This window comes from Rhynchophorus ferrugineus, unplaced genomic scaffold (genome assembly GCF_030347505.1).
Source record: "Rhynchophorus ferrugineus isolate W39M unplaced genomic scaffold, kcgeb_rfMv2 rfM11, whole genome shotgun sequence".
In the NCBI taxonomy this organism is placed as follows: domain Eukaryota; kingdom Metazoa; phylum Arthropoda; class Insecta; order Coleoptera; family Curculionidae; genus Rhynchophorus; species Rhynchophorus ferrugineus.
Genome location: NW_027472590.1, coordinates 9361567 through 9462584, shown reverse-complemented (window position 1 = coordinate 9462584; position 101018 = coordinate 9361567). Strand labels below are relative to the sequence as shown.

Here is a 101018-nt window from a genome sequence, read left to right as displayed (position 1 = left end):
AATGTAAAACAAAATCTAAATATCCCAGATTTTATTGTTGTTTTAGAAAATGATGGCAATATGGGTAAACTGATATGGCTCGGTGAATGGAGGTAAGGCGAAGTGAAACAGGGGTGATTACATTATGTGACCGTTATTTATTGCCAATATAAAAAATGTGGAGAAATGGTCGGTTACTCAATGATTGGAAATACCATTCAATAACATCCCAGATAAACGTCTCCGGGTTGCCAGCTATTCGTTATCGGGTTCTAGTTGGCGCTGCTGGCACCCCACCCGTATTGGACATCTGGGATTATATTTCTGGGTATTTTGTAGACCGTTATTCCACTATGTAAAATTCGACATGCATCAAGGTCGCTACAGCAATATAATTTATTCTTTTCTATGGTTTATTCTAGGCAGGATAGAGCACATGTGCTAAATACAGAGATAGATGTGAAGTAACGCTACCTCAGCTTTATATACCTTCCGATAAAGCTAATTACGATAAAGTGATAACACTAATTTGTTGTCACTGCAAGAATGGAAAATATCACTATACGTAACGATACTATACTTAATAGTGTTTTATCCATAACTCTTTAAAAGTTCAAACAATACGGAATTAACTGAAAATAAGACAAAATCCTGCTTAAAATTAAAAAACTTAATTTAACGAACACTGCCATTATTTTATTTTATAAACCGCTTTTATTTACCTGCTGGATTTGTTAACTATTCCTGGTTGCTTGATTTTGGCATTTTTCGTTTTATTGGAACATATTGATCTGTAACGCTTATGATACAGAAAGATTAGGCCTCAAAATTTTTCGACGATATAAGTTTTAACTGTGCCAATATTGTATTCATCAAAAATGTAGGCAAAATTTTCACTAAGCCGTTTAATATATATCTCTAATAAACTAATATATTTTTAAATTAACCACCTCTTAAGATCCTTAAAGATCTTACGATTTTATTAACTAACATTAACGCTGTGTAGACTAAACGACTATGTAATATCTCAGATTCAACGCAGTAGTAATTTAAAAGCAATAATAGTTTTATGAAGATGATTTACATTATTGAAAAGCACTTAAATATAATTAACCGGAATAACGTTAAGAATGCAATAACTTCATTATTGGTTAAAGGTTTAAATTACGTAATTATCGAGATAATTTATTTTTATAATAGTGGATTAGTAAAAATGTCTATTTTGTGTGCGGATGAAATGACATATTTTGGTGATTTAGCGTCTATATCTAAATATTACGAAAAACCGAAGCAGTACTTATATTTTATGATTATAAGTTGCTGCAATTTTATTGAAAATGTTTTTAGCGTGTTGCTGCTGCGCTGAATATTGGTGAGGATATTGTGACCAACATCGTTTACAAAATTAAGAACAATATGTTAGATTCAACCAAGAAAATCCATCTACATATGAAGTGAGTGATGAATCTTGACTATCTTGATATTGGCTCTATTGGAGATCCAACATACAACATTTATAAGAACTGTGAGTATACGAACTTTCAAAGGCTTTCAAAACATGAATTAAGTTTTGGAGAGACTATTCTAAAACTAAACTGAAGTATTTCAAATTGTCACTAGGTAAATATAAATGAAATGTTTCCTCCCTATATACATAGACTTCCTCCCTATCACTGTATATTCAATCAAATCAAGTCGATATGGGGGGTAGTAAAGAATTATTATAATAGACCTGCTGGTCGAGAAGAATATTTTATCAAGGACTGTTTGGATATGTGGAAGGAAGTATTGTCGACCATAACACCTTCGATTTGGATGAACCCGATATATAGGGGAAAAAAATTGACAAATGGTGGAATGGTGAACATATTTTAGGCAGATTGGAAATTAACAGTTTAGTAAATGACTTGGAGAAGAGTTTAACGTCAAACTGAAGAAGCTGTAATGGCTACTTGGAGGAATTTCCAAATTGTCTACATATAACAAACTTGTCCTGTATGAGGAAGTCTTGAATCTCATTTGGTCTCTACGGCATTCATATCTGGAATTAGTTTGAGTTAGAACGAAACTGTCCATTGATCTATACAAAATATCAGACTGTAATGGAATTAAAGGACACGTAAAAATTGTTTTAAGTTAATAAAATATTTTCCTGTATTAAATAACACCTTTGTTATTAGGATTTATATCAGACACCCTTTCAATTCAATAACAAAAGTAAATGACTGAAATGTAAGTACGTGCGTAACTTTAAAAACACGGTGCCAAAAGGATAATTCGTTTTCTATTCTGTTTTCTGTCGCTATTTTCAGGACAAAGTCTGTTTTTTTTTTAAAAGCTTATACATTTTTTTTTACATCTAATATCATACTGTGAATTACACAGAAGACACTTGATACCAATAACAATAAATAATAATATCATTCTATACAGCAACAACGCTAAATATCTCGAAATGAATCTTGATGTAAACTTTGCTGGAAAAAACAGAAAAAGAAAAAATAAAAATACATAATAAATTGCTATTATACAAGCAAATATTGAAACCTATATGGACATACTGAGAAGTTTTGTAGGTAAATCCAGTTACTACAGGACTGATTACTTACACAGAGGCCTTTAGATACCGGCTCTAACTCAGGAAATTAAGAAAATTGCAAGCAGACTCCATTTTCATGTGATTATTTAAGTAATTTTACTCATAGGTAACACCAGAATAGGATATATTCTCAAAAGATCACAAGATCAAACCATTTGATCTTGTGTAGTGTGGTGAAGTGTAGTGAGGTGTATTTAATAGACAGTGTTAAGTGTTGAAACAACAGTATTATTACACAAACATTGTTAAAACTCCTAGATATATACCAAGATTTAAGTTATTGTAAAGACAAATTACAGGTTAACATATTATTGTTTCCAATAACTGTTATTATAACTAGAAAAAAATTTTAGTCCTATTATTTAAAAATAATTTGTATTTTATGATTTTGTTAATATTATAGAGATTTTATTAAACATTATATGATACATTAAGGTAGATAATGATATTTAAATATATTTAATGTTTCAAAAGTGTCTTATTTTATATTATTCCTGTTATTGCGGATAATATTGAAAAACAAGCTACAAACCATGATTTGCTCCAAGAAGTACGTTATTATGAATATTCTTTAAGCGTCATCAGTGTTAAAACATTGCCAAAACCGAGTTATACATTCGAGAAAAGGTTACTTAACAATTTGCAGCTTTCGTGTCCAACCATTTCATTTCTCCTACTTTCGAGCAGACGGAGAGTGGTACCTATGTACCATATGAAAACAGTACCCATTTACTTTGGCGCAAGAAAAGTACCATTTCGGTCACGCCGCATCTAATAGTATTCGGCGGTAGCGTAGAGTTCGATTTTAGTTACGTTGGGTCATTATCATCAACATCATCATCCACAACTTCTTCGTTGGTGGGTCTGTCGGTGGGCTATCGGTTCGGACATGGATTTTAATATTCGTGCTTAGATTGGCCAGTGCTGTTTAATACTGAACTGAACTTTTGTTGATCCTGTTGCAATTTCAATGATGGATAGAAAGTGAAACGGGCGACAGTCATTTCGGTGTTGTATCTTCGTGACCATAATCCTAATTGATCAGTAAGTAAATGAACCAGTAGTTTTTAATTATATTTATTTATTCAAAGCAGTTATAAGTTTGATATTCAATTCAAATTAGGAATTATATTCTCAAACAGTTTTCAAGAGTGTAGTAGATAGTACATTAAGGTTTTAATATATATATATATATATATATATATATATATATATATATATATATATATATATATATATAAGCTTATACATTTTTTTTACATCTAATATCATACTGTGAATGACACAGAAGACACTTGATACCAATAACAATAAATAATAATATCATTCTATACAGCAACAACGCTAAATATCTCGAAATGAATCTTGATGTAAACTTTGCTGGAAAAAACAGAAAAAGAAAAAATAGAAAGAAAAAAAAGAAAAAGTAGTTTTTAATTATATTTATTTATTCAAAACAGTTATAAGTTTGATATTCAATTCAAATTAGGAATTATATTCTCAAACAGTTTTCAAGAGTGTAGTAGATAGTACATTAAGGTTTTAATATATATATATATATATATATATATATATATATATATATATATATATATATATATATAATTTCGCTCTGGATTATTGCTCAGGAGAAAGGCTAACTTTATGCTCATATTTTCTTCTAAAGGTTTGAGGCTTAGTAACAATTTTTTCACGTTTAACGTTGACCAGTATTTTTTATAATTAGTGATAAATAAATAAAATGTAAATGACTTATATTTGTTTTTCTTAAGACGGTCACATGGATATGTATGATTTATTAATTAATATTATTAATTAGCTTATTTAATGGATTAGTGCATTGGGACGTACAAGTATTCTTTGAGAATATTTAATTACCATCATGATGGGTTCTAAGTGAAAATCTTGTTAAGAAATAACTATGATTTGCCTTTTGTAAATCTGTGTATTTGTGTTTATCAATCTCTTTTGCCTGAAATGGATTTAAATCGTTGAATTTCAAACATAGGGTAATTTAGTTAGAGCTATCACCAATATAGATACTTGTGACTTGTAAAACAGTTATATACAAGACTTAAAATATTAGACAAAGCACTCGCACATACTACTAAATTAGCGATTGATGAAGCCTAATATGTGGGCCATCTCGTTTTGCAATAATTTATTTCTCTTTTAGTTAAAATTTTAGTACAAGCAAATGTGGACTAGGGATCTGACAATTTATTCTACCAAATAAGTAGAGACGTATATTATTTTTAAAATTTATTACATTTAGTTGTTTATGATCTCTTTTTGAGACGATATCCAAACGGATGCTTTGGCTTATGGTTCTTCTTTTATTGCATTTTGAGATTCTTACACTAGAGCATTTTACAAGCCAAATGTGAAGATCACCTTGGTCTTGTACCTATATATATATATATATATATATATATATATATATATATATATATATATATAATTTCTCTCTGGATTATTGCTCAGGAGAAAGGCTAACTTTATGCTCATATTTTCTTCTAAAGGTTTGAGGCTTAGTAACAATTTTTTCACGTTTAACGTTGACCAGTATTTTTTATAAATAGTGATAAATAAATAAAATGTAAATGACTTATATTTGTTTTTCTTAATACAGTCACATGGATATATATGATTTAATGTATTATTAATTAGTTTATTTAATGGATTAGTGCTTTGGGGCGTACCAGTACTCTTTGAGAATATTTAATTACCATCATGATGGGTTCTAAGTGAAAATCATGTTAATCATTCCGTTTTAGACGTAATATTTAGCAACGAGGATGGTATGTGGAAGAAATACTTCTAAATTCTTATTTTAAATTTAACTATGACTGCCTTTTGTAAATCTGTATATTTGTGTTTATCAATCTCTTTTGCCTGAAATGGATTTAAATCGTTGAATTTCAAACACAGGGTAATTTAGTTAGAGCTATCACCAATATAGATACTTGTGACTTGTAAAACAGTTATATACAAGACTTAAAATATTAGACAAAGCACTCGCACATACTACTAAATTAGCGATTGATGAAGCCTAATATGTGGGCCATCTCGTTTTGCAATAATTTATTTCTCTTTTAGTTAAAATTTTAGTACAAGCAAATGTGGACTAGGGATCTGACAATTTATTCTACCAAATAAGTAGAGACGTATATTATTTTTAAAATTTATTATATTTAGTTGTTTAAGATCTCTTTTTGAGACGTTATCCAAACGGATGCTTTGGCTTATGGTTCTTCTTTTATTGCATTTTGAGATTCTGCCAAATGTGAAGATCACCTTGGTCTTGTACCTATATATATATATATATATATATATATATATATATATATATATATATATATATATATATATATAGATATATATATATAGATATATATATATAGGTACAAGACCAGAGGTAGTACCATTACAATCAGTTAAGTAAAGTAGTTCAGGTAGTAAAAGGAACGATATAAGTACAGTATAAGTGCTAGAAAACTTGGATGGATAAATATTAAGAAAAATCAGAAACATATATTTGTTATACATATTTAGGTAAGGTCAGGACTTGGAATAAAACATGATGAACGTACATGGTATCACTTGGGGAACCACATTGCAAATAAGGACCTACAAATCGTTTAATGCAAGGAAAATTTCACAGTGTCATTTATCTATAAATATTCATAGAATTATTTATGTATGAAAATCAAATATAAATATGAATTATTATTAGTTATAAATGCAGTAAATTTTACAAAGTATGTCAGCACAGTATCACAAATTAATACAAAAAAAATATCATAGGACTATTATTTTTTTAATGCATAATTTCCACATTTATTGGGTTAATTTAAAACACTCCACAAGGAGAACTAAAAGTGGTTTCATCTTTGGTATCAAAATAGTTATATCGTAATAGAATTAATTTTATAAGAATTATGGAAGTAAAGTCGAAAAATTTACTTGACGGTCTTGCATTTAAATGTTGAAACAATTTCTGAGATTTAAATCATAATATTCTACATATGTCATTAAAATATCTAATGTTTTAAATTTAATTATGTTGAGGATGTAAATATGGTTGTTCAAGCTTGAGGTTCTCATGGAATATTCCTTTTTCTTAACTCTGTAGAAAATCGCCATTTCAAAATATTGAAACCTACTACTGCTCTCTTAATTATTAATGAAGATTAAAAAAATGGAGAGAATAAAGAAGAAAATAAAGCATCTCTCAAGATTAATCGTCAAACACTTCGGCAAAAGCTCTACACAGTTCACTTGTACTTCCTCTAAAACAAAAATTTAATACTCCTGTAAATTACAGTTAGTACAACATATTCGGAGTATTTAACTCTTTGACAGATTACTCTGTGAAACAGAAATTAATGATAATCTATTAGTTATTAATAATTAAATTGTTTAACTGGACAGTTTTCTTAATCAATCTTTTATCAAAATTATTATTTGTATATGACGTAAAATATAGGAAGCGATTAAAAGACACTTTCGTTAAAATACTGCTCAATCAACGTAAATACTTTACGTAATTAACTAATGTCATTTATGACCATTTTATATCATGAAATCAGGCAGCATTATCTAACTACGTCGATAATGAATAAATTAATTGAGATTATCGTTCGTGGAAAGCTGGCTAAATTGTTTTCCCTACTAAAATCATTATAGCTCTAGGAAGATTTATAATAAATAGCCTACAATCGACGACCTTTACCTGAACTTTGATTGATTTATTTGCAGAATCTATTATTTTAACTTTCACTAGCCGATAGAGTTGGTTTAACGTTACAATGTTTCGTTTAGTATAACCGTGATTATCAATTTGTTGTAAAATATGTAGTTCTTAACAGATAAATAAAAAGTAAATCGTCTTGACGTATGGGTTTGTTTTACATTAGAATAATCTAAACTCTTAATATAATTTTGTTCTCGTCGTTCAACAATTCTTCGATACTTCTTTTTGTGAAATAAAATAATATTTGACACAGCATTAAATTTTTTTAAAATTTTATACCATTTAGCTCATTTATTGCAAGAATTTAATTGAATAATTTTGTTATTCCTCTATCTTTGGTCTAATATAGTACAAAAATAAGGTGGTTGACTTATAATTATAACAAAGGTTCAGCTTATTCATCAAATTTAACTAACTTGTAACTTCCGCCTCATATCATATAAAAATTGTCTCGATGTGAACAATCAGTTATGGTAACAATATTATTAACCATTCTGTTAGTAACTCTAAATTCAATAATAATTATTCGCATTTAACCATAAGAAATTTACTACCAAACTTTTCATTCATATAATATATATATATATATATATATATATATATATATATATATAACACATATATATATATATATAACACTTTATAACTGAGTCAGCGATCGTTGCACAAGGAATCACGTACATTATATGTAATATAAACAAATCTATTAAGTCATCCGGACCATTACCATAATGTTTTTCTGTATCAAGTCGTCAGATACCGATATCGTTAAGAACTTTATTCTAATAATACATTAAAGAGAGGTCGTGGATTTTTACTTCCTGGATCGATGAATATTGTTTCAGATTTTGTTCTAATGCAGTACAAAAATAAAATGGTGTACTTATAAATTTGTTATAAATAATTATAACAAAAGTGCAGACCTTGTACCTTCCGACTCTCATCATATAAAAATTGTCTCGATGAGAACAATCAGTTATAGTAACAATATTATTAACCAATCTGTTAGTAACTCCAAATTCAATAACAATTATTCGCATTTAACCATAAGAAATTTGCAGCGGATTACCAAACTTTTCATTCATGTAAAAAAAATAATCAATATAAACTGAACAGATTTTTTTTTACCATTGAAAATCTTAAAAAATAAATTGTTCTATTACCAAAAAAAGACATACTTTTCAACGTTTAAATATAATTGAAAATAGAATGCTTTGTGAAGAAAATTATCATCATTAAATGAATTTTCCAGTTTACAATTTAATTGATCGAGTCTTTACCAAAGAATCTGCATTAATTAATGTATAATTCATTAAAAAAGACTAAATGTCATATAAGCATTCAATTTTAAGAATAGCTTTTTTAATAGCTTATAATAGGGTATAATAAGTTGCGTAAGTTAGACATGAACATTAACATCAACAATAATTTAATGAAAATTTACATTCGAGAAAAAAGATTCCAAGATAAGAACGGATAAATTTTGTAATAAGGAGTGTTACTAATCTAATTACTATATCTATATATACAATCTGAACAAATAGCTATAACAATTCACATAAGCTTTGCATTTTTCCAAGTTGGGCAAGAGTACCACTTTATAACTCAGTCAGTGGTCGTTGCACAAGGAATCACGTGCATTACATATAATATAAACAAATCTATTAAGTCATTCGGACCATTACGATAATGTTTTTCTTTATAAAGTCGTCCAATGCCGATATCGTTAAGAAGCCTTATTATAATGATGCATTAAAGAGAGGTCGCGGATTTTTACTTCCTGGATCGAAGAATATTGTTTCAGATTTGTATGTATATGTGCCTGGCACTTTTCCAGCAGACTAATTATCATTCTTGGTCGAAATATCAATCATCGTGGCATTTTGATGGTACCAAATTTTCAGTGAGAATAAGATGAATCATATCATCGAACCCACAATTTTAAAAAGAAAATCTGTATTTTGAAAAAACTGAATGATTTCGGCAGATATGCCATTCGATTTCAAGTTTCTGCAGTTTGTGTGCCTTGTTGATGAGGCACATTATTGTAAATGCGTGGACTATATTTTTAAATGCTTGTTTGTCCTTTGGCTTTTTCAAAACATTTTATTTGAAAATATGTAAATAAAAATATATTGATATGTGATATTAGTATTATTTTAGAAATCAAACTGATAAGAACGATAATACTGAACATTCATCGTCTGCATCTCTTTGTGTATCAGAAGCTTAATCTTGATAAATATAATATTGATAACAATTATTCTCAATACAACAGAATTCGCTTGAAAAAGATAGCCTTAACATATGTTTAAAATTTTGTAGATATTCGAACAGATCGACTAGAGGTAAATGTCCAATAGTTTATTTATAGTTATTCATAGTATACTCGTATTTGTTGAAAAACTAAGCAGCCTTGATTTACCCTACCCTATTTTTTGAAACATCATTTGAGTCAACTGTTTACAACAGAAAACTGATCATAATAATTAGACATATCTTCGGTATTAGATTGATTTGGACGAGTAAAGTTTTCATCACTTTCTTTCATAATCAGCTGGGCATCATGCAGTTATATAATCTATATTTTTATATGATTATTTTGGTTATTTATATTACTGTGTCTATCGTTAAAGAAGTATTCTGTTCTTATCGCGAAGCTTATACTCTTATTCTCTTTTGATGATGATGTTATATCTAGCCGGATACTAGATGGATTCTTTGTTTCCACAATTTCATTTTAGTCCCATTTTTTGTGGTAGTTTTTTGCAATCTCAGATTTGACAATTTTGCAATATTTAAGCACTAACCGTATCATATGGGAAGCCGTAGAAATATTCCAGGCAACTGCTTCTATAGTGTAGTGGTTAGAGCGCTCAGATTTCACACGGAGGTCGTGAGTTCGATTTCCGTCGGGGGCTACGAATTTTTGTTGTTGTTCTAGTTTGGTGCCAAGCCCAAACAATACAAAAATAATAAAATAATTTTATGTCATATACACAAAATTAAATTACGAACAAAACAAATTTAATTTGTTGCTCGTACCGACTTCAACAAAGTGATGAAAGGTAGTAGTTAAAATAATATTGTAAACAGAAAAATAGGTTTAGGTAGGTATTGAGCTAAATTGTGTTTATATAGTAGAATATAAAATACGTGTAGTATATAGGTAAGGTTTTTGTTTATTTTTATTTAGTTATTACAACGATTATTATGTACATATTGAGTAAATTAATTTCGTTTTACTAGATGATTTATACTTTTGAATAAAACGTTTTACTAGATGATTTATACTTTTGAATAAAACGTATCTCATTTTTTCTATGATGTAATTGACATAACGCGAAAGAAAATTAAGATCAACCCACACGTTATTAGTTTTACCCATAAATGTTGTTTTGGATCGATTAAATTCACAGAAATATGATATTGCATAAGTCTGGGGTATCGCGTTGCTTTCTACGTGAGTCAAACCAGATCGTAACGAAAGTGTTTGGCCCGAAGCGCCACTTCCTTAACACGTATTTTGTCGAAGATGCCAACGTAATACTTACGGTGATTATATGAATATAATTATTCGAAAAATAATTTTACGAAAGTGCTAAACATTGATGAAACTGAACACTATTAGATCGTGCTCGTTACGTGTAAATGGAATGTTTGTATAATGGAAAAGGTGTTTGTCTTGTTTGTAACCACTGGTGGAAAATGAAAATAAAACTTTCTACTTCTTTACTTCTTTAGATGTCGTATAGTATGTCGACATCTAAGGAATTTGTTAAATTAAATTGTATCGGTAAAGATGATTTAAAAGCAGATAAGTTAATAGATATGTATAGATTCACGTTAAATTTATTCACGTTAAAGTAATTCTTTGTTACGTCCCATATAAATTCGATAGTCTCATCTAGATACACAAATTGAAATAACAAATCTTATCGTATTAATTATATCTAAATTATTTTAAGGCAATATGTGGAAGTTTCGTTAGACCAATTAGTGGATTATTTTAACAATATTAAATCCTGTGTCTTCTAACAGTGTATGAAGGGATGGATTACATCTATCTATCAGTTTGAAATAATTGTATTAAATTATGTTGTGCAGTGCAATCACAAAGTGCAGCTGCAATACGTTAAAAATATTCCAAATAAAATCATAGGAGACAAAAAAATCCATGGTTACGTCTTTAGCACACTTTATAGGCTTATATTTATCTGGTTCCGATTCGAAGTAATTGGTTCGAGATGCTGGCTCATAACCTCTAATTATTACCACTGGTGTTTTGAAGAATTTTATAGACATTTGACAACATGGGCGACCAGTACCGATATAAATGAAATTTCATAGTCTTATTCGCATAGTCCAATGGTTAGTTATTCATAGTATACTCCTATTGTTTGATATATTCTTCCTATTCGAAAACTAAACAGCCTTGGTCTTCTCTTGGCCTCTGTTTTTTAATACCCTATTGTTTTTGAAAACATCATTTGAGTCAACTGTTTACAACAAAAAACTGATCATAATAATTAGACATATTTTCGGTATTCTATTGATTTGTACGAGTAAAGTTTTCATCATTTTGACTAGCTGGACATCATGCAGTTTTTATAATCTAAATTTTATATGATAATTTTGGTTTTTATTATTTATATTACTGTCTCTATCGTTAAAGAAGTATTTTGTGCTTATCGACTTACTCTTTGAGTACTACGAGATTTCGATTAGATTTTGTCGTTGAGTACTACGAGATTTCGATTAGATTTTGTCGTAAATAAATAAAGCTCTATTAAATAGTCTGTGATATTAAAGTTAACGTTCATTAGCTTTCCACTTTGTTGTCTCTTTATTTATATTTAAATTTATAGTCTTATTCTATTTTTGATTCATGCCTAGTATAAATGTAAAATATTTTACTAATAATTCATTCTTTTCACTTCTTTGAACTAATCGTTATGGTATTAGTTGACTCTATGTGGCTTGTTCTATGATTTCCTTCAATGCTCAGAAAAATTTGACAGGTTTCTTAGTGTAACATATACTTTACATACATTTACTATTAAATAGTTAAACATTAGGTTGTGACAAATATTTTTTTTTGTATTCTTGAGTGTTTATTTTAAAGCATTTAATATTTAAACTGAGTATACTTAACAATAATTAATTTTGAGAATTATCTGTTTTTAGAATCCTCGCAAGCAACTTGAGCTACAACATTTAGTATGTTAAAAAATGTAAAATAAAATGAGAAAATACGTAAAAAAATCAACTAACATTATCTACTAGACTCTGATCTTTTAATGTACGTTGGAGAGTTTCTGGTCTAGTTTTGGAGTGTGTATTATTTAAATATTACTAGCATTATTTCTTTTATGTATTTTAAAGTCTCCTTTTACCAACGAGTGTTTATCTGAATTGGATCTACACTTTAACATGGGCTCTGAACTACGGTCCTCGGCATTAAACCTACATATTAGTGAGTGGCCAACTTAGAGACCATCCCAGAAGACATCCGGTCTTACCCAGCCTGGTTACTGGCGTGACTGGGAACATTTTTACACAATTACAAACGTAAATTTCCGACCATGCCCCAGCAGGATTCGAACCTGCGAATATCGCAACAGTAGGTGGACCGTCCTGTCGCCTTTACCACTGCGCCAACCAAGCCGGCATTAACATTATTGTGCCTGATATTAACTTATTTGCCAGTATAAACCTTTCGTTGTAAAGACCAGATTAAGTTATTCTTCAACAATACCAGGGAATAATGAACGGTCTTAGTTCTCTTCTTGAACTTGGGGTTATCAATTGAGAAATCCACATTATATACTAAACTAAACTAAACAGATCATTTAGGAAATATATTCAAGAAAATTTGGGTTACGATAAGTTTTGAATGACAGTCGTAATAATAAATGGAAATATATACAGATGTAATTTCTACCAACATATGGCTCTTGATATTTATGTCATATATAATTAAATGACAAAAATTTCAGTACCAGTGACATTCAGTTATTGCAACATTCTCTCTTCTGGTAAAACCAAGTTGCAATTAAAGATACCCCAAATAACGTAACGTTGTTTTTCCATCTTCACTTACTCGCTAATATTTACGCATACCCATCGACATCTGTCGAGGAGAAAGCCCATAAATCGGAACCAGTTTTCATCATCGCGACTCCCGGCAAAAATAACCGTTTTCAATCAGATATTACATAAAAAGCATCATTGAAGGCTAATTATTTTTTGCGAACTGCTTCGGGCGATTTTAATCAAGCGACCAACGGATTACCACATCGCCAGATGACGCCACTGTTGACACACATTTCCATAATTCTGAATTGGTTGGTTTAGCAAACATTCTTTTCTGTTGAGATGGATATCAGCATCGATATACTGTCATAAATCTAAGTAAAGGGTTTTATATTGTAAACCATCTCTCCAAGAATCAGCTTCATTTCATTTTAAAAAACGGTCAAAATATAATAAAATAAAAGTACATATGATAGTTCTAAAACAGATTATGGAACTTGAGTTTCGGATTCTAATTGTTTTGGAGAAAATATCGATATTAAAACCTAATTTCGCTTCAAAAACTAGGGTTGGAGTGAAGAAATATCGATACTGTTATCAGGCCTATAGATTAATTTTGAAGGCTTTACAACAGATGGTGCTAGTGTGTATTAAATGGTATCGAGTACGTTTGTAACTAATTTCATGTTGAAGCCTCACTGACGGTTTTACTTTTTAGTATATATCACTTCGTCGATGTTTGAATAATATATTTTTCAGTGCGTTGGAAATACGTTTGTATAACTATTTTACTTAAATTTAAAAAAAAAATGCCGGCTTGATGGCGCAGTGGTAAAGGCGATAGGACGGCCCTCTTACTGTTAAATATATGTTAAATATATGTTTGTGATTGTTTACAATTTGTGATTGCCCTAGGCAAGAGTCTAAAATCCGACAAGGAAAATAATCCCAGTCACGCCAGTAACCAGGCTGGGTAAGACCGCATGTCTTCTGTGATGATTTCTAGAGTTGGTCGCTCGCCAGTCGGTAGGCTTAATGCTGAGGACCGTGGTTCGGAGCCCACGTTAAACTGTAGGTCCAGTCCAGATAAATTTATAGTTGGTAGAAGGAGACTTTAAAATATATAAAAAAAATTAAGAAAAAGGAGGCTGAAGGTCAGTGAATGATGTCTGCAAATACTGGCTTCGATGTTTTAAAAGTCGCAATTTCGACACCTAAGGCAATGTGCGGTCTGGATGGCCAAAATATCGAGAAAGATGTGGATTTGATTGCATTACTCAATGAAACCATAGACTACAATTGATAGGTTTGAGCTCAATAGTGTAACATGTAATACCGCTGAAAACATATTTAGAAACATTAAGATGAGATGTGCTACCCCACCTGCCGTATTCTCCAGATGTTACTCTTTTGATTACTATTTTTTTCGACATATTAGCGATTATATCGTGATCTATCTGAGCAGAGCTTAATTTCATAAGAAAATATGAAATTTGGGTCGATACGAATGAGGATACATCGTTATTTTGAGAATGGAATGGAATCTGTAAATTGTCTGAAAAATAGGAAAAAATAGTGCTATAAATGGACAGTAAGTAGTAGTAGTACATATCCACATTGTCGGCTTTGGTTTCAAGCATTTAAAGTTAGTAATTGTGAAGTCAATGATGAAGAACTCTTAGGTAGGAACAAAATACTCCAAAGACAATGATTTAAAGATTGTATTGGACGAAAACCCACATCAAACTACCAGAAAACTCTGCTTTTAATAACATTTACATTTATAACATTTATTTCCAAGCGTGTATATGCAATGATCCAATGATTATAGTCAAAGATCCGTAGAAAATCACGCGTATTGTCTGAAAATGCAATTTGGAACATAATCAAAATTGTGGTTTTATTGCTTACTAGGCAAAATGAACAGATTTCTTTGGAGTTCAAGTACTCACTAGACATAGTGCATTTTGATGACGCATGGCAATTGCAAATGATGAAATATTGCAAAAATTATAAACAATGATACAAAAAATATTTTAATTAATTTATATTGTATCTATATTTCTCAATATATACTATTTCCATTCATATATTTCATTCGTATATTCAATGAAATGGAAATGTATATAATTTCATTTACTGTGTCTAAAACAATATGAAATTAAAAATAATGATTTCCTCAGTTACTTTAAGAAAAATGGCGCAGAATTCATACAAGTCCCTAATATCACAAACTAAACCTTTTGTACTGTAATTATTACTATATACAACTAAAATTAACGGATTTCTGACTCACTATTGTCTAAGAACTAGCTTGCTTTGAGTTCAAAAAACAAACTTGATATAACAGTAACAGCCGGCCATAATACGCTTCAGTTTTCATTAATACATAATTATAAAAACCGAGAAGAACACTGGCTATTTAAAAATACCGATATATTTTAATAATTTGTGGAAATAAAAGGTTTTTTTTTCAGCCCAATAAAAATAAATTGAAACCAGAAAAAGATACGGTAATTCAACCGTACAACTCAATTTAAAATATGTTATGACCCATATTCTAGATCGTTGAATAAGTTTTGTCTCAAAAACAAGAATTTATACTTTGAAATATCTGTTATTCTTTAACAAATTTTTCTTGACCCCCCTACGCTCGTTTACATCTGCCAAATATAATAAAATGCACATTTTAAAGGAAAAACAATTTTAAAGCAAATTAAAAATTAATTTACTGAGAAAAGCTTTAGTTTTAACATAACGCATCGATTGAAAAGTCCTCGACCTGACACATAGATGGCGCTACTAGAATTAAATCCATATGTTTTTTAATTAGCCCCAACCCTCAAATATCAGCACAACAGTTGTCGGATCATTAGTTTATGAATTATAGCATTTAGAGTGAAGAAAGTTCTGTTAATATGAACAAAAATGGATAAAATGGAATTTCGCGTGCTGATAAAATATTGCTTTTTGAAGGGAAAAAATACAGTTGAAGCAAAAACTCAGCTTGATGACGAGTTTCCGGACACTGCCCCAGGAAAATCAACCATCAAGGATTGGTATGCTAAGTTTACGTGGTGAAATGAGCACCGAAGACGGTGAACGGAACACACTGGATGCCCAAAAGAGATTGTTACCGACGAAAACATTAAAAAAAATTACAAAATGATTTTGAATGACCGTACATTGAAACTGAATGAAATAGCAAACACTCTAAAGATATTAACTGAACGTGTACATCATATCATTCACGAATATTTGGGTATGAGAAAGCTCTGTGCATAGTGGGTGCCACGCGAGCTCACTTTTGACGAAAAACAACGATCAGTTGATAATTCGGAGCAGTGTTTGAAGATGATTAAGCGTAATAAACCCAATTTTTTGCGCCGATATGTGACAGTGGATGAAACATGGCTCCATAATTTCATTCTGAAGTCCCATCGGCACTCATCCGAGTGGACTGCATACGATGGACCCGCTCCAAAGCGTGGGAAAAAGCAACAGTCGGCTGGCAAGGTTATGGCGCCTGTATTTTTAGATGCGCATGGAATAATTTTTATTAATTACCTTGAAAAAAGAAGGACCATAAACAGCGACTTATACATAGCGTTATTGGACCGTTTGAAGGGTGAAATCGCCCAAAAACGGCCGCATTTGAAGAAAAAGAAAGTGATGCTTCACTAAGACAATGCATCGTGTCAAAAATTCATTCGAATTGCTTCCTCATCCACCATATTCTCCAGATCTATCCACCAGCGACTATTTCCTGTTCTCAGATCTCAAAAGAATGCTTGCTGGGAAGAAATTTTCGTCGAATGAAATAGTGATCGCCGAAACTGAAGCGTATTATGAAGCAAAGGTCAAATCGTACTACAAAAATGGTATAGAAAAGTTGGAAGGTCGCTATAATCAGTGTATCACCCTTGAAGGGAATTATGTTGAATAAAAAGAAACTAACTTTGCCAAAAAATGCGTTTTACTATGATAGGCCGGGGACTTTTCCATTGACCTGTTAGTTCCAGTTTGCATCTGCATGGTTTTTTGGAAATCACCATTCTCTTTGTTTTAGAGGTCGATATTTCCACGTTGATACTATCAGTCTTTTTTTAAAAGTCTGTAATAATTATTGCAGTCCGTCTTCTGTATTTGCTAATAATTTCATCATCAGAAAATGTGGTGGTGTCGTCCCACCTTATATCCGTGGTGTTCTTTACGAACTTGCTTTATTATTCTGTCCATTATGCTGATAAAAAGTAGTGAACTGCTTTACGCCATTGATTACTTCTATTTCTTCTGTTATAATTGTCCTTGGTTTAATTGTGGTAGTGTTCCCAGTGTTTCATGGTCTCTATTATGTTTGGGTGTATTTATTTCCTCGTTAGTTTGTTACACCCCCTGCTAGACGTACCATGTCAATCGCTTTTGTCTAGAAGACATAGGTATGTTGGCTGGTTGTATTCTGTTGTCTTCTCCATAACTTGCCATAGCCACAAACACTGGGCCTATCGCTGACCGGGTTTTCTAAAATATCTGTTGTTCCTCACCCAATGTAAAGTTGTTGATTATTCGTTCCTACAACAAGGATTTTTCTAGGCACTTGGCTGAGTCTTAGGTTTTCCATTTTTAAACAACGGGATGCTGACCCTGCTTTCCTTTTTTTTGGTATTATTGCTTTGTTCAGTATCTAGCTGTTTAGTACATCAAGTTGTTTGTATAGCTTGTCTCCCACACTTTAGCAATTCGTTGGAGATGTTGTCTGAATATTTCTAATTTATTTCATTATAACATTGTAACAAATCCACTAGTTTGCTGGTGTGTTGTTTATTTGCATCGTTTCATTTATATCTCGGTTTACCGCTCTGAGTATTTTCCAGATGCGTTTGGATGTACCATAAAACTTTACCAATATTCTTTTTTATTTTTATTATTCTCTATCTAGTTAATGCAGTTTTTTGGTGCCTGAGATGCTTTGAACATTGGGTTACCTTTCTTCTTTTCCTGGGCTAAGGATTTTACCTCGGGTTTAAACCAAGGATTTTTGCTTTGAAAATGAGATTATGTTGAGAAATAAAAAGAAGTTTTTTCACTGTATATCGAGCTCTTGATCGTGGTTTTCACTTATTTGTTTAAAAACTATTGTTTACTTAATATACGGGTATTACTAGACCATATGTTTACTGCGACCGGCTACTTCCTCGTTATTTAACCACTTTTCACCGTATGTACGCCGAGCGTTCTACTCGACGTCGTCGTACTTGTGTGCGGCAGAGAAAAAAATGTATCCATCGAGCGTTCGCGTATACCAAACGCGAATCGGTGAAAGTCCGTGCTTTGGTAATCTCTGCTTTGTCTAGTGTTGTGATTCCTATCATATACGAAAGTGAAATCTGTTTATTTTGTCAGGTGATGTGCTTCGCGACGAGCGGGCAAGGTGAAGGCCGCAGAGCTATAGAAAATGTAATAGTAGAGTCGTAGAACTTTTAATTGTCATGAATTGGATGCAGTGACTAATATAAACATCATAAAATGACGTGGTATTTCATCTTATGTATTGGTGAAATGGGTCAATTTAAATTTTATGAGATTCTGTAGCAGTGAATTAATTTTGAGGGATCTTCATGGATTCTTCTATAAGGTTCTTCAGATCACAAATATATTGAGAAGGGCTTATATTTTTCGGGGTTGAACCTTGGATTTCAGAACCTATCAGAAATATAGTTATAATTGATGATTATTGTAGAACAGGCTTTCAAAAATAAGAATATCTGCATTTTTTCTCCCAAAAAACTTTGAAATTGCATTTCGTTTCGTCACAATTAATTCATATTGAAAATATACAAAACAATAGCATAAAAATTAAAAATAAGAACCCCAAGAAAGTTACCATGCCGAAAGTTTCATTGATAACATTGACAACTGAATTGGAGGGTTGATATTATTCTTACTATACAGCACATAATTTGCATCTACGGAATGTTGAAATTATTGAAGTTAAGAACAAGAAGTAGTTGTGTCTGACTAGAAAAATTTACTTTCACCAAAAGAATGCACCGTGTTATATATATTCAGTCTAGATGACGTAACATTCCATGCATCAAAGTTTGAATTCCTTTCTGATCTAACAAATTCTTGAGATGTCCTTCCAAGCAATTCTTGTAAAATCTGAAATAGTATTTTATCTTTGTTAAAGAAAACTCAGTTGATAGATATATAATGAAATAATGATATTTTCAACGAAACATTTACTTATAATTGTAGTATTTATTTTTCATTATAGTTTATGTTTATTCCATATGTTGAGCTACTAGTGTGGTTTAACTTGGGTTGATCCATTAGGCATTTTTTTCTGATCACTTTAGAAATATCTTTTGTTGAGAAGAATTGGTACAATATATGTTGATTAAAATATTCTCTAACTTTTCCACGCTATCTTTCCGGTAAGTTAGTGAAACCATCTAAGGAACTATGCTAGTTCTTGTAGTGATTTATTTTCGAACTTCTTTCGAAATCTTGGGCCGACCAAGTTATGCTGCATAGATTTGAACAACTGTTAAGGTCTTGTAAGGTCCATTCGATATGCCTGATAAATATACTGTCTTGATGTTCGAGCTGAATAAGTGTATTCTTCACAACTATTGTAATCTGCATTGTATTGCCTAGTGTTTGCTATTGCAAGTCATTCTTGTTGCAATTCGTGATTCAATTTTTTAACCGAAATTAGTAGACATCAGCATTATACATATTCATAGTTTTAACATAATATTTTTTTGTTTTGTTGCCTTTAAAGGCTTTCAATTCAGACTGACATATGAAATATGATTTTTTCTATAAAATGATTAATGAATCCACAAAGTTTATTTATTATTCATTAAACTTTACTAAAATATTTTTCAGGTTTGAGGTTTCCTGTTCAATGTTCACTGCAGCTTGACTAGAATACGGATTTGACCACTTTTCTCTAGGTCGATTACGACTAAATCTTCACAATGTGATTTAGCACTCTCATGTATATAAGTTGATGGTATTTTTCAAAAATTTCTCGTCTTATTCCAGTCGCAGCTTGATTAGTGCTGGCAATTGAAATTTTAATTTGCAAGTATTCTTCATGCCATTTCATTTGCTTCCATTCAAACACAGCACCAAAAAAAAGTTATTACCGAACCTAAGGAAAGAATTGGGGATTCTGCACCATTAATTTCAACGGCGAAGAAGTGGTTTACGGAATCCGTTGTGTTTGTACAAGCTCAAGACGAAGCATATCTTAAACTACCAGAGACCCAAAGACAATCAGACATTGGGTTTCTTCATGTGAACGTGCACTAAAGAAGGCCAAGTTTCCTGTAATGGTGGGCGACAATTTTTTGGGATGCACGCTGTGTCATTTGTTGATTTTATTGAAAAGATAAAATGGATCACCAGCGAATCTTGGTAAGAGCTTGCGAAATGATCTTTTGATTGATTTAAAGCAATAAGGATCACATTTGGTGAAGAAAAAAGCGTTGTTCCTTCAAGACAATGCACGGGTATATTGTATTATCTCTTATACGCAATTGCTGGCATTTTTTGCAGTGATATATTGTTCAGTTTTTTTAGCTGAGGTCACTAGATAACTGTAGTAACATATTCATTCAAATATAGTTTCTCTATCTTCTTCTTCTCTTCGGTGTCGATGTATATGGCTCTTCTTGACTATCCCATGGCTTTTTCCCAGGACAACCCTCACTGGGGATTGTCGTAGCAAATCCACTTTTTCTGAGTAGCAAACCATGAAACTATGATATTGAAATAGTTCGAAATAGCATTTTCGGTGAATTTGTGTAACGAATGTTTATAAAAGCCATTTTTCCTTAATTTTGATATTTCCCATCCCATGTAAACCTTTGTAAGCAGTTGATTCATCTCTCATTTCACCACGTCTAAACTTAGCATACCAATCCTTGATAGTCGATTTTCCTAAGGCAGTGTCCGGAAACCCGGCATCAAGCCAAGTTTTTGCTTCAACTGTATTTTTCCTTTTCAAAAAGCAATATTTTATCAACACGAGAAATTCCTTTTTATCAATTTTTTCGCAATAACAAAAGTTGCTGTACTCAAAATGCTATAATTTACAAACTAATGATCCGATAGCTGTCAAATTTATACACGCATCTTGTGAGTGTTAGGGCTAACCAAAAAAACATATGGATTTAATTCTAGTAGCGCAATCTATATGTCAGGCCGGGGAGTTTTCAATTGACATAGACACATGACAGTAGAATATAAAATACATGTAGTAGATAGGTTAAATAAGGTTATCGTTTATTTTTATTTAGTTACTAGCTGACCCGACAGACTTCGTCCTGTCAAAAAGATTTGTAATGTGGCAGTTTTTGTGCCTACGTACTTTAAAAAATTCTCCTGAACAGAACCATCACCCTGGTGATAGGGCGTTGTGAATAAAAAATAATTAAATAAAACATATATAAGGATTGAAAAGTAAGTAATCGCTTTATTGTTAATCATGTGAATCATAATTATTATTATTATTATCATTATATTGCTTTGTGGTATACGATGTTTTTTGTTTGATTACCTGGCGCATAGATAAACAAATCTGATGGTTTTCCAACACGGGAACAGGCAACATACAATTGACCATGTGAGAAACATGGGTTTTCTAGATTAATACCACAAACACTTAATGATTGCCCCTGGGACTTGTTTATAGTCATAGCAAAAGCAAGCCGTCAACATGTCTATAGGAAATTTGCCATTACCAATGTCAATGAGTTGTTTAGAGAATATGTTTCCAGATTGGTCATTTTGCAACTCGACACGCATATTCTTGCTTAAATGAAGTACTTTAACATGTTTCCACAAATTGGAGGACTTTAGACATGCATTGAGTTCATCAGCTGGCGTTGATCGTGGAATCACTGGCAATGTTTGACGAAAATCTCCTGCTAATAAAATCATTGCACCACCAAATCGGTTATTATTGCTACGTAGATCTTTTAAGGTTCTGTCTAAAGCCTCCAAAGATTTTTTATGTGCCATCGTGCATTCATCCCAAACAATCAATTTACATTGCTGCAAAACCTTTGCCATTGCAGAGTTCTTCGAAACGTTGCAGGTTGGAGTTTCATTGCTTTGCATATTTAATGGCAATTTTAGTGCTGAATGGGCTGTTCGACCACCTTCAAGCAAAGTTGCTGCGATTCCCGACGAAGCGAGTGCAAGTGCAATTTTATTTTGTGAGCGAATTGTTGCTAATATTAATGAAATAAAAAAAGTTTTTCCTGTACCACCAGGTGCATCTAAGAAATAAATCCCTCCAGTTTCATCATTTGTTACTTTCATAAGAGTTTCAAATACATACTTCTGTTGTTCATTTAACAGTGGAAGATTTGTTTGAATTTATTCTTTCAAAGCGTTGAGATCATACAGTCTTTCTCGATGCAACTCTTGGTTAAAAGCGTCATGCATTGGACGATTGGGCGCTGTCAGGCCTAATTGAATTAATAGTTTGTTTGACATTATCAAGCACATGTCCTCAATTGAAATCAATGCTTCATTGTAAATTTCTTCACTGATTTGTATATTTGGATTTCCCATTCTATTCCGTATTTGATACAAAATATCATCACACATATAATCTTTGTACTTCATCCACAAATCAATTGGGTTTGATGGGAAGCATGTAGATATGATTATAGAAAACAATGTTCGTATTTGATGAGCGTGTGATGATATTACAGCATCATTGAGAGTTTGATCCCAATGAGCGTCATTTTCAAGCAATTGCAAACGTTGACAGGCTTCTCTGTAGGATCCACACAATTCACCATCAACAGTTCGTAACTGTTGGAATGATGTTGGGCCACGTACATTGACTAATAGCAGTCGTAAATAAAAACATTCATCATTGCTTGGATGTACTGAATAAATCCGGCCAATCGCATCGGTGGAATATACATCTGTATATCCTGGAACTGGTTTTCCTTGTTTCCGTCGTATAAATCTCCTTGAGGATTGATTCCAGGTATAATATTTTGGCATTTCAGAATATAGCAATGTTTGTGCGAAATCATCGTTTTGGCATGTCTCAAAAAAACTGGTTAATGTAGTAGATGGTGGCTGAGCAGCTCTTTGTACTGCGTTCTGTGCTGTAAAATACACTCTTTGTCCATTTTCTAAATGCACAGCTAAGTGAACAACAGAAGGGTGTCTCTCATGAATAGGAAAAGAAAATATTCGCCAAACTGCTTCATTACTACTGACATAGCGGCCCATTTGGTATTGGGTAACTTCATCATTAGAATTCTCTGCACCAATTCCAATCACAGCCATATCACTCCCTTTGGTTACATATTTGCAAATGTATTTAATCGATTTCACTGAATGGCAAGATTCAACGTTGATGTGTGCTTTGAATGTCTTTGATAAAATGGGTGAATATGGAACAATCCAACGATTATCTATTTCAATATCTTGTTAATTTAATTTGACAATTGTTGATTTTCCATTGTCTGCTGTCGATCTGCGACGATACAATGGATAACCGTCATTACCAGTAATTGTTTCCGATATTAATGTCCGTGGATATCGTTTTGAACATTTACCATCCATCATACACGGTGAATTTTGATTAAGAGTTCCACAGGGACCATGTATCATGTTTTTGATAACTACCTCATGCAATCCAGGATCTACTTGTACATTAGGGATTTCAGCTGATATCACTGCATCAACTTCATTTGGCCTTATCTTTTCAACCAACCAAATCAAAATGTGTGCATGTGGCAATCCTCGTTTCTGCCACTCCACAGAATACATCCAGCAGCGTGTCTCACCAAACACATTATGTTTTACGATGAAATTCATTAAAGATTTCAACTTTTGTCTAAAGACTCTGGCTGTAATATCATGACGATCAATGGATGATTTCCCAGGTAATAACTCCTGCTTAATTTCTATCCATTGCGGATTGCATGTAAATGTGATGAACAAATCTGCTGTACCATAATGACGAACATACGACATGGCATCTTGAGCATATTCGTGCATATGCCGAGGGCTTCCGATGTATGTTGCTGGAAGAATAGTCATCCGACCGACATTCTGTGCATTTCCATCAGTATTAATCGCATCTCGAAGGTGAATATACTCTTCAGATCGGAGTTTGGTTTGATTCAACCTGATGAATGTTAATCTCTCCGTTTCAATTTTAACATACATGTCATCAACATATTTGTGATATAATCGCCGACATTTCAATATGCGATTATCTGCATTTTCCCGAATCATTAGGCGGTATGAATAATAGTTCATTGAACTGACTTTTTTGTTGGTTTCAGAACCTGTAAACAGATTTTGTTTTAATAACATTCAAATACATAATATAGTGACTGAGATATTATCGCCATAGCTAAACTAATATTTTAGTTACCTGTAATGGGATTTATCATTTTTATTGATAAATCGTAGCCATCTTCACCTTGCCAAAATATAATGGGATATTGCAGTGCATCATATGAGCGGTGTGTTTCCTTTATAGGTTGTAATTGAAAATTCCGACGATGTAAAACAATATCACGGGATTCCAAGTTTTCTCCAACTACAACGATAGCAACTTCATCAATAGTTGGTGCATTAAAACGTCTTGTATGTTGACCTGCAGGTGTTTTATCAGCTCTGATTACAATTTTGTGATTATCGGATGGCATCAGATCCAGGGCAGTTTTAAACAATATAATCAATTGATTGTGTTGATGAAATAAAGTTTGTAATTGTTCTACAATAGACCTTTTTACTAAATTGTTATGTGCACAACGCAGATCAATTTCTTGTGGTGAATTGCCCATAAAATAAATTTGCAGGAATTTGTTGTCGCTATCTGACACTGGTAACAGTGAACCTGCTCTGTGATATATTTGCCCTTGTATCTGTAAATAAAAAAAATATTATGGTGTGGTATAAATTAATGGATTGTCAATGATCAAACTTAAATAATATTTGATCTTAAAAAGTATATATTTAGTTTTAACTAATATCTATCAAATATAAAATATAATAAAAGTGTCACTGAAACTGAATCACCATATAATATGATGACTAAGTGATATATTTCGTAATGATTAAGAAATTGAAGATTAGTAACACATCTTAACTTTGGTGACAGAAAATTTTGTTCGCTAAAATAATTATGAGTAACTGCTATAATACATACCTTGAAAGTTGGCATAAAATTTTCCCGAACTGCATTTGTTGCCCCAAATGAAGTCATTTGAAAGCAATTGTTATATTGTTGAATATGTGTCAAAAAGTGTATAGAATCTGTTCCTATTCCTGAAACCAATGAGTACAATGGTTCTGGTGGTGGATCCAATTGTATCAATTTCACTTTACCATTTGCGCAACACAATCCATTGGCTTCGTTTTTGTATTTTAATGCCTTACAGTGTGAGCAAACCAAGTTCATAGAACCAATAACAACACATTGGTAGTTACTGTAGTCAATTGACACATCGTAACTGAAAGCAGCTGGATTCAAACTTGCGCGATTATTAGTTGAATGTCGCGCTCGCGCTTCACGCGTTTGTGATATCCGAATTCTTTCACGTTCATTTCCGTCGTCACGTTCTTGTGCAGTACGATTAGATCGGTAATTAGCTTGGTTTATAGCATTTCTGGTTCTTCTACCTAAATTGCTTCGTCTTATAGGAGGCATATCAAATATAAATTATTTTTTCACTAATCACGAACTAAACAAACACTAACTAACTAAACACTCTGCACAAAACACGATATACGAATTTGTTTCGTGTATCACTTGACAATTCATCTGTCATCTGTCAAAAGTCATCTGTAACAGACAACTTTTTTTTTTAAATTTGATATGACTTGAACTCAAATCCTTTTAAGCCGTACGAATTGTTTTATTTATTTAAAATTTGAATTAAATTTTAAACAAATAAAAAATTTTAAATAAATAAAACAATTCGTACGGATTAAAAGGATTTGAGTTCAAGTCATATCAAATTTAAAAAAAAAAAGTTGTCTGTTACAGATGACTTTTGACAGATGACAGATGAATTGTCAACTGATACACGAAACAAATTCAAACAAAAAGGGCTATTTTTAGGGTTTTTCCAGCAATAATTCTAATTTTTCTCGCCGTAAAAACCATCCCTGAACTTCAACGAACATTTTAAAAAAAGATTTGGCCAAATTGGTCCAGGCGTTGTTGAGTTATGCGCTTAGGAACATATTTTGCGATTCATTTTTATATATAAGATTACGATTATTATGTACATATCTAATTATAAAACGTTTTTTTTTGGTTTTAAAAATCTAAGTCTGATTATTATTTAGGCTTTTTAGTGAGTTCCATATTTAATTTTTGAAGTCGGTTCATAATATTTTCGAAGTTACCTTAAAAGGAATTAATTCAATAAAAGGATGGTTTTTCTTAAGACCATTTTTCATGCTAATACTTTAAATTTATAAGAAGTACTTCAAAATTAACTTAAATCGTTTACACTTATAGCTATAAGAGTATATTTTCAACATACTAACATATACTTTGATGACAGTTCTTTTTACCGTTAAATCATTGAACAATCAACTAATAGAGATGAAAAATGTGTTGCACAGTGGAAGTGAAATTTCTTCCGTTGCGCCATCATTTCTTTATAATTATCGAATAAATTCGACAACTAACCAGAAAAAACAACCGACTCTCGAGGAACGACGATTACAACACTGAAACGTCTTGCTTCAGTGGACTGTGTTGGTCTTCTTTGTTTGTTCGCTTTCTATAATAGATCAGACGCTACCTTAATCTACGATATTTGAATTTGTCCTATATTTATTTGAATTTCACCGAAATAACGTCACAAATTCTTGACCACCGTATTTATTATTGTTAGAGGATGTATAATCCTTGGGAATCTTTGAACATCAGGGTGTGTCAGCGATGAAAACACACCCTTGTTATGTTTATATAAACAGTATTGACCTTTATTTTTTAATTATTTAGGAATGTGAATGTATAGAGATAGTTCCTGTAGTATTGTGGACGTCATGACATATTATATAAACACTAGGCATGCTAAAGTAATTAGAAACGAAGATTTAACATATTACGTTTCTCAGTAAGGGGTTTGAATGTATTCTGATCATGTTTTAAATTTAAAAAGGCATTCATTAAAAAAACACGGTACTATTTCTACAACTTATTTCTGTCTTTCTGGTAATGTGGCTATACAGTGTTGATATATTGATGTTGGTTTGGTACCTAACTAGTTAGCAACCTTTTTTTCTGGCCTAAAACCACAATGACCCGGCAGAAAAACTGCTGGTAAAACTAAATATAGATTCCCGAACTTGAGTTAACACACGACTGAATGCTATCGCATGGGGGCAAAAGTTATGACTGCAGCAACCCATGAGGTTGTTTCAGCCTGAAAAAGCGGAGGTTAGCGGTGACACGGTGTTAATTTCTCAGCATGTCCACCAGCTCGCGAACAAGCGCGTTTTCTGAAGAACTTGAGTTGAGTTGTTGTTTGTAGAAGGATTGATGTATGAAATGGTTGATTTTTGTAGTGTAAATTTCGCTATGAATTTGATTATTTATGACAAGCCGTGGAACGTTCAACATCCTCCTGAGGAGCTTATTTTGGAAAACTTGAAGTCGTTTCACCTGGTTGAGTATAACAAACTTTCAATATTAATAGCTGCTCCTCTAAAGGTTCTTAAATGGTAACCCCGAGCCTGGAGGCCGTGAAAAAAGCAGTGTCGTCATCATAAAATGCAGATCTGAAATAAAGAGGTTAAATAATGCTGGGGCCAGCGCGGAACCTTGAGGTACGCCATTTTCGCAACCGAGTGTCAGTCAAACTATTGATCGAAGCAAACGGTAGTCAGAAAGCGCTAAGTTTGGTGAGTATGCAGGATGCGGTAAAACTTTTGGTTTTGGTAACAAAATTTGGTTGGTTTGTAAAAATATCGCTGTTCAAAATATGCCTGACTTTTTCCACAATTGGGCTAAATATTAGACTTTGTTAACACTATTTGGAGCAATTTTTAAGATATAAGTATTTTGTGAGTATTTTTGTCACTATGGATAACATTTAGACTCATATTGTTGAGATGCTCACTCATATTGTTGAGATGCTCATACGATGCGATTTTTTTATTCCCATATGACCTCCAATTGGTAGGAAAATAAACCCAGTTTATTATTATAACTTTATCAAACAGTTGGATGAAAAATGTCCCAAAAAATACCATTTTTACAGAAGAAAAAAAATTCCATCAAAATTATGCTTACAAAATTCAACAATTTAGGGGTAATATCCGGCTTCATTCACTTTCGGAATATACCAGAAGATGGTTGGGAATAGAATAATTGTAGTGAATATAAGAAAAGTTATATTATATAAGTACTTTTAACAACTAAATATTCTTAATTTTTTTTCTGGGAACTTATTCGATAACCCAGAGTCTATTAAACTAGACATATTTTATAAAATCTTATTATAAAACTGATGACTATTTCAGTTCTCATGAATATTTAGGAAATTTCTAATATATTTCGGACACTATAATTTAATGAATGTATTTGTGCTGCTAATTTAATAGGTTTCTAGGCTATACTTTTTTTGTTGCGTATGGTTTTCTTTCGATATTTTACTTCCTCATACTATTACTTTATATTTAATTTTCATTAATTCTAATTTTGAATTACTAATAGTTTATGGCTAGGAATTTTGGGTGCTATGTCGATTTTTTTTTCGTACAATTTGCATTGATTCTTACTAGTATTGTGAAGAAATTTTGCCGACACAACAGAATAAAGTCTTAGTTAACTGGAAGATCCGAAGAAGATTCTTATCGTAATTACGTAATTAATGCATTGTAAAGAAAATATAAGAAAAAGTAAGAGACATATTTATTTTGTGACATAACAAGGCTTGGTTATATGAATAAAGCAAGCATAAGAGTTACAAAATGCGTATATTTAACCGAGTTTAGAAAAGGAGGAATTTAGAAAAGGAGGAGGTTCTATGTTCGATGGTATATATTTTTGAGGTCGGTGCCGAGCCCAACCAATACAAAAACAATAATATAAATTTGTGACAAATACACAAAATCAAATTACGAACAAGACAAATCTAATTTGTTGCTCGTACCGACTTCAAAGTGATTTGCTGGTTGGTTTAGGTAGGTATTAAGCTAAATTGTGTGTATATAGTAGAATAAAATATACGTGTAGTGGATAGGTTAAATAAAGTGTTTGTTTTTATTTTTATTTAGTTATTACAACGATTATTATGTACAAATTTTATGTTAAAACGCTTTTTTTGTGTTGAAAATCTAAATTTGATTATTTTTTACCTTTTGTACCAATTTTTTTGTTATAAATATTTTATATTTAGAGGAAAAGAGATGCTTACTTTTTGAATGCTAGTTTAATGTGAACGAAACTCTTAATAATTAACACTTCACTCATCTTATCTCACAGCTAAACTTAACACTACGTTTTTTTCTTGTTGTCACATCTGAATTATTGTGATTGATTCAGATTGCACCCTTGTCTTTGGTGTCTTCATTAATTTCACTCAAGTTTATATGATACAGGCTGTAAGGATTTGTTTACTAAATTATAACTTAGCTACTGCAATCTATTTTTGGTGTCAGTACATCTTGAATTTCAAGCTTCTCTTCAAATTCCAGTAGACTAGGTTACTAGAGTAATTTCAGTCCCTCTTATGACCATAACTGTTATTTTTGTGACAGAAATACAATAATTAGGGTGTTTTTGGAAGCATGGCTGTGTTCATGGAGATTAATTCATTTTTGGTGTCCTTGCAGCCAGATGGAATTCATTATTGATTAATTAGCAAGTGAAACAGTTTATTAGTTAGTAAACTGACTGTTTACTAATAAAACCTTTTTTAGTTTAGTGATATTGACGACTCAATTATGTAATTGATCTATAATGATTTTAATAGAATATTTTTGGTCTTCTTACTTCGATTTCTCGATCAGTTTTCAGTTGTATAATTCAGTCCTTTTGTTTGTTTTTGAAGGGTTACTATTAATTTCAGCTTAAGCTACTTTAATTTAATTTTAATCTGGGAAATATATACTTATGTATTTACCTCTATTAATAATATATTTATATATGTTAATATGTACTGAATTAACAGGTCAATTGAAAAGTCCCCTAACTGACACATAGATGGCGCTACTAGAATTAAATCCATATGTTTCTTAATGAGCCCTATTCATCAAAAGATTGGTGTATAAATTTGAGAGCTGTCATAGGATCATTAGTTTGTGAATTATAGCATTTTGAGTGAAGTAACTTTTATTATTTTAAAAAAATGGATAAAAAGGAGTTTCACGTACTGATAAAATATTGCTTTTTGAAGGGAAAAACTAGAGTTGAAGCAAAAATTTGGCTTGATGCCGAGTTTCCGGACACTTCCCCAAGAAAATCTACCATCAAGGATTGGTATGCTAAGTTTAGACGTGGTGAAATGAGCACCGAAGACAGTGAACGCAGTGGATGCCCAAAAGAGGTTGTTACCGATGAAATCATTAAAAAAAAAACCACAAAATGATTTTGCAAAGTGGGTGCCGCGCGAGCTCGCTTTTGACCAAAAACAACGACGAGTTGACTATTCGGAACAGTGTTTGACGATTAAGCGTAATAAACTCAAGATTTTGCATCGATATGTGACAATGGATGAAACATGGCTCCATCATTTCACTCCGAAGTCCAATCGACAATCGTCCGAGTGGACTGCATACGATGAACCCGCTACAAACCGTGGGAAAACGCAACAGTCGGCTGGCAGGGTTATGGCGTCTGTATTTTGGGATACGCATGGAATAATTTTCATTGACTAGCTGAAAAGGAGGGATCATCAACAGCGACTATTACATAAGGTTATTTGACCATTTGAAGGAAAAAATCGCCGAAAAACGGCTGCAAGAAAGTGCTGCTTCAAAAATTCATTCATCCACTGTATTCTCCAGATCTGGCCCCCAGCGACTATTTCCTGTTCTCAAATCTCAAAATAATGCTCGCTGGGAAAAAATTTTCGTAGAATGAAGAGGTGATCGCCGAAACTGAGGCCTATTTTGAAGCCAAATCGTACTACAAAAATGGCATCGAAGAAAAGTTGAATGGTCGCTATAATCTGTGGATTACCCTTGAAGGGAATTATGTTGAATAAAAAAAAATATTTTTCCAAAGAAATGTATTTTACTATTGGTAGGCCGGGGGCTTTTCAATTGACCTGTCGTTTATACTTATATTAATTGATTTCAAGTACAAATTGAAATGGCGTACTTAATAAATAATGTCACCATTTTAATTCCTAATTCTTCATAAATGTACTAATACATAATAGATACATAAATTCTTATTAGTGTAGAATCATCTTTAGTCAGATGACTGACTAAAAAAGGCAGGCTGATAGGTTCAGAGGTTTTATGACTATTTCCCCAGAAATTGTAAGATTTTAGTTGGGTTTTGTTGTGGTCCGACTGATGCAAGAACTAAAATGAAGAAATCTATTGACTATTGAACATGCTGCTTATAATTAATAAGTTCTATGGTGATAATGGCGATTAGAATGACAAATTTATTCAGGCGTACGTTGCAACACTGACGATTTATAACGTTATAGGAAAGGATCAAGGCAAGCAAATCGGATTTTTACGTTATATTTCCATTTGCTGAAAAGTGAACGGCTCCTGCGATATGCAGGTCTAGATTCGCATTAATAGTTCGTAATATTGCGCGCCAGTTTGGCTTATATTGTTTTGTTTATTGTTTACTTACGACGATTCCTCATAGATGATAGTAAAGTTGGTAAGTATGGAATACAGAGTGAGTCTAAATATATTTTTGTTAATTATGATCTACTAGTTAATCTATTTTTATTGAAAAATCGGGTTTTGTTTAATAATGAAACTTTATATTTTATTCAAAATGTGATTCATCATTAGTCATAACATAGTATTTTGTTAAATGCTTTAAATTTTATTCTTTTCATAGCAATGTATGGAAGTTCTATGAGTCATTTTCGATATTTTTCAGACTAACAATTTCCTCTGAAATAATTGTATTAAATTATGGTCGTTTTGATAAATCTTAGATAATACTCACTGTTTTTATACATTTCATATACTTAATCTCTGATAGAGCTAACATCAAGCTGAATCACCCGCTTCGTATGAGGACGGTTTCTTCTCGGTGAATCCAAGATTATAATTTTAATTTTTTGAGATATTTCACTGACGTTGTCCATGCAAATATCTAGTACAGCTGCAACGTACGGAAAATATTTTCAGTAAAACCACAGCATCTTAATATTTAATAATAAAAATGCTTACGTTTCTAACGAATTTTAGTGGCAAGAGGCCTCATTATCTCGCACCTGTTAGAGATACAACTGATTAAATAAAGTAACTGATTAGAGATAAAATATGTTCGGTCTGGCTTCGGCATTTTCAATCAGGGTAATAGTAAGAAGCTATTTGAAGTTTACCAAAACAAGCAAAGCGTTAAAACAACGTTTGCCAACCTGTAACAGGTCAATTGAAAGGTCCCCGGTCTGCCATAGTAAAACACATTTTTTTGGCAAAATTAGTTTCTTTTATTCAACATAATTCCCTTCAAGGATGATACACTGATTATAGCGACCCTCCGACTTTTCGATACCATTTTTGTAGTACGATTCGACTTCAAAATAGGCCTCAGTTTCGGCGATCACCTCTTCATTCGATGAAAATTTCTTCCCAGCGAGCATTCTTTTGAGATCTGAGAACAGGAAATTGTCGCGGGGGGCCAGATCTGGAGAATACAGTGGATGAATGAATTTTTCTTGTGATACGGTGCATTCTCTTGGTGAAGCAGCACTTTCTTTTCCTTCAAATGCGGCCGTTTTTCGGCGATTTTGTCCTTCAAACGGTCCAATAACGCTATATAATAGTCACTGTTGATGGGCCTTCCTTTTTCAATGAAAATGATAGTCAATGAAAATTATTCCATGCGCATCCCGAAATATAGACGCCATAATCTTGCCGACTGTTGCGTTTTCCGTGTTGCGACTGTATGCAGTCCACTCGGATGACTGTCGAGTGTATTTCGGAGTGAAATTATGGAGCCATGTTTCATTCATTGCCACATATCCATGCAAAAACTCGGGTTTATTACGCTTGATCATCTTTAAACACGGCTCCGAGTCATCAACTTGTCTTTGTTTTTGGTCAAAAGTGAGCTCGCGCGGCATCCACTTTACACAGAGCTTTCGCATACCCAAATATTCGTGAATTATATGTTTACACGTTCAGTTGATATCTTTAGAGTATCTGCTATTTCATTCAATTTCAATTTATGGCAATTCAAACTTTTTTGGATTTTTTAAATGTTTTCGTCGGTAACAAACTCTTTTTTGCGTCCACTGCGTTCACCGTCTTCGATGCTCATTTCACCACGTCTAAACTTAGCATATCAATCCTTGATAGTTGATTTTCCTGGGGCAGTGTCTGGAAACTCGGCATCAAGCCAAGTTTTTGCTTCAACCGTATCTCAACCGTAATTTATTACGTAGAGGTAATTACAATTTTCTTCCAACCAGTTTTCAAATCAAAACCTTTTCCTTCTATTTTAAGTCCAGTTCTTTCTATTTTTTTAACATGTTCGTTTCAGAAGTTTTGCATTAAGAATGATGCAACATGACAGAGAATTTTAACAGAGCGGCGGAGACATGCTCGTACACCTAATAATATGAGCGAAATACTATAAAAATGAAAAGTGGAATTTTATCAAGTAGGCTGTGAAGCGAAAGCGCGCTTACAACACGAACGCGTGCATTTTTCATGGAAATTGCAAAACTTTTATCCGAAATGATATCGGGGTACCGGTTCGAACGGTAATTCACATATTCGTATCTCTCGGATTTTGGGTCGTTTGTTTTCGCAGAACGAAACACGTAAATTCGGCGACATTTTCTTAAATAATAACGAGATCGCAATTTCGTTTTCTTTTTCATACGATTAAGCACGGATCAAATATCATTCGTGACAGAATTAACCAATTATTTCGCCAAACGGTCGGTTAGTTAGGAAGCGATTTCGGTGTCGCCTAATACGTGTTTGGAAATAAAATTTTGCAGCTTTATATTTTTCTCTTTAATATTTGATATCACTTATACTAAGTTTTGATAGATGTCGGTAGATGGTAGATGATATTAGAAAGCCGACATATCGAATTAAAAGAGAGTTTGACAGTTTTGTGAATCGTTGACTCAGTTGTTTTATAGAATACATTTAGTAGTATATATAGTCTGTTAAGGGTTATTTTGTACATACGTCATTTAAATTTCCGACATCAAAACGTCGCAATGTTGCCGCATCAACTCCGAGTTTTAGTTCAGTTAGGCTAACTGATTCAACAAAAATGTTATCAAATATAATTTATTTTAACATTATAATACATCTAAAAACTACAGTTAATTATACAGCCACAGTAGTTTATAGGCTAGAGTAATAATTCTTATCCCAGTTGCTATCACTATTGCTTTTAAAAATTTTGCATACGCCTAATAACCGGACCACTTTGACAGGCTCTTAAAATCAGCCACTTAATCAGACAGCATTGTTCTCTTTTTAACTATAATAAAATGGGAAGGAAAATAATGTCTGATTCCATAAAAGAAATTTGCAAATTGCAGCAGGCAATACATTGAACATCTTGATGATATATGTACAAAAAAACTTTGAATAGACCATATAGTGTTAACTTAATACATGTAATTTAATAATTGTTTTGTGTGTTCTTAGCGGAAAACGTACTGAGAACTCCATTTCGTTACATTTCTTACATTACATTGGTTAGTATAAATTACTATTACAGATACCTGTAAGGAAAATCAATAACATAAGAACATGAATACAAAAAAAGCAGCAAAAAGAAGCAGAAAAGAACTACAAAATTGTTTATAGCTGTTAATGTATTAGTCTGTGACTGTGACACAAACATGTATTGAGGAAAATTATAATTATTTTTACAATATTATTGTAAAATTTGATCCGGTAATTAAAAGGGTTAAATTGTATGATATACCTCACAATAGAGAAAACATACCAAAAAGTTATATTTTAAACAGCTGTAATAAAAAAATTAGATAATAAAGTATCATATATATCAAAATTACTGCTGTGTTCTTATTGTGTTAAAATCGAGAAGTTAAAGAGACAGCTTAAAAATCCATAAGCAACAAAATAAAACAATCATGATATACTATCCATCATATAAAAAATGAGCACCAACTTGTTAGTCTAGGAATTGTAATATTTTATTTTATGTTAATGTATATTTTTTAAACATACTTCTTGAAGTATTAATTTTCTTATTAATCCTTCTTCTTCAAGTATTAATCAAGTTGTTTTGCAGCCTATTTTGAAATCAAAAAATAAACCAATTTTCGAAAAAGGTATTATAAAAAGGAGGGCTCAAAGGGCTTTTCTATATATTGCTATTTTGTGTCCTACAATCTCTCAATATATTACGTATGTTGGCTATCAACAAAGATATTATAATACAACATTTGAACTATATTTTCTTTTATTGAAGTTACAGTTTTGCAAATTTTAAGTATTCCTTAAATAATACATTGGAAATATCTGCCATCTGGCTATAATGTTCTTACTTCCTATTTCTTTGCCCAGTGTCACTGTTCAAAGTTGACACTGTTTCTGTTTATTTCATGATATCTCTTAGTGACTGTGTTAATAGTGTAGTGAATTTGTTATTTAATTAGTTATAATGCAAGACACATTAAAGGGTTAACACTGAAGTAATAGCTCTGAGACATTTGAAGTTAATTAATATTTAGATCCATTATTAGTAATTACATCCATGCTCTTGAATAAAAATCTATGTAATTATTCTAGAACACGCTCAGGTATATATTAAAGAAATAAAACGTTGAAACTTGTTATAGAGTAAATATTTGTTTTTTGAAATTAGTGAAATTTGCTTATACATTTTCGTCATATCCATGATGATATTTCAATTAAACATTTCTTAACGCCATTGAAATAATCACCCAGTGCAATTTCACATTTACAGTAATGTCAGCTACCAGCCAATATCAATGTCATTACCATTTTTAATTCCTTTTTGATTGATGAAAGTTTTCGTTAACGTTCCATTTTTTCTGTTATTGTTCATTTGTCATTGTTTCCTTTGCAGATATGACCGTACGACCATGGATATCCATCATCAGCCTCGCGTTGACTGTGATAGAATTTTGTACCTGCGGAAATATATTGATGATCACGATGGGAGGTACCAAGTCCCATAAAATTCCGTTTTGGGAATTGGCCAGAGGACTTATACCCAGAGGACACAACATTACATTCTTAAACGCCTTTCCCAGCGATTTTGTTTTAGAAGGTAATATTTCTGGTCTTTCATATAATCTGAACTGTGGTTGTACAAATGTCTATAGACATATTTGGAGTTAATGTGGTAGATGGCATGGATATAATGATATATATACCTGCCATATACACAATATTTATTTGTTAAGAAGGTGTTGAGCCACCATTTTTTTGTAAAACAGTTACATATCTTCGCGGGATAGATTCATAGAGTGCCTGAATAATTTCCAATCGAATTTTGCACCATTCTTATACCAAAACACCCGTCAATTGCTTGAATGATGTTGGAGAGGGAAATTTAGCGTGGGGCAAAAGTACTGATACCATTTTGATTACCTATAATTTTGCTCAAAGAAAAGTAAAAGTAAGTGCTTATTTGTTTTTTACATTTTCTTTTGGCTATGATTGAAATATTATATCGGCTAAATGGTGGCCGCAACTCGCTATGCAACTTTCGGCTCTTTTTAAGACCTTTTCAATGATATCCTGCAACATCTGAGGATGAATTTCTTCAATTTCGTGACGAATATGGTCTTGAATATATTGAATCGTTTGGGGCTTATTCACGTGAACTTTTAATTAAAAAAAAAACATAAGAAAAAGCCTCGCGCTGTTAATTTCGGAGATCTGGTTGGCCATGCCAAATCGCCACTTCGCGAAATTAGTCTTCGTGGAAAAACATCATTCAATAATTGATGAACGAGTTGTGTGCTGTGGTTGTGTTCCATCTTGCTGAAACCACATATTCTTTAATCCTTGATCTTCCATTTCATGCACAAGAAAAACACCTTGTTTGTTTTCAAATAAATAGGGACCAATAATGTTTCCGACATGAACACCACACTATACAGTTGTTTTTAGTAGATGCAATGATGTTTCATGAATTAATTGAGGATTCTGTGTTCCTCAAACCCGACTTTTCTGTTTATTGGCGTGGCCAATGGGAACAAATGGGCTTCGTCTATTATTATTAATTTAGACGAAAAGTCTTTAATTTCACCAGACACCCTTAGGATTGCACTACTCTACTCAACTCGTTGATCTCTCGGTAGCAATTTTTTGGACTAATTGAATTTTGTACGGGAACATTTTCAAATCAGTTTTCAAAATTCGCCTTAAACTGCGTGCAGAAATGTGTAACTAGGAATCACGTCTTCGAATTGATGTTTCTGGAGAGGCTGCAACTGTATCGCGTACCAGAGCCACATTTTGAGCGTTACGAGATGTCCGTTGCCTTTCAGAAAGGGTCCTGTCTGCTGTCGTACCATACTGTCGAAGATTCGCATGTAAGATAAATTGTGTTTTTCTGAGGCACTGGATGCTTAGGATATTTTTGACGCAATTTCCGCTGAGTGGCAATAATTGAACGATTAGTTTCATTAAATATTGTCACTATTGCTGCTCGTTCTTGTAGTGTATATTTATTCATAATAAAATGTAGACATCTACATAATACAGTAATTGAAGCGAAACTTAGCTAAACGTCACATTATCAAAATGGTGCGCAATCAAAATGGTAGCGGGACTTTTACCCCATCTGTTATATTACGCACTATTTGCTCCAAAACTGCTTATAAATGTAAAATCATGTTGAGGTCTGGCGATTGTGTTAGCAGGGAAAAAGTTTCATGATATTGATGCTCTTGAAAGCACTGTTGAACCATTTTGACTATTGTATGGACGCATTAGCACATTGAAATAGGATAGTGTTTGACAGAAATGCCGTGGTTATGGCAAGAATTTCTTTACAGATGTTGTCGAGGCTGTTCCTTGAACGAACGAAACTTGTAGGAAGCAAACAGTCTGGATTTCAGTTTGTTTTGTTGTTATCATGGGATATGCAACAAAATGTGTTATATGACATGGTGTTTTTATTATTTTGTCACATTTATTACAATATATCGTATTTATTTCATATTATTAAAACAGGTTTGGAAGAAATAACACCAACCAGTTTCGTGTTCTACGTCAGGAACTTCACTAACTGGGATTTGGTGGGTGCTAGAATGAAAGGCGAAGAACCTGTACCGTTCATTGATATGATTAGATATGGTTATGAGGTAATTCCGCGCTTAGAGTCCGAAAAACCTCGAAATGCTAATGAATCTTTCATTCCAGGCGTGTGATGTTCTCTTGTCAGATCCAGAGACGCAGAGTTTGATGTATTCGGGTCAGAGGTACGATCTCCTGATCCTAGACGGGGCCTATCCAGAATGTGCAATGGGTTTCGTCCATTTTTATAAAGCTCCGTTCATTTATATTAACACAGTTGGTATGTACGTGGGGTCTTTGAGTACGGCTGGAAATCCCACTGCATACTCAGTGACGCCGTTTTTGGCCCGGCCTTTTTCGGACAACATGAGCTTCCTTCAAAGAGTGAGTTAACCGGCGCCTTCGCCAGAACAACATTTCTAATATAACTTTTCATGTTTATTTTAGGTACAAAATATGATTTTTTATTTAATGGGAAACTTAATGCATTCGACGATGACGAGGTTTGAGATTCAGAATATTCTGAGCAGGCACTTTGGGTCGGACATGCCGGCTATTTATGATCTATCGAAGAACGTCAGCTTTATCCTGCAAAATGGCCATGCCACCATGACTTATCCCAGACCATTTTTGCCTAACGTAGCTGAGATAGCGTGTATTCATTGCCATCCACCCAAGAAGTTACCAGAGGTAGGTACAAAAAGTGGCATCAACTCAGATATTGACTGTTCACTTTGTTTAACATATGTAAAATATCTGTAATGTTACGTATTAGGTTTATATCATCTTTATTAGATAAGCTTAGTACAATCTTAATTATTATTATTATTACAATTAATTTATTACTACTTTTCCTATGTGCTTGGATTAATTAGCAAGCAGGACGAGTGCGAGAAAATACATCAGGCATTTTTCATGACATTGGGCAACATCTGAGGCTGAATTTCTTCAATTTGGTAACGAATATTGTCTTAAAGATGGTGAATCGTTTGGGTCTTATTCACATAAACTTTTGATTTTAAAACCCCCATAAGAAAATGTCTGGTGCTGTTAAATCCGGGGATCTGGCTGGATCCGGAAAAATATAATTCAATAATTGAATTGTTGAACGAGCTTTGGTGCTGCGGCCCCATCTTGCTGGAACCACATGCCCTCTGGTCCTTGCTCTTTCATTTTTAGCACGAAAATTTCGATTCATGTCTTGGTACCGTTCAGCAGTAACAGCAACACCTTGGTTATTTTCAAAAAAAGGGATCAATGATGTTTCCAGCGTGTATACCACATCATACAGTTGTTTTTAGTGGATGCAATGATGTTTCATGAATTAACTGATGATTTTGTGCTCATCAAAACCGACAGTTCTGTTTGTTGACATTATCAATTTAGACAAAAAGAAATAAATTTTGTCACTATTTCTGCTTGTTCTTGGCGGCGTATAGATATCCGTAAGAAATTTTGGTCGTCTACACAACACAATGGTTAAAGCGAAGCTGAGCAAAACGTCGCTTAACCAAGTGGAGGGACTTTTGCCCCATCCTATATTATACCAAAATGGTATAGAGTTGGTTGATCAATTTTCTGTAATATTAGCAATTTGTTTACTTCTTTATTGACACACCGCTCCATTTTTCAGTTGCTAGTACAAGAACATTTCTGTATTTCTGGAAATTATAAAATATCATATCATTTTAATTATTTGTTTATAAGGTTACAGTGGATTTAGTTAAATAATCTTGGTTATTTACGAAACAACGGATATATAACGAGGTATTAGGACGACTAAATATATTTGATTAAAAAAAAATGTTGAAACCAAACAACCAATTATCGGTTGATGATAAGCGTTATGAAGATTCTGCATTAGATTACAACGATATTGTTGAGAACTATGGTCGCACACCATTTTCAGCTGTTTCTAAAAACATTAAAAGACATTTACAAAATGGTTTTGAAAAGTTTTAAATCAGATCATAATACTGATAGATACCACTATAAAGATATGACAAGAAAATATATTTAAATGTTTATATATCGATAAAATATCATCTTAACAACATCAAACAAACATAGACCTTGATATTGCTGAAAGTAACAGAAATAACCGCGCTAATAATATTGTTATGGATGATTATTGAGTAATTATTAATTATTTGTAGGACCTCGAGAGATTTATTGAGGGGTCAGGAGATGCAGGATTTATCTACTTCAGTATGGGTTCTTCAGTAAGGGCGAGCAATATTCCTGAGTATTTCCGAACTATGTTGATGACCGTGTTTCGAAATTTGCCCCAGAGGGTGTTGTGGAAATACGAAGCTGACGACATGACCGATATACCCAGTAACGTTATGTTGGGTAAATGGTTGCCGCAACAGGATATTTTAGGTCTGTATCAAAATACTGTTATTTGAGTTTGAAGTCTATTCAGTAGCGTTTCAGGTCATCCGAAAATTAAAGCGTTTGTAACACACGGTGGATTGCTGAGCATGTTCGAAACTGTATATCACGGAGTACCTATAGTGACTCTACCGGTATTCTGTGATCATGATTCAAATGCCGTCAAAGCTGAAACCGACGGGTACGCTCTTAAACTGGACCTGTTCACGCTCACCCCAGAAATATTACTCAGAGCCATCAAAACGGTTATCCGGGATACCAGATATAGGACGCAGGTGAAGCACCGACAGAAATTGTTGACCGACCAGCCGGATACACCCTTGGACAAAGCCATTTTTTGGACTGAGTACGTGATGAGACATAGGGGTGCTCCCCATTTACAGTCTCCAAGTAGGAATTTGAATTTTCTGCAGTACTATTCGATAGACGTGTTGTTATTTATGTTGTTGGTGGTACTTAGTTTATATTCCATAGTCAGTAGGGTATTTAGAATGCTCACCAAGCATAGTGTTAGTTTAGAGTTGCCCAGAAAAAGCATAAAAGTCGAATAAGTTTGTACAAAATAAATTATTATTAAAATAAAGTTTCTTGTTTTTTTATTTTGTCTTGGCATGTTAAAGTTTTGTCAACAAGAGAAAGAGAAAAAATGATTTAGTAAACTGTCGATTATCTCCAGCTTGATATATCTCCCATATCATTGATATTGGCGTGTGTTCGTCTATGTCACCACTTGATTCCGTATTTTTTCGTTGGTTTTCTATTTATCTTTATTTTTATAAAACTTTTAAGTTTAACTGTAAATTATTATCGATCAAACTCACTATTAACTATCTATAATTTATTTTATCCTCTATTTCTTGGATACCGTTGTATGACTCTCAGACCTGGAGACTGTTGCAGTCAACATATGTTATATAGGCTTGAGATCTTTCAAAAGCGGTTTTTAAGGAAAATTCTACGTGTTTTTGTTCCAGGTCTTATTATAAATGAAGTTATTTCTTTAAGGTGCGACTATCAGTGCATAATTGAGAACAAATTCAGGGAAGGCTACAATAGTTTGGACAAGTCTTACAGACTTCAAGAACTTCGAAAAAGACATGTGCTATGATATGGAAACACTAGAATATCTGTGGCCAATCTATAACTGCATCGAGATTCAGTGAAGAATGTTTTAAGTCCTGCGGCACCAACAGCAGCATATACGTTGAAAAGCAGACACTCATAATGTTTATGAGGTAAGCAGAAAAAATAATTCAGTATATTAATTTAACATTTATTAATAATATACACGAATTTTAAACGAAATATGAACTAATATCTGTCAAACTCGTGACCACTCATCACTACCTTCTTTTTATCACCTCCATCGACGGATACAGGCGTATTTCCTCTGTCTCTCTTCTTGATATCATACACTGGCGATATATGCACCGAATTCGTATTCTTCTTACGATAATACAGTGCAACGGCTATCACCACAATGGAGAGTATACCCAGAGTTATAAGGGCATCGTGAACGATCGTTTGCATCAGGAAAACCAGCTGGAGCTTCTTTAGAAGAGGACCTTCCAGGGAGACGGTCTAAAATATGAATCCGGGTAAGGCAAGATGATGAGAATGATGATATTCTACATTTACCTCCTCGATCCAGAGTAACGGAAACAATGACTTTGGTAGGTTACTGAACAGGCTGATTTTCTTCGTTGGTTGTATGTTAAAGTTGAACTGCATTCTTTTGGCGGCTTCCACGGGACTTCCGGTAACCTACAGTAATAACTATGGTTTTATTTATAACTAGCGACCCGCCCCCGCTTCGCACGGGTGCAATGCTGATACTAAATTAAATACACTACAGAAAAAATATGAACGTTGTATATAAAAACATAGCGGTCCGCTCCGACTTTGCACGGGTATAAAATATATATGCCTATGTCACTCAATGAAAACATGATTAAAATCGATCCAGTATTTTTGGTTCATTCATTACTGCCCTTGGCCTGCACGCATTAAATTTGGAGTAAAACAATTCCTCTTCCCCTATACTTACTATGAAAATTTCCTGCTATCTTTGGAATATCTAAATTCATACAATATTTATTACATTACACATTTTTAAACGCAAATTTTAAATTTGTAATATCTCCGAAAATATTTGTTTAATTTACATGCTGTAAGGAACCATATTGATCTATATTAATTGCACACTGTATTTAAGGTACTAAATTCGATAAGGATTAATGCCGTATTGCTTAAAATTGCTTCGTAAATAAGCCATTTTCTCACGTAAAAAGTAAACAATAAAAATGGTTAATGTGGGTTATCCCTAAAAGATAAACATATACCATCGCGGACTTTTTTGTAGACCTTTTTATGGTGTACAATACTGTAGTACATTAATTTGATCTAACTCGTAGGGTTAGGCAGCGTTTTTGCTAATTGTTAAATAAGCCTAAAGAAATAAGTTAATTTACGACATCACGTTAGAAACCTCTAAAATTAGCAATGTTGCCTTAGTATATTATGCATGTATTATACATATAAACCTTCCTCTTGAATCACTCTATCTATTGAAAAAAACCGCATCAAAATCCGTTGCGTAGTTTTAAAGATTTAAGCGCACATAGGGATATAGGGACAGAAAAGGCGACTTTGTTTTATACTATGTAGTGATATCCTAATGAAGGATGATAACATACCGGTTCGAAATATACCCTCAAGGCATGTTTCGCGCTGTTTGGTTCAAGGCCTTCTACCTGGTCCAAGTAACTCTCATCAGTGTGGAGGAAATGTGGCAAGGTGGCGATTATCGGTACGCCCATACATTTGCTCAAGTCGAACAATCCGCGTTTGAGACAGGCGTCCGGACTGCGACAGTAGCACTTCTCGTTCTCATCGGATTCTTGGTCTCCAAGGTCTGTTTCGTAGATTCTCACCTTCAGCTTCTTCAATATCGTATCGTTTACGTATGACAATTTTATATTTCTGTAAAACGGTGAATCATTATGAGTTGGTGTTTTTATCTAAGCTGTTCATGTTGTTATACCATATGTTAGGTCGTATTCTACATTGATATTCCAAATACTATTTCACTTTAAAATGACATTTATTAAAAAAATTCTAACAATTTAGCAAAACTTCGTCGAAATAATGATATTTGACTAAGTTTCACAGTTCTTCAGCATTTGGATGCCTCATCGATCTGAATGATTGGCATTTACAAGGCTACTTATAACAGTTCAATTGAAAAGTCCCCGGCCTAGCATAGTAAAACACATTTTTTTTGGAAAAATTATTTTTTTTATTCAACATAATTCTCCTCAATGGTGATACATTGATTGTAGCGACCCTCCAAAATTTCGATACCCTCTTTGTAGTACGATTTATCCTTTGCAACAAAATAGGCCTCAGTTTCAGCGATCACATCTTCATTCGACGAACATTTCTTCCCATCGAGCAATATTTTGTGATCTGAGAACAGGAACTAGTCGCTGAGGGCCAGATCTGGGGAATACGGAGGATAAGTAGGCAATGCGAAGCCCAATTCATGGATTTTTGCCATCGTTTTTACTGACTTGTGATGGGGTATATTGTCTTGGTGAAGCAGTACTTTCTTTTTCTTCAAATGCAGCCGTTTTTCGACGATTTCGTCATCTAAACGGTCCTTAATTTTTCAAGGTAGTTAATGAAAATTATTCCATGCGCATCCCAAAATACAGTCGCCAGAACTTCTGCCATGGACATCCGAGTGAAATGATGGAGACATGTTTCATCCGTCAATACATATCGACGCAAGAACTCAAGTTTATTACGCTTGATCATCTTCAAACACTGCTCCAAATCATCCAATCAACAACTGGTCGTTGTTTTTAGTGAAAAGTGAGCTCGCATGGCACATAGTTTGCACAAGGCTTTCTCAATCGTAAATGACATGATGTACACGTTCAATTGATATCTTTAGAGTGTTTGCTATTTCATTCAATTTAAATTTACTGCCATTCAAAATCATTTTGTTTATTACTTAATGTTTTCGTCGGTAACAACCACTTTTGGCTGTCCACTGGGTTCACCGTCTTCGGTGATAATTTTACTACGTCTAAACTTAGCATACCAATCCTTGAAGGTTGATTTTCCTGGAGTAGTGTCCGGAAACTCGGCATTGAGCCAAGTTTTTGCTTCAACTGTATTTTTTCCCTTCAAAAAACAATATTTCATCAAACGCGAAATTCCTTTTTATCCATTTTTTTCACAACAACAAAAGTTGCTTCACTCAAAATGCTATAATTAACAAACTAATGTTCCGACAGCTGTCAAATTTATACACACATGTTTTGAGGGTTAGAGTTAACTAAAAACATATGAATTTAATTCTACTAGCGCTATCTATGTGTCAGGCCGGGTACTTTTCAATTAAACTGTTATGGTGAATACGTTAGACATATTTTACTATATGTACAGTTTTATTTACTTATTTTTTTATCGTGATTATTAGATCTAATGTCAAATATATTAAGCAGGTAAATAGGTACATACAGTACATAAAAAAGGTAAAATTTTGGAAATAACAGATTTTATTTAAATACTACTTAATTTAATAATATTACTTATTTAATTACCAATATAATTAAAACCAAACGAAAAAGCCACCACTATAACAAATATGAAAGCAGTAAAATTTTTCTAAAAATTTCCAATTGCAATCGCTACTATTCTTGATTTACAAACCCCATTAATTAATTGACTACCTAATTTCAGTCAATACATTATTATATTCACAAAACAATACATTATTTACTTATACTCTTATATAATAATGCATTAAATTTTCCTTGTCTTTAGATCACAAGGGTGTCCAGAAAAACCAGAAACTACGCTATCTGATGATGGATGTTGTCTGTTATATTGAACTGGATTTATTTAATTTATTTAATAATGCAAAATTACCTGCATAAATCCGTCGAGAATGATTTCAGTCCCTCTTCAGGCTTCATCAGTGGAGGAAAGATCCATCCGTCCGTGCCGTTGAATCTATTACATTCTTTCGTACCCCAGATGGTGGTTTCCTTTTGTCCATCGACTTCAAGCACTCGACCCAAGTCACTCGATTGTGATATTCCCCTTAAAACTTTGATTCGTTGCTTTTTGGTTGCGTTTCTCTAAAGAAAAAAAAGTCGTTACTGTTAAAGAATTAATGTATTCTAACATCAACACATTATGTTTTCATAAGGAGAATTATTTATACGTACCGGCCCCAAAACCGAGAACAAATAAATCTTTTCGTCGCCGTCTTTATATTTCAAGTCAGGGATCTGTAATTTCAGTTGCATACAGACCGCGCTGACGGAAAAGTCCTTGGATTTGCAGTTTATTTCCATTCCGTTGAACAGTATGTCTTTTACTTTTGCTCTCATGAAAATGGTCTGGGGCTTATCGAACATTTCTGGTAGAGATTTGTTGACTATCTTTGAATATACTGGACTGTCTCTTAAGACTTGATTAACCATACCCTAAAACGTATTATTATGTTTTCGTAATTAAGTATTACTAAAATTTTTTTCTAAAACAAAAATTAAATAATCCAATCTTATTGATAGTCGTTGCTGATTAACTCAGTCTCTAATAAAATAAAATAATATAAAAGTTAGTAACGCCTTTCAGTATGTTTACCATTTAATACACTTCGCTACACAATTACACAAGTTCTTTTCAACCTGCTTCATAGTTCAGAGGTATTCAAGAGATGCAGCACTTCAGTGTTAACATAGGAACGCAGACTTTCCTCAAGTCTTGTTATGAATCTCTATGAATGTTTTAAAGCTTGTTTTAAAGTCTACATACGTCCAGTAATCAGATCAGGCGGTGTTAAACGTTTTAGTCTACGCACTTCACTATCACGTCGCATGTTTAGCTGATTAGCGAGTATATTGGGATGCACCGACACTCTTTCGAAGTACTTCACACAAACACATTGATTTACACTCGTTATAGGTACTATAGGAATATCGTGTTGTATCACTTTATTTGAAATATAGTACGGAGCATCAACAATGGCACGCATCACCTTATTTTGGAACCGTTGAATGATGGATATATTAGATTTGCTAGCGGTACCCCATAGTTGGATTCCATATGACCAAATAGGCTTGAGTATAAACTCATACAGCAACAACGTGTTATCTAATGATAACATGGATTTGCGGCTGATAAGCCAATTCATTTGATATAATTTCAGTTGAAATTGTTTTCGTTTAGAGAGTATGTGCTTCTTCTAGGTTAGGCGTCGATCTAAGTAAATACCAAGATATTTAACTTGCTCTGCTTGGGGGAGTTGACGATGATTGATATTCACTGGTACACATGTTCTTCTACGTAGGGTAGACGTTACATGCGTGGATTTTGTTTCATTGACTTTAATGCGCCATGTCTTCAACCATAATTATATTTGATCCAGGTGGGCTTGTAGGTTTATTGATGCTGTGACTGGATCTTCATGGGATGCCAAGATTACTGTGTCGTCTGCGTATGTTCTCAGAGTTTTTGTGGTGGGCAGATTGGTAGAGATATATGAGTTTAAAAGTTTAATGTATTGCTTCGGCAACATTTTATGAACTTTATATGTAAGTCCTCTATGCAGGACATGATCAACGTCCAATAATACGAGTTAGCAAACTTTTTCCTCGTCGTAGGTTTTTTCCAATAATGTATCTTTTGGGGCGTAATTACATTTATATAAGTTTGAGAATAGGTTAAGGAAGATTAGGAGTTCTTATTAGTATTATTATTATTTTGAACCTAATGGTTCAAGGCGGGCGGTATATTGTGACGCAAATTTAATTACTTATATTTAGGGCAGTCGCGTAAATTTAAGTTTACGTTAATTGTAAAATTCTTTCGGTTGTGTAGTTAACGGGTCTAATCTGTTAGACCTTTAACATATGTGCCTAATATTTATGACATGGGAAAAAAATTATGGCTTGATTCAAAATATAACATTGTATTGAACACGTATCGATCAATATTTTTAAGTATATATATATTGTCCTCAGTTTTGAACATCTTTGGTCTATCTTTTAGCTAATACGCAGATTTAGAGTTGATAACATTCACCTTCTTCGAAACTTTTAAAATATGGACTCAATTTTTGACATATTCAAAAGAACGAATCTGCTGTTGGGTCAGACCTTGTGCCATTAGCTGGAAGAGATAATAACACGATGAATATGAGGTAGTAGAATTTCGTTTTAGCCTTTCAAGATACATTTTATACCACTCCAAAACTTCGTTGTTTTCTGAAGCTTGACAGTGTTATTTATGGGTATAAGATTGAAGTGGTCTATTCATGGCGGAAATGTTTTCAATGGTCATGGTCTGGTGGCGAATTATACATTTTAGTAATTAAGTTTAAATACATATATTTGCGTCATATATTTCTGAGGTATACCTTCCATTTGTTCAACTCGATGCAGCATGGCTTGAAGAGAATACGAACATCATAGTTTCCTATCATTTTTGTTTCGTGAATTGAAATTGTACAATTAAAAACCCCATCAGCTGATTTATTAACTAAGAAGCCTTATCTTCGAATCAATTGATAGAATTGAATTGACAGCTGTTTGACTAGCAGATCTATTTATTCGCGTTGATCCAAACATTGCAATAATTGCTAGTTTTTGCATAGACATTATGATACTTTGTATTATATTTCATCATAATATTGCAATACTATATTACAGTAGTGTTTACTAGCCAACCGCATCAATATATGAACCTTAATATATGAATCATAAATAAAGAATTGATGAAATATGCAACTAGATATAGCCCCTTAAGAAAGTTTAACGAATATTATACGTACCACTATTAAAGGATGAAGTATGGTTACTGTATCTTCCTCAGAAAGGTTGCCAGACTTATCCTGGTTAAAAGCGAACACGCTGTAGGGAGTGTAGGTCAAACTATCCTCAGCCTTGTTATCCACTACATCAACTTTTTCGATATATTCGCTAAATATAAAAAAGAAAATCGTATATATTAATATGAGCAGGTGCCTTGCTTATGATGGTGCATCACATAATATCGATTAGCACTTATTTCCACTAGAAATTGAACTCTGTCCCGAGCGTTTTACTTTTAATATGATATTTAATTATATAGTGACATATTGTTGAAGTAATATACCTACAACAAATCACCACCTTGTCTGTGTGGATTTTGTTTTTGTGAGAAAATATTTCGGAAGTAGTTAATGATATATCATTAACTCTACAGTACATAGGATAATTACATGTTAATATATTATTATAACATACGATAGAATATTTGTTATATTCAAAATATTAATGGCAGAAATCTTATTAAAGCAAAATAATGTGTTTTAGAATAAATACATCCACATTAATGTTCTCATTAACATAAAGTTTTAAAAGTAGCTCGATTTTGTTTTGTTTCGTATTTTTTTTGGTGTTCAATGTTATCACTTTTTAAGTCCGAAAACGGGATATCGAAACTTCCAGAGCCAAAACGAGCAAATTAATTCTGACTCTACCATTTATTCAATTTTTGGGACTACGAATATTATAATTAAAAAAGCATATTTAATGAAAATTACCTTCTGGAATTTTCATTTTCTAAGCACAAAAATTTGGGATTTAGATGAGTATGTTAATTAGGCGCTGGCTAGAAAGAATTAAATTAAATTTAAACTTAATTTGGTAACTGAAGGAGTTAAGACATAATGTTTGGTGTTTTTCATATTATGGTACCTTTAAATAAGCCTTGTTTCATTTTCACTATACAATTTATCAGTTGAAATCGAGATAGTGACCTAAACGATAGGTTGTATTTAGTTTTCTGGATAATATATCCTCTGAAATGGTACGAAGACTTAATTACCAATGAGTATATTGTTGAAACGATATTACGGTATTAGAAGAAGAATGGATTGACTTAAAGGGTTGTTGTGTTACCAATCGATGATGAGGTTTATTGATTTTATTAATTAATAACTAAATTATCTTGAGTATTATTACAAGGAAACCTGCAGTTTTTTTAGCTAAGTTTCTTTATAGCTTTTTGGCAGCTTTCTGGCTCCAAATAATAGCCCCTTCGACAGTTATAATCATCGTCATTGGCCTTCTGGAGTTCATGTAGCCATCTTAAACGCCGGTCGAATTTAAGAAATGCGAGATATAAAGATGTTTGTTGCATTAAATAAAAACTCTTTCAATTTATATCCCCTCTGGTGAAGACCAATTATAGCGTAGTTAAAATTGATTGGTTTTTCCTACTTTTTTGAATAATAACGATATACTTTCGATGATACTAGTGATAATTCTTCAGCTCATAGAGTTCCATCAGCTAGTAGAGAGGAATATATTGGTGCAATAATATACGACATAAGATTTGACAGGGCAGTGTATTATAACCAGTCTTTACAACATATATTAAACATTAGATGGAAATATGAAGAATTATACAATGAAGATCACCAAGTAAGTATAAAGTTCCTTATGATTGTTGGAAGATTGTTGTTCATAGATGGTAAAAGCTATTTTGGCTTTGTAATTTTTAGAAATATTGGTATAATATTCATCAAAATTAAGGTGCACTATATAGATTTACTAATAAAATGTGAATAAAAATTAAATTAATTACAATAAAATTGATTCATTGAGTATAAAGTTTGACTGAAATATTATGGAAAAAAGTAGGATTATCAGGCTTAGAATAATTCTCATAACGTCCACCAGGTTTCCTTAAAACTTATTCCTATACTTTGTTTTAAATTTTTTCATTATTGGTTTTATATCTGCTTGATATCCAACCATTTTAAAAAAACTTATTAGAGAATATATTATTCAATATTAGCTTCGTCGGTAAATGATCAGAATCAGATTTAATAAACGTTGTTTTGATTATTTGAGTATCAACTGTACAGATGCTTTATTAACCCCTTCTTGGTCTTTATACATCTATATAACCTAACTAATATCGTTTTGGACATTTTAATATGGACAAGTTTTGATTTATAACAGGTTGATAAAAACTACTACACTGCAATATTACTTACTCGTAGCTATATGGTCCTACTTCACGCAATACTGGTTTCGCACCACTGTGAACTTCATCAGGGTTAGTCACATTGAAGAAATAAACGTTGAAAGTTAATGGAAATGGGATTTTCAAGTATATTTGCCTTACTTCATTGCGTTTCCTTAACGATGTTTGCTGAAAACATTAAGAAAACATAATTGTCATCATCAGTCATCAGTTGAGGTAATTAACATTGATATATTCTCACGAAACTATTAAACAAATTTGTTATTCAATTGTTTTAGGTCTTTCAAGGTCTTTTTTCAGAAATTATTGTAATAACAATTATTTTATGATACTAGGATTGTGACTTAATGTTGAGGGATTTATAACAGTTTTATTTATTATATAGTAATTTATATTGTTGAGAGAATGGTTTTCCCTTGCAAAATAAGAAAATTAAAGAGTTCGATAAAAAAACTTAAAACTAAAACGCTACAAGGTTTAATCTAAATGAAACCATCGTAGGGCATTATTATCGGTAGCTGTTGATGCTTTTAAACTTAAGAAATAATACTGAATATATTAAAAAACTTCAAAATTAAATCCCATATCTCACATTTTATATTAGTTATGATGACGACTCATATCTATCAAGCAATTAAATAAATTATCGACAGGTGTACTAAATTAATAAGGACTTTACACCATTTCAAAATTCAATAAATTTTTCATCATATTTTATGGTTTTAGTAGAGGTATCTAATCCCTAGATATTTTCTTGATAATCCAGTGAGTTTATTCTATGTTATTTTTTGTTTTGTTTATTAGAATTATATTAGCATTGTTCTTTACTAGTTATTTCACCCTAAATTTTCATGGCATATTAGATAAATATATTTTCAACAAAATTCAGTTTTTTGGTTTGTCAATAAAATTGTTGATTATATAAAGTAATTATGTGATTTTTATAAAAAAATATTATAATATATATTAGAATATTGCAAAATAATATATATTAGAATAAAATTAATGAATTATTTATTGAAATTCTTGTACGTGATATGTTACTTAAAATAAAAATGGATTTTTTTTACATAGTTTTCTAAATCATCTAATAATCTACATAATTTCTCAAAATTGGGCTTTTTTTGCCTCTAAAATATTATATTGCTGTGTTTTCATGGCATGCTTCATAAAAATGACTGTATTTGTGCTGAACGGAGCTTTAGTTTTTTGATATCAAATCTTGGTAAAATTGTTAGTTATATAAAGCATATATGATTATTTGGCAAAATGTATCTTTTAGGATAATATGTTTATTTTCTGTCTGTTATTAATAAACACTTATTTTAATTAAAAAGCAGAAGTCATAATATAGAAACGAAAAGGAGAATTGAAATTTTGTTCTTACAAGTAGATTAGTCTTCTAGTGTAGTGTACTTTTTATATATTTGTCCTTTTATATTATGTTGAGGAGTTGTCTTTACAGATGCAAAATTCAGTATATATTTTAACACAAATCACTGGAAAAATTCCTAATTATAATATGGGACATATAGTTGTATAGAATACTGGTGAATTCAAATATTAGTAAGACACAATCTATATTGTGTAGAAAATGTAATATGCATGAATATATTCGACTTTTTCGACTTTTCGACAACCACTATATTCAAGTGATTTATCTCATGCAGATTTTTGGATAATCCCTAAACCTCAATACACCTTTTGTTGATTGATGGAGCTAATTGTAAGGATTGAAAATATGCGAGTGTGATTTTCGTCACGGATCTTTACGGCATAAGCGTGTGCAATAGGAACTGCTAAAAGCAGATCAGACTGTTGAAATGCTGAAAAAGTGCGAACATTTATTTATGATCTATGCCAACGTCATTCGACAGGGTAGTGAAGTGTTGCCAGAGATGAGAAAAGTTCTAGAAAATCTTTGAAACAGAAAATATTTTTATTAGTACATATTGTACTAAATTTAATTGAATTCCAATTTCTTTCTCTTTTTTTGAATGAAATATTGAATAAAATAGAATACGTATAGGCAGATAATAGATCTACACTCTGCCTTCCGTATTCACCTTTTAGTTTGTTTTTCGTAATTCATAATATGATGAATAATATAGATACTAAGCCAATACCAGCTGTACCGGAAAGCCATTACCGGTATTTCTAATAAATCTCGCTATTATCGGTTTGAAGTTATATATGTTCTATTTTGCGAAATTAAACCGTTAATACGTTTAACGAATATATTAAAATGTCACGTTTTCTGCCTGAAGACGTGCATTTGTGGCATGCATTCATTTTCTTATATGATCAGAAGAAAGAATCGCAGAAAGTCATCGTTTGATGTTAGACATTTACAGTGAGCATTCTTTAACCTTAAGACATGCGAGGCGTGGTTTCGAGAATTCAAAAGTGGTGATTTTGATGTGCAAGACAAAGAACGTTCTGGTAGACTATATAGCAACGACGCTAAGTATCTCGAAATGAAATTTGATGCGAAACTTCGCTGAAAAGAATATATAACGAAGAAAAGGAAATAATTGGTGTTGAAATATGGGATAATGTATTGGTTAATATACGAGCAGGTATTGAAACCTATTTGGCCATATGGAATTCAATTATGGGGATGGCCAATAAAGGTCTTACAGAAGAAATTACTGAGAAGTAATATAGCTATACGTACATTATTGTAATATTTCAAGACTGAATACTTACACCGAGACCTTCAGATACTGAGAATTGCAAGGAGACAGGAGGGGTGACTCCATTTTCATATGATTATTTAAGTAATACAACTCTTGGATAACACAGAACAGGACACCGACTCAGAAGAATCAAACTATTTGTTATTGTATAGTGTAGTGTAGTGTAGTGAGGTGCACTTAATAAAAAAACCGCATTGTTAACACATAATAATTGTTACGCTGGAGACTAAGGTAGGACCGATTGGTCCTCTTGGTTATATAACTAGATTTAAATTTAATAATTGACTTAAATTTTGTTGTAAACACAAATTATACTCATAGGTTAGTCGGCAACGGTTAGTAACAATGTAATAAGTAAATTTGAAGAAAACTTAGGGGAAGGAGATTATTCCTTAATATATATTTTCATACTAAACAGATTTTTCGCATTATTTTGAGTATGTGTCAGCAGGAAATTGTTATTAACGATACACAACTAACTTGATTGAATTACGGTCGAATTTCGACGGCAAGGTGATCACTGGTTTTACTAATTATCATTTATTTTAATTAGGCAGTAAATATCATACTATATCAATTGAAAAGGAAATTAAATTAGTAGGTCTTCAGAATAATTATTCTGACTGTTTATTTTTGTGCAATAAAAATCTTTCCGGTAATAATCACGACTAATTACAGCAATTAAATCGCTAAATACTCACGTCACGAACACCTATTTTCAATATCACGTCGAACATCCATAGTTCCGTCAGCAAGCAAGTCACTAATGTCACACCTCCGACAGTCAACAGAACGTTTGGGGATATCATCTTTTAACCAGCAGTACCCAACGGCGACTGATAACGATGCGATTGATTATACAATCATTCCTTACCGATTTCCTAGTTGAACAACCACGATATGCCGACTTTAACGATACTTCGGAATTAGATTTTGCTAAAAAAAACTTACGTTTCTTCATCGTTAAGCTGGTGGGGATGACGTTCTGAAGGTTAATGTCTACCATGAGGATGAAATATTAATAACTGATATTAGAATTTCCATTAAGGTTAACTATTCATTGGGTTCGTCATCGGTTCGCTCTCGATTTGTTTGTTTGTTTTAGCTTTGAACAATTACCGATGTCCTGGAAATATCAAATAGATATATAAACTTCAGCTGTAATGAGAGGAATCGAATAATCGATTCCTATATATTCCGATATATATATATATATATATATATATATATATATATATATATATATATATATATATATATATATATATATATATATATAGTGCCTTTTTATATATTTTGTATCGATTATTCGATTCCTCTACAGTGTATATAGTCAATTCAAATCAGTAGTGACACGTGTGTCAATATATGTCTGCCTAAAGTTGTAAATTCGTTTTACAGAGATAGAATGCTGTTAGAGCAGTTTGATAATGTAACCGAAAGAGCCAGCAAAAGTTGTCCATTTGTCAAACGTCTGCAAAATCGCTGGGGTTTTTATTGAAAATATTTTTTTTGCGCGTTACAGTCGCACTGAATATTACGGGCACGGTCATTAAAATATTTAAAAAAATAAAAAACATTACAACCGTAAATTGACCAAAAAAGTGTTTATGTGCAACAGGTGACGAATGGTGAAACAGCTTGTTGTTAGCTGTATCAGAGATTAAATATACGAAATGTAAAGAACAGTAAGTAGTTTTTTCAATCGAAACATAATTTAATACAATTATTTCAGAGAAAATTGTTAATCTGGAAAATATCTATAAAAAGCCAAAACATATGTAAAATATAAAAAGAAAGAATGTAAAACATCTCTTCATACACTGTTCTTTTAGAGATTACTTTTAAAAAAATACAATTTTTAAAAACATACCACAAAATCAAGGAAGACTTATTGTATCAATTTATATCTTTAAATGAGATAAAAATATTTCAGAATGGTACATTGGGTCGCTCATGGCAAGATGTATATAATTAATATAGTGTAAAGACAACAAAAGGTGATGGAAAAAGGTAAACGTTAGAATAACTATTGATTACGTTTTGTTAGTTATAATATTTATTAATAGCTCATTGCAGACATATAGTTCTTCATGCTGGAGACAGGATTGTTTTATTCCTGGTGCAGAATTAGTGTTTTCCTCTAAGTTCAAGGGTGACTACCATGTAGAAATAATCCATAACTTGTTTTTGCAGTAGTTAGGGGAACCATCGGTTATTGTTATGTATAATGTACCATATTTACCATACATATAGTACACTGGTGGGGAAAATCCCAACAAGAGCATCAACAATGTAGGTTGCAATTAAGGAATGGTTTAAACTACATAAAATAAGTTTCGAGGAAGTCATGTTCAAGAGTGAACTGTTTCAAATAGTTACTCGCTAAATATGTATGAAATATTTAATTGCATTTTATGTAATTTACTTGTTTAGAAATAAACCTGAGAAAAGGTACATTGTAGATCAGATTACTGAACGTTATGGCCACAGAATGTAATCTAAATGAGTTGATATGGGGTATTGCAATAGACATTCAGATCAAGAAGGATATTTAAACCAGAACTGTCTGGATTTATGGAAAGAGGCATTGTCGATCAGACACATTGAAGAAGAAATTGACAAATTATAGAATTTTGAGCACTTTTTTGACAGATTGGAAATAAACAGCTTAGTTATTAACTTGATTAGTGTTTCTGAATGTAACAATTATTGAGTAAAACTTAATGAATGTTCGCAATACACCACGCCATTCTGGTCCCACCAAACTTAGAGAAGACATATTTTGAGACTAATAAACTATTACTATTAAATATTAAATATTAAATAAAAATAAATAATTAAATAGTGCTAATAATCGAACTCATTGATATTAATGATATATATTTCGTGTTTATAGGTTATTTGTTGTCATTATTTGGTGAAGCCATAATTTTGTCACTGTAGAGTGTCTGAGATTTCTAGGCGAAGTCATTCTTACCACCTCGTTTTCAAACAAGAACTATTGATAATAATCTATTGATAATAATCTATTGATATTGATAAATTCGGCTTTTTTATTTCCTTTAAAGTACCACCAAAAAATGTTTTATGGTTGATGATGAGAAACTTTTTTTTCATTAGTATAACAAAATTCGTTGAAGTGTGATATTTTATTTGAATGTTATATGAGATATGGCCTGGTTTCTTTTTATATATAAAGTAGTTAAGATGATTATTAATAGTGTACATCAGGGTACTACAGTCGTTTCACACAAATGCGGAACATGTAAAATATATCAACTGAGGGAATTACAACAATATTTTTATATTTTCTTCATTAATTCATAAGTTCTTTACGGCAGCTTTATCATCGAATATAGTGCTTTCCTTACAAAACAATACATTGGTTAAAAAATTTATTGAACTTTGTTATAGAGATTTTTTGATACTAAAACTCTGAATGCTGTTAAGAAAGCACTAATGTAATAACAACATTTCTAAATGTTGGAAATGTAATTGGAATTTTAATGTCGAACTTGAAGTGAAAAAATCGTTAAAAAGGTTCCAGTTCCAATACTTCTTCAAATATTTATGCTTTAAATGAATTGAAATTAACAAAAATATAGGTTATAGAAGCCGCCAATGAGTTATACGAAAAATATTAATAAAAACTTTATTACCCATTATTTTAACAATTATATTTACATTATGTGCATATAAAAATATAATTCAGTCGTATATCTAGACCTGCTAAATTATCCATTGTTCTATTAAGGCACTATATGTGTTACTATAAAAGATTTAAGCTTTTTTAAGAGTAAATTATGTGACGTATTAATGCAGAATATTTATTCCTTTTTAATATGTCCAGCTCAGCTCTTGGTCTGTTCTAAGTAATTGTTAGTTTTCATTAAATACTTAATCTGCATTAACTGTTCATGTATATTTTTGATAATTATCCTATATAATTCGTCTATTAATGTTTGATGTTAATATTTTTCGTCATAAGCGCTATTAACTTTGCCTCCATTTTCTCCATTATAAACTGTACTGATTCCATTGGGTTCCACTGGTGTTATTTTGGTGTCTTTTACGGTTGTTATGTTCACTGACTGTCCATTCTTGAACTCCAGAAATCCAGCAGCAACAAGTCCTGCAATGTTAAATAACATCAGTGTTATCTGCATAAAATAATTAAATGGAGATTTTGTGGTTCTTACCTGCGAGAGACATCAGTAATATCAGTATCTTGGATACATTAACGATCTTTTTAATCGTAAACAAATCGTTCAATGGTTTGGTCAGAGTTTTGTTCAAGTCTACGCCCTAAAAACGAATAATTGTTGATTAGGAATGTTTATGAATATTAGTAAGTTCACTGGTGCAGTCCTAAAGGTCTATTTACTTGTATAATATAATATTAATCACTTTTAATGTTTTCTATTAATATTCTAATATTCCTTGATGAATTTGGTCTGCGAAATATATTCAAATTAACTACGTGATTGCATAGGAATTTTGATTAGCGATATCTATTGGTGAAAACGCGATCAATGTAGACGACTCTTAAAAATGATTCTTTTGACATTTCTCTCCAAAATTTATTTCTGAAAATTGCATTTTCGACGTTCTTTGATTGGACGAAATGAGCTGCTGAATCCCATCAAACAATTTGAGAAAATTATTGTGGTGCTAGAACATCATATCCCAATGGTTGTTTTAATTTATAGGATTTAAATCTGTTTATAGTGATTTTCTGAATGCCAAAGAGTGGTCTGAAGCGCCATACATATTCTAAGGCAATGAATTTTAAAACTTAAGTGACACTTGGGTGACAATTAAGCTCAAAGTTTAATGAGAGAACATCCAGATAGCTCAGCAATTGATGCTCATAGATACGATGGGAGAGATCGAAAAGTAAATAGTCCAATAGATAAAACTACTATTTTTGTGGCGTCTTATGGGTGGTTAGTCTAACAGAGTCATCCATATCGGCATCAAAGAGGAATTCTCATGTTTATTAGTAACACCAATTCGAACGTATGTGGTGGGTATTGTGTAAAACCGAATAAACTGTTAGTGCAGATAATTATCGACATAAATCGAATTACTTGACCGATCAATAGAGAGTAACAGATATAAAGTCATCCGATCAGATAGGACATGGCTTGTCTGCTACGCTGTTTCGACAATCCATCTCGGTTTTGATCGGATTACCGCTAAACCATAATCAAACCGTTCCTTCAAAACGGAAAGGATGTGTAGCAGTTGTGTAAAATAACTTGTATCTATTTTTCTCATTATAAACCTTTTTAAAGTCAAAAAATTCGTTTCACTTCATTCAGTCATTTCAACTGAATATAAATTTAAACTTTATATGCAAATTAAAGAAAAGTTATTTCAGGTGTTATACGAAATTCGTTATAGTACTACAGAACACCAACACGGCCAAATTTCTTCGAAAAAAAAAAGTTTGTCGTTATAAAAATTATTTTTATATGCTTGAAGAGGCGTATATTGGAGCTTAGTAGTTTTATTAAAAGCACAATTCCAAAAATAATATATTTTTCAGATCGCCAAGCTGGTATAACCCTTTAAAAGCTTTGAACAAATATTCATAGTCACACCAAAAACCGCAGAGGTTGTCTTTAAACAATTCTTGGTTATGCATTTACATATATTGTAAGTTTCCGATATTCAGGTTTTTCCAATGCTATTAAATATACAAGATAATACACAGTGACTTCGGACTAGGTTGTTCATTTATTATAAAATCGTCTTATATATATAAATGTACGAACAATAATATTAATTGTTGTAGCTTCAAATTGATAGATCATTTATAAACAGTTAATTTTATATGAAGTTAACCTTATATAAGTGTTAACCTAACCTAATTAGTGTCGTAAAGCTTACCTCCTCCACCCAGAAAAGTGGTAAGACTGTAGGTGTAAAGTTATTGAACAGCTCAATTTTTGGATTTGGCTCCAGAGGCATGTTGAATTGTAACCTCTTCCTCGCAGATACAGGGCTACCAGTCATCTAAAAAAATCTTATCTCATTTTGTCAAACAGTACGAAGTAAGACTATCGAACGTACCAATTCGAACAGTATTTTGATACCGTGTTTCTCCTTATCAGGACTTAAGCCTTTCACGCCCTTTAGATAACTTTCGTGGGAGTCGTAGAAATGTGGCAGAGATACATAAATAGGGACTTGGGAGCATTTGAGGAGGTCCATCAAGCCTGAAATGTAACTCTATTTCACTCAGGACAGGAAGAAAGCCGGCACTAGTATGTCGTTACCTTTCTTCAGGCATGTGTCGGGAGTAGTACAATAGCATTTCTCGTCTGGATTCTTAGATTGATCTCCAAGACTGGCTGAGAACACGCTGACTGGTATTCCATTATATTTTGATTTGGACTGGTATTGAGCAATGAGGGATCTGTAAAATTGAGGTTCGAATTTACACACATTATGGGTTGGTATTCATATTTTGAGCTTTAGCAATACCAAGAGGTATTAGGCTGCATCTGACGTCTCCAGTTGGAAATTAGAATTTTATAATCACAATATTCTTCAGAAATGTTTGTAAATTGAGTTAACTCATGATTATTAGCTACTATAAAACAGATCGCTCATGGAAAAAAGTGAAAATCGCTCAAAATCAGTTGCTGTGTTAGACAATATTCAAATGGTTGAAAATTATAATACAATATCGCCACCAAACGTGAGTGATATTGAATTATCCTTTGGCATTGGTATGAAGAGCATCAGTAAGATATTCTATGGACATTCAGCTGTGAAAAGATTTGTTTATGTTGGATTCAGTATAATTTGACAAAAGAGCAACGTACAACGGTGAATTCTGACTGGTACACAACTATTTCTTTACTATAAGTGCTTCATGAAATACAAAAAAGTAAAGTAAGTAATGTATTCAGAAGTCATGTTTTGGAGGTACCTCAATAAGAGTGGACAATATCTTACGAAGATTGGTTCAAGCGCATAGAAAAGTGTACTGACCGTTATGGAGAATATTTAGAAAAACATCAAAGCCATTATTGTTAATAAATTACTATTGTTTCATAATTAAGCTCAATATATAAATACCAACTCTCGTATAACAAAAAGTGTATAAGTTTAGAATTAAAAAAGTAATTTCTTTTCATATATTCATTTAAAAATTTGAAAAATTAAAAATATTAACGTTGAACTATATTCACGTATTTACTATATTCAGAAAATCTAAATATTGTATATTTAAGTATATTTTAGTCGGCTTAGTAGCGCAGTGGTAAATGCGATAGGATGGTCCTCCTACTGTTGCGATAGCCGCGGGTTCGAATACTGCTGGAGCATGGTCCTAAATTTATGTTTGTGATTGTTTAAAATTTGTTATTGTTATAGGCAAGAGTCTAAAATCCGACAAGGAAAATGATCCCAGTCACGCCAGTAACCAGGCTGGGTAAGACCAGATGTTTTCTGGTATTATTTTTAAAGTTGGTCACTCGCCAGTCGGTAGGCTAAATGTTGAGGACCGTGGTTCGGAGCCCACGTTAAACTGTAGATCTAGTCCAGATAAACGCATCGTTGGTAAAAGGAGACTTTAAAATATATTTAACGAAAAAGTATACTTTGGACAAATTATTTTTAGATGTTCTTTACTTCATAATATTTAAGTTATCAGTTGTCTGGTTAAATATGATTTGTTAATATACTTTGAACATATTTTATACAAATGTGAACAAGTATTTATAAAAATGTAAATTTGTAACCTCGCCATTAAATATTTTTAATCCAATTTTTAAGTCCCCCCTGTAATGAAAAATTCAAAACCACAAATCAACAATTGCGGTTTCTGCAAGACTCTTTTAATGGTGTAGGGCTTTAAATAATGCTTGTAAATATTACTTTCTTCTGTTTCTCGCTCTTAAATATCAGTTTTCCACCGACTATAATTTTCAGAAATTGATTATTGTTTAAAATTTATCTGAATAAATATATATTGGGGAAACATTAAAAAGGCGACAATAATTTTATCCTAATCCATTTAGTTAAATATATTTATAATATTAAGGATTTTACCTGCACAAATCTGGTGCAAATGATGCCAATCCTTGTTCTTTCTTGAGCAATGGCGGAAATATCGTACCATCGGTACCCTGGATCTCATCGCACTTCGACACATTCCATACCGACATCTTCGGTTGTCCGTCGAACGTCATTATCCTACCGACATCTCTGTAGTCCCTGAGGCCCCTGTGAGCTTTGATTCTTTTACCAGGGGTTGCATTTTTCTGGATTTTCAAGAATGATTATTAAAAAAACCTATGAGGATCAACATACCGGTCCCATCAATGAGAAGGCAACGTTGTCTTCATCGACCACTTTAAGGGTTGGTTCGTGTTTCAGTGTGGTGCATACTGCTTTTCCTGCAAAGTCCGTCACTCCGCATGGTATAATAATACCGTCAAAAAGTAGATCTTTGGCCTTGACGTTGATGAACAACGACTTGGGGTTGGACCAGATGGATTTTATTGCCTTTCCAGTGATACCAACCGCACCCGGTTTGGTTCTCACGACAGTATTTACCATGGCCTCGAAGGGAAAATAGTTCTTCATGTGAATTGTGATTTATTATTAGCAAAACTCACCAGAATCATTGGATGAGGTATGGTAACTTCGGTGTCGTCATCCAAACAATCAGGACCATCAGCTTTATAGAAGGTGTCGACAGGATCATAGCTCATCGAGTCATCAGCCTCAATATCCTCAACATTAATTTTTGTTTTCCATTCTCTGAAATAATTAACAATAATACAGAATAAATAGATCTATAAGTAATTAACAAATTTATTGTTGTTTCTTTAAATTATTAATTGCAGTATATTTTCTTGGTAATTACTTTTTTGGTATTTATTGTTTGGTATTCTAGATTGTTCAATACATTCAGGGAGTATTATTTGTCAGTATAAGTATGTCAGTATCACTATAAGTAAAAACTTATTACCATTTTACTAGGTGTACATTTCTTACGTGTATTTTGATTAACGATTTCTATTGATGAAAATGCAAATTATAAATGTAAACAACCTATATTATACCTGTTAAATTCAATGTTTTAACATTTTGTCAATATTTTGCTTTCGATATTCCTTATTTTTGTTGTTTGATTGGGAGTTTAGAGTTAGACAGTTTAGAGCTTGATGACTAAATACTTTTCAGTGGTTTATATGTGAGAAAATCAACTGCTGAAGCCTATTAAATATTGTTAGAAACTTATGATGATACTGCTCCAACATATTTCAATTATCGATTTTGATTTGAACGATATAGAGATGGTGGTTTTGATATTAATGACATAGGATAGCCTGGAGATAGTTCGAAATCAAATAATTGAATGACTTATTGGACAAAACTTCAATTTAAACTCTCAAAGTGTTTGTGTTGGTGCAGTTCACCTATAAACAGATCGTACAAACACCAATAATACTAAATAATATATGGATTGTGATGCAAAACTTCGCTGAGGGGAACATACAAAGAAGAAAAGAAAGGAGCTGGAATTGAAATATAGGAAAATGTACTGGCTAACTGGAAGAAAATCTATATGAATAATATGAATATAATAGAATATCTATACTATCTAAAACCTATATGGACATACGAAGTTCAATTATGGGGATGCTCTGCAAAGATTATTATAAATAAAATACAAATTATTCAGAACAAAGCCCTGAGAGGTATTGTGGGCGCACCCAAATACTATAGGACCGATTACATACATCGAGACCTTCAGATACCCACAGTCAGTCAAGAAATCAAGAGAATTGCAAGGGGCTTGAGGAAAGACTCCGTTCTCATGAGGATATTGAAGTTTTGCAGCTTTTGGATACCAGAAGAACAGGATAGAGACTCAAAAGAACCAAACCATCTGATCTTGTGTAGTGTTGAATATCGAACCGATGAAAAGGGCTATATTAACTAATTTTCGGCTATGAGTTGTAAGAGCTGATAATTTTGGCCACTGCAGGCCATACTCCTCAGACAAAAGGCGCCTTCTAATTATCACTTGTTCAAATCGATGCTTGGATTGATGCCTAACCAAAATATGGTTCTTTCGACACGGTATCACCATATTCGCAGAAAAAGGAAAATAGTTTTAAAAAATGATGGAAATTCTTTTGAACAACATGTATTAAATATTGTACCAATTTTTTGTGAATAATCAGAAAGCCTTTTTACAGTGTATAACTGATCATAATATAGGCAAGCCCCTAAGAATATCCTATATTTTCCATCTCACTCCATTATCCAAACCAAAAAATTATGCTAAAAATAATTTGAATGTGAAAATGTTGAATAAACAATAAGTTGTGCCGCAAGTTATAAACACAATTAATAGGATTTTGTACAAGTAAGAGACTGAGGACTAGTGTTAACACTACGGGAAGTCAAAAGAAGAGTTGTTTCAACATATAGGTTATTTGCTAGTACTAGTTCTCTATGACTCTTCAATTTTCGTGCACCTCCAAATATTAATTAGTGAAAAATGCAAAGCGAGAAAGATAGTTGCTTATTTAAGAAAAATTGATAACAGGTGTATTCAAAACCATCTTTTAACATCCGTGAAATACCCTTTAACTATGAATACTCACTCATAACAGAAAGGTCCTATCTCTTTCAGTTTAGGCATGCCACCATTCTGGACCTCTTCCGGGTTAAGGACAGAGAAAACATAAACTTTGAAGGACAGAGCGAAGGGTACCTTCACGAACATCTCTCTCAGATCACTTCCTGGCTTCAGATTTACCATCTAGAATTACGAAACATATTATCAATGTTATTATCTATAATGATAAAGTAATTTGATCTAATTTAATGACTGTTTACAATCCATATTTTGCGCAGGTGACATCGTAGCCTCATAATTCATATGCATTTCGTTAAATAGATATAATTAGAAGGTCCAAAAGGTTTTCTTTAATTTATTTGTTGGCTTATTGAATCGATACTGTGTGACTTATTAATTAGTGATATTAATTGTGTTGTTTAGTGATGATTAATCTAGGGCACGAATATTTGTAATATCATAGTTTTTCTTTCGCTGGTTTTTTTAATTCTTAGATCATATTTGGCTTCAATAATTTCAGTATTTGGAAATGAACATTGGGGCTAAATATTTAAACATTCATTGTACTAGTTTTTGATATTATCATTGAATATCTCTTAAAAAGTTGAGATAATTCCAACAGATTTTTCCAATACAAACTCTCCAGGAACTTCAAAATTAAATAGCAATTTTTACAATCAAAAAAATAAATATAAATAAACAATCACATAATTAAAATGATGCTTAAATAATAAAGATATCTTGCCTATTGATGTATTTTTGCATGATTAAGATTTTTGTCTTACAATACCTTGTTACATATATATAACTATTTCTTAAGTTTTTTTGTTGGTTTTAACCAATAGCTTTTCAGAAAAAAAATCAAATGCTAAAGGGTAAATAATTTTATAAACATTAATAGGTATTGTAACTCTTTGTTTTTTGTTGACTTTAGCATTTTAACTTTTTTTTTTTGTTAATATATGTATTACATTTTTTTGATAATATATACTTTAAATATTTGGAAATCATCTGTTTTTCCTATCTTTTTAAAAATGCTTGTTCGTGTATAATATATATTTAAGCACTAAAAACATATTAATTAGGAACTTAGGAGAGCACTTCATTTATTTTTTGTTAAGTTTAACCCTTTAAAAATATGCCCTTAGTAGGATTTAAAAAAAAATTATTTTCAGAGATATAGATGTTTTAGAAGCAGATTTTTTTGAGACGGTTCATATGATATTTCAATTTCTATTAAACCGATTTATTTGAAATTTAGTGTGAGCTTTCTGTATACAATCTTCTATCGTAGAAATTAAAAATCTTACATTTGATTTGTATTGATTTGTGTAATTTTTTTGTTAAAAATGTCTGGTTATTATGAATAGCCGTAATTTAGTGAAGAAAAATATTTTGTATAATACACATTACATTTTTGAAGATGTCAGATGTCCTAGTCACAATGTACAATGAATCTATACACTATTATATAGTTATATAGTTATTTTCTTATAATTTTCAAGATCGAGAACTTGGCGTCGGTAATGTAAATCAACTTTTGTCAATATCTAATCATCTTGCTTTATATAATCATCCCAATAATGATTATTGAGTTTTTTGTTACTTTGTCTAAATTTTTGAACTACTCGAACACGTGTCAACTTACACCTTTAATTTTCCCCTTAATCATCTTAGGGAACATGATGAAACCCACAGTGATGATGAAAAAGAACGCGCATCCACTTGCGATCGCCAGCTTGATGGGAAACCTCATCTTGTTCTTCCTCTTCTTCCTGTTCTTCACGTATTTGTAAACCTTGACGGTGGTGACGGCTCCTAATTCTACCGTCCGCAAATTCGGGAAGAGCGCGTACAAAAACTGTTTATACTTCCGTCTCGGTATGTGCATCAATTGTTTTGGTCGCCCGTGAACGAGACTTGAGGATGACTGTTTGAGGAAAAATTGATGAGGTCGCGGGAGGCCTAGCCGCTGGTGGGGATGGAGTTTCTGTTATACACATATCGGCGAAATTTTATTGGTTTTTATCGATAGTTAATCAGCTATGCAATTATACAGTGGCGTTACGTTCGTTTTATATAAATTAAACGGTTAAGATGATGTATTTACTGAGAGTTTCTTTTTGTGGTACAACTCGCGATGTTTATAGTAATCCACTATAGAGACCAGTTAATTATAACATATATATGCTGTACATTTAAGGGTTTACTAACAAAAACACACATATGCTGATATTGCTATATGTCAAAATAATATTATTTGATTTTTAAAATTACAAAGACGCCCGAGAATGTAAACTTCCTATTATTGAAAACAAAATTCATATCATATGATCAAAGGGAACGCGAGGTAACGTAAGCAATCTTTACGCTCGATGATGTGAACAGTTCTTGGAAAAGTTTGTTATCGAAGAAAAAACCGCGAAATTAGGAAAATACCTTTTCTTAATTCCAAATGGCTCTATGTATCAACGTAATCTCTATCAAGACATAATCATTCCTGCGCCCCTCTAACATTTCAATACCACTTTTGTAGAACGATTTATCTTTTGCCTCAAAATAGGCTTGTTACCAGTTGCTGTTCACTCAAATGACGATCGTTTTGCTTCCGGGGTAAAGTGATAGATACATGTTTCATACAATTTCGCATATCGACGTAAAAAATCTGGTTTGTTACGTTTAATCATGGCCAAACACTGCTCAGAATCATCAAAACATTCTTGTTTTTGGTCAACAGTGAGCAAACGCGGCACCCACTTTGAACAAGGCTTTCTCATAGTCAAATGCTGATACAATATAAAACCAACAGGTTCTTCTGAGATCTTTTTGATGTTAGCTAACTCACACAACTTCGATTTTTGAACATTCAAAAGGATTTTGTGGATTTTTGTTTGATCTTTTCTGGTGTTATCCTCATATGGGCGCCTAGTGCGCTCTGCACCATTGGTGTTTCTACGACCACGTTTGAACTCAGCAAACCAACATTTTATTGCTGTTTCGGAGTCCTTATAACACTTATTAAGCCAATGCTTGACTAGCTCTAGATTTTAGTTGGTATATTGTACATTTACTAGCCTAAAGCGAACCTATTATCGTACTTTTAAGCTGTGAGAAGTCCTCAGTCAATATATCATGATTTTTGCAAAAGCATAAATTATTTGCCTATAACCATATATAAAAATAAATTATTTATTCCTTGTTTGTTCCACCTTTTAGCGAACCTTTCAGAGAAGTAGCCATTAGATCATTAGGGTGTGGTTGTTCGTTTTATGTCTTGTTTATTCGATCCAAGTCAACACTTCAATGCATCCAGGCAAAACTATTTTACTCTTAAGAAATTCTAGCTATACCTCACCTATAAACTGAAATATTAAATTACTATGATATATCATGATTAAAATAAATGTCTAATTATTATCAATTACTACAGTTATTTTTTGTTACAGTTCTTGATGGATGTACCTTAGTAACGAAATGGTTGCTTTTAGCTTTTGGTTGGTATATTTTCCATTTACTAACCTAAAACAAATCGATGGCTAGTTGTAACAAAATATGTATAAAAGTAATAATTACCTATAGTATTACCTCTAGTACAATTTTATATTATTTTTGTCATATCCTTTAAAAATTTCAATTCAATTTTTATTTGAACAACAAGAATAATTTCATTCTCTGATCCTTGTTATCGGTTAGAAATCTGCTGCTATTTTGGGGTGAAATTTTAACATGTGTTGATTCGTATTTGATGTGGTTGTAATATTTTTGTTATAAATTTAGCGGGTGACATTCCCACTATAAATACAATTGATGCTGTTCGGATTTTATAACTTTTAAAAATATAAATTTACATTTTGCACTTACCTTCGTTCTTCCATATTTTAAAACCAAATGTATGTTAAAACACCAAGAATAACACAACCATTTAATTATTATTCATATATATATATATATATATATATATATATATATATATATATATATATATATATATATATATATATTTATATATATATAACCATTAGTGTAGCATAAAGTATAAATATTTTGTGTTTTTTAGTTATTTTAGGTCTTTCCATTAATAAAAGCAAGGAAATATAGTTTATTCTATAATTTATACAATGCTATACAATAAGTGTCCTTTAATTGTACGCATACGCAAATTTTCCAAACTCTTGCACATGAAGCTTGCCACATATTTGGAGACCTTAAAACAGGGAAAACATTAAAAATTGAAAGATGCCTAAAATGAGAAATGCCTTTCATAAGTTGCTTTTTGAAACAATTGAAAAAGCATGTCCCAATTAGCGATAATATACTTAATGAAAGGTATAAACTTAAAAATAAAACTAAAAGAGACTAAAACTATAATAGCAACAGGATGTAAATAGTCTTAAAAAGAAAATAATATAATAGGGAGCCGGAAAACAATTAATAACGTTTGTAGCTTGTATTAACGTTGATAGTTTACAAAAAATTGAGCCAATGATAATACCAAAAAAATAAACCCACCTGCAAGTTTGCTTGGCATAGTGGTAAAGGCGACAGGATGGTCTATCTACTGTGGAGTCCTGCCCAGCCCCAGGGTCGTAAATTTATGTTTGTGGTTGCTTAACATTTGTGATTGTCCTTAGACAAGAGTGCAAAATCAGACAAGGACAACTATTCAAGTCACGCCGGCAACCAGGTTGGGTAAGACAGGTTATCTTCTGGGATGGTTTCTAAGTTGGTCAGTCGCTAGTCGGTAGGCTCCATGCCGAGCACCGTGGTTGGGAGCCCACGTTAAACTGTAGGTCCACTCCAGATAAATCATCGTTGGTAAAAGGACACTTTTATACATAGGGATACAGATGGAGGGAAAATATACACAAAGAAAATAAATCCAAGCTCATATTCAATATATAGCAATAAGAAATATATTCCTGAAGTGGTTTTATAAACGCTTTGTCCCTCAGGGGTATGACAGTGATTTGGTAATAGTAAATATGTTATTATATTTGTAATTTAAAGATGCATAAGTGTTTAATTTGTAGGTAAAATATTTTCTCATTGAACAGAACTTTAGACGTTTTCTGTAGCGTAAAATTATCGCAGAATTATTATTATTACATTGTCTGTAGCGTACTCGAAGCACATGTCCTAGGTTAGTTCATGAGAATCATCTGCTACATCGAGAATGAAGCGGAATATTTATGCTCATAAAGTTTTGTTGTGCATATAGCGGAATCAAGGTTTAGTGTATTAATATCTGCGAAAATCGAATGAAATTATTACTGCAGATATTTATCGACGTTAATTGAATAAATTGAACGACGTATTTTAAAAAGCATGCAATACCAAGTGACAGAAGCGAAGTCAGCCTATTGCATGACAATGTTTGATCATACTTTTCAAGAGTTGTGAAGGGTACACTATTTCGATTCGAATGTTCTCAGTTCTTCCACATACCGATGAAGCTGATGATGAAATGCTGAAGATTTACTAAAGTTGATCACTCCCAAAGCAACATCGTTCCTCACGGTCTCGTCATCTTGACAATAATGGAAGATATTTTGAATAATTTACCAATTTCTCTTGATAGATGCCTTTTATTAATAAAAACATATCAGAATACATACTATCACTTAATGCCTTTCAACACCTCTTGATGTCAACTTTAATTGTCAACATTTAATTGCGTTGATTTTCAGTCAAAGTGATGATAGCACTCATCCATTGCTATCAATGAAGCTTGTTCATGTTAAGTCTAACGACTTTCACGTGACTTAGATTTTGGTTTGTTTATAATATTATATCCATAATATCCATAAACCTGATATCAGTGATAGAGATACAACATAAAAATAATTACAGCAAAATTGCATGCAGTAAAATCTCTAATTATTTGAATATAAATAAAAAATATCGAATACATCGATATCAGATTACTACTTGCATATTTCTAGTGAATATTGAACACTATTAAGACGTATTTCATACAATTTCGCTTACAAAGAAGCCGGTCTCTTTCCATTTCTCCATAGAATTCTTAATAGCACAACATCGTGTTTTATTCACGATTATGTGGAGCTTACAGTATACCGTTATTGAATTCTGAACGTTCTCCGAACGGATTCTCCTTTGTTATTACTCATTCGACGTGTGGGATATCGCAGCCCTTTAATTTTTCTCTAGGTATTTTACAGTCTTTTTATAAACAGGTTTAATGACCCATGATTTTATTTAGTTATTTCCTTTGGAGATGATTGGGTCTATTTCAGATAGCATGCAGATAATTTCTCAAAGGTCAATTTTTTAGACATTGTTTTGTTGTCCAATATTAGTTGTAATAAAAGGTTTATATTTTACTTGCAGGAATCTTATTATGATATATTATATTACAAAAAAAGTGTCGAAATTATGAATTGCCTTTCTTGTCTTTCATTGAAGGGAATTATATTTATTGGTACTTTCGATAGTACAACATTTTTGAAATAATATGGAAAAAGTATTTCATAACTGGCGAGAGAAAATATGTTAACAACATGAAAATATTATGTTTGCCAACTAATGTTGTTTAATTCATAGAAAAATGCAAACATTTTAAAATGTGACGAAAACATCAACATGTAAAAATAACCACCCATTAAACGTACTAGTTTTTAGCTTCTTTACAAAAATAAATATATCTTCGACCTATAATATAAAGTAAAACTCATTAAACACAGTAGTTTAAGAGAAAAGAGTCACTGGTCTATGTTATTCTTTAGACAGCAGATATATCAGTAGTTTCAGCGTGTTACTCCTTCATTTTTTCCGAGATATGTCTCAAATGTGCTTGTTAGCGTTATTTTTTCTTACAACTTGTCAGCCATTGCATCTGAAATAATATAAACCCAATTAACAAATATTTCACCTTCAAAATAGTAATTAAATATGTACAAAATACATCTCGCAGTAATCATAAATTCGTACCGATTGATATAATATCTGTCCCTATCATTGACCGATGAATTGCCCCGTGACTCCATTTATATATTTTGTGCCACCAAATAAAGGTAATATTCTTAATTTAAGGTTTTATTATGTCTACCTCATAGTGAATTTACACATACACATTCTTTTTTCTTGGGACTGAATATATCTTCTGGTGACTTTAGATCATTTCGTAATCGTTACAGAATTGTAAATGTTTGAAATCTCTTCACGAATCTCTAAATCTTCTTCCTTATCATAACTTTGTTTATTATGTTACTGGACATATTTAGAATAATTTGATACTATTTTGAAAACTATTAGACGGTACATATTATTTCAGCAATAAACATTGCTTTTCAGGAAAAGAACAATACACGTCCCGTCGAAAAATGATTCACAAGACATATCATTTTGTCATGCCATTGTGAAAAGTATGGTTATAAACAAGAGAATGCAGGGTTCCGAACCAAACGATGAAAACCGTCAAATGATATTTTGGAGACTGAAACTTTCCGAAAAGAACCGAGCGACCCACGAACTGATTTCGCGAACGGAGAGATTTTCGCCGAATCCATGCCGAATCTTCGCGCAGACCCCGAACGTTCGTTTCTTTCAACTCTGTACTAACCATAAGAATAAGATTCGGGCTGAATAAGAACACTGGCGAAGAAAATTGATGGTATTTTTATAAGAGATTGATTACACTGTGTGACATAATTTTTCTAACATAAATAAGATTATATGTTTCGAATTCCTTACTTCATTGTTAAAAACATTATCTATATAGTCGTTTAACAAGCCACGTTCCTTAGTAATAGTGCGAATACTATTTACACTTAATAGCTGTGTTACTCTACAATGGCTTTCGATATCCTTCCATAGCTACTGCATGTTCAGTGATTTTAAAAGAAACGTATGGAAACATAAAACTAATGTTAGACTTAATGAAATACAATGAATACGACAGGAAAGTTTTTGCTGATTTAAAAGGTGTTGCTATATTACTTGGACCACAGAGAGGTTTCATGAAATATTGTTATTTTCTTGTTAAAGTTAAAGATTGACCAAACATGAAGCGTTTATTCAACAAGAAAATGTGATTCGTCCACCATTACATATAAAACTTGGTTTAATAAAACATTTTGTCAATGCCTTGCATAAAAATGATAAAGGATTTTTGTATTTGAAAGCTGTTTTCTCTAAATTTATCGCGAAAGGGTTAGCGGTTTGTTTATGTCTGAAGAAGTTATTACCACTGTTATTATTACTTTATATCCTTCAACTGTTTACCCTTCCTCTCATCCATTTGGCTATTGAAGTTCATCATATCTAATCCCAAATATTAGCTATACATACTTTGTCATATATTTTACTTTATAAAATTTATTTATACATATATACATTTGTTTTTGTCCACGTTCTTTGTATAGACAGTCCTGCTCTAAGTGCAAGAGCACAGTTTTATAGTCGTGGATGACAATAAAATCTATCTAGAGCGATAAAAAAATATATCCTAGTGCTAATACAGAAAAATGTTTGGGAACGACACCAATCTGCTCTGGAAAGCTCTTGTGAAGACGGAAGAAGCAAAACTGGATATTAAATTTTGTCGTAGTTTTGCTGTGATAATATATAATAAAGTACTTGTGTATAAATACATTATTAAGTCATATCCTGCATCCAGATATGGGGTTGTGCTAAGAATAGTTTTTGTTAAGTTGTCTATATATTGCATATATAGTCTTATTCTTTAAGTTAAGGTCTAGTCAATGCTTTTTTTAATAGACCAAATTTAGCCCCTGTCCATTTTGTTAACATCGTTTGGAAAATTCAAGTAATCTATTCGTTCGCAACTTTATTCTAATAAACTACTAAATGGCCACACTCTTCGATCGTTTTACCATTTCCTTCACAACTTAGAGTTCCAAACAAAACAAAAAAAAAGCCACAAACTTTCTTAATGTTCGTCGATCTCTGTCGATCATTGGCGAATAATGATGTTTGGGCCGCTTTCGAAGTCTGAAAGATGACATATTTGTAAATATAATCTAACCTTTTCCATTAAATATAATTTAGTAAAAAGATAATGTTGAAAATTAAAAAAGTTCTGCTATATTGTTAAAGAAGGAAATCTAATTTTTGTAAATTCTTGAAGGTCATGTCACAAAAATCAAGTGATTTATAGTGATAGAAGTATTCTCGACTATTAGTTGGGACATTACCCATTAAATATCACATAAAAGCTTTTTAATTCGCCCGTTTTAAGGTTTAAAATTTTGGTTTATTTGAATAACCTTGTTTCGTTAATCGTATGACAGTCTAGATATGTTTGTCTAAGCAAAGCATGATCCAAAAATAAGAAAAATATGTGTTTAAGTCGGAAAACCAAGGAAAAAAACTGGTGTTTCACTGATAGAAATCCATAGTTTTTTTTTATATCGTATTAGGTCGAATGATGAATGAAAGTAAAACAAATGGACCATGTCAAACAATGTGACAATACCACGACCATGATAAAGACGAACATCCCTGATTTCTTGATGACTTGATGTTTTCGAATAGATTATTGAAAGAGGAAGTCTCGTGTATCATTCTCATGTTTATTATGCTTCCATTTCAATCATTTTTGTAATTCTTACACAAAAACTACGAGAAATATACTAAACTCAATTCCTAGTACAATACAGTTTTAGAACAAAGTAGGTCATGACCAAATATAGATCAGTTTAAAGAGCAAACAGAGAGAATAAGTATAGTTTCGTTATATTATGTTACAAAAACATATAAAATATTTTCTATCCACTTAACTATACATTCATAGACAATATTAAATATTACATAAATCCTGTAGAGATTTACTATAGCTATTGAATTTCAAGGTATCTGAGATGACTCACGAGTACCGTGATTTAAGCTAGGACGTGCGTTGTTGTTTTGTTCTGTAATATCTACCAGATAATTACAGGTATTTTACAAACCCAACTAATGATAACATAGAAAATAAACAATAATAATGTCGTTAAATGTATTTGTATGATTAATATTTTCTGTAAATCATATTTTTCTTTATAATCATATTAGATTAATATAAATAAATCATTCGAATCGAAGTCGCGATTAGTTCTTAACGAATCTACCTGGTAAAGAGCCATCCACTGCCCATGTCCAACTTTCACGTCGATCTGGTGACTATCTCACTCAAGCGCTGTGCGCAGGAAAGAGTGCGTACAATAGGTCTGAAACGTCAGACGAACGAAGAGGAGAAATATTTTTAAAACACTATTGTGTGTGGTTCGAGACAGAACAAACTATTTCGGATTTTACTGAAAAAGAACTGTTGTTGTCTGCGTAGAAATCGAAGGTAAGTTTTGATGTATTTAATACTAGTGTTACAATGTTATTTTGGTTTATATTGATGATGATTTATATGTGGTAAAGATAGTTGAGATGCTTTTTTCACTTCAGTAATTAACCAGAGGATTTCACTACTAATTATAATTGAAAATAATAACAGATTACAACTATAAATTGAGTCAATTACCAGATACTTGCTTATTCGATGATAGAGACTGATTTAGTCTACTTGTGCCAAGAGAGTAACCATTTATTTTCAATGTTAGGTCCTCATAAGTTTGATGAACTGTTATTACGCTTGTTTGGTGAGATATGTTGCCTTTCTTCCGAACAAAGGAATTTTACGCGGAATGATTTTCTTAGCTCGTTGATTTTACCAGCTAATTTGTTGTTAGTCATCAAAAAAAATGAGGAAAAAAAGGATTTCTGAAAGTTTCTCTGTTACTGTTCATTCTCGTGACATTGCGAGTATTTAACAGGGTGAATGATGACGGCTTATTAGTTCGTTAATGACGTTTTATTACCGTTGACCCGCTTTTAGACCATGGGTTCTACCGTGTTAAGTAACTGTTGCGGCTTCAGCTTGAAGCATGGTACCATCATCATCGGCGTGATACAGAGCATCTTTGCCTTCATGTCGCTGATATTGACCGCTGCCTATGCTGAACATCCGCACGAATTGATTCAAATGTCCGATCCATCAGTGGTTCCGAAATTAGAAGGTAATTTAACGATTTATTAAGTTTTTTTTATGATCGATGATTGGTGCTTTTTTCAGTGTTGAGAGTCATTCTGATCATTATTGCTGTCGCCAGTGCCTTACAGTGTATTTTCTCAATATGTTTAATCTTCGGCGCAGAGTTGGTAAGTATTTTTGTAATCTTTATTGTGCTGTTCTTTGATATCAATTTTTATATAGCTACTTAAAATTTATCAAAGATATGTAATTTATGTCAAAATATTTCTATTAATTTGTTAGAATAGGAACCAAGAAGTGGAAAAAATAACACAGTGGGGTGATTGCCAGCATAATATAAATGTTTTGAATTAATTTTGAGGGATAATCTTGTCTGTGTACTTCGGTCAGGTTCTATGGCGATACATTTATTTTTAGTGAATCTGGTTCATTGTTAGGTACGGCTTTGTAATATGTGGTGTACCAAATACTACTTTTCTTATAATGATTTCCTCCAGTTTAAGTTTAGTGACTAGTGCATTTCTTGTCCAATCTACCAACATGGGCACTTAAAACGTCCAAACGATTATTCACAAACCTGCTTAAGTTGCTGTCAGTATTGGATATTATTTGTTAGCAACATTTTTATTTTAATTATAATTAAAAAGAAAAAAGAATATGTAAAATAAACGTTAAAAAAATAATATAAACTAACGGATTAACATCTTGGGTTAATAATCCGATATTACTTAATGAATTTGTTGTTTAAATAATATAGGGCAAAAAAGGAATATTTATTTTACTTCATGAGTTAATTATTGCTAATTTTGAGTTATGATTTTTTTTGTGTTATTTAATTATTACACTAGTCGTTTCCGACTAACCTACAATTTGTCTTTATGGTAACTTAAATCTAGGTATATAACTAGGTGGACCCATCGACCCTATCTCAGTCTCTGGTGAAATAATGTACATCACTACACAACACTACACAAGATCAGATGGTTTGATTCTTTTGAGTCTGTGTCCTGCTCTGGATACCAAAAGTTGCCATAGTTCAATATTCTCATGAGAATGGAGTCTTTCCTCATACCGCCTTGTAATTCTCTTGATTTCTTGACTGACTGTGGGTATCTGAAGGTATTGATCTAGGTAGTCAGTTCTGTAGTATTTGGGTGCGCCCACAATACTTTTGTTACAAGGTTTTGTTCTGAAATATTTGTATTTTGTTTCTATTACTCTTTGAATAATTGAATACGGAACTCCACATAAGTTTCAGTATTTGCTTATATAATAGCAATTTGTTATGTACTGATAATTGGGATTTTCTTCCAATTAGCCAATACATTTTCCCATATTTCAATTCCATTTCTTTTCTTTTCTTCTTTATATGTTCCTTCCAGCGAAGTAATGTGCTTGTCCTACATCTAAGAAATGGCTGAGCATACCTTTTTAATTTCGTATGCTTTTTTAATAACATCTGTTATTCTGTGGACCTGGTCAGTTGTTGAATGCTTGTTAATAAACCTAAACTGGTTGGTATTAAATTTTTTCTCTCTATGATCGGTTTTATTCTTTTCAATCGGAGTTTTTCAAAAACCTTAGATATTATTGGCAGCAGTGATATGGGTTTATAGGCTTTCATTTCCTTCGGGACTTTCGTTTGGGATCATTATAATTTCCGCCATCTGCCAAATGCCTGGGGCATGTTTTAATCTAAATGTTGTATTTATCAAGTTGGTGAGTTTTATAATTCCCTTTCTTGGTAGTTTTTGCAGTGATTATCCTGTTATTAAATCGTAGCCTGATGATTTCCTGGGATTAATGTCAGTTTTAATAACTTTGCTTAGCTCTTTCGGCGTGACTAATTCAATCATCGAATTTTCAGCTTCTATGTCCGGCAAATTATATTCAGTATTTCGTTTGGTTTGAAAGCTATTTCTAGATATTCGGCAAAAGCTTCTGCTTTTTGGTGATTGTCACATGCCCAGTTCTCACATAGGTCTCTTATAGGTGGACTGTGTAGACATAAGCGCTTTAGATATTTCGTGGCTTTCCAGATTGAATAATCATTTTCTTTATCATCTAGTTATGAAAAATGAAGATTCAACGTTTTAGAAGCTCTAGTTTTTACGATATGTAGAAGTATAAATGGTGAATATTAACATTATATAATAACAATATCAAAAATATTCTTTTTAATACCATTATCAATTAATAACCATAAGATGGGTTTTTTGTAAAATGTAATGAATTTTATAGAACAATATCAATATTTATTATACAACCTTCAAATTGCTAGATTATTTGTATTTTTACACTTAACAAGACGTTGGATACATGTTTTTAAATTTTAGTGTAATGAATATACAACATATCTAACAGGTATTGGAAAAAATGTTAAATCAACAAATGTTTAATGACTTATGATGAATATATTTTATTATTGATAGTGTGCGATGAATGCGATTGAATATCTCGACATTTTTACTGATTAATTTCTTGTTATGACTAGCATATTGCCATATTAGCCACAAAGTCAAACTGATTCAGTGTTTGTTTCAAGGTCATAAAAACGTTATCCTCCCTGGCTACAAAAAGTTGCCATATCTCAACATAATTGACCCGTTATGGGGAATTTTATAGCAGATATTTAAGAGTAGATTTCCATCTCCAACATCAATGACACAATCGGGGGATGTTTTGGTACATTATTGAGAAACAAATTCGTTGGAAACTATTCAGATAGTTTGAGAATCAATTTCGTGAAGAACTGTAGCTATATTAAAATCAAATGGTGACTCAATATTTTATTAATAAATAAATATTGTGTTTGTCAGGTGTTCATAATATTTCGAGCATCACCACTATGATACAATAAAATTGTTAAAAAGTTTTATATAATTAATGATAAATATAAAAAAATTATTATCATATATTTTGGTAATGTTTTCATCGTTTTATGATAAAGTCATCTTATGTCTAATTAAATTTATTGTTAATGATTTTACCGAATAACTATATTGTCTTGGCAAGAAAATAACTACGATTTCGCTAATTTAACTGTTGCGGGTGTTTCCAAAATGATATTTGTTTATTGTCAGTATAGTTAGTTAAGATTTTATTAGTTAATTCTAGCAAAAGATGCCATTTTGCTTTCAGCCTTCTTTGTAAACTTAAGGTACATTTTATAACTTATCTAATAATTAACAATATCTAATAATGGTAGTGACAATATATATTTTATGATTAATTTTATCCATGCTATAGACTACTGTAGCAGTAACCTCTTTAATGACTCAGTTTTGGATTGATACTACATTAAGTGTGTTTTTTTTTCCTACAGAATAAGCCATCTCTGCTGACTCCATACCTGGTCATTAATCCACTAGCTTTATTTGTCTACATCGTCACCACCCTCATCGCTATAATTCACCATACTGGCGAGAACAATGCTCCATTTATCATCGGACATATCGCAATCAGCTGTATTGTGTCTTGTAAGTATAGCTAATGCGAATCGTGTAGATTTTGCAACATTAATGGTTCATCAGTTCGGGTGCGTTACGAACAAGTAGTTGTACAGGATATATCAGTCATTTATTACGAACTATAGACAGTGTAATAATACGAGAGAAATCAACAAACACCATCTATTTTCTTATTCTATTATTTGTTTGATTCTATGACTAATGATACAACAGTTACGGGCATATTAGTACTTTTATTTTGCATTATAAGGTATTTAATAAGAAATTTATAAAAAATGTGGGTACAGCCTTAATTGATTTCTGACTGATGTTAAAATAGTTTTAGTTGTGCTCTTGTGAAAGTGAATGTATAGTCTTTGTTGTGTTCGACTCTTTAAAAAATAGATCTCAGTTTGGACAGCTTGCTAACTGAGTAGGTTTCCTTAAAAGAAATTAAATATTTCAGGCATCATACTATGTTTATACTACCTATGTGTGAGTGCAGAATTATTTGTCAAATCCATTTGGGGTGCTCGCCAAAGAGATGTCGTCTCTCCACCGGTCTTCAACTTAGCAGTGGTTGCTATTATGGAAAATTATTTTAAAAGAGTCATGGCATTTAATATAAATCATTCAAATGCCATTAGTGATCTGATGTTTACTGATGGTAGTGCTATATTCAATGATACAGATGTCGAGGCGTCTAGCATTCTTCATAACATAGTTCCCACTACAGAGCTATCTGACTTGAGAATTAATGGAGAAAAGACTAAGAATAAAGTAGCATATACCGTAGAAATAAAAGGAAATATTAATGTGAAAACAAACCGCTTCCTTTAAACGCTTATCTTGTCCATCTTTCTGTATAGACTTGGACACTGTTGCAACCTGACATCTGTGAATTGAAGCCGTCCAAATGTAACGCCTTGGGGAAAGGAAAATTCTTCATATTTCTCTCTGAGATGACATTAGAAATAAAGTCATTCTTTAAAGATGCGAGAATCAGTGCACAGTTGATATTCATTTGAATTTCTTGGTTGTGTATGATTTGCTGATAACTCACATACGTTGTAGAACTTTTCAAAGTATCTTGTTATGTAATATTTGCACAGTTATTATTTTAATAGAGTCCTGATGAACAGAAACCAATATTATTCAATCGGTACGGGTATTTAAATTTGATTATCAGGACTTGTGATCTAGCAATCTGTGAATCTGTGAATAAATCTAGCAAAAGACTCAGTTTATGAATGATATTATAAGACTGAACATTCATAAATCAGTTTTTATAGATCATTCGTTATTTTTTTCAAAAGTGATGTCAAAAGTTGTTTTCTGCCGAATAAGCTTGGCTTAATTTTTTATTTACTTTAGTAGGAAAAATACATAGCTAAGATCCACCAATTAGCACTTAGTAAGTGGTGACTCCAACACTTCCATGTATGTTGAAATGAAAGTCAAAAGCAAGCGAAAGGATGAAAGCATTCAAAGACGCAGAAGTATAATTTGTACACGAATAAAACCATGATAGTGGACCAAGATGGGAATATATCAGAACTGATGCGTTTTGAACACGACTACATTAATACGATTTACAATATGACAACTTTCAGTTACATGTTGCAAAACCTTTATCAAATAAGACGTCTCAAGTCATCCCGTCGTATTTACGAAACATTGCTCTTTCTGATTACTAGTAGTTACAAGCCAGAACTTGCCTGAGTAATTTTTAACTGAGTTAACAGTTGACGGATTAGCTGTCTCCAGATGTTTATATGCGATGAGAAAGAACCAAAGGGAAGAAAATTCTATTCATTTCAACCGTCGCAATATCGCGGATTCATTGCTTGGCAAAAAAAGGGAAGAGTTCTTTTAAGCACAAAAAGTCATAGGTCAATCCAGGTAAGTAATATTTGCACTTAACCAGAAAATCCGTGGCCATAAAGTCTAGTCCTGCATATATTTGCAGAACGAATTTTATTATGTGGGCGTAAATAAAAGAAAGTTAATTATTTTTAAAAGGACATTTGTTTATTTTAGTTTAAAAATATATATACACAATAAAACAAACATCATATAAAGTACTTGCAAACATTAACATACGATTAAACTAACAGTAAACAAGAAAACGTCGATTGAGGAAATAGTCGGGCGACAGTTCTGAAATAAATAAAAAAAGTGCCTGAGCAACCAATTTTCGAGAATAAGGGTAATATATAAAGAATATATCGGCTAGGTTGATTAACACTGGCGATGATACTGATAATTAAGGCTAATTGATTGGTAATTAAATTTGTATGTCGGTCTGTTCAGTTTTCAGTACCGATAACAATGTCTCGACGTGTCATTAGAGAATAATGATGAAAGACAATAGCGATATCTGATAGCAATGATAAACTATGCTTGGAGGAAGTATGATATGTGCACAGGGTACACATAAGAGAAGTAGCACACGACGTACCAGCGTATGTCCTAATACTAACAATAATAACGTGCAATGAGATCAAGGGGGTAAGGCAGGAGATCTGCTGTCACTTAGGTTAGTAGGCCTTGATATGATGAAGCTGAATTCTCAAAATAATTAGACGAATTAACAAATGAACAGTACTGTTATTAGTGCACCCACTTCTCCAGCTCCAGCTCTGATGAACGTACAATGCGTACAAGAGAGAAAGCTAAAAGCAACAAGCTAGATACGCTGCCATCAAGAGTCAGCAGAAACCACTTTCGCTTCACAGAAACTTTGGCCACTAGCCTCTGGTTTATAAGATAGCTACAATTTATATTTACAGTTACAACCATAAAACTATTATTTTTGATTTATAGTAATTATGAGTTATAATGATTAAGTAAAGAAATAGCGGAGAATGTTCCGAATAAATTGATAACTGAATAGATAAATTAATAGATAACTGAAACAATAAATGAATAGTGAAATAAATGAAACAGTTGCAGCAGATGTTGATCTATCGATTGTTGCGTAAGAGATGAACAATTCATTCTCTTTCATGACAACGAGCGGTCACACGTTGCAAAAGTTGTGAACGTTCTCACCAGACTGACTTTTTAGACTACATGTTTTAAGTTCTAGTTGCAAGCAAAATGCTGAAAAAGTGTTAAAATAGTTCGATAATTGAATGGTTACCAAGTCGACATCGTCCTTTGGACACAGTATCGTCATCTTGTCAGAAAGATGAGAAAAAGTTGTGAAAAACTATAAAAATATAAAATTATAAAAATACATGAGAGCACTTAATATATTATCATATTCCTTCAATATATTGTTATATTATTAGATATGTATGTCTCAATTAAATTAAATCGACTTTTTATGTTGCATTCTGTACTTCGTATTATTAATAATTGACCCCAGTGTTGGTTAGGTAATTTTTTCCTTTATATTATATGGACACTGTGAATTTTTAATGATTGTGATGCATCAGCGGTCTCGACGTCATTCTGGCGACAATGTGCATGTGCCAATGGTTTAGTACGGCACGATCGATAAGTAGAACTCTAATCCATGTAATTTCTTGTTGATTAAATTTTTCATAGTATGTTTAAATCGAAATACACGTCAGCGTTTAACCTTTCCAATACAAAAGAAAAATGAATAAAACTAGGTAACATTTTTGTATCTTTTGTTTTTTTTCTGAGTTTTCTTTACATTATTTATGATTGGTGATACTCATTATCTATTTTGTCTAATTTCTATATATATATATATATATATATATATATATATATATATATATATATATATATATATATATACCCTATAATTACAACAGTTCAATATAAAATAACAAACGTATATTGTGCCAGTTATTCTCAATAAAGGACTTGAAAAATGATCAGAATAAATACAGCGCCTAATAGTTACATATTTTTAATACGTTATCACGGCTTTAGTTCATGTTTGTATACATATTAAAATATTAAATAAGATAGTAGAGCTCTCAAAATGTGTTGTCGATCTTGGTAGTAATACGGCATCTATAGCAAGTTTTTACAGAGGTGTAATAAAATTAGGATAATGTGATAAAACTTTAATAACTACAATGGTCTTAATTGCATTTTATAGGAAAAATAAAATGTGTTCAACAAAGGAGGGGTTATCACGAATATATAACATATGTAGAAGTATAATCACGTTGTCAAATTAGTGGGACTGTAAGAAAGGGTATGAAAAAATTACGACCTTCATACCATCCAAATCTGGATTCATTTGATGACAATTTATATAAACCAGACATATTCTGAACATAGAATTGTTTGAATAATGACGATAAATAACAACATAAGTTTATGCTTCATCAAAATATATATCTTATTTTCATCTGAATACATACATTTATCTATAAAATAATAAATCTTTTCTGTTACAGTAATTGTCATCTACAAATTCCTAACTGTCTACAGTTTTAGGCATCAACTGAAGAGCTTAAACTTTTAATTATAGTTCGATTAGGTAGCTAGAGCTTTATTTGTTATATTATTTTGATTATTAGATAAACTGATGTCGAATTTCTTTGTAGAACTTATTAACGAAGAAATAGACAACTGAAGAATCTTGTTAACAGCTATCAGTGCTCTTTAAGATTAAGTTTTAGCTCCCTATTGATTTAATTGCTTAATTTTTTTGTCATTGTCTATGTTTGTAATTATTTTTTATTAAATAAATAATAAATAATTTTGAAATCGGTTTTTTATTTTGTATGTATTAATTCTAATCCCGATTACATATACAACATAAAGTTTCTTTTCTGTTACAGTGATTGTGGTCTACAATTTCCTAACTATCTACAGTTTTAGGCAGCATCTGAAGAGGTTGAACTTCTAATCTAGCTGTATGTTGTGCATTCAGCCGGATTTTATATTGTATAAAATATCAAAGGAATAAACATAGTTTTAATAGTTTTTTTACATGTTTTGTATCATTCTCGTTTTTATATCTCAGGTAGATTATAGATCACTTTGGTGTTGGTGTTTTTATAAATAAAATTACAAATTGTAAAGTTTGTTTGAATATTTTTTCAGAAAATATGGTTTAATTTTGATATGTCGTTTAACTTTGAATCAAAATTGGATCAAGCATTTGAAGGTACCTCCACACGTTGATGATATTCTACAAATACTGAATTATTGAATAAAATATTTATAAGTTATGAAATAGGTAGGGATAAAAGTTGTATGTAAAATTATTTTATTTTAAGGAAAAAAGAGGCGGCTTAACGGACCTACATCAGAAACGATATTGCCCCCTCAATTCTATTATTTTGGAAACGAAACCCATATGACCAAACCCATATGTTTATACACCTCACTAATATCTGTACATCTCCAAAGCTGGTTTCTTCAAGGTCAGAGTCTTATCAGTCACGTTGTATAACTCCTCCTATTGTCTTGTCTGCACAGCTTACTGTAGTGGTTAAATTATTGGCGAGCCAGCTTCGTTGGCGCAGCGGCCAAGTCGCAGATTCGAATCTAGGGTACGGGCATGAATGTAATTTATGTTTGTGATTGTCATTGTAGATATCTTTAGGCAACAGTGGAATATTCGTCCGAAGAAATAACCATTCCGGTCACGCCAGTAACCAGGCTGCGTAAGACCGGATGTATTTTGCGAAGGTCTCTAAGTAGGTCCCTGGCCAGTCGGTAGGCTTAATGCCGAGGACCGTGGTTCGGAGACCACGTTGAACTCTAGGTTCAGTCCAGATAAACCCTCGTTGGTAAAAAGGAGACTGTAAACTATATCAAAAATAAAATTATAGGTGAATATGGCCTATATTTTCGTCTGCCTGTTTGAATTGGATTTGATCTTCTGAACAGCACCGTTTTACTGAAATTTTTTGGTATGTCCTATAAAACCTCTATGGAATTTCCAAGTTTTGGTGGTACAGCAATCCACTTTCTATGACTATATACCTGAATGGCAAGCTTCTGTTGAAATCACGGTAGACTATGTTAGTTCACCACAATTTCAGTCGGCATTTGGCGGCTATACACCCTGAATTGTTTGTGCCATCTACAAACTAGGGATTTTTTTTAAGCATGGATATTTCCTTATTATAATAGTATATTTTCGATTTCATACTATATCTTTACTATTCCTTGTAAACTAGCTTATAATTTGTCTGTACGTTGATTTAAACCTAGGTACTACTCTATGAAGACCAATTGGTTCTCACTTAGTCTCTAATAAAATTAACTAAGGTAACAGTCAGCAACACTTTTCAGTATTTTTACTATTTAGTATCCTTTACTATACAATATCACCTAGTTTAGTTCACGTCTGTGGCTTAGTTCAGTGTTATTCAATAGTTGCTGCACTTCGTTGCTATCCTAATTTCTTTTATTGTAGTTGGAATTTCAAGGTTTCGGTGTAAGTAATTGTTCTTATAGTATCCAGAATTCTTCTCAGGTCTTACTTTTTGTAGAGCATTACCATAACTAAATTTCGTAGATCCAAATGGGATTTAGTTCTTGCAGAAAGTTATTATTATACAGAATTTCTTAGCTTTAAATGTTCTTACTTTAGCTTTCTTATTATATGGCATAGTAGTACTTTTCATGTTTATTTGTACACGAATAGTTTGGCTATTGGTGAATTCAGTATGTACTGATTTACTGTCATTGACTTTTGTTCTCCATGTCTGAGTCCACTTATTGGTATTGTTACTTGTGTGTTGCAGTTTCCTGGTTGCTTCTTCCTTATTTTCTCCAACAGCAGTGTTATCAGTAAATGTAACCATAGTAATATTTTCTATTTGTTGTATGTCACATATACAGAGCATGTATAGAACATGACTCAAAAGACTGCCTTGCGGTATACATGCTTTTGTGTCTTTCATTGATGAGTAAGCTTCTTCTTGTTTATCTCTATATATCCTCGTTGATAAGTACTATGAAATTTATACAGAGCTCCTTTATACCAGACTTTATCAAGGTCTTGTACTACATCCAATAATATAACGGAGCAAACTTTGTTCTTCGTATGTAATAGTAGTAATAGGGCTAGTGGTCCTTGAGCACCTTCATTCTATCTTTTGTAAACTTACAGGCATACTCAGCAGCGATACTTTTACTCAATCGGTACTTAACTATGCCAACTAAACTGAGGAACTCTTTCAATGATATATCTTTTCGTTGATAAGTATATTGATTTCGGTTCACTGATTGCTCCAGACCAGATATATGACTCATCACGTATATCTATAAAGCGAAGGAGTGTAATATAATCTCTTAGTAATATAAATCTTTAAATATTTATATATTTATTTAGTTTCATTCAAACATCTGGCCATACTGTGTTGTTATTCAGAAAATATTTTTGAAAATGTAATTATTGTCAATCTTTCGCTCACATTAGGAGAGATATTTACATCAGAACTAACATGCTATTGTTGGTGCCTCAGAGCTTTGACCATTCTTCGCACCAGATCTATTGTCCTTCATAGCTCGCTTCAATAACGATTTTAATTAATATTATCTTAAAGCTAATTACAGTATTTTCCGCCCAATAGAACAATCAGTTTCCAAAGTATGGAACGAAGATGTTCACTTAAACTTCCTTGTTGGGTTTCCATTAATTCCAGTAAATTCTTGCATTTTAATCGATTGACTTAATATATATCACCAGTTTCGTGATTTGTCTGTAGCATCAGTTGTATTATTGTTATAAAATCTTTACCTGCTTTAGCTGTGAATGGGAATATTTAATATTAGAACATTTATTGCTTTCTTCCATGATCACTTGAATTCATCAATGTTTACTGATTTTATTGCTATTCGTAACCATCGGTTCATCAAGAAATTAAGTTTTTGCAATTTCAGTGATTGGACGTATTGATAAATTATTGAGAGTCTTGATTGTGCAGTTAATGAAGAACTACCTGCATCTTTGAAGAAACGGAAATGATATGACGGAAATAAATTAATACGAATATGTATTAGAATTTTAAAATACATTTGTATTCATATAGCTCGGATATGGTAATATAGATTAAAAAGGAACTATTTACATTGTACGTAGTCTACCATATATGAGTATCAAACATCTTGAGTGACATGACTGTAAACTGTGGAAAATGTGGAAATGTGGTTGTTCTTGTAATATGTTTGTAGGCAAAATGCGTCTAATTGCTACTGAAGACACTGAGCACATTTCGACAAAATCTTTTTAAAAAACCATTAAATCATATAATGTGTAATGTAGCTTACAGGTCTTTTCGTGTAATAGAGTGATATTTCATCTATTATTCGATATTCCTAGTTTGTCTTGCAGAAACGCATCCTTCAAACTGGCCAATAAAAATCGCTGGACATTTGTGATAACATTTTCGTTCGGTTTTTGGAGCTATTGACAGAGAACATCTTGATGATCCTACCAAATTCACAGCATATATTTTATTTAATCAAAACACCAGTATTATGTTGTCGAAACTAAAACCGTCATTTGCAATACGATATAAATCATTAGTTTTCAAAAGTGTTTAATGGGATTTAGTAGCTTTGAGTATTCCATGAGTATTCCATTCCAATACACTGAATAACTCAATAAGACTATATAGCAAACTATAATTTTACGTTAAGTTAGGTTGTTTAATATTTGTTTACGTTTTGAGCTCGCAGATTCATCAACAACACCTAACATATCATTGATCTTAGTAGCTATCCGGGCACTTATAAATTGGACATAAAATTTTGTTTTTATCCCATGTTTTTCAGTAATTAAAAAAAAACATAAATATAGAAAATAATTTAACTGACATATTCACTCATGATTTATTCTCATAGGAATAAGTCATGAGTAAAGACAAGTAGTATTAAAACAAGGCAATAGTAATACACTACTATATAAGTACTCATTATGTTTAACATTGGAATTTGCAGTATTTCCTATGTCCCCATTATAGTAGGATAATTTATGGGTTTACTGAATATTATTGATAATGTTTTAGAAGGGAAAAATATCCGTCCTTCCACAAAATGTATCATACTGATTGAGTTTCATTGCTAACAACTAAATTAAATCCATTTTGCAACCACACATAACTTCGAATCATATTATTTTGCAATTTCGTGGCGTATGCAAATACAGTTATTTACGATATGGGATATAGGAAAATCAAACGGGCATTTTTCTCGATATTCCAAAGGACTTTATTAATTAACATGCTATAAATTTGTGGGGTGTTTTCATGTAACGCTTGGCTGATTGAAGCTTTTTACTAAAAGCTATACACCGCTCTAGATGATGCAATATCGATTTTAAGACTTTATATTGATTTATTCTCTTTCGTAATTTATTTAAAGCAAAATAGACATATTCTTGTTATCAGAAAAGTATTTATTTAAGTGACTGTTAGTGTTAAAATGTTGAAATCTTGAAACAATCTTAAAATGAAATAGTCTGCTTTTTACCAATTAGGGTTTATCTGAACTGGTCCATAACTTACCCATCTTGGTGACGGGCATGATTGGGATCATTTTCCTGGTCGGATTTTGCACTCTTATCTTTTGGACAATTACAGCTATGAGCAATCACAAATATAAATTTACGACGATGTCTCCCAGCAGGACTCGAACCCACGGCTATCGTAACAATAGGAAGACCGTCTTGTCGCCACTCTTTCCGCTGGACCAAACCGTCAAGTAGAAATGTTGTTTGAGTCAAGTGTATCTTAAAGTAGCTGTAATTATGGTCCGATAACTTTAGCTTTATTTATCAGGATATTGTATCTTTTTACTCAGCGTTCTTCACGACATTTTCACTAAAATGTATTTTATATTAATGTGCAAACAATTATCTCAAGGACATTGTTTTAAGCCCAATAAGGAGACTGAAAACAATTCGAAGAATCCTTTCAATGCCCTTCCGGAAATCCATTTGAACAGTTGCTTTGCCGAATGAATAAAGAAATGATGGCATAAATGTATTAGATGCTTTATTGTTTAATTATTTTGGTATATATTGGTGAAAATTTGAAGTATTAATACAACATTTTGTTAAGCAAAATAATTTAAGTTTTAAATTTGACGGTTTTGACATTAGCTTAAAAAAATAGGAAAACAATGAATTGTAAAACTTATTTCACGACCACCCAGCTAAAAGTCTCAAATAAATGTTAGGAAACTTAGAAATTGATGAATCGACTGTTTCTAGGCATTTGTATTCGAAGGAAAGATCCAAAAAAATAGGGAAATTGCTACCACACCAATCGACAGAAGTTTCCCATCCGAAAAGAAGAGTTTTCTGTCATGCATTATGACTGGTGATGAAAAGTAGACTTACTAAGATAATACTAAGTCCAGAATGTCATGTGTTTGTCTAGCATGGCTATCCATATCAACAATGAAGCGTAATATTTATGGCCGTAAAGTCCTACTCTGCATATGCTGGGATTAGTAGGGTGTACTATATTTCGAGGTACTTGAACCGAATAAAATTTTAACAGATGTTTATCAACGTTAATTTGATAAACTGAATAACATTTTGTAGTAAAAACATCCTCTCACAGGAATATTATCGGTCACGCTTCGTATCAGTTCTCAAGAAATGCCTTAATATAATGAAATGATCATAGTAGGTATAAGTACCTAATATTGTATTTAGAGGAGATTTTGAAGGCAATTTAATAAGTCTGAAAACAGCAGGGAATTTTATATCAAAAGTTTTATTATTTTTTGATTAAATTGTATAACTAATTATACTCTGTTGTATATGAAACATATTTATAAACATACACGTCCAGAAATATATAATGTAAAAAATATTATGTTATGTATGAAATAGTACAATACAAATATTTTATATGTAAATATATCGATAAATTACCAAGTTTATTACTACTTTGTACATTTTTTGAACTATCGAATTAGTGTTTCTGTAATTTTTTGGTTGTTATTAATTATTATTAGCCGATATTTTCAGCTGGTTCTTTCTCCAATAAAGCTCGCAACAGGCAGACGCAGACAATTGAGATATGGTGGAGCAGCTCTAAGTTTATAAAACTGTTTGATGGGCGTGGGCAGCAGATTTAGTCGAACAACAAAAGTAAAGAATGTAGAAAAAGCAATTCTAAACGTTAATACTAAATAGAAAACCGTTGTTTTATTCAGATACATGTTTAGTCCAATTAATTTAATAGTTAAGTTAGGGTGCTCAATAGTTGTTTAAATTGATACTCCACGTTTTCACCAATAGATATCACTGATCAATATATGTACTGGCAACTAATAATTGGTTCCACTACTTAATAAATACATATTTCACACAATTCAAGGTGCGTTTTGACTTTAAATGAAGATGCCTGAAACAATATTTGAAGCTGCTTCATAATGAAGTCGATTTTTTTAAAGATCTCACATTACATTCTCATATCTACAAGAATATTATCTCTAGTTCGAATATTATGTTCTCTTGGTCATATATATGGTCGATTTTGAAAGGAGAAACGATATATTTTATAAAATAATTTATTTATTTATCTTATTTACAATTGGCGAATATTTTACACAAAAAATCCATTCTTCGCAACTCCACGAAATTTTCCTCTGAAGACATCTTGTGGTTTAGTGGTAGGCTCCATGTCCTCCGCCCAAGCCGATACCGGCACCTCCGTAACCGCCGGCACCTCCGTAGCCTCCGCCATAACCTCCACCGAGTCCACCTCCAAGCCCGATGCCGCCTCCGAATCCTCCGGCACCACCGCCAATGCCCACGGCTACTGGGTACGGGGCGGGTACTGGTACAGGTACGGGTCTGGGTACTCCGACGGGATGCGGAACAGCTACACCAACCGGTACTGGTCTATCGATGGCAACTGGTACTGGACGTGGCGAATCGACGGGAATTGGTCTGTCGACAGGTACTGAAAAGAAACATGCCAAATAATGAGCGGTGATTAACGGAGTTTAAGTAAACGGTAGTACCGGGAATTGGTCTGTCGATTGGTACGGCGAAGGGTCTGGTGACTGGAACGGGCACGGGACGGTCGACTGGCACAGGAACATCAACAGGTACCGGCACGTTCACCGGCCTGTCGACTGGTACCGGCACAGGATTGGGGATCGGTACTCCCAGATTCCGGGTGATGGTGGTGTGGGTATGGGCATGAGAGCTCAATTCCACGCCAGCTCCAGCACTAGCAGCTGCAAAAGCGGCTGAAAATAGTTTAGTATCAGTTATAAGATCTCGTTCATGCTAGATCTGTAGTTCTTACCACCGGCTCCTCCACCAATCAGTCCGGATCCCAGGGAACCCAAACCTCCGGCTCCTAGTCCTCCTAGACCACCATAACCTCCACCGAGAATTCCATGGCCTAAAATAATACCGACGTTTTTTAGATAATATTCAATAAACACTAATCAGGATATTGTAAATCAGTTGGAAGGCATTGTGAGATATTTATCTCACACAACAATAAATATAAAGTCGATTATTATGCAAGAATGATGATTATTGACTGAATGGTTTTTATGAGTAGCAGTTCATTGGAGTTACATACAACACCATAATACTACAGCAAATAATGTCAAAATACATTAAAAGAAGAACAAAGAGAGACTGCTATAGCATTATCACTAGAGTGTCAGCTAAGTACGTTGAAATAATAATGTCCGAAGTGAAGTTTTGTTCAAAACAATTCATCAAATCAGAACATCCGAAGAAAAACAATACCTATATTTTAAGTTGTTGATTACTATTCAATAGAGATCATGTTTGTTACCTGCGATACCCAATCCATGTAGTCCACGTTTGTCCAGTTTCTTTTCAGGTTTCTTGTCAGCAGCAAGGGCCAGTCCAACAACAAGGTAGATGCAGACCTATTTTAGAAACCAATAAAATAGTTATATATGGGTTACAGTGACATTTCCTGTCAATACATTCATTTAGCAATGCTATGGGCGATACTTATTGACATCGAAATAAATGATAGTGCTATGATTCTCAGTATTATGATATAAATTAAAATGATTAGACGTACTAGAGTTTTCATCATGTTTGGAAGGAAATTAACTAATGAAGCCTACAGTAGGACTGAAGAACATTATTGAGCATTGGCAGTTATAAACTGTTCTACCCCTCCTTTTTCATAAGCCTTCTATCCTACTACTATTGTATCATGCACCAATTCCTTGTGCTTCATTAGCAATAATTTAACATTTGTTTCAGATTTTTTGAAAATATGGTTTGATTTTTCTGAGCAGAGAATATATTATGACGAAGATAAATTGGCATGGGTACCAAATTTTTCATGATTTAGTATTGATGTTTCTATGATAGAAAAATACTGGGTACCGTTACTGAAATGTGCACCCGACTAGTTTAACGATATACTTAAACGATAAAATCTTATATACGTACCAACGTTTTCATTATGTCTTTGCTCGGTATCGATCACTGACTCAACTCAGAGGGTGTAACTGTACCAGGCAACGAGAGGTTATCTATTATAAGCTGGTCGATCCCTTCCACAACGCCGGTGCGGTACCACCTCAACCCAAACAATAAAACCTGATCTATTTACTTTCTTTGCGGCGATTTTTCCGAAGCTTTTAGCAGGAACTGTCGTTTTTTTCTTTGTCTATGACCGATTCGAATGGGAAAAATGGACAAGGTTGTCGGAGGAATTGCGACACGTCACTTACGGCTGAACGGTTGATGGATTATCGCCCAAATGGTCGCGAAAATCATCTTTGCCCGAATGTTAACGGTTAAAGACGGATGGTGTCGTGTTTATATTGTCACGATAACAACATTATATAATATAAAAAACGGAGATAAAAATCCTGAGTCGGTATCAACCTGTTCCAGTGCGTTTGATTATTGACGTTGATTATTCAATATCAACACACCCTTTTCGCTGCATACGTTCGGCCAATTGTTTTTTTTTTAATTATCGATCTTTTTGCATATCGTTCATTAACGCAAAGCTATAGGTAACAGGAAAGGCATATTCTTTTCAATATGTGAATACTGATCAGGTCCATTTATTAACTTGAATGACTGTACATGTTTTTTTTTGTTATGCTGCCGTTGGGCTTTCTGCTACGCATTATTGTAGATGCATGACATTTCTTTTCTGGTATAAATCAAACTATTGACACTCGCTTTTCATTATGTAGAACATTTATTGATATGGATGAAACTATAGACAGGGTTTCGATGATACTTTATGAGAATAATTCTGTTATCTCGTTTTTTCCTGACACTCAGATCCTTGTTATTTATTTCTAGAGCTCAGGAAGTCATATTAAGATTGACCCTGATTATATTTGTATAAATAAGTCTTATTTAATCATCTATATGCCGAGTTTTGATGAGACTTGATGATAATAATTATGTTATTTCGTGGTTCTTGGGGCTCAAGTGGTTTTAGTTTAATTTTTAAACTTAGAAAATCATATCAAGATTCGTACTGATGATATTTGTCAAATTAATCTATGTTTAATTGTCTATATATCGAGTTTCTAGGATAATTTATGATAGAAATTCTGTCATGTCGGGTTTCTTCACAGGTCGTTGTAATTTAATTTTAAAGCTCAGAAAATACTTGATGAGAATAATTCTGTTATTTCGTGTTTCTTGGCGCTCAGATTGTTTTAGTTTAATTTTTCATTAAAGATTCATACTGATGATATTTGTGGAGCTAATTCATATTTATTCATCTGTATATCGAGTTTCTAGGATAATCTATGATATAAATCCAGTTATGTCGGGTTTCGTGACACACAGGTCGTTGTAATTTAATTTTGAAGCTAATGATATTTGTCGAATTAGTTCATAGTTAATCATCTATATGCTGAGTTTTCATGATACTCGATGAGAATAATTCTGTTTTTTGGCAATTGTGTTTCCTGACACTCAGGTCGTTGTTATTTAATTTAAAGCCTTAAAAATTATATCCAGGTTCATACTAATGACATTTGTCGTATTAACTCATAGCTAATCTTCTATATGCTGAGTTTTAATGATATTGATTAGTTCATAGTTAATTGTGTAGAAATTTTAGATGATAATAATTGTGTTAATTCGTGTTTCTTGATACTCAGGTCATTGTATTTTAATTTTAAATCTCAGGAAAATATTTGAAGATTTGAAGATTTATACTGATAATATTTGTGCAATCAATTCATAGAATAATTCTGTTGTTTCATACATTTTGATATACAGGTCATTGTAATTTAATTTTTAAGCTCAGGAAATCACCATTACTGACTTTTTCGTTGTGTAGAACGTTTATTCATATGGATGAAACTAGTAGATTGAGTTTCGTTGTTACTTTGCGACAATAATTCTTTTGTTTCGTGTTTCCTGACACTCAGGTCATTGCAATTTAATTTCAAATCTAAGAAAATAATATCAGGATTCATGCTGATAATATTTCTGGAATTGATTCATATTTAGTCAACTATATATCGAATCTCATTATCATTTTATGTTAATAATTATGTTATTGAGTATTTCCACCCAGGTAGTTTTATTTTAAAGCTGAATATATCATATCATAATTTATATGGATGATATTTGTGGCAATAATTCGTATTTGATCATCATTAGATATGCGATATGCTTAAATATATGAAGACTTGATGACATTGTGTATGTTTAGGTATTATTTAATAATGATTATATATTTTCGTGATTATGTTGCACATTTTCTGTCCTACAAGGTCTGAGAATAAATACGAAATATTGTGTTTACTTTATCTTGTATGCAGTATTAGATTTCTACGTCGAATGAAGGTTATTCTTAAGTGTCGATATATTTGGTCGATAAACGAATGGAAAAGAATCTGGTGAACACATATCATATTAAAAAATAATATAGCGTTTACTTTGAAGAGATATATAACAAAATGGGTGTTATGTATTTTATATATTTGAGGTATTGTTCATTGTTAACCTCATCCTCGCTTTCCTTATATTTCATACAATATACTGAGTTTGTGTAAAAAAATCATATAGTTGATATTATACGCTTTCATTGACACCTTTGGATAATATGTCAATATATAGTCCTGATATTAGACGACTCAGGTCGATGAAATTTAATTTTAAAGCTCGATAAGTTATATCGAAACTGGTGATTCATGATTGGTGGACTGAAGGAAGAAATTAGAAGTAGCTGTGACATATGGTTAAATATACGAAGAGATTATTATATATACACAATTATTTCTAATTGCGAGTATTTAATAATAATTATATAATTTTATGACCCCAATATATTTTATGTGACACACTATATTTTCCTAGCAACGATATTGACATTGAAAACTTTATTTTGCGACTTTATCAAAGAACTAACATACAGAGTTGTTATAAAAAGTGCTGCTTAGAACAAACTATATTAAAAAAGCTTCCATGTTGATGCAGAACGTATATCTGCAAGTATTTGAAATGTATGCTACTGTATTTCTACAATAACAGTTATTCTTTCTCATGTTTAGTTCAAAAGCATCTACCACAAACTATAATCATAATTTTTGCTATATTTGGGCTTCTTGTTATTCAGTTTCAAATCAAAGTATACTTCTTGTTAACTCATAACACTCATAAAAGGTTAATTGAAAAGTTCCCGGCCTGACACTTAGATGGCGCTACTAGAATTAATCATAATAATAATTAATACTTAATCCACATGTTTTTATGTTCTTTAGTTAGCCCGAACCCTTAAAAGATACGTGTATAAATTTGACAGCTGTTGGATCACTAGTTTTTGAATTATAGCATTTTGAGTGAAGCAACTTTTGTTATCGTGAAAAAAATGGATAAAAAGGATTTCATTTGTTGATAAAATATTGCTTTTTGAAGGGAAAAAATACAGTTGAAGCAAAAACTTGGCTTGATGCCGAGTTTCCGGAAGCTGCCCCAGGAAAATCAACCATCACGGATTGGAATGCTAAGTTTAGACGTGGTGAAATGAGCACCGAAGATGGTGAATGCAGTGGACGCCCAAAAGAGGTTGTTACTGACGAAAACATTAAAAAAATTCACAAAATGATTTTGAATGACCCTAAATTGAAACTGAATGAAATAGCAGACACTTTAAAGATATCAACTGAACGTTGTACATCATATCATTCCCCAGCGACTATTTCCTATTCTCATATCTCAAAGGAACGCTCGCTGTGAAGAATTTTTTGTCGAATGAAAAGGTGGTCGAAACTGAGGCCTATTTTGAAGCAAAGGATAAATCGTACTACAAAAATGGTATCGAAAAGTTGGAGGGTCGCTATAATCAGTGTACCAGCCTTGAAGGGAATGATGTTGAATAAAAAAAACTAATTTTGCCAAAAAAAAAAAACATATTTTACTATGGTAGGCAGGGGACTTGTCAATTTACCTGTTATAACTGCAGTAGCACTTTGTTTATCTGGGGCAGTAATACTACAGGTCTGCTATTATATTTTCATTTCATTTTCAAATTTACAAATGCAAATTCTGCTCCGTTCCGATTTCTAGCTTCCTTATCAAAAGTAAAGTGCCATTTTGTCAGGTCACGGACCTGTACAAGTAGTGTTTGGAAGTAGCAATGTATGGTGAATAGAGGGTGGCATGGCTTATAAGAATGCAAATATTTTTACTTATATGTGTTAGTAATAATCTGTGTTCAATGTTACAACGCATCAATATCTATTTATGATGATATCCCATGACAATTTTGCTTGGTTTGATCATTCAGTTCCACGTCTTCGCCTACTTTCGCGTTTCTAATACGTTTTTGCATCATTTGCGGTTCCTAATTCTTCATTTTTAGAAATTCTTACTTCTTATCATATAATCGAAATCACCATTTCTCAGACGACTCTCAAGAAGATTTTTGTCAGCATTTTTGTTACAACTTGACAAATCAGAGATGAGAAACATATTTTGTATACATGGGAAAACGAAGAGTTCATTGATATTATAGATCTCAATAGTAACGGTATTAAAAATAAATGATAAATGGTACAATAATTTTTCCGATATCAATATAGTAACACAACAGAAACAATGATTTGCAAATATAAATATCTACGGATTTGATTTATATTCAAATTGTGGTAACATTGAACTATCCCTTCTTGTATCAACGTCTTTTTAAAAGCTTTGAGTCATTGTTCGTCGAGTCCGATGAAAGTATCACTGTCAGTGTCAATGACTCAATATTCCCTAATATTTTAAAACTATTTTAAAACTTTTCTCATCCGTCGCTTTTTCTGTTCGAATGAAATCGATACCGTTTATTGTTTAATCAAGTTTAATACTTTATATCTGACCTTTTGTTTCTTGATAAAAATTATTTTACATGACTTAGAGACGTGGCTACGTGCTTGTAAATCTTTGTTCTGAATGTGTTGACCAACGAACCAAATCCCACAACAGGGAGCATGGTTCTATAAAACATATCGAAATATATAGTTCATTGTTCAGCGTTTGCATAATTCAATACTTCAAAGGTCACCTGATATTTCGCTTTGTGCTTTTCTCCATATAAGGAAAATGTTAATTTCGTATAAAAATAATTAAAATTAAGGATTTTTCCAAAATATCGACTAATATTTTATTGTATAGAAATGTTGCAAATATTGATATGTTAGGAATGGGTTAGCTTCTACACTAATATTGAAATAAGCTATTAAAAGTTAAAAAATTGAAGCATATTTAGTATTATTTTATAGATATCTTTATCATTATAGTCTATTCAAATTTTTTTAGTAATGCATCATGGGTACTTGTGACGTCAAAATATTGCAATGTTGCCGAATTAACTCTGAGTTTTAGTTCAGTTTGGCTTTGACATACAAAAAAATTCTAATCTAAATAAAATAATTGAACAAAAATATTATGAAACATAATTTATTTTAACATTATAGTCAGCCTAATCCATATACTATCGAAGGACTTAAAACTACAATTAAAACACAGTTATAATATTTTGTAGGTTAGATTTGTTTTTTTTATGAGGTAGAGTTTCAAGGCTCGTTTTTTATGTAGTGGTATCCCCCTGGAGGCCTAATCCATCTAATTAACAATTGTATATCTGAGAAACGTATTTTACTTTCATTCGAGACCATATTTACTTTTTTCGTTTAGTTCTTATTTGTTTCAATGGTGTGTTTACTTGTCAAGCCATCTTGGTATCACTGTATATTTTATTTCCTCTTCTACTATCTGTGTACGTTCTTCATAGAATTAATCACTGAATTCTGTCTAATGCATTTACGATATCTACAAAACAGTTAGTATTCATTCTCTCCTCATAAGTTATAACCAAATGCTTATGTTTAATTTTGAATAATTACAATCATGTCTGTGCACACAAATCTTTCACGACCTACAATACCATTTTCTACAGTTATATTCAATGAATTAGATGCATACCTTTAGTTGTTTCCACTCTCATCACTCTGTCTCAGGAATTCAGGAAAGTTTCCTTCAGTCACTTTGACTTTCCCACTCATAGTCTAATTCAATCACTAAACTGTTCACTGAGACATGTCCACACATTTCACCATTTATCAACTACTTCCTCTGTATGTCTAATCGAGTCCTTCCAAACCCAAGGTATTATGGTTGACAATGCTTCCTTCCTCATATCCAAACAGTTTTTGATGGAATATCCTTCTTGACCAGCAATATATCTGCAATTAACTATTAATAAATATAATGATCAACAAAACCTAATCGAATGCTATTGTAACTTTTACCTTTTTCCATCAATTTTTGTTGTCTTTACACTTTTTTTGTTAGTTTCTTGCCAAAAGTGCCACAATGAACCATTTTGAAATATTCAAGTTTCATTAAGATACACAAATTCAAATAGCTTATCTTCCTTGGTCTTATTTTATGCCTTTAAAAATTTAATTATTTTTAAGGCAATTTCTGGAAGTTTCATTAAACCTCTCGAAGCTTATCTTTACATCGTTTAATCCCTATGCCCTGTAAGAGTGTATGAAAGGATGTCTTACATCCCTCCAAAAGCTGCATGTTCCTAATTCTTTTATGTACACTTTTCAGATAGACAATTTTCTCTAAAATAATTTTATTAAATTATGTTTATATCGATAAATTAGTTTATGAACTTACTGTTATTATACATTTCGTATATTTGGTCTCGAATAGAGCCAATATGTTAAGATTCCTCACCCACATTGTAAGTAGACGGGTTTTCTTGGGTGAATCTAACTTATTACCATTCATTTTGTAAGCGATGTTATTCACGGTACTCACAGTAATATTTAGCCCGCAGCAACCCGCTAAAAACATTTTCATTCGTATTACCTAACGGAATTTACCAGCAAAAGGGCGCCTCCATTATCTCGTTCGTTTTCGAAATAACTTATTAAAGCCGCAATCAATTTGTGACCCTGAATATCTATTGTCTTCGGGATTTTCAAACAAATTAATATGATATATTACGAAGCGACTTGAATTATCAAAATAATCATAGGGCTAAAATAATGTTTGCCGGTTTATAAACCTGTAATGGTAATTATAACTAGTATTTTGAATAATTTAGCGTATATCTGACAACCAGACGGTGACCAGCTGTCAGATGTATGAAAAATTTTGGAAAGCAATAGTGATAAGAGATTTTAACTCTTACCTATAAATTATTGTGGCTGTATAATTAACGGTGTTTAGGGATTATTTTGCAATTATTATACTTTGTTCTTGATTATGTTACACTTTTTCTGCTATACAAGGTATGAGAATCAATACGAAATATTGTACTTATTGTATCTTCTTTTCAGTATTATATTTCCATGTCGGATTAAGGTTATTTTAAGGATATCCTAAATAGTTGTTATATTTCCACAAATTGCTACCTAGGACGTATGTTAAAATGCTTGAAAGGCTTACTTTAAAATGTTAAACCAAACATATTTTCTAATATATACATGTTTTTCCACTGTGCTGGTACATTTTATTGTTATATCCCCTCTGTTTGTTTTTATTTTATTATTCTTAAAATTTTTTTGTAAGTTTTTTGTTTCTGTATTAATTTTTCTTATTTTTTTATTAATACATTGTTTGTATCAATGCTTACAGTAACGTTCAGGTCATAAGAAACACCGTGTTTTTTTTGTTAAATGTTATTCCTATTCTAGATTTGGTTTTTCACTTTGATTTTGCATGTTGCATCTAAGTTTTATATCAAAATTCATCCTAAGATTTCTATCATTGTTGTTACATAGGATGATAGTGTTATTCAAAGTTATTGATGTATTTAGCTTCTAATAGATATGGTTTTAGTAATTTTGGGGATTCTTAAGCAGTAGAAAATGCTCTTAAGTTTTTTTCTGTTTTTTTGGTAGTTTAAGTTCCTATTCGAGTTTTGTTCTTTCTTTTTGATTTTGCTTTTTCCATCCAAGTTTTATATCAAGATTCATCCTAAGATATTTATCATTGTTGCGACAGAGGATGATGGTGTTATTCAAAGTTATTGATGTATTTAACTTCTGATAGATATGGTTTTAGTAATTTTGGGGATTCTTAAGCACTAGGAATTGCTCTTAAGTTCTTTTTTTGTTTTTTAGTATCACAAGTCTGTTCTTTTTAATGGTCACAGGTATTAGAATTGATCCTTTTCAAATGACTTTGTTTTGTCATCATTTTTCCATATGTTACTCTGTCTAGTTGGGAGTTTTATTTATGCTCGTCAATATTACACTCAGTTTAGCCCTGTACATAAAATATTGATAAATATAACATGTTTTTCCTATCAGAACCGACGCGTTTTTGTACCTACCAGTTCTGCGGATAAAGAATTGTTTACATTGCGTCAGATTGTAATTTATCCGCCATATTTTTCTGTGTTTCCGAGCTTTGGTGCTCCCGAAGTGCAAGAAAAAAAAACGGTCCAGTCACGAAAGGTTAAAAGGCATCTACGCCTCCCACTCGGTCGCATATTCTTTCATAAAATTGCCTCGGCTGTCCCACCACCTCGACCCGCTAATTGACGGTTTTTAATACGTGGTACACGG

At 32.2% G+C, this 101018-nt stretch overlaps 5 protein-coding genes across 10 annotated transcripts; 2 read left to right on the top strand and 3 right to left on the bottom strand.

The window, feature by feature from the left end:
* Positions 1-3298: 3298 nt before the first annotated feature.
* On the top strand, positions 3299-41790 carry Ugt50B3 (UDP-glycosyltransferase family 50 member B3). 3 transcript variants are annotated; one of them, XM_076418456.1, is made up of 7 exons: positions 3299-3622; positions 36631-36834; positions 38751-38881; positions 38940-39197; positions 39261-39503; positions 40970-41195; positions 41250-41790. In XM_076418456.1, the coding sequence occupies exons 2-7, from the start codon at positions 36633-36635 to the stop codon at positions 41756-41758; spliced, it is 1569 nt and encodes a 522-aa protein (XP_076274571.1). In that variant the 5' UTR covers positions 3299-3622; positions 36631-36632; the 3' UTR covers positions 41759-41790. The 3 variants fall into 3 exon arrangements, with proteins under 3 accessions (XP_076274571.1, XP_076274570.1, XP_076274572.1); XM_076418455.1 differs by lacking the exon at positions 3299-3622 and adding an exon at positions 18762-18801; XM_076418457.1 differs by lacking the exon at positions 3299-3622 and adding an exon at positions 32104-32241.
* A 678-nt stretch (positions 41791-42468) lies between these two features.
* On the bottom strand, positions 42469-54885 carry LOC143205269 (sensory neuron membrane protein 1). Its single transcript, XM_076418458.1, has 8 exons — positions 54664-54885; positions 51274-51431; positions 49060-49207; positions 46451-46711; positions 46149-46360; positions 43904-44189; positions 42846-42971; positions 42469-42788 (listed from the first exon to the last, which is right to left on the bottom strand). The coding sequence occupies exons 1-8, from the start codon at positions 54769-54771 to the stop codon at positions 42519-42521; spliced, it is 1569 nt and encodes a 522-aa protein (XP_076274573.1). The 5' UTR covers positions 54772-54885; the 3' UTR covers positions 42469-42518.
* Positions 54886-57603: 2718 nt separating this feature from the next.
* On the bottom strand, positions 57604-66530 carry LOC143205322 (sensory neuron membrane protein 1). The gene is made up of 10 exons (XM_076418562.1): positions 66229-66530; positions 64606-64763; positions 62602-62746; positions 62294-62545; positions 62033-62244; positions 60250-60389; positions 60044-60189; positions 59861-59986; positions 58165-58270; positions 57604-58097 (listed from the first exon to the last, which is right to left on the bottom strand). Exons 1-10 carry the CDS (start codon positions 66469-66471, stop codon positions 57934-57936), a joined length of 1692 nt encoding a protein of 563 aa, XP_076274677.1. The 5' UTR covers positions 66472-66530; the 3' UTR covers positions 57604-57933.
* Positions 66531-74732: 8202 nt separating this feature from the next.
* LOC143205271 (uncharacterized) lies at positions 74733-84052 on the top strand. Of its 3 annotated transcripts, none has more exons than XM_076418468.1 (6): positions 74733-74895; positions 75430-75610; positions 75667-75752; positions 78911-79064; positions 83423-83505; positions 83810-83960. In XM_076418468.1, exons 2-5 carry the CDS (start codon positions 75433-75435, stop codon positions 83488-83490), a joined length of 486 nt encoding a protein of 161 aa, XP_076274583.1. In that variant the 5' UTR covers positions 74733-74895; positions 75430-75432; the 3' UTR covers positions 83491-83505; positions 83810-83960. The 3 variants fall into 3 exon arrangements, with proteins under 3 accessions (XP_076274583.1, XP_076274582.1, XP_076274581.1); XM_076418467.1 differs by lacking the exon at positions 83810-83960 and adding an exon at positions 83573-83735; XM_076418466.1 differs by lacking the exon at positions 83423-83505 and having other exon boundaries at positions 74735-74895; positions 83810-84052.
* Positions 84053-90499: 6447 nt separating this feature from the next.
* On the bottom strand, positions 90500-92561 carry LOC143205344 (uncharacterized). Of its 2 annotated transcripts, none has more exons than XM_076418592.1 (5): positions 92407-92561; positions 91769-91865; positions 91262-91360; positions 90972-91202; positions 90500-90910 (listed from the first exon to the last, which is right to left on the bottom strand). In XM_076418592.1, exons 1-5 carry the CDS (start codon positions 92416-92418, stop codon positions 90612-90614), a joined length of 738 nt encoding a protein of 245 aa, XP_076274707.1. In that variant the 5' UTR covers positions 92419-92561; the 3' UTR covers positions 90500-90611. The 2 variants fall into 2 exon arrangements, with proteins under 2 accessions (XP_076274707.1, XP_076274706.1); XM_076418591.1 differs by lacking the exon at positions 92407-92561 and adding an exon at positions 92027-92174.
* Positions 92562-101018: the final 8457 nt, after the last annotated feature.

Excerpts from the sequence above, each read along its gene's own strand:
- Ugt50B3 (XM_076418455.1), top strand. The coding sequence starts at position 18,777 with ATGTGCTTCGCGACGAGCGGGCAAG. Across the intron at positions 38,882-38,939 it reads TGATTAGATATGGTTATGAG|GCGTGTGATGTTCTCTTGTC; the intron begins GTAATTCCGCGC and ends CTTTCATTCCAG. Across the intron at positions 39,198-39,260 it reads ACATGAGCTTCCTTCAAAGA|GTACAAAATATGATTTTTTA; the intron begins GTGAGTTAACCG and ends TGTTTATTTTAG.
- LOC143205269 (XM_076418458.1), bottom strand. The coding sequence starts at position 54,771 with ATGATATCCCCAAACGTTCTGTTGACTGTCGGAGGTGTGACATTAGTG. Across the intron at positions 46,712-49,059 it reads TACTTCATCCTTTAATAGTG|GGTATGGTTAATCAAGTCTT; the intron begins GTACGTATAATA and ends AATACGTTTTAG. Across the intron at positions 42,972-43,903 it reads TGAGGGTATATTTCGAACCG|GTTACCGGAAGTCCCGTGGA; the intron begins GTATGTTATCAT and ends TTATTACTGTAG.
- LOC143205322 (XM_076418562.1), bottom strand. The coding sequence starts at position 66,471 with ATGCACATACCGAGACGGAAGTATAAACAGTTTTTGTACGCGCTCTTC. Across the intron at positions 64,764-66,228 it reads TTAAGGGGAAAATTAAAGGT|ATGGTAAATCTGAAGCCAGG; the intron begins GTAAGTTGACAC and ends TCGTAATTCTAG. Across the intron at positions 60,390-62,032 it reads TTTGCACCAGATTTGTGCAG|ATCCCTCATTGCTCAATACC; the intron begins GTAAAATCCTTA and ends TCAATTTTACAG.
- LOC143205271 (XM_076418466.1), top strand. The coding sequence starts at position 75,433 with ATGGGTTCTACCGTGTTAAGTAACTGTTGCGGCTTCAGCTTGAAGCAT. Across the intron at positions 75,611-75,666 it reads AGTGGTTCCGAAATTAGAAG|TGTTGAGAGTCATTCTGATC; the intron begins GTAATTTAACGA and ends TGCTTTTTTCAG. Across the intron at positions 79,065-83,809 it reads AATCAGCTGTATTGTGTCTT|TGATTGTGGTCTACAATTTC; the intron begins GTAAGTATAGCT and ends TTTCTGTTACAG.
- LOC143205344 (XM_076418591.1), bottom strand. Across the intron at positions 91,361-91,768 it reads ACATGGATTGGGTATCGCAG|GCCATGGAATTCTCGGTGGA; the intron begins GTAACAAACATG and ends GTATTATTTTAG. Across the intron at positions 90,911-90,971 it reads AATCGACAGACCAATTCCCG|TACCTGTCGACAGACCAATT; the intron begins GTACTACCGTTT and ends GTTTCTTTTCAG.